Source organism: Alternaria postmessia (assembly GCF_024291825.1).
Source record: "Alternaria postmessia strain BMP 2775 chromosome Unknown scaffold_3, whole genome shotgun sequence".
In the NCBI taxonomy this organism is placed as follows: domain Eukaryota; kingdom Fungi; phylum Ascomycota; class Dothideomycetes; order Pleosporales; family Pleosporaceae; genus Alternaria; species Alternaria postmessia.
The window spans coordinates 1-133,016 of NW_026260076.1; the positions used below are offsets into that span (position 1 = coordinate 1).

The 133,016-nt window shown below is 51.6% G+C and overlaps 48 protein-coding genes across 48 annotated transcripts in view; 24 read left to right on the forward strand and 24 right to left on the reverse strand.

The window, feature by feature from the left end:
* Nucleotides 1-221: 221 nt before the first annotated feature.
* J4E82_000762 (uncharacterized protein) lies at nucleotides 222-1,850 on the forward strand (the record flags this gene model as incomplete). The annotated part of the gene is made up of 3 exons (XM_051727082.1): nucleotides 222-474; nucleotides 525-1,666; nucleotides 1,719-1,850. The coding sequence occupies 3 exons, from the start codon at nucleotides 222-224 to the stop codon at nucleotides 1,848-1,850; spliced, it is 1,527 nt and encodes a 508-aa protein (XP_051592889.1).
* Nucleotides 1,851-2,166: 316 nt separating this feature from the next.
* J4E82_000763 (uncharacterized protein) lies at nucleotides 2,167-3,700 on the forward strand (the record flags this gene model as incomplete). The annotated part of the gene is made up of 7 exons (XM_051727083.1): nucleotides 2,167-2,223; nucleotides 2,273-2,430; nucleotides 2,484-2,566; nucleotides 2,622-2,631; nucleotides 2,687-3,149; nucleotides 3,199-3,276; nucleotides 3,326-3,700. 7 exons carry the CDS (start codon nucleotides 2,167-2,169, stop codon nucleotides 3,698-3,700), a joined length of 1,224 nt encoding a protein of 407 aa, XP_051592890.1.
* Nucleotides 3,701-3,881: 181 nt separating this feature from the next.
* J4E82_000764 (uncharacterized protein) lies at nucleotides 3,882-5,305 on the reverse strand (the record flags this gene model as incomplete). Its single annotated transcript, XM_051727084.1, has 3 exons — nucleotides 3,882-4,190; nucleotides 4,249-4,916; nucleotides 4,996-5,305. The coding sequence occupies 3 exons, from the start codon at nucleotides 5,303-5,305 to the stop codon at nucleotides 3,882-3,884; spliced, it is 1,287 nt and encodes a 428-aa protein (XP_051592891.1).
* Nucleotides 5,306-6,103: 798 nt separating this feature from the next.
* J4E82_000765 (uncharacterized protein) lies at nucleotides 6,104-7,653 on the reverse strand (the record flags this gene model as incomplete). The annotated part of the gene is made up of 3 exons (XM_051727085.1): nucleotides 6,104-6,907; nucleotides 6,954-7,126; nucleotides 7,191-7,653. The coding sequence occupies 3 exons, from the start codon at nucleotides 7,651-7,653 to the stop codon at nucleotides 6,104-6,106; spliced, it is 1,440 nt and encodes a 479-aa protein (XP_051592892.1).
* Nucleotides 7,654-8,402: 749 nt separating this feature from the next.
* Nucleotides 8,403-9,625, forward strand: J4E82_000766 (uncharacterized protein; the record flags this gene model as incomplete). Its single annotated transcript, XM_051727086.1, has 3 exons — nucleotides 8,403-8,564; nucleotides 8,615-8,782; nucleotides 8,846-9,625. The coding sequence occupies 3 exons, from the start codon at nucleotides 8,403-8,405 to the stop codon at nucleotides 9,623-9,625; spliced, it is 1,110 nt and encodes a 369-aa protein (XP_051592893.1).
* A 126-nt stretch (nucleotides 9,626-9,751) lies between these two features.
* On the reverse strand, nucleotides 9,752-10,192 carry J4E82_000767 (uncharacterized protein; the record flags this gene model as incomplete). Its single annotated transcript, XM_051727087.1, has 1 exon — nucleotides 9,752-10,192. The coding sequence occupies one exon, from the start codon at nucleotides 10,190-10,192 to the stop codon at nucleotides 9,752-9,754; it is 441 nt and encodes a 146-aa protein (XP_051592894.1).
* A 4,081-nt stretch (nucleotides 10,193-14,273) lies between these two features.
* On the reverse strand, nucleotides 14,274-14,892 carry J4E82_000768 (uncharacterized protein; the record flags this gene model as incomplete). Its single annotated transcript, XM_051727088.1, has 2 exons — nucleotides 14,274-14,314; nucleotides 14,367-14,892. 2 exons carry the CDS (start codon nucleotides 14,890-14,892, stop codon nucleotides 14,274-14,276), a joined length of 567 nt encoding a protein of 188 aa, XP_051592895.1.
* A 502-nt stretch (nucleotides 14,893-15,394) lies between these two features.
* J4E82_000769 (uncharacterized protein) lies at nucleotides 15,395-17,200 on the reverse strand (the record flags this gene model as incomplete). Its single annotated transcript, XM_051727089.1, has 5 exons — nucleotides 15,395-15,466; nucleotides 15,530-15,887; nucleotides 15,937-16,812; nucleotides 16,931-17,072; nucleotides 17,128-17,200. The coding sequence occupies 5 exons, from the start codon at nucleotides 17,198-17,200 to the stop codon at nucleotides 15,395-15,397; spliced, it is 1,521 nt and encodes a 506-aa protein (XP_051592896.1).
* Nucleotides 17,201-18,164: 964 nt separating this feature from the next.
* CTF1ALPHA (Cutinase transcription factor 1 alpha) lies at nucleotides 18,165-21,325 on the reverse strand (the record flags this gene model as incomplete). Its single annotated transcript, XM_051727090.1, has 7 exons — nucleotides 18,165-18,231; nucleotides 18,285-19,430; nucleotides 19,476-20,684; nucleotides 20,736-20,860; nucleotides 20,925-20,941; nucleotides 21,108-21,184; nucleotides 21,237-21,325. 7 exons carry the CDS (start codon nucleotides 21,323-21,325, stop codon nucleotides 18,165-18,167), a joined length of 2,730 nt encoding a protein of 909 aa, XP_051592897.1.
* Nucleotides 21,326-21,743: 418 nt separating this feature from the next.
* J4E82_000771 (uncharacterized protein) lies at nucleotides 21,744-22,334 on the reverse strand (the record flags this gene model as incomplete). Its single annotated transcript, XM_051727091.1, has 2 exons — nucleotides 21,744-22,109; nucleotides 22,158-22,334. The coding sequence occupies 2 exons, from the start codon at nucleotides 22,332-22,334 to the stop codon at nucleotides 21,744-21,746; spliced, it is 543 nt and encodes a 180-aa protein (XP_051592898.1).
* A 437-nt stretch (nucleotides 22,335-22,771) lies between these two features.
* Nucleotides 22,772-24,361, forward strand: J4E82_000772 (uncharacterized protein; the record flags this gene model as incomplete). The annotated part of the gene is made up of 1 exon (XM_051727092.1): nucleotides 22,772-24,361. The coding sequence occupies one exon, from the start codon at nucleotides 22,772-22,774 to the stop codon at nucleotides 24,359-24,361; it is 1,590 nt and encodes a 529-aa protein (XP_051592899.1).
* Nucleotides 24,362-25,044: 683 nt separating this feature from the next.
* J4E82_000773 (uncharacterized protein) lies at nucleotides 25,045-26,901 on the forward strand (the record flags this gene model as incomplete). Its single annotated transcript, XM_051727093.1, has 1 exon — nucleotides 25,045-26,901. One exon carries the CDS (start codon nucleotides 25,045-25,047, stop codon nucleotides 26,899-26,901), a length of 1,857 nt encoding a protein of 618 aa, XP_051592900.1.
* Nucleotides 26,902-27,506: 605 nt separating this feature from the next.
* J4E82_000774 (uncharacterized protein) lies at nucleotides 27,507-29,489 on the forward strand (the record flags this gene model as incomplete). Its single annotated transcript, XM_051727094.1, has 2 exons — nucleotides 27,507-27,736; nucleotides 27,800-29,489. The coding sequence occupies 2 exons, from the start codon at nucleotides 27,507-27,509 to the stop codon at nucleotides 29,487-29,489; spliced, it is 1,920 nt and encodes a 639-aa protein (XP_051592901.1).
* Nucleotides 29,490-29,989: 500 nt separating this feature from the next.
* J4E82_000775 (uncharacterized protein) lies at nucleotides 29,990-30,926 on the forward strand (the record flags this gene model as incomplete). The annotated part of the gene is made up of 2 exons (XM_051727095.1): nucleotides 29,990-30,331; nucleotides 30,381-30,926. 2 exons carry the CDS (start codon nucleotides 29,990-29,992, stop codon nucleotides 30,924-30,926), a joined length of 888 nt encoding a protein of 295 aa, XP_051592902.1.
* A 137-nt stretch (nucleotides 30,927-31,063) lies between these two features.
* On the reverse strand, nucleotides 31,064-31,662 carry J4E82_000776 (uncharacterized protein; the record flags this gene model as incomplete). Its single annotated transcript, XM_051727096.1, has 2 exons — nucleotides 31,064-31,486; nucleotides 31,555-31,662. The coding sequence occupies 2 exons, from the start codon at nucleotides 31,660-31,662 to the stop codon at nucleotides 31,064-31,066; spliced, it is 531 nt and encodes a 176-aa protein (XP_051592903.1).
* A 552-nt stretch (nucleotides 31,663-32,214) lies between these two features.
* J4E82_000777 (uncharacterized protein) lies at nucleotides 32,215-34,477 on the reverse strand (the record flags this gene model as incomplete). Its single annotated transcript, XM_051727097.1, has 3 exons — nucleotides 32,215-32,562; nucleotides 32,610-34,224; nucleotides 34,275-34,477. The coding sequence occupies 3 exons, from the start codon at nucleotides 34,475-34,477 to the stop codon at nucleotides 32,215-32,217; spliced, it is 2,166 nt and encodes a 721-aa protein (XP_051592904.1).
* A 313-nt stretch (nucleotides 34,478-34,790) lies between these two features.
* J4E82_000778 (uncharacterized protein) lies at nucleotides 34,791-35,617 on the forward strand (the record flags this gene model as incomplete). The annotated part of the gene is made up of 3 exons (XM_051727098.1): nucleotides 34,791-35,326; nucleotides 35,380-35,484; nucleotides 35,533-35,617. The coding sequence occupies 3 exons, from the start codon at nucleotides 34,791-34,793 to the stop codon at nucleotides 35,615-35,617; spliced, it is 726 nt and encodes a 241-aa protein (XP_051592905.1).
* A 129-nt stretch (nucleotides 35,618-35,746) lies between these two features.
* J4E82_000779 (uncharacterized protein) lies at nucleotides 35,747-36,076 on the reverse strand (the record flags this gene model as incomplete). The annotated part of the gene is made up of 1 exon (XM_051727099.1): nucleotides 35,747-36,076. One exon carries the CDS (start codon nucleotides 36,074-36,076, stop codon nucleotides 35,747-35,749), a length of 330 nt encoding a protein of 109 aa, XP_051592906.1.
* Nucleotides 36,077-40,489: 4,413 nt separating this feature from the next.
* Nucleotides 40,490-41,912, forward strand: J4E82_000780 (uncharacterized protein; the record flags this gene model as incomplete). Its single annotated transcript, XM_051727100.1, has 2 exons — nucleotides 40,490-41,096; nucleotides 41,146-41,912. 2 exons carry the CDS (start codon nucleotides 40,490-40,492, stop codon nucleotides 41,910-41,912), a joined length of 1,374 nt encoding a protein of 457 aa, XP_051592907.1.
* Nucleotides 41,913-42,253: 341 nt separating this feature from the next.
* Nucleotides 42,254-43,530, forward strand: J4E82_000781 (uncharacterized protein; the record flags this gene model as incomplete). Its single annotated transcript, XM_051727101.1, has 3 exons — nucleotides 42,254-42,261; nucleotides 42,366-42,976; nucleotides 43,028-43,530. 3 exons carry the CDS (start codon nucleotides 42,254-42,256, stop codon nucleotides 43,528-43,530), a joined length of 1,122 nt encoding a protein of 373 aa, XP_051592908.1.
* A 2,190-nt stretch (nucleotides 43,531-45,720) lies between these two features.
* On the forward strand, nucleotides 45,721-46,137 carry J4E82_000782 (uncharacterized protein; the record flags this gene model as incomplete). Its single annotated transcript, XM_051727102.1, has 2 exons — nucleotides 45,721-45,831; nucleotides 45,889-46,137. The coding sequence occupies 2 exons, from the start codon at nucleotides 45,721-45,723 to the stop codon at nucleotides 46,135-46,137; spliced, it is 360 nt and encodes a 119-aa protein (XP_051592909.1).
* Nucleotides 46,138-56,370: 10,233 nt separating this feature from the next.
* On the forward strand, nucleotides 56,371-57,789 carry J4E82_000783 (uncharacterized protein; the record flags this gene model as incomplete). Its single annotated transcript, XM_051727103.1, has 1 exon — nucleotides 56,371-57,789. One exon carries the CDS (start codon nucleotides 56,371-56,373, stop codon nucleotides 57,787-57,789), a length of 1,419 nt encoding a protein of 472 aa, XP_051592910.1.
* A 1,573-nt stretch (nucleotides 57,790-59,362) lies between these two features.
* Nucleotides 59,363-60,300, forward strand: J4E82_000784 (uncharacterized protein; the record flags this gene model as incomplete). Its single annotated transcript, XM_051727104.1, has 2 exons — nucleotides 59,363-59,566; nucleotides 59,617-60,300. 2 exons carry the CDS (start codon nucleotides 59,363-59,365, stop codon nucleotides 60,298-60,300), a joined length of 888 nt encoding a protein of 295 aa, XP_051592911.1.
* A 636-nt stretch (nucleotides 60,301-60,936) lies between these two features.
* Nucleotides 60,937-62,584, forward strand: J4E82_000785 (uncharacterized protein; the record flags this gene model as incomplete). The annotated part of the gene is made up of 4 exons (XM_051727105.1): nucleotides 60,937-62,020; nucleotides 62,072-62,172; nucleotides 62,226-62,327; nucleotides 62,375-62,584. 4 exons carry the CDS (start codon nucleotides 60,937-60,939, stop codon nucleotides 62,582-62,584), a joined length of 1,497 nt encoding a protein of 498 aa, XP_051592912.1.
* A 1,658-nt stretch (nucleotides 62,585-64,242) lies between these two features.
* J4E82_000786 (uncharacterized protein) lies at nucleotides 64,243-65,905 on the forward strand (the record flags this gene model as incomplete). Its single annotated transcript, XM_051727106.1, has 2 exons — nucleotides 64,243-65,214; nucleotides 65,267-65,905. 2 exons carry the CDS (start codon nucleotides 64,243-64,245, stop codon nucleotides 65,903-65,905), a joined length of 1,611 nt encoding a protein of 536 aa, XP_051592913.1.
* A 261-nt stretch (nucleotides 65,906-66,166) lies between these two features.
* Nucleotides 66,167-66,688, reverse strand: J4E82_000787 (uncharacterized protein; the record flags this gene model as incomplete). The annotated part of the gene is made up of 1 exon (XM_051727107.1): nucleotides 66,167-66,688. The coding sequence occupies one exon, from the start codon at nucleotides 66,686-66,688 to the stop codon at nucleotides 66,167-66,169; it is 522 nt and encodes a 173-aa protein (XP_051592914.1).
* A 5,019-nt stretch (nucleotides 66,689-71,707) lies between these two features.
* On the reverse strand, nucleotides 71,708-72,145 carry J4E82_000788 (uncharacterized protein; the record flags this gene model as incomplete). The annotated part of the gene is made up of 3 exons (XM_051727108.1): nucleotides 71,708-71,928; nucleotides 71,996-72,055; nucleotides 72,109-72,145. The coding sequence occupies 3 exons, from the start codon at nucleotides 72,143-72,145 to the stop codon at nucleotides 71,708-71,710; spliced, it is 318 nt and encodes a 105-aa protein (XP_051592915.1).
* Nucleotides 72,146-74,262: 2,117 nt separating this feature from the next.
* On the reverse strand, nucleotides 74,263-75,750 carry J4E82_000789 (uncharacterized protein; the record flags this gene model as incomplete). The annotated part of the gene is made up of 2 exons (XM_051727109.1): nucleotides 74,263-74,503; nucleotides 74,564-75,750. 2 exons carry the CDS (start codon nucleotides 75,748-75,750, stop codon nucleotides 74,263-74,265), a joined length of 1,428 nt encoding a protein of 475 aa, XP_051592916.1.
* Nucleotides 75,751-79,244: 3,494 nt separating this feature from the next.
* On the reverse strand, nucleotides 79,245-79,904 carry PCKR1 (Peptidyl-prolyl cis-trans isomerase; the record flags this gene model as incomplete). Its single annotated transcript, XM_051727110.1, has 3 exons — nucleotides 79,245-79,526; nucleotides 79,582-79,722; nucleotides 79,812-79,904. 3 exons carry the CDS (start codon nucleotides 79,902-79,904, stop codon nucleotides 79,245-79,247), a joined length of 516 nt encoding a protein of 171 aa, XP_051592917.1.
* A 4,159-nt stretch (nucleotides 79,905-84,063) lies between these two features.
* J4E82_000791 (uncharacterized protein) lies at nucleotides 84,064-85,707 on the forward strand (the record flags this gene model as incomplete). The annotated part of the gene is made up of 4 exons (XM_051727111.1): nucleotides 84,064-84,250; nucleotides 84,305-84,854; nucleotides 84,902-85,327; nucleotides 85,377-85,707. 4 exons carry the CDS (start codon nucleotides 84,064-84,066, stop codon nucleotides 85,705-85,707), a joined length of 1,494 nt encoding a protein of 497 aa, XP_051592918.1.
* Nucleotides 85,708-87,166: 1,459 nt separating this feature from the next.
* On the reverse strand, nucleotides 87,167-87,754 carry J4E82_000792 (uncharacterized protein; the record flags this gene model as incomplete). The annotated part of the gene is made up of 1 exon (XM_051727112.1): nucleotides 87,167-87,754. The coding sequence occupies one exon, from the start codon at nucleotides 87,752-87,754 to the stop codon at nucleotides 87,167-87,169; it is 588 nt and encodes a 195-aa protein (XP_051592919.1).
* A 704-nt stretch (nucleotides 87,755-88,458) lies between these two features.
* Nucleotides 88,459-89,421, forward strand: J4E82_000793 (uncharacterized protein; the record flags this gene model as incomplete). The annotated part of the gene is made up of 1 exon (XM_051727113.1): nucleotides 88,459-89,421. One exon carries the CDS (start codon nucleotides 88,459-88,461, stop codon nucleotides 89,419-89,421), a length of 963 nt encoding a protein of 320 aa, XP_051592920.1.
* Nucleotides 89,422-89,911: 490 nt separating this feature from the next.
* J4E82_000794 (uncharacterized protein) lies at nucleotides 89,912-90,484 on the reverse strand (the record flags this gene model as incomplete). The annotated part of the gene is made up of 2 exons (XM_051727114.1): nucleotides 89,912-90,369; nucleotides 90,418-90,484. The coding sequence occupies 2 exons, from the start codon at nucleotides 90,482-90,484 to the stop codon at nucleotides 89,912-89,914; spliced, it is 525 nt and encodes a 174-aa protein (XP_051592921.1).
* Nucleotides 90,485-92,273: 1,789 nt separating this feature from the next.
* Nucleotides 92,274-94,480, reverse strand: ARG2 (Amino-acid acetyltransferase, mitochondrial; the record flags this gene model as incomplete). Its single annotated transcript, XM_051727115.1, has 2 exons — nucleotides 92,274-94,376; nucleotides 94,427-94,480. 2 exons carry the CDS (start codon nucleotides 94,478-94,480, stop codon nucleotides 92,274-92,276), a joined length of 2,157 nt encoding a protein of 718 aa, XP_051592922.1.
* Nucleotides 94,481-94,830: 350 nt separating this feature from the next.
* J4E82_000796 (uncharacterized protein) lies at nucleotides 94,831-95,910 on the forward strand (the record flags this gene model as incomplete). The annotated part of the gene is made up of 3 exons (XM_051727116.1): nucleotides 94,831-94,875; nucleotides 94,986-95,304; nucleotides 95,357-95,910. 3 exons carry the CDS (start codon nucleotides 94,831-94,833, stop codon nucleotides 95,908-95,910), a joined length of 918 nt encoding a protein of 305 aa, XP_051592923.1.
* A 727-nt stretch (nucleotides 95,911-96,637) lies between these two features.
* J4E82_000797 (uncharacterized protein) lies at nucleotides 96,638-98,262 on the forward strand (the record flags this gene model as incomplete). The annotated part of the gene is made up of 4 exons (XM_051727117.1): nucleotides 96,638-96,760; nucleotides 96,815-97,133; nucleotides 97,181-97,405; nucleotides 97,454-98,262. 4 exons carry the CDS (start codon nucleotides 96,638-96,640, stop codon nucleotides 98,260-98,262), a joined length of 1,476 nt encoding a protein of 491 aa, XP_051592924.1.
* Nucleotides 98,263-99,218: 956 nt separating this feature from the next.
* J4E82_000798 (uncharacterized protein) lies at nucleotides 99,219-102,436 on the forward strand (the record flags this gene model as incomplete). Its single annotated transcript, XM_051727118.1, has 5 exons — nucleotides 99,219-99,247; nucleotides 99,298-99,676; nucleotides 99,821-100,129; nucleotides 100,177-100,332; nucleotides 100,379-102,436. The coding sequence occupies 5 exons, from the start codon at nucleotides 99,219-99,221 to the stop codon at nucleotides 102,434-102,436; spliced, it is 2,931 nt and encodes a 976-aa protein (XP_051592925.1).
* Nucleotides 102,437-104,431: 1,995 nt separating this feature from the next.
* Nucleotides 104,432-105,757, reverse strand: J4E82_000799 (uncharacterized protein; the record flags this gene model as incomplete). Its single annotated transcript, XM_051727119.1, has 1 exon — nucleotides 104,432-105,757. The coding sequence occupies one exon, from the start codon at nucleotides 105,755-105,757 to the stop codon at nucleotides 104,432-104,434; it is 1,326 nt and encodes a 441-aa protein (XP_051592926.1).
* A 1,121-nt stretch (nucleotides 105,758-106,878) lies between these two features.
* Nucleotides 106,879-108,164, reverse strand: J4E82_000800 (uncharacterized protein; the record flags this gene model as incomplete). The annotated part of the gene is made up of 2 exons (XM_051727120.1): nucleotides 106,879-107,877; nucleotides 108,090-108,164. The coding sequence occupies 2 exons, from the start codon at nucleotides 108,162-108,164 to the stop codon at nucleotides 106,879-106,881; spliced, it is 1,074 nt and encodes a 357-aa protein (XP_051592927.1).
* Nucleotides 108,165-108,327: 163 nt separating this feature from the next.
* On the forward strand, nucleotides 108,328-109,790 carry J4E82_000801 (uncharacterized protein; the record flags this gene model as incomplete). Its single annotated transcript, XM_051727121.1, has 2 exons — nucleotides 108,328-109,264; nucleotides 109,330-109,790. The coding sequence occupies 2 exons, from the start codon at nucleotides 108,328-108,330 to the stop codon at nucleotides 109,788-109,790; spliced, it is 1,398 nt and encodes a 465-aa protein (XP_051592928.1).
* Nucleotides 109,791-109,951: 161 nt separating this feature from the next.
* Nucleotides 109,952-112,445, reverse strand: J4E82_000802 (uncharacterized protein; the record flags this gene model as incomplete). Its single annotated transcript, XM_051727122.1, has 2 exons — nucleotides 109,952-112,096; nucleotides 112,146-112,445. The coding sequence occupies 2 exons, from the start codon at nucleotides 112,443-112,445 to the stop codon at nucleotides 109,952-109,954; spliced, it is 2,445 nt and encodes an 814-aa protein (XP_051592929.1).
* Nucleotides 112,446-112,702: 257 nt separating this feature from the next.
* J4E82_000803 (uncharacterized protein) lies at nucleotides 112,703-113,550 on the forward strand (the record flags this gene model as incomplete). Its single annotated transcript, XM_051727123.1, has 2 exons — nucleotides 112,703-112,805; nucleotides 112,898-113,550. 2 exons carry the CDS (start codon nucleotides 112,703-112,705, stop codon nucleotides 113,548-113,550), a joined length of 756 nt encoding a protein of 251 aa, XP_051592930.1.
* A 235-nt stretch (nucleotides 113,551-113,785) lies between these two features.
* J4E82_000804 (uncharacterized protein) lies at nucleotides 113,786-116,188 on the reverse strand (the record flags this gene model as incomplete). The annotated part of the gene is made up of 1 exon (XM_051727124.1): nucleotides 113,786-116,188. One exon carries the CDS (start codon nucleotides 116,186-116,188, stop codon nucleotides 113,786-113,788), a length of 2,403 nt encoding a protein of 800 aa, XP_051592931.1.
* A 443-nt stretch (nucleotides 116,189-116,631) lies between these two features.
* On the reverse strand, nucleotides 116,632-122,016 carry J4E82_000805 (uncharacterized protein; the record flags this gene model as incomplete). The annotated part of the gene is made up of 8 exons (XM_051727125.1): nucleotides 116,632-116,890; nucleotides 116,941-117,614; nucleotides 117,661-118,035; nucleotides 118,087-120,123; nucleotides 120,179-120,299; nucleotides 120,355-120,395; nucleotides 120,818-121,665; nucleotides 121,722-122,016. The coding sequence occupies 8 exons, from the start codon at nucleotides 122,014-122,016 to the stop codon at nucleotides 116,632-116,634; spliced, it is 4,650 nt and encodes a 1,549-aa protein (XP_051592932.1).
* Nucleotides 122,017-123,344: 1,328 nt separating this feature from the next.
* J4E82_000806 (uncharacterized protein) lies at nucleotides 123,345-125,678 on the forward strand (the record flags this gene model as incomplete). Its single annotated transcript, XM_051727126.1, has 3 exons — nucleotides 123,345-123,350; nucleotides 123,482-123,616; nucleotides 123,723-125,678. The coding sequence occupies 3 exons, from the start codon at nucleotides 123,345-123,347 to the stop codon at nucleotides 125,676-125,678; spliced, it is 2,097 nt and encodes a 698-aa protein (XP_051592933.1).
* A 232-nt stretch (nucleotides 125,679-125,910) lies between these two features.
* On the reverse strand, nucleotides 125,911-127,704 carry J4E82_000807 (uncharacterized protein; the record flags this gene model as incomplete). The annotated part of the gene is made up of 5 exons (XM_051727127.1): nucleotides 125,911-126,728; nucleotides 126,781-127,244; nucleotides 127,304-127,358; nucleotides 127,413-127,542; nucleotides 127,591-127,704. 5 exons carry the CDS (start codon nucleotides 127,702-127,704, stop codon nucleotides 125,911-125,913), a joined length of 1,581 nt encoding a protein of 526 aa, XP_051592934.1.
* Nucleotides 127,705-130,257: 2,553 nt separating this feature from the next.
* Nucleotides 130,258-131,036, forward strand: J4E82_000808 (uncharacterized protein; the record flags this gene model as incomplete). Its single annotated transcript, XM_051727128.1, has 2 exons — nucleotides 130,258-130,355; nucleotides 130,406-131,036. The coding sequence occupies 2 exons, from the start codon at nucleotides 130,258-130,260 to the stop codon at nucleotides 131,034-131,036; spliced, it is 729 nt and encodes a 242-aa protein (XP_051592935.1).
* An 829-nt stretch (nucleotides 131,037-131,865) lies between these two features.
* J4E82_000809 (uncharacterized protein) overlaps nucleotides 131,866-133,016 on the reverse strand; it is a gene marked incomplete at both ends in the record, with an annotated part of 2,521 nt that continues 1,370 nt past the window's right edge. Inside the window, 3 exons of the mRNA XM_051727129.1 lie at nucleotides 131,866-132,079; nucleotides 132,130-132,780; nucleotides 133,012-133,016. The exon at nucleotides 133,012-133,016 is cut by the window's right edge and continues 1,185 nt beyond it. Of these exons, the coding sequence (XP_051592936.1) occupies nucleotides 131,866-132,079; nucleotides 132,130-132,780; nucleotides 133,012-133,016 (870 nt within the window). The remainder of the gene's footprint in view (nucleotides 132,080-132,129; nucleotides 132,781-133,011) is intronic.

The following is a 133,016-nucleotide window of genomic DNA, read 5'->3' on the forward strand; positions in this document are numbered from 1 at the left end:
GTATAAATCTACTTTTGCGCAATTTTATCACGTTTTGTTGAGGCGTTATAGCTGCAATACTCATGAAGCTGTTGTGTTGTGGGTGGGGCGTTGACTGACCTGGGGCGTTGACTGACACGCTACTGTAGCGTCATGGCAACAGCGACACCTCTATCAACAGACAAACATCATCCATCCATCTCACTTCACCTCCACACCTTTCCATCTCAGCATCTTACAACATGGTCTTCTACTCAGGCTTTGCGCTGTGCGCAGCCATCACAAGCGCGGCTGCGCTCCAGGTCCCACTTCTATCATCCGGTAACCAAGCGTCACTAGGACATCCACATGGAACGAAACCGCTGGTCAAATCCACGGAGCTCCAGGACCTCATCAGCGGAGACAGGTTGATGGCGCGCGCTAAGAAGATGTATGAGATTGCGAAGCTCGGCGAGGAGGAATACAACCACCCCACCAGAGTAATCGGGAGTGCTGGTAAGTCTGCACACGTGACGTGTTGCTTGCTGATGCTAACGAACTCGTAGGCCACCTCGGAACGCTATCTTACATCTATGAAACTGTCCTTGAGCTTGGCGACTACTACACCATCACCAACCAGACATTCCCAGCTGTTTCCGGCAATGTTTTTGAATCGCGTCTTGTTATCGGTGACAGCGTGCCCAAGTCTGCAAGGGCTATGGGATTGACGCCAGCCACCAAGGACAAAGAGCCTGTGCACGGCGATCTTGTTTTTGTTGAAAACGAGGGTTGCCAGGAGTCTGACTTCCCGGACTCCGTAGCTGGCAACATCGCCTTCGTCAAGCGTGGTGTGTGCCCCTTCGGCACCAAGTCTGAGCATGCTGGTCGCAAAGGTGCTGTTGCTGCCATTGTCTACAACTACGAGAAAGATGCTGTCTCAGGTACCCTCGGAACGCCATCACCAGATCACATTGCCACATTTGGCCTCTCTGGCGAAGAAGCTGAGCCAATTCTGAAGAAGCTTGAGAAGGGAAAGCGCGTTGATGCGATCGCCTACATCGACGCCGAAGTGAACACGATCCTTACCGTCAACATTGTCGCGCAGACGACAGCTGGCGACCCAGACAATTGTGTCATGCTCGGTGCCCACAGTGACAGTGTTACTGAAGGCCCTGGAATTAACGATGATGGATCAGGTACGATGTCGCTGCTTGAGGTTGCCACACAACTCACCAAGTTCAACGTGAGCAACTGTGTGAGGTTTGCCTGGTGGGCAGGTGAAGAAGAAGGCTTATTGGGTTCTGACTACTATGTCGCCTCTTTGCCCGAGAAGGAGAACCAGAAGATCCGTCTCTTCATGGATTACGATATGATGGCTAGCCCGAACTTCGCCTACCAAATCTACAACGCTACAAACGCGCTGAACCCTAATGGTTCAGAAGAGTTGCGCGATCTGTACATCCAATGGTACAAGGATCAAGGTCTGAACTACACCTTTATTCCCTTCGATGGTCGCAGCGACTATGATGGCTTCATCCGAAACGGCATTCCTGGTGGTGGTATCGCTACGGGAGCGGAGGGTATCAAGACGGAAAAGGAGGTTGAGATGTTTGGTGGAAAGGCGGGAGATTGGTATGACAACTGCTACCATCAGCTTTGCGACGATATCTCAAACCTCAATGAGACGGCGTGGGTCGTCAACACCAAGGTAAGCACTTCTAATACTCAGTATACAGAGGGATTCCGCTAACACTTCCCAGCTCATCGCACACTCGGTCGCGACATATGCGCGCTCCTTCAAGGGTTTCCCGAAGAGAGAGCTAGAGGCCTCGGTCAAGTCTACGGCATACAGGGAGGATGTCAAATATCATGGTGATAAGATGTTCATTTAGAATATGTCCTGCTCTTCTTTGCCAGCGTATGGTCTAATCTTGGTTGGGTTTAACTGGGTTGCACATATATCATTATGGATTGACGCGAACATGTTTCTGGCAATCAGTGCTACTGGATCTCATGAAATCTTGAAACAAAACATCTTCTCTGTTAGGTGGGAGTATTAAGCCTCATAATTATCAAATGCGATTGACTTGCTCTGGAACGAATCATGAAGATGAACGACGGGAAGTCGCGCTAAGCGAACGGGCCGTAACCGAATCATCGGTCGCAATGTCGCGTCTTATTGCGGGATGCATCGCCTCCAATCGCATCATGGCACCCGTATCGATGCCTTCAGCGCTCACCTTTGAGCTGCTGGGGAAGTGCTCAGTATGCAATATCCGAGCTTGACATGTTGCGCACCCTCTGACAGCCTCAGGTGACCAAAGCACGCGCCGCAACGCTGCATCTGCCTCATGGCCCTGTACCCCTCCCCATCTTCATGCCCGTTGCGACGCAGGCTTCCCTCAAAGGCCTCACGCCAGATCAACTAGAAGACCAGGGATGTCGGCTATGCTTGAACAACACGTACCATCTGTACGGGAGAAGTCTTGCCTCCATATGTGCCAGCAGCTGCTGACTTGAGGGAGAGGTCTGAAGCCAGGACAGGCGACACTTGATGCCATAGGCGGCGCGCACAAGCTGCAGTCATGGCCACACAATATCCTTACAGGTGCCAAACACAACACTACAACAGGATGAAGAGGCGGAAGTGCTGACTGCTACAGATAGCGGTGGGTGGGTGATACCTCCAATTTCGTCGCAATTGAGCAGCAGCTGATATCAACACCAGCTTCCAGATGGTATCGCTACTCAAACTCGCCAAAGTCACAGAGGAAGGCGTCCGCTTCCTCAGTCCCCACGATGGGTCTCCCATGCTGCTCACGCCCGAACACTCAATATCCCTCCAGAACTCGATCGGGTCCGACATCATTATGCAACTCGACGACGTTATCGCGACCACCTCGCCCGATCATGCGCGTATGAAGGAAGCCATGGAACGTTCGGTACGCTGGCTTGACCGCTGTATACAAGCGCACAAAAACCCAGAGAAGCAGAACCTCTTCTGCATTATACAAGGAGGTTTAGACCTAGACATGCGGCGGGAATGTACGGCTGAGATGGTCGCGCGAGATACGCCAGGCATTGCGATAGGAGGCTTGTCTGGTGGTGAGGAAAAAGCGGCTTACTGTGACGTCGTCAAGACATGCACCGATCTGCTACCTGAAAAGAAGCCTCGATATGTCATGGGCGTGGTATGACTTGGATGACTTGCGACATGTCACAGCTTACTGACAGAACCAGGGCTACCCCGAAGATTTGGTCGTGTCCGTAGCACTTGGCGCGGACATGTTCGACTGCGTTTGGCCAACCCGCACGGCTGTAAGGCATACTGTCTGCTTCACTGTAGACTCGGACTAACGTTTCCCAGCGTTTTGGCAACGCCATTACTGCCCACGGTGGCCTCAACCTACGCAACGCCGCTTACTCTGAAGATTTTGGCCCTATCGAGGAAGGTTGTAAATGCACCTGCTGCCGTCCAATGTCCGAAGGTGGACTTGGTATCACGAGGGCATACATCTATCATGTTACCGCCAAAGAGACCGCCGGAGCGCATCTTCTTACAATGCACAATGTGCACTACCAGCTCAATTTGATGAAAGAGGCAAGAGAGGCCATCATACAAGATCGATACCCGCAGTTCGTCAAAGACTTCTTTAGCAAGTTGCACAACGGAGAGATGGACAAGTACCCTCGATGGGCAGTCGATGCGCTTCGAGGTGTTGGCGTAGATCTGCTTAGCTAGTAGACGGGCAGAAGATGTTCGCGCTGGCAAGACGCAAAACTCGACCTCCTTTATAATACGTCTGTGAAGGTTCTTATTGGGGCAGGGTGAATGCATCAGTGCTAAAATCATGCGGTATTTTACCAGCGCATAATCGATTTATCCTGAACTAAAATGCTAATACACGAGCCATACGTCGACTCTATGACCCATACTCTGGCGGGCTCCAAATCTTTGACGACCCAAACGCCGGAATGATCTTTCCAATCACACCACTGAACTTCTGAATATACGGATGTGATAGCGTGCCGGTCACAGTGTTGAAGATCTTGATCCCCCACTCAGTCTGCGGGTTCGCAATCTGTGGTGCTCCTGGGATGAGCTTCTGCGCCTTGTCTACGTATTCCCGTGCAACACGTTCGTAGTTTGCTAGTGCAGTGGGAATATCCTCTTGGTTACGAGAGATCTCGCCAGCGAGGACATAGGCGCCGACTATGGCTGCTCCAGTTCCCTATTGTAGATGTTAGTATCACACGTCAGTGTTAAGAAGATGTGTTGAGGCAGCTTACGACACCAGAGATCGGACTTGGGCAATACGCAGCATCGCCCACTAGAGCCACTCGCCCCTTATGCCAAGTATCCATCTTGACCTGCGCAATCTGCTGCATGTAGAAGTCATCCGCCTTCTTCATCTCCCGTATGCAACGCTCAGTCTGCCATCCCGCGCCCTCAAACTCCTTTTCGAACCACGCTTGCTGCTCCTCCCTGGTTCCCTTCTTCAACAGCTTATCTAGCTCATCAAAACGACTCAAGTTCGCATCGGTGACGGCGAGATAAGCTCTGGTTGTACCATACTGATCAGGTCGTAACAAAAACAGCCGGCCGCGCGATGCATTGTACCATTGTGCATACTGGGTGTCGGTGGGATCGCGAGGCATGGTGAAGAGAGCAGAGTACTGTCCGAGACGATACAGGTAATCGTCGTTGTTGGGTCCGTGACCAAAGACCATACGGCGGGTCCTTGACATCTGGCCATCGGCGCCTATCACAATGTCGAATTCTGTGGGAGGAAGTTTGCCGTTCTTGAAGGTGACAAGGGCTTTGCCGTCTTTTGATTCGTCTTGTTGGACTTCGATGGCCATCTCGTCGAAAATGTAGGTTATTTGTGGGTTATTCTTTGTGAGTTCATACACGATGCGTGCCATGTCTCCTCGTAAGATTTCGTACTCGCTTGTTGCTGGAACGAGGTTAGGTTGAAGTTCTTATCGCGTCTCGACTGGTGTTTTTCTGTTCGCAAGGCATTGGGACTAACATACCACTTTGCCGCTCCTCCTCTCCAGTAGCCTCAAAAGTCGCTCGCCTTTGGCCATCCCGGTACACAAATTGCATGCCAACTTCTGTTGTAGTCTTCTCTTTCACTTTTTCCAATACTCCCATCTTCTTCACGATTGGCAGACATGAAGAGCGGAGATCCACGGCTTGTCCACCCAATCTTGGTTCAGGCGCACGCTCTAGGATGGTGATTTGACATGTTGGCATAAAGCGGTGCAGCCAGTATGCAGTGACAGGACCGGCGATACCAGAGCCGTTTATGAGAATGTTGAGAGGACTTGTAGCTGACGGCATCTTTTTGGCGACGAGGAAATTCGGAGAAGGTGTGGATGGGGATTTTAGGTGCTGAGTGGCTGAGATATGATTCTGACACAGATATGGAAGGTACTGCGGCTAAACATGTGCAGCAGGATGAAAAGGAAACTGTAAGCGTGTTTTTTCCGAGACGGACGTCCGTACATCTAAACTATATATTCTTCATCCATTCTCTCCTTCGGTCCTTTGCATGCGTCCTGATTGTACTATCCTTCCTTACCCCAGGTGCAGCCCACTAGGATGCAGACAGTATCGCGAGTCAGAACTCCGTACTTGGAACTTGCGGATCGGGTTCTCAGGCGCTACGGCGAAATTTCACCGTCGCTAATGACATCACCAGAGTTCCAAGACAATCGGCGGTCGCCCTGAACGCTGCTAACTTCAATTCTTGGGGCTTTGGCGATTGGATATAGTCTGTTTGGGTTCTAGGCGTGCACTTCTGCAGGGACAAAAGCTCGAAAGACTGTCGGCCATCAATTATCTTCCGGCACCGTGAGAGACGAAGGTGCTCGTACTTATTGCTTCAATGGGCTTAACTGGAAATCGGAGGATGCGAAAGCCCCGACAGGATCTTGTCGACGCTGATAAGGCCTCCACACCACGATGCCCAGAACCTCCCATCAACATCCTGCACCCAACATTGTTTTCTACGATCGGAACATGCTTCTCACCAACTGTGCACATTTACCAGGTTCATGAAGACTTGCAGTGATACCTGCTCGATCATTAGTCAGCTTATTGGCCTCTCGATTCTAAAATGCCTGAGTATCACGGATCTTACGCAACCAATACCCCATCTTCAGTCTCCTGCATTGTCATTCCTTTGGCGTCTCCCTTCCGCACAAAGTGCCAAGTGCTCAAAACAGCCCCCAGACACATTGCAAGCAACGCGATAGAACAGGCGTAGCTAATTCGATATGTTGGACCAAATTTCGGCTGATAGATCTGGGGCCCAACAATGCCCATGAGCTGTCCGCTTGCATTCGTCATCCCAATGGCCAGTCCAGCTGTCGTGGTACCCTTTGCCACACGTATACGCTCGGGCCAAATAATTGCGAAGAAAGATTGAGAGGCTGCTGTCGCTATCATGACAAAGATGTACTTCGCGACTGGTTGTTTGACGTTGATCAACAGGATATAGCATATTATCTGTATGCCCTCAACTCCAAGACCGGCAACCCAAGGCGAGAGATACCCGTGATGGATGAAGTATGCGAGACTCATCAGTATAAGGAAGACAAGTGCGAAAGGCGGTATAGTCAGAACCTGAGACACGGCTGTGTTGGAAATGCCTAACTCGTAGATGACGGTGGGAAGAACGAACGATATGCCCCATCCACCGATACCGTGCGTTGTCCAGATCATGAGGAACGGGAAGAAGGTTGCGCTTTTGAACAAAGACTTGACCTGATCTGTGTCAAACGTTTTTGCGCGCATAGTGGGTGCTTGCTGTGGTAGATCAGCCAAGATGGCTGCGCACTCGTCTTCGCTCAGGAAATCGACAGTCTGCGGGTAACCTGGTAAACGGAAGTACGTATATGCCGAACATATTGTGGGCAATATACCCTCGATGATGAAAAGCTGAAGTTTGTTAGCATATGAATCTAAGAAGAGTTCGATCACCTGCCCATCGCCAACCAGCAAGTCCGCCAACCCCATTCATGTGGCTTATCGCATACGCGAGTAGCCCGCTGACCGTACCCGCGAACATGCCACACGCATACAGAAACGCAACACGCAACGGCAGTCGGTGTGCAGGATACCAAAAGCTGAGATGGTACAACACGCCGGGGAAAAAGCCTGCAGATGTGAAGATGCAAAGTCAGTATATGTCTTACAAGCTTTTCGTACAGTCACAACTTACCCGCCTCGGCCATGCCCAGAAAGAAGCGACAAGCCAGTATACCGGAGCAGTTGTGCGTCGCAGCCTGACACATCGATACAACACCCCAAGTGAACATGATCCGGCTCATCCAGATGCTTGGTGAGAAACGTTTCAACATCAACGTTGCAACCGGCTCGAACAGCATATATGGATACCAGAAGATGCTCAAAGCCCATGCCCATTGAGATGAAGAAAGGTTACCAAGCTGCTTTCTTATGTCGGTACCTTCCTCCTTGTTCAAAATCGCTGTGTTTGAAATGTTGTTGACGTTCATGCGCATGACGAGGAAGACGAAGGCATACCAGTATAGCATACGGGCATCCACTTTTCGGTGAGCCTCTTGGAGTGCATTATCCGCGCATTGAGTTTTAAGTGTATCAGGTGGTTGTACATGGCCAATCGTTCTGGTCATGTCTTCTTCAAGTTTTCGAGTTGCTGTCATTTCTGCCTTGAATGCCTCCTTTCTGAATAGTACGAATTACAACAAGCGGGAAGAAGAGCCAAGAAGTGGAAACAGACTCAAGAGATGGTCGATTGATCTAGCAGTCGCTCGAAAACATGACTGTTTTACGCTTCCACGCTGTCGTCGACGTCACTGTAGCTAGAGAGGAAACGTCACGTCTCTCTTTCTAGGTGGTCGCACAACCTTAGCATGCGTATTATCTGTACGGATGAGGCATCATTACGACACGCACGACCAGTAACTTCATACTATTCTGTCAAGCAGAGAGCTGCCGGAAAGGTCCCATGACACTTGACAGTAACTTCGAATGCTGCTTACTGACTGCAAAGAACGGTCAAAACGCATACTAGGTGCTGTGATACCTTTGCACAAAACATCCGGCTCGGGCGACATTTCCATGCCCTATGGAACGTATCAATCGCGATTACGCACAGTAAGGATCCTCGATATGGTCGAAATAACGATCGTGACTCAGAAACCTGCTTCGCACGGATTCGCATTTCAGGTGAAGGATTTTGGAATACAGATGAGAAGAGTATGCGTTATATGACGCAGTCATGCGAGCACGACGTCTAGCGGGGTATTGCGTGCTCGCCACCTCCGCATCTCTGTCAGGGAACACAAACAACTATGATAGGCCAGAAAGAACCGGGGATAACTTCGTCGAATACATATAGGCGTAATCATCATGCTCACAAACCTCAAATCCCGCTACTCCCACCAACAACATGCCGTCAGCGGTGCCGCAAGAACCACCACCCATCGCGAAGTGGAAGCGACCCCAGCACACGACCGAGGACTTGAACTGGGCAGATATTAAGATCATCGATCTATCCAAATTCGACGAGCCTAATGGGAAACAGAAATTGGCTGAAGAATTAAGAGACGCTGTAAATTAACAGATATTGTACAATGAGCCTATATCCTGACGAGCACGGAGGTGCACCACACAGGTTTCTTCAGCGTCACTGGTACTGGCTTCACCCAAGAAGAGATTGATCGGCAATATGACATCGGTCAAGCTTACTTCAACTTGCCATTGGAGGAGAAGGGCGACCCAGAGTACCGATGTGATTTCGCAAATGGAAACTATTTCGGGTACCGCGCTGTAGGTATCTCCATCTAAACAGCAAGCGCGACAGCAGTACATGCACACTAACGCGAGAAAAAGGCAAACGAGAAGAAGATAATGGGTACAACCGTTCTCGATAATGTCGAATCGATCAACATACCTAAATTTATTCCTTCAAACTCTCACGAACCATTCCACCCATTCTTGCATTCGTTCCGGTCCGAGATTGAGGACTTTTCCCGTCGATCTCTGGACATCGCTTCGAAGATCTTCAAGCTCTTCTCCTTGATACTAGAACTACCAGAAAATTACTTCTCTGACCAGCACCGCTACGATGACCCGTCAGAAGACCATCTCCGCTACATGATTTACCACCCCCGTCCTGCCGCCGACGACGCCAAGGTTCAAAATACCTGGTCTCGCGCGCACACGGATTTTGGAAGTTTGACTCTACTGTGGAGCCAGGATGTTGCTGGTCTACAACTCAAAACGCCGACTGGAGAATGGAAGTACGTCCCACCTGTACCCAACGGCATCGTTTGTAATGTTGGCGATACTCTGTCCTTTTGGTCGGCAGGCTATCTAAAGTCAACTATCCATCGGGTTATTAGACCGCCAGAGGATCAAGCATACATCCACCGACTGGGCTTGTTTTACTTTGTTCGACCAGGAAACGATGTGGATATCAAGCCGGTGGCGTCGCCGCTACTGAGGAGATTGGGTCTTGTTGGCGATGATGCGGCCCACAAGAAGCCGGTGAGGGGATTGGAATATGTGAGAGAGAGGGTGAAGGACTACCACGATCATACGGATTACGCAGATAAGAAGGGAAAGAAGTTCAAGGTAGGAGATTTGGAAATCGAGGACGAAGCCGCGTAGGGGTATAGAGGCTCGTGATGATGCGATCCATTGGAAACTTGATAGAAACTCCTAGCTAGTTAAGCAATGCGAATATGAAGTACACACACAACACTCACATGGTGTATCCTACTCGTCTACTTATCATCAAATGAAGCACTCCACGATCTCAGTGCACACAATTCCCTTCGCCGCAAACTTCAAACTACTCTTCCCACCCCAGACCTCACTTGTCCAACTCTGACAGATTTCCAGCCTACTCTCCACCATCTTGACCCTTCCTGCCCACTTCGGCGCCTTATCTAGCTTCTCAAGAATCGGCAGATAGCCCTTGGTACCATGGAAAAAGTGGTAGGCCACCGTCCGCCACGGACCTATTGGATCCTTCCGATAGCCCTGAGAAATCATGATACGCCGATTGATGCCATGTGCAAGATATTCCGTTATGGCTGCTAGGATGGCATAACGTTCTGGATCGTGATCCCGAGGGTCGGGAATGGATTGGACATGCCAGTGCTTGTGGTCGAAGAAGTCCTGGACTTCGTTGCGGAGGACTTCGTAGTCACCACGGATGAGGTAGTGGTACATTACGTATATTCGATCCAAAGGGGTTTCGTAAGGTCTGCGTTTTGGGAGTAGGATAGCGTCGAGACTGGTACATCGTCAGTGAGTATCGGATATGTTGCTCGGAAAGTGGATGCTACAACATACGGCCAAGGATATATTGCTGAAACAGTGTGCGAACAAAGAGAGGGATGCGTATAAGTTGTGCTAAACGTACGGAGCTTTGTATAGAGGACAGGGTGGTTGTTCAGAAAATACGCTTTGAAGCCACGATGGGGGGTTGACGGCTGAAGAGGTTGATGAGGGACCGTCGGGAAGTACTGCGGCATCGTTTCCGCTTCTTGATAGAATCTAGATTTTATCCTGCTTGCATCCTAGAGTATGAGACGGCTTTTGAATTGATGGCAGTCCCGGATAGTGACACTGAAGGAGATCGAAGAAGGATATCGAATGACGCAGGAGAACCGGAGATACATTTTGTGTGCAGTCTCAATGTTGGCTCACAATGACCAACCAACCTAAAAGAAGCACCTATCTACCATCAGCCAACAACTCCTTAGAGGTCCTCTAACCAATGGAGCGGTAAATAAGAGTATCAGCGTCGAGCAGAACCAATAAGTCGGTACTGAGGGGTACCGTCTGCCTGTATGTCTTAAGCCGAAGCACGGGTATCTGACACATCGTTTCCTGCAGTTTTTTCCAGGGAAATTATCAGATTCAGGTAGAGGGTCAAAGTATTCGTGGGTCAGGGGTAGTGGTGACGAGGTTTCTGTCAGAATTCGGCCCATTCTGATCCGGCCCGACTCGATCCGGGGTATAAAAGCAGACCGAACACTATCGTGGCTCGGTAGCGATTCGTCTCTAGTACACACAGCAATATGATGCTATTATAGAGCAACGAGTATCCAGTATCTCCAACTAGTATATTGTCTCACAGCTTCAGGCAAACATGATCGGGACGCTAGAGTCAATCATCATTCATGTCTATCGAGCAGCACGACTCGATACGAACTCCAAGATGATAGAAGATCAGTCTCTTATCTAGATATGACTGTCATAGTAGGGAACAGGCCGTGGAATGGGCATAGCGAGTGTGATAGAATCTGTTACAATTCTAGAAAGCCATTATTTCCAACAGGCGAGAGTGTGCCGATCAATGCATTGGTCCGCAAAACGAGAGTGGAGATGCTAATCCTGATCTTGATGCTATCACTACCTCGAATTAAATCTCAGCACTCTCTCCCAATGATATACATCCCTCCAACGTTCATGCTTTTCTTCTTCTTGCCCAAGCCCTTCCATTTCCCCTTGCAGCTTGCGCTAAGCTTTCTAGTCACACTCTCACCGACTTTCTCCACTCTTCCCACTAAGCCCATCATACTGTCCTTTCCCTCTGTGATCGCAGGTACAAACACCGTGGAAAGGGTTCTCTTCAATTCTGAACCTATCGAAGTGATCTTCTTCACTCTCAAATTCTCCCAGCTGCTGGTTCTCAAATGAGCGGTTGAATGTTGTCTCGTCGCTACTCGTTTTAGAGCAGAAGTCGAACGATGATGGCTCGGCGCGAAAGAACTGTTGGAAAACTTCCGCCTAGAAGGGTGGTGTGACGGTAACGATGAAGTGGGCGTCCAAGATGATCGGTCCGGTAGAGCAGTCAGAGATATGGGAGATTGGTGCGTATCAGGAGTCCATGAGAAAGCTCTCGCTCTCGCTGGCCCATCAAGATCCTCTCCAAGTATTGAATCCGATGTCTGCCTGAAAGGAGTTGGCCCTAAATCAATGTTAAGACCATTTCCGTTCTTCCTTTCCTGCCTGGCCTCGAAACTTCCCCGCCCTCCAGATATACGCTTCTTGCTCAGCCTGCGCCTAAACTTGTCGGCACTATTCACTCGATAGCGGATACTACCGTATTGCTTGTCTTGTTTCTCTTGGAGCTGCCTCTCATTTTCCTCATCGCGATCTGCTTGCTCCTGGCGTGTGAGGAAGTCTTCGATCCATTCTTTTGGTCCGTCGTTAATAGTACAGGGCTCAACCCATTCACTCGATTTCGCCCATTCGTGTTTGTGAGCTCCATCGGCGTATGGAGTAAGAATACTATTATTCAACCTCGAGTGAGATCCAAGGAGATCAGCTTTCAATGGTATATTGGATATAGACTCTGGTGTGCCGGTAGGTATATAAGCAGCCTGGTTGTTTGTACGACCGTACCGTAACGTGCTCCAAGGCCTATATAAACTAGTGACTTCATTGAGTCTTGCATCTAGCTTACTGATAGATTGCATACTCTGGAGTTGAGCAGATGGACTAATTTGGATAGGTCCGGGCTCTTGATGTGATCTTGCTGATACAGCCGAGCAAATTGTTGAGGTGCGTGATGATGGCAGACGCAGGGACGTGTTCGAGATAGTGGTGACTGTATCATCTCTTGTAATGACTTCTTCAGTTTCAACACTGCTGATCACCGGAAGGATTCCTTCTAGAGGTAGACTTGTTGGATGGTACGTTGGTGGCTCATGGTCGATGGCCGCAGTGAGCTTACTATGCGACAGACTGGACGAGGGCTTACGGCGAGTCAAAGTAAGAGCATCGGTCCGGTGTGCGATATCGGTCACATCCGTGGAATGAAGCTTCAGTACTGTCGAATTCTCTGGCGATTCTGATATGGCCCTATCATCGTACGTCGAAGTATTCGTTTCTTGTTCTGATGCGGACAGTTCGACGTATCTAGATGTCTTTCCCGACAGTAAGGATGATCGAGCTGAGTTTCCAGAAACATGTCTGCCCTCAATGATTCGGGTATGTTCTAGAGGTAGGACATCTTCCACGTTTGTCACTGCAACCCCTATGCCGTCTCTGTTCCCACAAAGATATCAGTAAAGCTTGGCCATGCAGCTTATTTACATACCCAGTTTCATCTTGTCTTAGTTCCCGAAAGGCTTTGAGTAATATTTCCGTGCCCTTGTCGTGACCCAACGGGTATGCCATGATGGCACCGTTTCCCGCTTCCATATCGATATGTTCTTGCTGGAAAACAGTGGGGAAATCGCATCTTGATAAGAAAACTCAGGAAAGACTCCCTACGTCAAAGAGCATCATGTACTTCAAAGGTCGTATCAGGCAAGTGAAGGGTTCATTGTGCCCGCAGTATTGTCAACCATTTGCCCGTAGCCGAAGAGCGAAACCACAGCACTTATAGGCTACAAGGGCTGATCAGGGTTGAGGAAGACCAATCAACTTCTTCGAGGTCTTGTTACCGTCGCTGAGTGGGGTTCAACTAAGGTATGAACCTGGTACTGCAGCAGAAGACCCTGCGTCGCATCGTCGCTCCTTGCGCTGCCGTCATCGGATTCCACATTCATGATCATAACTAAATAGTCTTCTTTTTCCCAACACGTGGCTTCACACTGACCGCGTAGGATTGGATAGCCCATAGAGATTTGCCGATGCGAGGGTGGTTGAGGGTCAAGTGATGTGAGATCCGGGAAGACTGGAGAGAGCCAAATGCTTCGGGCGAGAATCTTCCTATCGGAAGAGCAGTGGAAGCCTCTGCAAGATACAGTTGTTCTGGAACGGATCAGATATGGAAGGTACAGCGATTGTTGATCAGACATCGTGACCGATTATGGGTTGCGAAGAGAGCGTACCGTGGCACCCTCGATCGTGTACCAATGAACGTGTTATGAGGAACGCACGATGGCGGAGAACGCATCTCCATGGCCGGACGCTCGTACAACCTTGCGCCGCTGACTTGCGGATACTGAACGGGGGTTTGGAGGTTTCGGAGAACTGCACTTGCCGAAGCAGTCATGTTAGTCTGACGCTAAATCGCATGCATTCATAGGATGCTGATTTGTCTCTAATGACGTTCAGATGAATTTCTCACTCACCACTATAGATGATGTAATTGAAGTATCAGTCTTGGTTTTATAAAGTTATCATTATTCTCTGAAGATGGTGAAGATGATGGAAATTAGCTTGAGTACAGAGTCGTTGAGCCACATCCTAAGAAATCATCCATGTGAGAATGCTCGATGGTACGTTTAGGTCCTGCCCACGACAATCATGAAGGGTAGTCAATCGACCATCCAGGTATGACAAGACTTCCTCACTCTTCCATCGCCATACTGCGCTCGTAGAGGTTGGACACTACGGCAGAGTTAGTAAACGTCTTTCTCTGAATGTTCGTGCGAAGGCTTACAGGTCAGCCCACCCAGGAAGAATCCCTCCAAGTTCTTGGCCACGCGCTCGTACCTGTCTATACCCTCTTCGTCAAGCACCACATTAACCTTGGCTCGGATACCCCGAACGTGCGCCAGGAACTTGAGAAAGTTTCCCGTCAGGCGATCTACAAGCACGGCCTCCATGTCACCACCCTTGAGCGGACGATTATCGAAACGCATCGCATAGGTCGGCTCGTTGGCTTGGATAGCCTTCTGAAAGCGTTCGGAATACTGGTACAGGAAAGATACGTGGTCTGCGACGACCTCCCAGAAGCCGATCAGCGAGAGCAGAGCGACTCGACATGCGGCCGGATGTTGAACATCAGCAGACTGATGACCAGGAAGACCACAGACGCGACAGCCACCGTATACAGGACGAGCCAATAAATTGGGCGCGTGCGACACCTGTTTCGCGCCAGCAGGTGTCGTCTCGCGAACGGCAACAGAGAGCTTCATCAAAGTCTGTCGGACATGGTCAGCATCGGTCGATTTTGGTGAGGACATAACGTCTGGCTGCTATTTGTTAGTCTGAGTGTTAGTCTTGAAGCCTGAAAGGTGTAGCGGTAGCAGTCTTCAGAGTAGTAAGTCCTGTAGAGTGAACAATTTGTGAAGGCTACTACGGTGGAGACTGGTGGTGAGTAAGGAAGGAGCTTCCCGTGTGAAGTATTCACGTATGAACAAGGGTACAGAAAAGGAAGGCGGTGAGGCTGTTGCGAAGTCACGGCAGACAAGTGAGAGAAGGTACGACCAGGTCAAATGGCTATAGTGAATCAGTTTACCTCGCAGCCGCATGCATGTTAGCGCAGACTCGCAAAGTGTCATAAACGTTAGGCGAAAGACCCTCGGGAGACTCTATTGTACGGTTGCCCTTCGGAGTCACTGCCAACTATTGCACACCTTTGTGATTGCTGGTCCCTTGGATTTACCACTCAATATGAAGACAAGATCGTGATCATGTTCTCCGAGCGGAGAACCGAGCAGAAGGCTCCTTCTTTGGATTAATGCACTACATTTGTCCCGCCATAGCAGGGCTACCATGACGCTGATCAAGGTGATCGTAGTTGAGGTCAAACTCTTTCTGAACTCATGTTAGCGATTGGCACTTGGCAAAGAGCATATATATGCGGTTCAGAATACGTACCCTTTCTCTCCTCCAGTTCTTGACATCGAAGAATAGGTACCAGCCATGCTCTTCTTTTGGTGACAGTCTCATGGGCGCCGCAAGATCTGGATCCTTCATCATCCATTGCTGGAGCTTCATATGCCACCGCCAGTCACGGTTGTACAGTTCTTGTGCAGCAATTTCTTGCAGGATGTCTCGCGGGAACTGATAGAAGATGGCTAGCAGTGTCTCCGCAGAGAAGCTGGCCATTTTCGAATGTAGCGGCGGAACGTTCGTAACAGTGTATGCTGCGGGTAGAGTGAAATCTGGTGGTATCACTGGCTTGACGTTGGACTCCACGAACGGTGAACCAAAAGTGGGATGTAATGGTGAGTTGCTAAGAGGAATGTTAGCAGTGAAGACGTACCGGAATCTGTGGTGCTTACTCTGGTCGACTCAGGTCCAGGCCCAGGACTGTCAGGTCTTGACCCATAGCCAGCGAAGAGTAGTCAGGGCTTTCCATAGGTATCATCGCCAACAGGCCAGGCAGTCCGTATCGTTCTGAGTCTGTCATGTCCGACAACTTCTTGTGCAGCATATTTTGAGCGTTGGGGGAGCCGAGAACCTCTGCTCCAAACGTTTGATCGAACTGGTTTTGCTGTGGTCGCTGTCCTCCGGGGGCAAGATCTGCACCGCCTCGCATACCCATCTGAGGACCTAAAGAAAACATGTTCCCTGACTGTCCTATCCGTTGGTTCCCATCTGCTTGGTTGCTTGTCCGCATGTTCTCAAAGGGCGTCCGTGATGCTGTGCCAGGTAGCGCCCTGCCACCTACAGTGGGGTTGATGCTCCGGTCTTGCTGGCTATCTGTGGGGCTCGAAAGGCCATTCCGTGTCTGTCCAAGGCCAGGGAAGGCGTTGTTTCCGTTGGCTCCAAAAGCCGCAGCATTCTGTATCAGGCCAGCTCTTCGGTCTTGTGGAATATCTCCGCCAGCGCCACCCAACGGTGGAAATTCCTCCACGTTGCTCGTCTGCGGTTGGACACCCCCCAGTTGTCCTACACCCCCTTGTCCCCCAAATCGATAGTCATCGCCAGCACCAGAAAACTGACTTTGGGATGAATCATCCTGTCCCTGGTTCTGCTGTTGTTGGTTTGCAGCTTGTGCAGCTTGACCTTGCCCTTGCTGTTGTCCTTGGCCCTGTGGACGTCCGATCGTGTTCTGCTGGTTTTGTTGCGCCGCTCGTATCGTAGGGTTCGCCCACATCTGTTGCGCGGTCGTGTTCTGTTGCGCCTGCGGTGCGCCCGATAGCGAAGGGAACTCCCTGAGATCGTTAATATCTAGCTTGTATCTTTGCGATTTCTCTGAAGGGGACTTCTGAGATTCATGCCTGCCCTCCGGGCTATCTCCTTGCTTTTTTGCCATCTTACGTGGTCACTTACTCAAGATTCAACGGCGTATGAGGCTGCGAGCCGCCCATTGCTTGCGCAAAGCTTGACATGGCTCCGCCGTTTGTTCGTGTTTGCGTGTTTGGCAAGCCTGGCGCGCCCATGGGGGCTCCGAATCCCCATTGAGATGCGCCACCTACACAAACAGCAGTCAGCGATATGCCCTACAACCACACTAGGAGTATTCTCACCCATCTTGCCATTCTGCAACCTATTCGCACCTAATGGGGCACCGCGGCCCGGGTTCTGCTGCGTTTGGAACATGTTCGCGCGTATGCTTCGTAGAAATGGTGCGCCCTAGCCTATAAGAGGGGTGAGGTTAGTATTGTCTAATTCGCAAGTAGGTACGTGGTCTCCGGAGTAAGCGACGAGGCTGAAGTTAAGGCGGTTGAGGAAGGCGCGCAGTAAATATGGCCACGTAGAGGAATAGTGATGGTTGTGGGTCTGTTCTTTGGGCGACTTCGAAAGCGCAGTCGTGGGTAGCTTCGTTGCGATGTGCGGCGTGGTGCGATTTCGGTCGAACTTTAGGGTTTATGCGGCCGGGAAAAGGAATGCGTTTGGTGGGCTTGCAGGGGAAGAGTGAGTACGGACCTAGCGATAGAGTGTTTCCTTGACTTTTGTGGGCTGGCGTATGTCTAGCTCACGGTGTTGTTGTATCAGTCTCGCGTCTGGAGGTTCCCGAAAGTGAAGTGGCGCTAGATCCTACAAAGGGTTAGCTCACAATGCGGGGGATCTTCCGTCGCGGTTGACGAGTGAACACTGGCTGAGCATAGAGACTGTGCAGCCGCGTCGCATGATTGCACCTGTAATGACGACGTATAGAGTAGAAATAGCGTTGACGCAGATCACTTACCCTTTCCCTTACTTACCCGTGGCAGAGATCCAACCGCGCATTGATTACACAAACTCTGGTGGATTCTCGATTGAACACCAGCGTCGCAACTTAATATGAGAAGTGCAGACATATTTTCAGATATATTGTTGAGTCTCTCAATATACTTTATCTTTTTGCAACTATGGTAGCTTATGGTGAAATGGATGATGATTTAGCACTTAAGCTGAAAGATGCTGTCCCGTAGCATGCCCGTCCATCCATTCCTTGGAACTTTTGAACATTGAAAACAGAAACCTATGTAACGACTTGATCGACGCCGCTGATATGCTTATTCCGCTGAATAGAGATCGATGACAAAACAAGTAAAGCAATCACGCTAATAGACTTGTGAGCCTAAGCTGGGCCTTGCTGGAACAGGTGCGACATATCGGCCTCGCCGTTGATACCGAAGAAGTTGAACCTAGGTCACGAAGTTAGTCGATAGGTCGGAACATGATTGAGTTTATGACTTACCAATCGTCAACATTTAGACTCATCGGCACAATAGGATTAGGTCGACCTCCGGAACTCTGACTCCAAGCATCATCCTGTGCGCTATGTTGTTGCTGGTTTTGTGACATCATCTCCATCTGTTGCTGCCAGGACTGAGTGTTATTATGTTCGTAACCGCCAGGAATGCCCGTGTTTGATGGTGGATTTTGCATCTGTGGTTGACCCCCAGCAGTCTGTTGTGAGGGCATGGGCATGTTCTGCGGCTGGCTCAACGCCGGGTCGACGAGACTATGATTTTGCATGGGCGACATTTGTGGGAAGTTGACTTGTGTGTCGGCTGGGAATAGCTGGTCGGGTTGGAAGTTTTGCCATACTTCTTGACTGATATTAGGAGTATCGCGGGTAACCAGGAAGAGATCGGGTGGCGTTCCAGGGTACGAGTATGATGGGTTGAATGGCGTCGTCGGGCGTGTTCCCGACCGTGAAGGGCCCATGAAAGCATCGTGATTCTGCCGGTTCATCTGCGGAGATCCAGTAGTCATCTGGGGCATCTGTTGTTGGGGTTGTAACTCGCGCGACGGCGTGACGGCCGGAGTCTGCGGTCTTGATCGCTCATAGGAAACTTGAGCAGCCGGGGGTCCACTAGGAACAGGGAAGCCTAGGTCCATATCATCGAACTTTCGTTTTGACGACTCTTGGGCAGGTTTTGGAGGTGGTGGTGGTGGAACCGAAGGAACTTTGTTCTTCTTGTGATTGCGACCGGCAGCCTTTTGTAGGCGCTCTTCAAGATGCTTGTTGCCAAGAATCGATTCAAAAAGTGTGTGCACCATCTTTGCAACGAGCCAGACCTTGGAGACCTCTTTAAGAGCGTCTAAGCAAATCTGAAGGCGTTGCTCCGTCGCCGAGACGACGGACTTGTTCGACGACTTCATCTGGTAGACGTGCATGATGAGGGCGGAGAACAAGCTGTACACGATGAATGCGGGAGTGTACCGTATCTCATCATGAGCACGGAGGTTTTCAATGATGGATGTAATCATAGCAGCCGCTTGGTATGCGATATTCCGTGACGGGTATGCATTAGCCTCACCAAATCCGTCCAAATGACTGGCCTTTGGCGAGCCTGCCGGTGGCATATGTGCACGATGTAGAAGACATAGGGTGGTGCTACGAGGGTAAGTGTGAGTCAGAATTGGGTCGCGAGTGACTTACTAGTAATTCGAGTGTAGTAGGGCAGCCCAGAAGTGGTGGCGGTTACGCTCCCACTGCACTTCTGGTGGGCAATGTTGCAGCCAGTCCGCAAGCGCCATGTCACTGTGGGTAAGATCTATAGCATTCGCTCTGCGGTGTTTGGACGCCACTGAGTATTGTTGCGATAGAACCAGGCCCATGATCTCGCTAAGTTTGACGTAGTTGATGAAGAACTGGACATGGATGGGATCTGGTGGGTACTCTGCAGCATGGTCTGTCTCGTCGTCGATGAAGTCGTCTTCAGATACCATTTCAACGTCAGAGTCTTCAGGGTCAATGGCAACCGGTCTGCCTAGTGCTACTGCCACTGAACGGTCTCGACTGTACAGTGTCCACCAGATACGCTTCCACAAACGCTTGTCTGAGCGTGTCAGCTGTGAACCCTCGACGCTACGGTGCATGCCCGAGCCTTGAGCTACAACAATAGCCACTCGGGTCCAGTAGAAGACGTTCTTGGTTACATCCTCGGGCCCCTCCCAGTACCAGCCCATCAGGATGAGTGCTTGCACGATGGTTACGCGATCATCCTCGAAGTTAGCATCGTATAAGGCCTTTGCGCGCTTGTAGAAGGTCATGGCTGCGGGGGTTGTTGAGCCACTGGAGTCCATCAACTGCGCATTGGTACACACTCGTGAGCCTGCCAGGAGAATAGCCTGTAACAAGAGGAGCGAGGGCGGGTTCTTCGGGTCTCGGTACTGGCGCATGAAGCGGCTGCGATTGATGACTGGCACGACTGGGGCCACCCATCTGAAGAAGGCCTCGACGAGTTCGTCGCACAGCGCCCGTGGCGGGAGCAGGAAGGCACCTCGCTGGTGCAGTATCTCTATCTCCATGTTGTCCATCTCGTTGACCCGCGCCTTCGCACCCCGCACGTTTTCTGGAAGCGGATAGTGGACAACATCGGTGGTGCCATAGCGGTCGTGTACGAGCAGTGAAAGGTTGGATGATTCTCCAAGGTATGCGACGCGGCCGGCTTCTTTAATGGGGGCACGCGCAAATTTGGGCTTCATGAATTGCACATAGGTGCCATTGTGAGTAGCTTGCTGGGCAGCGTATTCGGGCGAGACGGTAGTCGAGGGTGTTCCATCTTGGGAGTTGTATACGGCCGACTTCTCGCGCGGCTCGACTGAAGTGCTGGCTGGTGAGCGGTCGTCGCTATCTCCTCGGTCACTGCCGTCGCGTCAGCACTATACCTTGACCAGTGAAGTCGTCTGGCCGTACCTATCGGCGTCTTTGGCCCTGGCTGTCTGCGTCTTCTTGCGCTTGGGCTGGGGAATGCGGCACTCGATGCCGAAGGTGGTGCAGTTGGTGCACGGGATTCCCAGTGAGGCGGCGTCGCATCGTACCTATTGCGCTGTTACGTGGTGTCCCGACGACGACGATGATGTGGTGCCGCGGCTGATTACTCACTTTCCTTGCGTGGCAGGCTGTTTTGCGTCGTGGTTAGCAAACGTTCGTCGAATCGTTCCGTTTCTTCAGGTTGACCGAGGTGCCGAGGCTCGTCGTGTTGACCATATATCCCACCGACGTCGACGGATCCTCTCTCGTACATGAAATCAGGGGAAATGCTGCGCAAACATGGGTCGCACTCACTTTCGCACGCTCTGCTAGCGCGTTGTCGCCTGAAGGATGGGTGTCCAGGGGGAACTGACTGCGACGACGCCGACGGCCTGGCTTGTATGAGCATGTGCAAGAGGTCCTGCGCGCGGCACTGTAACCTACGGAGTCCCAATGCTGGGTTGCGCAGCGAGCGGTGGAGGCGCTGCTGCTGTGGCCACTGAACTGGCCATGAAAGAGTGTTCGCCCGACATGCTGCTGTCGCTGAGCTCTCTGGCGCGGTCGTCGAGGGTTGAGGTTGTGATTCGTCCGCAACTGGTCGTGTTCTTGGGGCACACACAGTGTGAACTAGCGCGGGCGCCGGGTACGGGAGGCTACGGCAAGGCAGTGATTACCTTTGCGACACACGAAACAGTGCTTTTTCCTGCTTGACAAGTACAATTTCCCAGAGGCTCGATGTTACACAATTACATAAGCTGAGCTGCTTCCACGCCAGGTCACGTTGGCGTCATTGATCTCTTCTTTGTTGCTAGGTAGAATCGTGATCCTTCAGCCTACTTACCCCAGGTCGCGTCTCCGTCAATATGGGTCGTCTCCTATTGGTGGCAGTCGCCAGTTTCAAATGCAGTAAAGCGAGACAACATATCATGCTCCATTGATCGCCCACGCCTGTCACGCGCATCCTTCTCCACGTCTTTGCTTGAAAGCCTCCAATTTGACATCCTTGTTCGCAGGACTGATGTATCTGAGCTTCACATCGCCGACCTGGTCACGAACAACTTCATCTTCAGAAGCGAATAAGAACCTCTGATGCTCAGTTGGATCCAAGACAACATTATCTGCGCTTTGCACCGACATTTCAAACACCAGCTTGAGCCATGTCGTTGTTCGTCGGCCAGGCTTCTCATCCACGAAGATAAAATGCGTGACTTTCTTCAGTATACGAATCGTGTCAAGACCAGCTTCTTCTTTCAGCTCTCGAGCAGCAGCATGAAGAATCGTCTGGTCGCTATCGTCAACTTTGCCCCCTGGTATCTCCTATATAGTATTAGTTCTAGGACAGTCGTGACTTCCTCGTCGGCTCACCCAGAGATCAGGAAATGCTCTTTCCTCCGCTGCACGCTGTACTAGCAGTAGCTTCCCTTCCTCGTTGAACACAATTGAACCTGTGACCAAACAGTCATACTCGGGGTGTCGGCGAAGATAGGCTGCTTCAGACACTGCAAACTCTTGCAAAGAATCTGGAAAGTTGATCGTATCCATAGCAATAATAAGGTAGAAGTTGAGACGGAAGGATTGAAGTTGCAACTTGATTTCTCAGACTATGAAGGCAGCTATATACGCTGCAATTGTCGCTGCCTTGAGTGCGACCTCACCAAAACATCGGCCTCTGATAGGACCAAGACATCGCTAGTTCGGATGCGCTCATGAGAGAAGGACAGAAAAACACATCGCGCTCCTCCAGGTGCGCTGCTACTATTTGAGCTAACGTATGGGATGGTGCACCACGTGAGCCAAGAGTTCGCGCGTCTAGATCGACGCTAGGTAGTGAATTCAATCCAGTGCGTCACAACATCGACGCGCCTCATCCCCATTGCTGTCGCACGGTCGCTGCCCACTTCATCCCAATCGCGACCACATTCGTTCGCCTTTACACAATTCTGAACCTCCCAAAATAATCACGCGGACGAATTGCGACAATGCCTCGTCCCCCACGCTCAAAAGTCGCGTCGCGCGTCGCGAAACCCACCAAGCCGAAAGACGCCCCCGCGCCCAAGCAGCCAGCGAAGCCCACCCCAGCGCAAACCAAGGTCAGCAAAGCTGCCAATAGCTTCAGCGAAGACAGCGATGGCCTTGTCACAAGAACCAGATCAACGCGTTCGCATAGGAAAATGCCACGGGAGAAGACACCGGAGGTCCATGACGAGCCAGAGCTCACCATGACCGGCGCGCTACCGGCTGAAGGGAACACATCTTTATCAGCTACCAAGACCCGAACTCCAGCATCAAATGCATCAAAGCAGATGCGCGCCACAAGAAGCAGTGCGAGGAAATCGATCGCGCATTCGTCACCACTGGCTGCAGTTGCTCAAGCACACGAAGAATCGCAGATAGAAGAAGATAGCGGCTATGGCGATCTGACATTCTCATCTCTCGGTTCTGATTCCCCAGCCCACGGCACGCGCCCACCGTCAGCCATCAAGGTCGGTGCAACACCCGCACACGAGAGATCGATACTGGCCTTGAGCAACTTCAGGCGAAGACCCCGGCAGCCAAGTCTGTTGCGCCAGGTACAACAGACTACCGATGTGGAGGACAACGATCAAGACGACCTAGATAACACCGACAACTTTGACTTTGACGATTTCCTTCCGCATGCCGAGTCCACACCCCTTAACGTACGGAAGCAGGCACCGGAGCAGGAGATTCGGAATGATAGCGGCACTCAGATCTCAAGCTCTGGTTCCCGTGGCACAAAGCGCAAGTTCTCGTCTGTAGTCCAAGTGCCACGCTCGTCACCACCAGCGAGTCCACAGTCTGGCGAAGATGTCGAGTCAGAGCGATCACCCTCCCCGAGCCTGCCAGAAGTAGTTGCATCACGCGAGGAGATGATCGAGCAAACACAAGAGGATGAGGAGCCACTAAGCGAGACACTTGCGCCCCCCATGTCGAGTAGTCCGATACGGGAAGTCTCGAAGCCGCCTCAAACACCAGCGCAGACGCGACCGCGCCGAAGAGGACGACAAGCTAAGACGCCCGTCGTGGATGAAGACTCAGAAGGCGAGGAGACGGAGACACCTGCGAGAGCTAAGCAGAGGGCCAAAAAGAAAGCAGAGCAAACTATATCTGTTGCGCAACTCAAAGCCCTATTACCACGTCGACGGAACCGCCTGCGGGACGGGGATGAGTTCGACATTGAGTCTTCAGACGATGTCGAGCCTGTGGACTCGGATCAAGATGAGCTACAAATGCCAGCACGTCGTGTTCGCCAAAAGCAAGGGACTACAAAGTTAGTATCGCCAAAGGCAGCGACAAAGAAAGCAGCTCGCCCGAAAAAGGGTGCACCCGCTAAAGTAGCGCAAAAGTCGGGCAGAACATACAGTCGCAGGATATCATCGGACAAGGAAAACGAGACTGCGGTCCAGAACGAAGCAGCCAATACTGAAGTCTCGGCAATCGAGCACTCGGAGAAGTTGGCTGCTATCAGAAAGAAGTTTGAGGAAGTGGATGCTTTTGAGCTGGAATTTGAAGAGGTGGATGCGACGACGAGCTCAAGTCCTTTCCGATGACGGTCAGGCCAGCGGATGTGAAGACTCGTTCTGTTCTACAGCTTGTTTGTTGCTTTTTGCTATCTTGATTGTGATTGTGATGACTGATGATATATCCACGTGTGTTATACAGAATCGTATGGCGCTTATTCGCGTACATGCGCGCTGTTCGTAGCTGGCAGATGTCGAGCAAAGATTCTTTAGTGGTGCGTAAACTGTACCGTCTGTAGTTCAGAGCATCGAATAGTACCTGTTCCCTCCAAGATCGCTAGGTGATCGGCCTGATTCAGGAAGTGAAAGCTAATCGTTATCTGTCCTTATCGTCACGAGGCGGTTTGAGCAGCCACGGGAGGGGCGGTGAAAGTCGATGAAAGTGCACTACTTACGTACACAATCCATATTAATCTATCGTGAGACTTCTTTATGGTGCCTAGGTGACTTGGCATCGCATGTTCTGACGGTTCAGCGGCACAGTGCACGGCCGTGCTTGACTGAAGGGGTAGCACTCGGGGTTACGTAGCTTCCTGCCCCAGCTATTGAACCCTCACGATATCCGAGCATCCACCTCTCCATTGCGCCTCCGCCCTTGCTCCTGACGTTCACGCAATGTTGCCGTAACCCCATGTCATGCGGCTTCCCGACCACTCCAATCATTTGGCTTATGCAGCACCACCTTTGCCCACTCCGCCTGGCGTCCGCATGCCATGAACCCCTCCAATGGCTCCTCGCTGTCGACGTCCAAGAGCAACTCGACACTGCGCCCACGAACCCGAAGATTGATCTCCGTAGAAGATGACATATATGCAACGGACGGGAATGAGAGCGGATCGAGCAGGGCCACGTCGAGGTTAGCCTCGCGGAACACATCTCCTACCCCAAATGCACGCACAGGCGGCGCTTCCTCCTCGCGTCTGAACGTCACTTCCGCCCCGTCGTCGTCCTTCCAGAGATCTTCCGGCACCTCGACCCCGAAATCGCCCTCGCAAACACTCTCTGGACTCTGGGGGAACTCTTTGGCGGCAATCCAGGGTATTGCCGCTACCGTCCTGGCTAGCGACGGCACCCCAGGCGACTCCGGAAACACTCGCAGGCGCACGAAACCGGGCCATGGGCGACGTACGTCTACGAGCGCACCACCACCGAAACAATGGGGCCCGGCAGGCGCAGGCTCGCATGTTGGGGCTGGAACACACGAAGAAAGAGAGGCCATGGTCAGAGCAATGAAGCGGAAAGACCTGTTGACCGCTGGCGAGCATCTGGTTCCCGACTCTGTTGGCCGTATAAAGCGCAGGAATTCGGATGAACGACTCAGCGCGTCCGCACCTCCCAGTGAGAACGACGACCGAGATGCACTCGTATATATCCACCACGTTCGGCCGCAGGACACGCTGGCTGGACTCAGCATCAAATTCAACTGCGAGCAAGCTGTATTACGCAAAGCCAATCGTATGTGGCCGAACGATAGCATACAGTTTAAGAAGCAGGTGGTGCTACCAGTAGATGCTTGTGGCGTAAAGGGAAGGCCAGTTCAGGGCCCGGATGCTCTTCCTGCTGAAGATCTACTATTGGGAGAGTATGGCGATGGTTCGAGTAGCAAGGCCCCAGTTCCAGATACTCAAGGTCTGCCTGATGGCTGGACCACGCCGAAAAAGAAAGACCAAGAGACCAATTCGGTCCCCTCTGATGCAGAAACCCCATGGAAACATGATTCATGGGTGCTCCTCCCTAATGATAAACAGCCCACACAGATCGGCCGCATGCCACGCAGAGCACTTGGCTTCTTCCCACCCGCTCGGCGGAAGTCCCTCGCGTACTCCGACGCATCAACACCTCGGGCGTCCGTCGACCTTCCGCGCTCCTCCACGTCCACGAATCCACATACCAGCTCTCCCTCGCAGTCTGTTCGACCACGTGCGTCGAGCAACCTGTCATCTGCCTCGGCCCACAGCCGCCAAAGGAGCACATCAGGCAAAGCATGGGGTCTGCACGGCCCAGGAGGTGTCGGTACAATGGGTAGAAACGTGCGGAGCCCTGGGCCTGCGCAGGACGGTCTGAACAAAAAGTTTGGTCAGTACCTGCCCAACATGGCGCCCCCACCGGGTCAGGAATACTTCACACCGTGGGCACCAGGCCTGCTGGATGCAGGTACCGGGACGTCGAGTCAGTATGGCGGATCCGGTGCTGTCACACCGCTCAGCGGTAGCGGCTTGGACTTTCAAGAGCTTGGAGGTGCTATAGAAGGATGGGTGAGAAAAGTTGGTACACAAGCACAGAAGCTTTTGAATGAGCCAGGTACACCCGGGCAGGGGAAGCGCAGTGCCGTGCCTGTCGTAGGAGCTGTCGGCGGCGATCTGGGCGATCTCATAGAGCTCCAAGATGATGCTTTTGAGATAGGAGATGATGAAAGGGACAGGGGCAGATCGAGGGCGGAAGAGACGCTTGCATCGACGAACGAGCGCTCGGTATCAAGACCAGCACAGCAATATCAGTCAGCACGACCAGATATCAACCTCGTCCTGAGAGACAGGACACGAAAGGGCGACAGTAGCAAGAAGGATTAGACAGCATTATTGAATTAGGTGTCAACGGTATTAATAGCTATATGCGTGCATAGTATGATAGCTTGCTTTGTGGCATCGAAGCATTTGGGCATTTTTGGGCATCTGCAATATATCCTTCACATGTACAGAGTTCTCATCTAGACGCCTTGATGATTTTATTTCTGTGCCTAACCTTGCCCCTCGAAAGCTTGGTTGCGAAGACACTCCGGAGGAACTACAAGTTTCTCGTCGGATCGCCGAAGGCCGTGCGCCTCCACATCAATGATGGGCTAAACGAAAGACGCAGGTGGTGACCCTTGGCACCGCCGTCCCCTAGATACTGTGCGGGTCATTTCTTCTATCTATCTAAATTGTGGGTGCGAGATCCCTAAATGTCCGCCAGAAGTGCATTAGGCAGGTCATCTGCTTTGCTGCGGCATGGATCGGCATATGAGTCTACTCCACTCCGACGATACCTTACCACACGATCACCTGCAACATTCCTTGCACTGAACGCTCGTCTTGCACTACAACAAGCTCTGAGTGGGAGACGAACCATCTGCCAAGCTACGAAGTCGAATCAGACTCCTACGCCATCAGCTACGAGAGCAGCAACGTTCGCCACGATGCATCGCTCCCCCGCCGCTATGGTTACAAAGCCAATGGCGGATCCTAATATTGAGATCCGCACCCCAAGGGACCCAAACACCTTGTCTAACTATCACAACTTTGTGACCAGGCATACGAGTGTCGATTTTGATATCGATTTCCAGAAGAAGCGGTTGTTTGGAAGTGTAGTGTTGACGTTGGAGAGTCTGACGGATGAGGAGGTGAAAGATGTTGTATTGGATAGCAGGTATGTACTCGAGATACAAAAGAGTGGCAGAATTGATTGAACAGCTTACTAACTGTGGCATAGCTTCCTTGACATCTCCGTCGTAGAAGTCGAGGGTAAAAGTGTCAAGTTCAACGTTGGCGATCGTGTGGAGCCCTATGGCAGTCCTCTTACCATTACGCTTCCATCCAAGGTTCCCAAAGGCAAGACCGTCGATGTTGAGATCAAGGTCGCTACTACCGATAAGTGTACCGCACTTCAGTGGATGACGCCAGCTCAAACCTCGAACAAAAAGCACCCGTACATGTTTTCGCAATGCCAGGCCATCCATGCACGATCTGTCTTCCCTTGCCAGGATACTCCGGATGTCAAGTCAACTTTCAGCTTTGCCCTACGCTCACCGCTACCGGTGCTTGCCTCGGGTCTGCCTACTGGAGCCAGTGACTATCTACCTGCGAAGAAGGACGGTGAGAGCGGTACCATGAAATACACGTTTGAACAAAAGGTCCCAATGACAGTGTACCTTTTTGCTGTTGCGAGTGGAGATCTAGCATGCGCAAGCATTGGCCCCCGCAGTACGGTATGGTCTGGACCCGAAGAGCTCCTTGCGTGCAAAGATGAACTTGACGGCGAGATCGAACCTTTCATGAAGGCACTCGAATCGATTGTCTCACCCGCGTACCAATGGGGACAATACAATGTACTCATTCTGCCACCATCATTCCCGTACGGCGGCATGGAGAACCCAGTCTGGACCTACGCTACTCCTTCCATCATCTCTGGTGACAAGCAAAACGTCGACGTCATCGCACACGAGCTGTCTCATTCGTGGTCCGGTAACCTTGTCAGTGCAGCGAGCTGGGAGCACTTCTGGCTGAACGAAGGCTGGACCACCTACCTTGAACGTAGAATTGCTGCTGCCATTCACGGAGAGGCGCATCGCCATTTCTCTGCTATCATCGGCTGGAAAGCTCTGGAGCAAAGCATCGAGAACTATGGCGCAGACCACCCCTACACTAAGCTCGTTCTCGATCTCAAGGGTCAAGACCCAGATGACGCATTCTCCTCCATCCCTTATGAGAAAGGTTTCCATGCCCTTTATCAGTTTGAACTGCTTCTCGGAAAGGACAAGTGGGATTCCTTCATCCCACACTACTTCGACACCTTCAAGTTCAAGTCAGTCGATTCATACGACTTCAAAAGCTGTCTGATAGAGTTCTTCGAGAAGGATGCTGAGAGCAAGAAGAAGCTTGATGACTTTGACTGGGACAAACTCTTCTACGCGCCCGGCTATCCTGTGAAGCCAGACTTTGACCAGACTATGGTCAAGAGTTGCTATGAGCTTGCAGACAAGTGGCAAGCCCTGGTTTCTTCCGAATCTGGAGACTTCAAGCCCCAATCCTCAGATATCGGAGGCTGGGTATCTAACCAGTCGGTTGTCTTCCTCGAAAAACTCCAAAACTTCGCTTCCAAGTTCTCAGCCGACCAAGTACACTTGCTAGGCGCAACGTATGGCTACAACGACACCCAGAACATTGAAGTTCTATCACGCTACCTGAGTATCGGACTCATGGCCAAGGCCCAAGAGACGTACGAGCCAGCAGCGATTTTGCTAGGCAAGATTGGTCGTATGAAGTTTGTGCGACCCATGTTCAGGTTGTTAAACGAGGCGGATCGCGATCTGGCTGTCAGCACATTTGAGAAGAACAAGGAGTTCTACCACCCAATCTGTAGGCAGATGGTTGAGAAGGATTTGTTCGAAGAGAAGAAATAGTGTTGGACAGGGAAAAAACAGAAATTCGAAAAACGACACATGGATTTCAAGATATTTAGATAGCTTTGACCATCCGAGAGCATCAATCAAGTGCCAGCTAAAGCGTGTAGATTCTGAAATGTAATGTGACGTAATCCGTTGGCACATCTTGGCATGCCAACAAGTTATTGAACATGCTAGAATGCCAAAACCACGACCATCACTTTCAACACTCGGAACAACCACCGAGACAAAAACTTCGGCCTCACAACCCCGAGACCGGTATACCTCGTCCCGTCGCCATCTCGCATCGAGGCCACAAGTCTCACACTTCTACCCATCGGCATACCGCATTGGGCACTCCCGATCCCCGCATCCCGCATCTCCAGCATTCCACTCCCTCCACGGGTCGTCTGTTTAACCCCTCATTCATCCGAAATCGCCGCCCAGACGCCTTGCCCTTGCATATTACCTTTCTGCCAAATCGTATAAAAGACTCTCGTCTACCCAGCCCGCCCAAAATGGCCCCTCCCAAGCGCGCCTTGTTCTCTCTGAACCTCGACACTGACGCAGACCACGTATACCAAAAAGTCGAAGACCACAACAAGGACGGTGTAGACAGAGTTAAAGTCTTGGAAAGCAAAGGACCCACTCACGGACACACGGATTTGAGTTACGTGACGAGGCCGTTTGAGAAGACTGTTAATCGAGCCGTTAACGAGGTTATTGACGGAAGAAAAGTCAAGTCTGCGGAAGGAGAAATATCGTATTCGACAACTAGAACTGAAAGACGAAGTGGTGGTACTTCTAGACGAAATCAGGACACAGACGACGAAGACAGGGAGAAGAGTCGGTTGAACGTCGTTAGTAAGACGAAGAGAAGGAATATCGAGAGAAAATACGACACTTCAGAACTTTGAGATCTCTCTAAAAAGCAACATGTCAGCGGACCAGCAACCTCTCCGCATAGCCATTGGCTGCGACGATGCGGGCGTCTCGTACAAAAAGGCCATCATCAAAGACCTAGAAGCTGATTCCCGCATTGCCTCTGTAACCGACGTCGGCGTCCCTGAAAACAGCGACAAGACAGCGTACCCACATATCGCCGTCGATGCCGCCAAACTCGTCGCAGAGGGCAAAGCAGACCGTGCAGTCCTCATCTGCGGCACCGGTCTTGGTGTGGCCATCTCGGCGAACAAAGTGCCTGGTATCAGGGCTGTGACAGCACACGATAGCTTCTCGGTAGAACGTGCGATTCTGTCAAACGATGCGCAAGTGCTATGCATGGGTGAGCGAGTTGTTGGAATTGAACTCGCGAGGAGGTTAGTCAAGGAGTGGGTGGGATATCGATTCGACAAGAGCAGTGCTAGTGCGAAGAAGGTGGAGGCTATCATGGAGTATGAGAGGGAGAATTACAAGGGTTTGGTTGAGGATCAAGGGAAGAGCAAAGGGTGCTGAGTGTGGAGAATGTAATGTTGTAGGTTTTCGACAGCGGGATACTGGGGTGGAAGTGCCGTAGCCGTTGCTGAGTAGTTCAAACAGAATATCACGGCTAGGCCTCTCACCTTGATGTGTGTGTGTTCAGTTCTTCACATCTAATGATCCGGTGTGCCAAACTCCCAAATATCCTTTTGATACCCCTCCGTCAAATCCTTGTCCTGCCCATATTTCTCCTGCCACATCGTGAATCCGCCCTGTAGGACGTAAACCTTTTGTTTCTTGATCTGCGTACCACTAGGTCCCTTCTGCTCTCCCTCTCCCTCCTTCTCCACAGCCTCACTCTGCTCCTTGACTTCGCCCTTTGACTCTATCGCCGAACCAGGATCCAGTCTTTCCTTCTCCCTCAAGTATCGTAGTGCGGCACTAGGTCCCCGTTGCTGCGATAACGCGCAGTGGAATATGACGACTTCCTTGTCTTGTAGTGTGCGGATGAGCTCAGGAGTTTTGTAGTCGAGTTGCGAGGAAGGAACCCAAGTTGAGCCTTTGATGTGGCCGCCGACGTGATCGCTGTCTCGTACCTAGATTGGGAAGAGAGGTTAGTGTTGTGGTTCCTGAGGCAGGTTTGTTGGAGGAAGGGCTTTCTTACGTCAACTACTGCGGTGTTGGGAGGTAACGCAGAACCTGATGATTTGAAGTCGCTAGCGAGGGATTCACGGGTTATGAACTCCAAGTCTGAGAGAGATATAGTCGACATTGTGCGAATGGTGGGATGAGGTAGTGGACGGATGAAGAAAGGATATGGGTGCGCAGTAGCAGAGATTTGGTGGGCAGGTTTTGCTGCGCGTAAAATCCTGAGAGAATACAGATTGAAGTTTGTAATATCGTGAGCGAGTGTCTTTGATGTATCAAGAAGGTGCGGTATGTGTACCCGAGTCACAATGCGTAGAATGAGTGAAAGTAGTTTGGAGGGGTAGTGGGGTACGCGTGGGGAGCTACGTCGCGTAGACACGTGTGTTCTCCACCCAATGGGCAACTGCAAGTGACATGCCGTAGTATATGCTCTAGACTCCAATGTGGCTTTATGCAGCACGTCAAAGGCTTGGAAATGTCGTGATGTCGCCTAGGCATAAGCAGGGAAAACGTTTCGAGTGTCAAAATCGAAGGCATGCTGATAACAACAAGTCGTATTGGTACATGGTGCAGAATGAATAAACGTTATCGCTGAAAACCATGCAACCAAAGCTATGATACACACCAAAGCGAACGCCAAAACCCCAAGGATCATCCTATGATCTTGTCTCGAAGCTTAATCATGTTTCGCGCCTCCAAAGTTGCCATTACCCATGCTGCCTAGTAGCCCATCCTTCTCTCCGAGTTGAAAGTATGAGCCGGTACTGCCAAACTGTCTCCTTCGTCTGCTGTTGCCAAACAACGTAGCAGCAGTAAAGAAACCCACAAACATGCCAAGGGAGATGAAAGGGTGATTGTTGACAAAGTGGCGAATCGACAGCCACATGCCAGCAATGCGACCAGTGGTAGACTTGGCCGCGATCTTGGGAGGGTTTGAAGTGACCATTTTGATGGTCTCAAGGATTGCGGCGCGAGAGAGACGAATAGGTTCACCAGAGATGGTGCTATCCCAGTAACGACGGTTCTGCGTATGTTAGCAGGCTTCATATAGGGCCGGTTTTGGTGACTTACATCTTCATCGTTGATGATAACGCTCTCGCCATCTTTGACATCGACACCGTATGTAGTCCGGATCCAGCGTTCCCAGAAGATACCGTCGACCCACGCGAAACCAACCTGAGTGCGCGGGATGTCATCCATGTTGATGCGGATAGATTTGGCATCCCTAAGTGCTCGCTGATTGTCCTTGTCTTCAGCCTCTTCAATGCGGAGTTGCTTAGCATCGCGGAGCTCCTGTCGCTCTAGCTGGAAGGCGGTCTCCTGCTTATCGATCCATTCGATTGCTGCGCTCTTCAACTCACGCTTAGAGAGGATGAATTCGTCGGAACGGTCGCGGTTCAGTATACCTAGAACGACAAATTTGCCTTCCATAATCTCGCGAGCATTGGAAGACGTCATCTCGGGGACGATAGGCAGCCAGACAGACTTCATCCAGCTAAGGACCTTCTTGACATCGCGCATTTCGAAAGGTGTCCTAGGTGGGTAGTACGTAGGCTTTCCGTCTCTTGACACCATCAGTCTCGGCCATGTTGAAATCTTGAAGCGGTCAAACAGCTCCTTGTCATTTGTCTTGACCAATTTTGCGCGACCGACAAGGCTGAGAGGAAGTCGCTCTAGCGCTTGGAAATCCTCGGATGTGGTCGCGTGATCGTAGAAATAGGTGAAGATGACCTCTTCAGTCTCTTCCATCTTTTTGAACTCCTCGGCATTTACGTCACGTACTCCAGCACCAACAGCTGAGGCCTTCTCTGCATAATCCAACAGATCGCCAAGCCCACGGAGACCCGAGTACTCGATGCGCTCGCCGCCTTGGAAGAAGAGCATGGTTGGGTAGCCTCGAACACCAGCTGCCTTGCATAACTTCTTCTCTACATCGCAGTTGACCTCTCCAACGTTGAGCTTTCCCTTCATCTGGCGCGCGAGGTTTGCCCATGTCGGCGCAAGAGCCTGGCAGTGATGGCACCATGGCGCGTAGAATTTGATGAACCAGGGATCGCGTGTGTCTGTAACAAGTTTCTCAAACGTCTCGGCGGTGAGGGGCTCGACGGTGCCAGATGGGTTCGCGTTCGAGGTGGGTTCGGTCTTTGCGGGAGCGGCCTTGGTCGTCTTGGTGAGAGAGGGTGTGGCGGATGGGGTCAGGTTGGTGGCCGGGCTCGCAGCTTTCTTATCTTCTTTCTTGTCTTGAGCCGCCTCTTTCTTCTCTTCCTTGACAGCTTCCTCTGTGTCTGGGCCGGTCTCTACGGATGTTGCACCAGCCTTTGGCAGTTTGGGGCCACCCTCTTTGCGTGTACCGGGTCGCAGAGTCTCCAGGAGTCTCTCAACCCAGGAGCTCATGCCCTTCATGTCTTTGGAGCCCGTCTCTCTCTCCGACTCCTTTCCGTCTTGGAAGTAGACCATGGTAGGGTAGCTCTGAATGTTGTGCTTTTTGCAGACATCAGCGTAGGCGACACAGTCAACCTTGGCAAATTTGAAGTCATAGTAGCGCGTGAAGGAGTTTAGGGAGTCGCCTTCGGGCTCGTCTTTGGAGAGGAAGGGTTTCGAGGTGTAGTAGAACTCGTAGGTGGTTTGGTAGGTTGGCTTGAAGTGCATGCAGTGGCTGCAGTAGGGGGAGAAGAACTCGACTATCCTATGGTGTCGTTAGCATTATTTCCAGGATGAAGATGTCTCCCTGCGTACCAGTTGCCTTTGCTGATCTCGGTGTCTATCGTTTTGGGCCCAAGTTCTATCATGGGAGGCACTGTCTCGCCATTAAATATCGTGTCTGGCGTCTTGTCGTCCCAGTCATCCTTCTTAGCCGTCGCCTGGGCAGTCGGGGTCTCTGCCGCAAATGTGGAAGCAAACGTCGCCAGCGACAGGAGGGAATATATCATGGAGCGCATCGTTGCGGCGGCGGAGGGGGCGGGCTGCTCGTGCGAGGCAGCGGTCCTCTAGAGAGGAATAAGATTGGTATTATGTATCAGGCTTGGAAGTGAATGCGACTAAGGCTTGTAGAAATTACACGCAACCTGGCTATCACAAGGCGTGGCGGGGGGTTGTCGCGCGCAAGTGAGGGCATTCGTGTCCCTGAACATTACTAGCCAGGGATCGCCGCTCCGGCTGCATATCGCTTGGCGGGCGCATCTTCGTCCTGACGGCATCACCACCGTCAAGCACCAATTGCGCCCCAACCCCACACTCGACACTCCCGCCAACATGAGGGCAGCTGCACGTCTCCTCGCCAGCGTCAAGCCTGGCCAGTTCCTTGAGGCCGGCACTCCCACGGGTCTCACAGGGCTCCTCACCCACCCGTCGCCGCGCTCCGCACTGCTCTACCACTACCACTCGACTCTCGACAAGCTCAAGAAGATTCCCGAATCATCCGTATACCGCCAATCAACCGAGGCCCTGACGAAGCACCGTCTTGCCATCATCGAGCAGTCCAAGCCGGCGGGATGGGACGAGTGGCAGCAAAAGATCGCCATGCAAGTTAGCGACGACCCAACCAGATACCAGGTCCTCGACACATCAGCCGGACAAACCATCGTAATCCCAAACCAGGCTGAGGTTGACGAACGGTCGAAAGCAGCCGAGTGGGACGGAGAGAAGATCGAGACCTTCCCCGAGGGTATTCGTTCGTCCAAAGAGCGACTGCCCCATGCGAGGAAGATGAAGGGCGACGTCAACTACACGCCTGAGCGGGTAATGAACGACATCAAGTTTGATCCCGAGCCGCAGTACACTGCCGAAGCGTATTTCTTCACCAAGCCGCAACTGGTGGCGACTCCATTACTGACTTGTATAGTATTTCCGACCTTGAGAGCAGACTTGGCGCGGGCCTGATTGAAGAAGTCATTCAGGTCGCTGAGGGCGAGCACAAGCTCGTTGACGTCATGACCGAGGCCAAGGTGTAAGTAACATCTATTATTAGTGTTGGACTACAGCTAACATGCCGCAGTTGGGAGCCACTCGAGGAGCCTGCGCCAGAAGGCCAATGGTCTTACTTTGAGCGCATGACACACACAAAGACACAGAAGCCATAGACTCGCGTCGCTCACCAAAGCATGTAGATAGTAGAAGAACAAACATTGTATTTGTGCATGTGAGGCTCCATCACCATTCGGCTACCGTACAAGATATATGTGCTTTCCATCTGTGACGTCCCTATGAATTTAAGCTCCCCCTCCCTCTCCTCCCTGTTGCTCCTTCAAAGCTTCTGTCCTTAATTGGTTCCGCTTGACTAGGATCCTCAACGTGTTCTGCTTCTCAATATCCGCCATTTCATTCCAGTTTGAAATTCGCGACAGGGTGCCATCTTTGTTGACTACCAGAGGGCCCATGTGGTCTAGCTTTACCGCTTGACCACCAACATTGACTTGCGTGACACCATCTTCTGCTGTAGGTGCTGGAAGGGGTAGTGGAGTCTTGTTCGATTCCGATGCTTCTTGGCCCTGGGAGTTCTGTGGGGTTGCCTGGTTGACGAAATTGGTGGAGTCTGACATGGCGCGAGTTGGTAAGTGGATGTTGTGGGGGACACGAGTGTTGAGTATTCGTGGAGTCTGTAAAGTCGTAGTGGAGCGGGTGCGCAAGGCTTGTGATACTGCTCGTATTGATCTCATGGATTTTTTCGATGGGTTCAAGAAAGTTGGCACTTGGTTTATGTGTATTCTTCATGTCTATTACGATGTTCGAAGAAACTTCCATTTTTGCTTCTAGAAAGCTCTACCACAAACATACAAAAAATCATATCTCACGCATCACCAAACGCTGACAGGTAAAAGTATACTAGAAAGAACAGCACCAGACAGGAGTATCTCAGATCACTTAGAGCATGGTTGCGCGTATCGCACGTCTGTAGTTGTGCTTTTTGGAAGATTTTTAGCATGCCCGAGAGGACCACAAAATGCGAGATCGTTGCAACACTACGATCACCACATGCAGTAGCATACTGTTGCTCCCGCTGCAGGGAAGCAGAAAACAAAACTCATCCCGCTCCGCTCAGTGTATTGGTAGTGTAGTTGACGTTGAATCACCACAGCAAGAGTATAGGATGCTGCAAGGCCGCCGTCAAGCTGCGCAGGAACTCTGACGTCAAGGTCGATATATTCAATAGATGGCAATCACTACCTCCTCTTATCACATGACGATGAGAATTGTAGACTATTACCACATAGTACTAGTTGTCTTGCTGCCCGAAAATTGAGTGCTTACAGCCCTGTCGGAGGAAGCGCAACCCAGTATACTTAGACCCAGGTATGCGTCTCCGCAATTATTTCCAACTTTCCGATATAAGATAAATGTTCAAGGCGAAGTACACCGTTGCAACTTATACCGCGTTCCTTCTCGATTGGTACTCTTTTACGTGCCATGATGCGGTGTTACGGTACTCCCAAACAAGACAGCCATGACCTTGAGCATACAATGGCTCGTCGTACCTAATTTGTCAAACAATTTCTCTGGCACGCCCCAAAGCTCAACACCACCCGTTGAGTGGCTCTCTCAAGCTGAATTACACGAATCGCCCCGTAGGCAGTTATGACGAGACAAAGAGACGGGATCAATGTCAGAGCGCGTACCGCATTGTACCGCCGTTCGTGCGAGGTCGCACTAACGAGCAAAAGCATATCTACAACGGCGGTATCGCTGTGGAGCTTACCAGACACACCACGATGATCTCACTATCGTGTATCAGCTAGAAGCATCGCCTTGGTGCGTACCAGACGTCGCCTTGCTCCTTCAGGACTGTCTTCGTAACGAGTCGGAGGCACCTCGTAGCCAAGCCCTTCTTTGCATCGGAACCGCACATCCGCTTGCACCAGTCGGCGGACAGTACCATATTCGTCCGGTCAAAGACCCCCGTCCATGACTTGGCCAACACGCTATCTCGACGTCGGAAGCCTGTCCCAACGCCTCACCGGTCTTTCTCTCGGCGGCGTGACCTCACAAGACAGGAGGTTGAAACTCATCATGTGCATGATGATCAAGCCACGACGCGCCTGGCGGGTCAGAGCCTGCTGCACGACATAGACATCCCGCCTGTATGTCGCTGGTCTTGCCGTCTTGGGAATCACTGCAGCGCGTCAAGCGGACAGCCCACTTTGATGCCCACCTTCGGGTATCATCCACACCCAGATTCGGGAGCGCAACCGCAAGTGGGACTGGAGCTTATTCCAACTTCCACGATGCAGAGCGTATTCGCAGTGCGAGTATTTCATGAGCATTGCGCGTACGGAGAGGGTTTTTGCGGCCACCTAGCACGCCTAGCGGTATCGTCGGAACCCTGAGAGCGATTGCGCGCACGGTGTCGCGTCGGCGGCCTGGCGCAAGCTGCAAGAAATGCTGGCATGCCGGAAGTTCTGATACACAAGAGCGATGTGGGATAGTGTACAACACGTGGGGTTGGGTTCATCTGGATCTAACGGCACTCTGGTAAACCAGGGCGCCCGTCTGACTTCAACCACACGTATCGCGCAATCAGTCATTGTGACAGCATGCCGCTTGCCGAGGAAAATTTCTCTGCAACCATCTCGCCGTGCAGTCGCTGGCAAGCCTCGGCAATTTCTTCCGCAAAAGGTCGCGTTGTACTTTGCCAAGCATGCAACGCAAAGATCGGATGCTCTCAAGCGAAGACCGCGGGAGGGCCTTTGTGCACACGAAGCTCTTGACAATATGTTACGCGTTGGAGAAGAGGCAGACGGATGCAGGATATGCACGGCAGCACAAGAGCGGACTAGCCAGATGCCAGGACAATTATGAAGGAAGTGAGTTGGCAAGCATTGGATGCGTGTCACTTCTGGAGCGTGTAATCGAGTCAGCACCAGCATCCGGAATGCCGCTTTGAGTGTCAGTGGCCGTCAGCTACGAGGCCGAGCGGCATCGTGATAGAAGACGCTAGCGGCGTCACAAGTCGCGATACGTAAGCTGACTGGACGAGAGGTATTCAACAAGATTCGCCTTAGGGCGATCACGGCCAACAAGTCGCGCATTGCAGTTATCTGTAGAGCTGCAGCATGTGTTGTTTCGATTTGAATGCCCCGGCGCCTCGACCTTCCAGTGCATCCTTCTCGAAGAGCTGTTTCAAGACGTGAGGTTTCATTCGAGGGTTGCACAGCCGAAGGATCTGGCGAGCCGAAGATTTAGCGGACGCCGTTGCAATCTGCCGTCTAGGAATCCTGGTTGCACGCTAGCCCGCTTCCGGTCGGCCATACGTCACGCTCACGAAACTTTTTACCTCAAGCTCGGCGGTTGCCAGATGCCTCTGGCCCAGCCGCTCCCGCCCGCGTCCCAGCATTTGAGAAATGGCGAGCAGAGTGCTGCGACAATGGGAAACGCTGGATGAGCGATGCAGAAACATCCATGGAGCTCACCGGACGCGCTTGGTTTCATAGACGGATATAACACCCCAGCAAGCCACAGCCGCCAACGCGAAGTGAAGCTCGGCCTTTGTCGGGTCGATGCTCGGATGAGTTGCTTGCTTGCGCTCCTGGCTCGCTGGCCTTACCGATCCGGTGGCTCTGACAAGTCACTCAGACTAAGGGTGCGCCGACGGTACGTACGAGCAACTGGTACGTACCACGGGAACTACAGGGTCTGGGAAATGAGCTTCGAAACAGCCAAAGACGGGGGCAGGCAACCGTAGTATGTAGAATGAGGCTCTTGCTCTTATCGATTGCTAGGCAGTGGCGTGCGTGAAACTCCTGGGACCATGGTAATGGACGAGGTCGGGGGCACAGCTGCGAGGGCTATGATACGCTTCCATACACCCTTCGGAGGTGCGCACGATTCAAGGGCCCGGCCAGCGCGTAGACTGGGATTCTAAGGCATCTGTGCATGTGCATGCAATTGGATACTCGTCCGCTAGTACACGAACGGCTGTCGTCATTGGTAATAGTTTTTTCCAACGGGCGGTGCATACGCGCTCCAATGCAGTGCACACAGTAGGGAACATCACGTATGCGAAAAGTCTAAAAGTTCGTGATCACGTGTGCGTCGGAAATAGGTAGTCGGGGTCTCGAGATGGTCCTGCATCTCTCCCACTGTCTTCACCTACTACTCCCGCCCTAAATTCTGTAACGTCGCTGCACAGGCATCCCGACGCGCTTGCCGCGACAAGACCTTGTTCAGAGAAATCTCTTGCGCGTCCGCCGCCTCCCCTGCCTCCTCGCAGAAATCACCCACCCACATAATTCTTTTCAAGCCATATCTGCTCACTATCAACGTCCGGCAAGCTCCGGCATTCAGCAGCGCGGAAACAAAACAGGAATTACGTGGTGCGGAAAGCGGAAGTTCTCCCAGCAGCACTCGCATATTTTTTTCGCCGACCGCTATCTCTACCCCGAGCCACCTTCTCCCCTCCCCCAAAGCTCCCCAACAGACCTCACTCCTGTCGTGGGTCTACCGTACCTGTCTCGTGCTTACAGCTCTCCACTTGGTCTATCCGCAATCAATCGGCTGAGGCTGAAGGGTGTGTGGGCCGCCGATCTGCAGCAGGTCCCTTGTCCCTTCGCGTGAATTGCCGCGCGAGCCAGGCAAACCACCGCCGCAACTTTCTTGCTAGTCCAGCTACGAGAATTCCATCGTCACCGGTCACCTCTTCCAATTCCACACCGTTGCCCCTCTTACCCATCTTCTCTCAAACTCACCCACAGCGGGCTCCTATTTCCACCCATCCGTGGAGTACCCGCCGACGCGTATCGACTGGCCATCTCAGTCCCCCACACGGCTCCACCTGTAAAGCTTCTTCGTGGCCCATCGTTACTCCATCCCGACGTCCGTCTAACGGCCTCGTGGTGTGCTTAGCCAGCCTTGCAGACGTTACTCCGCTCTAAGCTCCGTCGAATGGTCCCTTCACGATCAACAATTGGTCGCGCCTTCCCCATCACTTCACTCACCCTCGACCCACCAACAACTTCATCATGGACTCTACAGATCGCTTCCGCCAACCTGGCCTTAGCAACTACCCATCAATAGGCCAACAGCAGTACAATGGCTCTCAAAACCAGCTGCCCACACTGCCGCCTCTGCAGAGTGGCGGCCAGTACCCGTTGTACGGCCACAATAGCAACCCTCACACGCCCCAGCCGCCGCACACGCCTGTGACCTCTGCCGCCAATGGCAGTTCCACCATGCCACCGCTGCAGCACCCGCCGCTGCGACCTCTCCAACCCACGCCGAGCTCGTACCTGCCTATGTCTTCGGCCTATTCGCAGGCGCCTATGCTGTCCACAGCATCTGCGCATACCAACGGCCACCAACTAGGCGGTCCTCCTGGCATGGGAGGATTGGGACACGCGTCCATGTACGCCCACCCTCCTGTGCTCCCCAACCAGGAGCCGGAGCCTGTGCACGTCGTCGGCCAGCAAGGTCGTCGCGGAGTATTGCCTACACACCCCGGTAGGCCCGCGCCAGCTGCAGGCAAGACGCCCACTACTGCTACCAAGAACGCCGAGGGCAAGTATGAGTGTCCTCACTGCAACAAGACGTACCTGCATCTGAAGCATCTCAAGCGCCATCTGCTGCGACGTAAGTTTTATCTCCCATCCAATCAAGCTCCGCCTCTAACGTCCCACAGACACCGGTGAACGACCCTACCAGTGCCATCTCTGCAAGGACACCTTCAGCAGAAGTGATATCCTTAAGCGCCACTTCCAAAAGTGCTCGATACGAAGGGGCAACCCAACCGGCGCGAACCACCTCCAGCACGCGCAGCAGCATTTGCAGAAGAACAGGCAGCCCAGCGGCGCAGACCAGAACTCGTACCTTAACCACATTGGTGCTAATTCTATGTCTTACGCTGATGCTGGAGGTTACACTATGGGTTTGCCTCAGATGCCTGCGATGGGCGGCAATGGCTTCAACGACAGCCTACCTTCGCTTGCCAACCATCACCAGACCATGTCTGCGCGCACATCTCGTTCCAACAGCTTGATGCGCCCTAGCAGCGGAGTCGAGGACAGCGCGCATCGCAGGAGCATGTCGGCTATGGACTTTGCGAACAACAGGATGAACTTCAACGACTACCGCCCGGATGGCGTTCCCAATGGCTATGCGCAACAACAGCAACAGCAGCCCCAGCCCACTGCCAACGGATCCGATCCAAACTCCCACTACAACTATGACCACGCCTCTACAAATGGTTCGATGGCGCAGAATGGCATGACCGTCAAGAGCGAGGCTGCCGACCCTGCTTCCTACGGAGGAGTCTCGACCCTGCCTAACGTGGATGGCATGCCCAACGGCCAGGATGGCTCACTGTGGCGGAACGGATCGTTCAACGGCGATATGAATAATTCCAGTACGGCAGGTGGCCCAACCTTTCAAAAATCGGCCCAGTTCTGACCGGAACTTTTAGACCTCAGATGATACACCACATGATACTTTGTTTGGACTGTACTCGCATGTTCCGGGTTTGGCCGACTCTTCCCCGATGCTTGACAACTGGTTCATTGGCCAATCCACGTCTGATCCTCTGCACGCCCTGGCAGGATCACTTTTGAACTTTTGCTTTCCGAATGCGTCTCTGCTTTCAAATCAACACTCAGACGAGGCGCACGCCTACGAAAGACTGAAAAATATCTTGACTGGCGACAACGTAAAGGAATTCCTACACCAATACAGACACTATCAATCACACTGGCCCTTGATACACGTTGCAACATTTGATCCGTTTTCCGCCAACCATGGGCTTGTTCTGGCCATGTGCTGTGTTGGCGCCGTGTACTCTGACCGAATGCGCCCCTCGGATGTTCGATGGCTGATGGATCGTGTTCGGGAGAGTATGCTGAAATCTAGTCACGTCTACGAATTAGCGCAAGCGCACCAGATGGCCGACTTGAATCAGGAGCTGACAGCGACTACCGAAGAGATTCAAGCACTGGTTCTTCTACATTCCCAGTTCCTCTGGCACGGGTCTCAACAACAACGCCAGCAAGTGCGAGACGAGGTTCGGGGGGTGGCCAGCGTTACACGTTGCGCAGCACTGTTCCAACCTCTTTCTTCTGACAACCCGAACGCGAGCGCGTTGCATCAGCCAGGACCAGTCACAGGCGCCGAGGTCGACTCATGGAACTGGAAAGCTTGGATCGAGAACGAAAAACGAACTCGATTGGCAGCATACATCTACCTCATTGATGCCTCTTCCACCATATTCTTCAACACCCAGCCCAGATTTGACGCCAAAAGTATTACAGTGCCTTTGCCTGCAGATGACGCAGCTTGGGAAGCGAAGACTTCAGAAGAATGCGCCAGTGCTTTGGGTCTAAGAGGATCATCGGCGCAAATGAGCAACGAATCAGGGAGCAGACGCGCAAAGCAACTAGCAATGCGCGAGGCATTATGTGTACTCAATGGAGCCTGCCCGGGTCAATTTCCTGAGCGGGCTACTAATGTCTTTGGAAAGTTCAGTAAGTATCTACTGTTGTCGCTTGAAAACAGCATTCTAACATCGTCTCCAGTACTCATTCACGCGATTCATGCCCAAATCTACAACATTCAGCATCAGCTGCTTCAGCGAGTGTGTTCAAGCGGTACAAGCACGCCTCAATCTCAAGGCGACAGTCCAGCCACACCACCCAATGGGGTCAACGAACAAGTTCAAAACAACCTTCGTTCGACGGTCGGTGCGCTCCAGCTATGGAAGACGTGCTGGGACAAGGATCTCGCCACTCAGTTTCCACAGAACCAGCGTCGCCGTGGATTCTGCCGAGACGGAATCCACTTCTACTTCCTAGCTCAGGCTTTCCTGCGGCAGTCTCGGCCAGAGGACTGGGCTGCACCTCCCGATGTTCGCTGCCGACATGTATTCAATCTTCTGAAACAGATCAGGCATTATATTGCATCAGACTCCGCGCAGAAAGGCATCGAGATCGGTGACATGGTTGCTATCGCCGACGACTACGCTATTGCCGACTTGACGCTTAACATGAAACGTCTTTTCACGCCCCTCGACGAGCTCTGAGCGCTATCGCTCATTTCAATTCCATCACCAGAAACGGTCATCAAGCATCAAACCCAACAGAAAGCCAAACGTGGTACTCATGCCACAGTACAGCTCCACTACAAAGTATCATCAATATATCATCAAGGTCTACATCATCGATCAAGTACCAAAATCACTAGAGCAACAAAATTTTCGCAGTTTTACCCAGCAGAAGTCGAACTCAGCTGGGCTATGCATTCTCATCGGAGTTTCCGGAGCCAACCTTGCGACCAACTGGCACGTAAGGCGTTACGACCACATATGGCGGCAATTACGATTTCCTTTCCTATCATCAAAAAAAGCATTAGACACAACTCGCCAGATGCAGGCGACAACACAAAGCAGAGTTTCATGGGACCATCGGCTGGATTCCTTACGAGAGTGCAGCGCAGATTAGACCGTGTGGGTCATATTTGGCTTCAGTGTATATGTTAACTTGTTTCTTGAACCTTAAGGGTTTGTCGCGTCATTCACTGCATTTCGAGGTGTTATTGTTTAAAGGAGAAAGCATAGATTAGAGATAGGGTGTGTGTGTACCTTACGGGACTTGTGTGCCTAGAGCCTGCCCGTAAGGGATCAAAAAGTCGTCAATGAAATACGTTTGCTCCAGAGACGGGTGGTGCCTCGATCATGCATTGACGTGACTAGAAAAGTGGATATGGCTCCGACTGACATGCTGACCTAGTTTCGTTCCGTACCCACCAAACTACCCACTCCTTCCTATCTGTCATGTCAACATGGGTCGGCCCTTCTTGCACACGTGCGTCGGAAAATACTCCGATGAGAGCCAGGGAAGTGCGTACGCTATACAGGCATAATCCGGTTAGTACACTGGAGACCTAAGGAGACAGGGACTCCTCACTTGCCGCCCAGCTACTGTTCTCAACCTACCACCTGCATGAGGGTCCAGTGGCGAGGTCAGGCACTGAGAATATCAACATGTCTCTATCTGATACGCTTTCGTCTTTTGCAGCTTGCAAACCACACTATTATGTGCTACACCACGATATCGCTAACTTGTTGCCATGCATCGATATGGAGGAACAGCAGGACGTTCTATTTCCTCCAAAATGGAAGCGAGTCTTCATAGAGCGGGCGCACACAAGTCGAACAGACAGTCCGCGGCTCCTTTTAAGATATTCGACCTTGGGAAAGCAGACGAAAGGTATGCGTTATACGTCGTAGGTGTTCGCCACAGGGAAAAGGCATCAAACCAATGAGAAGCGCAAGATAAGAATCACGTGGACTTACGCCTATCGGTCTTCGTAGGCTGTAGCCTAATGCCTCCTCAGTTGCCAGCCTGCCCTCCAAGCTACAACATTTTGTCTGATCTTAATTCCTCTTCGGTGCCTCATAAATTTGTGAAATTTCCAAGACCTTCTTCCCCATTCATGACGGCGCGCGATGCTACGACACAGATCCAACTCTCTCCTATGGTACACCGTCTTTGCTGCTTGACATTGCATCTTCTGGATAGCAGAGGCGCCTCCTGCGATGGACCATGAACGCAAGGGATTCGAGGACGCTTCGGATCCCACTTTCTGTGAACGATGCGTGGATATGTGTTCAGCGATACAAAGATATTTGACCGGTGAGGAGGAAGTCCGCCTCGTAGAAAGACTGATCATGGTGTCATCGGAGATGGCTAGCGAAGTTTCGTACCCAACAGAGTACGAAGAAGTGATTGTCAAAGTAAACTGTAGCGTTCGGGCATTAACGATTTCATTTTGCGCACTTTGTCGATTGATAGGAACAGCAATCTATGAAAGAGAAGGAGCCTGTTACGACCAGGGACTAAGTACGCTTGGATTAGAAGCATCCTCCATAAAATGGTCTCGGTGTGACAATATCTGGGGAAGTTTCGAGTATGCATTCGAAAATGAGTATGGATTCGACAATGAGGCTCTGTGGACGTCTCTTCCTGGTCTGGAACTAGCCATTGGAGCCAATCACTATGACACTGCTGAGTTCTGTTCCCCGATGTGTGATCTCGACTTAGTCAGAAGCTGGATTGGTCGTTGTGCAGAATCCCATGATCTCTGTCATTTAGAGCAACAGCGACCATTGTGCGATCTCAGAGTCATTGATTGTTTCCAGAGCATCGTTATTCCAGCGCCAGACGACTGCCAATATGTGGCATTATCTTACGTGTGGGGCGAAGCCGGAAACATGTTGCTGCAAGAAACTTCCAAGTTACCAACTAAGCTACCGGCTACGATAGAAGATAGTATTACTGCTACGCGGCGTCTTGGTTATCGATACCTTTGGGTGGACAAATACGTACGTCTCAATGTATTTCTCGTTCCAGACCATCGTTTCAGCTAATCGCCACTTTAGTGTGTGCACCAGCAGGATTCCAGCGACAAGCATATTCAGATTCAGCAAATGGATGTTATATATGCCTCAGCTCAGATCACCTTGATTGCAGCGGCTGGCGAAGACTGCGCGTACGGTTTACCCGGTGTAGGACGGGAACGAAAGTTATCTGACTTAGTCGTCACCATCGACTCTATTGCCGTAATATTGGAACCAGATCCTGTGGGTCGTCACATCGCGAAATCAAAGTGGTCGAATCGTGCATGGTGAGTGATATATTGAACCTAGCAGGAAGGTGTGCTTCAGAACCTGATGCTAACGTTTCAGGACTCTCCAAGAAGGATATCTTTCCAGAAGAAGACTTTATTTTACGCCCTACGATATGCTATTCATATGCAAAGAGTTCACTAAGCGTGACAACGACGTCATCGGTCTCGACCCAGAGATAGAACATCTTGAACATACCGTGCCCCATTCGACTAATCATGGGTTGAGTAGGGGAACGGGCCTGCTCAATGTTTTTTCACTTCGTAGTCTCAGCTTCCAGTCAGATGCTTTGAACGCTATATTGGGTATTTTGAAATTCCTTCGCACCGAGAACGACCCGATAGGCAGTTTCTGGGGTGTTCCGTTTGGAAGAAGCTCACGCTGCAACAGAGCGACTGACTTTCGTCTGTGCCTCTATTGGAGGACTTCGGGATCGAGCGCTAGACGGCGTTACGGCTTCCCAAGTTGGTCGCCCCTGGCGTGGGAAAGAACTGGGATAACATTCAACCAAAACCAGTATCCGCTATCGGCGACGAGCCTACCGGCATTCTGGGAACTATGTGATCGTCAGTACAATAATACAAGAGGTTCGGAAGTATCACAAGACCTCTTTCTGACAGCGTATATTGTCCAACTACCTGTAGAACATGAAGGAGAATACGAGGGGCGCAGGCACTTGCTCATTCTTCCCTTCACGTACCTTAAGTGGGAATCGAAGATGTGTTGGGCTATACGTTGGGATGATCCGGAGGCCGAAGCCGAGGAGGTGTCATCGGTGATGTGTGTCTTCACCGTCGACAGGTACTCGACTAGAATATGTTTCACTTTCATTCTCGTTGAACCATGTGGAGAGAAATACATGCGAAAGGGGACCTGCGAGTGCGAGGTTAGGACATGTCAGTCAGCGGAAGTAGAGAGGTGGTTGGGAAATCAGGTCAAGCAAAACATTGTTCTAGTATGAGCCTTGCCTGATGCTAGCGTTTATCCGAGACTGTGGGGCCCGAGTGATGCATGTTGCGAATGGTAAGGGTGAACGAAAGAGGAGTTAGGATGCAAGTCTTGATGCTGATTCAAACCCATATATTGAATGGTTGATAGAAGATTATATGTGATATGTAAATGTTGGTATAGTGACCGCGGTCAAATCAGAATAACACTCACTTGCGTATCAAAGAGCGAGACGTTAAGCTATCCTTATACACAACGCGAATTCCATGAGTGTGCTTCTCCCTTACGAGAGAAATTCCTCCAGCCACATATCAGATTTCTGCTTCGCGATGGTGGGCTCGGCTTAACCTCAGTCTCGCGAAAAAGATCCGATCTTTTCTTTGGTGTGGGTGTGAAGTGATCTTACCAATGATTCGTGCATGTATTCCTGAGATACAAGGCATCTCATCCTGTACACATCGTGGGCACGGACTAGGAGTCGCATTGATTCCATCCAGCCTCGTCTACCGTACCAAGACAGGGAGATGATATGGTGGAGATGTGTGGACAGAAGCGTGGGAGTATCGAACTCGGAAACAAATTCGAGCATCTCAGCTGGACTTCGGACGGTCGTGTTGCGATATGCGCACCGACCGAGTGCCTGTTGAATGGGTCGCGTTTAGCTAGTACGTTTAGCTATCTAGGTTGAGCAAGACCGTTGTTCTTCTATTGATTCAATAGGTCAACACTGGTTTCTTTAATAGTGATGTGCAAGAGAGTAACGAAAGAGGCTTGTGGAATCATTTCAATGCGGATACTTGCTTTCCAGTCCGATCACGAAAGTCAGTCTTCCTACTTCGTTCAGATGTCTCTGCAGTCGATCAGTAGCAAATTTGTTATAAGAAAGCAGGAAACAAACATGGAAGAAAAAGATCCTGTCAACAATCGAGTTGAGCTCTATGCTTGGATGTTCATTGTGTGTTGTTTTGCCAGGCAGCAATAGGCGTTTTGCTCCGAAAGAGCGGCGTGAGACTATTGACATAGCGCATGTTCAACATGGCACAATAACAGCTCCACGATACTACAAGATTGGCGAGGGTACTCGACCATCAGAAGCGTCATTCATCTCTAACATACATGTTAGTATACTCTCCGTATAAGAAGAAGCGATCTGCTGTAGCCTCAAAATTTCAGCTCAACCTCGTGATCATCCCTTGAGATAAGGGGAGCGACACGATTCTCTCTTCATCCCCCTAAATCGCAGGGGCAACACGGAAACCCCGAAATCAAGGCTTTCTTGACCCCTCCCTTGGAATAAGACACAGCTGCGGCAGCCGTTGGTCGATCGGTAACTCAGCGACACTATACTTGCAGCAATAGCGTTCATCGGTATGATGTGTTCTTTTCGGGGCTTGCGTCTCAAGAAGGGTAGGGGTGGCTGAGGATTGCTGGTCCTGACTATCTTTGTATACTTCTTCCGACCCTGCATGTATGTCGTGAAAGTAGCGCCAGTGGTTGTTGTCACGACAGTAGCTAGTTAGAGCAGGCCTCAACACTAGTCTTACGAGCAGCGCCGCTCCGTCACCCACCTTTTGAATGAAAGGATATAGCAAGAATCATCCGATCAGCGCATCTCGAGGCCTCCATGGTACGAGAAACAGGATTTCTGCGGTCATGCTATAGGATGATACACCCGTGATTGCGCGCGTGAAGATGTGCTGAGGAGATGTTTGTCCACCCCATTTCCCAATGTAGGAAGACTTGGCCGATCCAGTTATCCCAAGGGTTGAGTACCCGAAGACTGTTCCGCTAGGCATCTTTGCCGTGGAAGCCGTCAGTTGATCGGACACGAGAATGAGTATGACGAGATCCTGCGCAAGTTTTCGGTGAATGGCATGTCAGTGACTGCGGAGCCGAACTGCGGAGCTGGGTGCACGACGCAACTGCGATTTGCGGGACGAAATTCAAAAAGCATCATTACGAAGAGTCCGAAGTCCTCAAAGCATTAATCTAGGGCCATACGCTCATGGATTTGAACTTGACCCGGCGGCTCGACAAGCTGTACACTGGTCGTCCTGAATGAGCAGCAGCTTGGAATCAATTTCAAACCCAAACGCTACCTTCGAACAGTATCATCGGTCGATATTCAGTTATTGCTTGTCTTAGCAGTCCCATGTTGATGGCTCAGCCAGCCTGAACAGGGAAGGATTACGAAGACTCACTTCGTGGGTATGTCCGATGCCAACTGTCGTGCCCAGCTGCCTCAAGTTACAGAAAACATGCAGCATTCAGGGGCGGAAGTTCGTTTAGTCCTGGCTCAACTGTGGTTAACAATAGTTACTGGACGCCAGAGACATCGAACAACAACTTCGTGATTGGCGCACTGGCCAAGAGACAAATTAACCACATCGAGGATGTATGGGCACTATTGATCATCAAGTTGTTTTCAGACAGATTGTGGAGCTTGTTCGAAGCGGGGTTGGCGTCGTGAAATCAATACGGCATTCACATGTCGCGCAACTGTGGCGTTGTTGATTGCCCGTCCCCGGATTATGGTCTACAAAAGTTTGACATTTCGGTGGACAGAGGGCGTCTCTTGTGACGATGCTCGCGCTGTGATCCCGCTAAGGAGACGCCTTGGGCTTAGACGTGTAATCACAACGTAGTGTGTGGTTAGTCACTCTGCATACAAACAGCCTTGATTGGTAGCATCCTGATCCGGTAAGTTAGAAGCTGTGTTCATCCACAGCCGTATCGTTTGATTCCACGACATCTGCACAGACCAATAGTTCGTGGGCTATCCGTGGCTTTGATACAATTCGGCGGTGTCGTTGTACCGTCGATCTCGGAGACTGACCGAATTGTCGCTCAAAGGCTGTGTGCATATCGTTCACATGCACATGGAAAGAATACGGCTTCATGTTTTTGGATGATGGATCCATGAAGTTTGGTTGGTTCAGGGTTTGCTTTGACGTAAGATTTGGGCTGACGCATGTCAGGGTCGGAGAATTATGTGCATTCACTAGGTCTGCGCACTAGCCACACGCCTGAGTAGAGCGCAGACCAAAACGAGGTCACAGCCGGAGGTCGATAGGTTCTTTGTCAAAGGACTGAATGGCTAGCAAGGCTAGTCAGATAATGTCCTTGCGCCAATTGGTGGTCCGTTTCGTTGTTGTTGTTGTAGTTGTCCGTGGATGCCATCGGCCGCGCCGGACAAGGCCAACAGCTCGGTACCGGACCATGCAGCTGCTTTCGAAGCTAAGTGCAATATTAGTGGATTTTCAACCACTGATCGCAGAGTTACCAGCAGCACTTGTCTACTGGTGATTCTTGAAAAAGCATAGGGTACCAGCTTCCCCGGAGCATGTACTTACTGCGGAACAAACACCATTGAGAGTGCCAGTTCAGCAGATATGGACAAACTTAGCAAAAAGTTCCAATTACAACTTGCACATATTCGGGAGCTGAGTCAGATTAGGCTCTACGGTATTTCTCCGTGACTCAAAACTCCGCTGGCGTAAAGCTGTGCTTCTTCAACAGTTGCACTGGATCCGTTGTGCGAGTCCTCGAACGGCAAACAACGGACCGTTCGCGCCGCAGCACTAATTGCCATACTATAAGTGAAAGCCCATTATAGCCTCATGTGTCCTGGTATAGGCGATCTGTGAATGGAATCACCGAGAGTCAGAGCCATGCTAGCATATCCCGTCTTCCCTTGAGCAAGGGATGGGCGATTTGGTATGCGCAAGAACAGCAGCGAGGCGTGTGAGCTCGCAGTAGCTCCATCAGCAGAAACAACCCCAAAAAGATGACCAGACTTTGAGATGTGTCAATGGATTGGAGGGTATACGCCTTTCATCGATCGCGATCGCTCTCGCCGCCGTCGGCGTCAGATTAAAAGACTAATGTTCCGCTCGGGTGCTGTCTTCGCCCGACAGCCAGGAAGCTGGACCTGAGTGAATAGTCCAGCGACTAGTTCAGTGAACAAACTATTTGCTGTAGCCTGGTCGGTTGAAAGGGCAGTGTGTGTTCAAGAATTCCCTTCAACTTCGACGGGCCGTACCGCAATGAACAGACGATTCTGCTTTCTAGACACTGCGTCACATCGATGTTTCTTGACGATCAGTTGACCAGGAGACCCGAAATAAGCAGTCCTAGTGTAACATGCCATACGCAATAATCGGCAGACAGCTGCTGCGACAGCCTGGCGATCATGCAGCCTCCAGGCTACTTTGAGTCGGCTGAGACAGCACAGAAGGGCCCGCAACAGTTCCTGATCTTCTCGATAGTACATTTGGGGCGGCTGCGGGTCGCCATGATTCTGTCGATTACGAAGACTGCTTGACAGCCGATCATCGCCGTCACGGGGGGTGCGGGAGGCTGCAGCTCATTGTGCATCGCCAACAGATGCCTTGCAGGACAGTCGAGTGCTTCGTGACCTCAAGATTGCATGCACCACTACCTCAAGGGGCGATCCCGTAAGTTCGCACAGCCACCATCTACATCTACACTTCAACGGCTGTCGTGCGTGGGTGCAGTGGAATGGTATGGCCGGTACCGAAAGCACCACGGGTCAGGCACAAAGTGCGGTGAGACGCTCAAAGAACTAAGCGAAAAGCCTGCTCCATCAACCTGTAATAGAGACGCGTCAGATGATAGTCCTGGCTTAGAGGTCAAAGGAATGCGCCTGGGTCAGTCTCATCTTAGCTTCTGCAGCAAGCCAGACGGCCTTCTTCGCCCGCTAAAAAAGGCTGATGGCGTGGTAGTGATTGGCTCAAGTTCGATATGAACTACTCTTTGAGAGGCAAGGAATGCATTGCGAAGCACCAGGTGGTCGTCGTGCGTCAGCCCCGGGCGCTCGGTGGCCGGCCGCAACGTGCGATGCACATGAGCATGGGGAGGCTCAGGAATGGCATGTCACCTTGCCCGCGTGTATCATCGCTGAGGCTCACAAGGATTTTACGAACAACGACGTTGGTGCGGTGTTGGATGCTGGCGTCGTGATGATGGTGGATTGGGAGGTTTGGGGAGTGCGAGCTGCAAAGGGAAGCTGCCAAGACGTGCTAGAGTCCAGAGCAGTAAGGCGCAACCGCAGGTGAGGGAGGAATACCCGGGCGAAGCTGCACGTCACCGGGCGCTCTTTCCCAATCCCCTGCCAGGCCCCATCCCTCCTTCCTCCGTGGGCTATCGATCCTGTATCGCGTCCCATCTCGACTACGCGCAACGGAGCCGCCGCAGACTCGTCGCTTCTCGCCATCCGCACCGTTCATCACCTGGCCTGAGACCCTGGACTCGAAATGCCGTTCGCCGCGTCCATATCGTCGCTTGACAGCAGCCGCCGAGAAAAGGCGACCTTCTGCAGACAGCGGCGTCGTTGACTGGCTGTGCCCTCTTTCGGAGCATTGCGCATCTACCACAGTGTCGGGTCGCCGTGTGCTTGGGGGCAGATGGGAGCCCGGATCATGGCGCTGATAGTGCTCTAACCCAAACCTCGAGGCGATGCAACATCTGCGCATCGCTCGCTGGCCGTGGCGCCTGTATGTGGTTGCTTTCCCTCGTCGCCAACAATCACGTCAAACCGGCCCCTCGAAGCCAAGTAGTGCCGTCGCGCTCGTTTCTGTGACAGGTAACGGCCTCGAGCCCAACCCTTCGTGCCTCTAGTTTCCTCTTTCACTGTCCATCTGCGGGACGACCTGTCGTCTGCCAACGGTTGCCGGCCCGTGGCGCTGCTAGCTACGCCGGGTCTTGGCCCTTTCGCCATCTGCTGCTGACTGGACGCCGCCCGTGACTGATAGTCCAATCTAACAGAGCCATGACCAGAGCAAACTATGATCATCCGTTCGCTTCATGGGTTATTCTGAGCGGCTGATCGAGATGAAACATCAACGACCCGCCAGTCTGGTTGCTCTGCTGCCGTGTCAAGTCGGCCCCCATTTCGAGAGTGGTGTCGTGGTCAATGTTCCTGCATCGCCGCACGGGACTGTGATGTCTTTACCGGGCGAGCCAGTCGATGTGCGGCATGTAGGTGGGTCATGGTCCCGCGAGGTAGTAGGGCCTGCGTTCCCATGAGGGAATGGAGTGCGAATCTCATCGACTATTCGAAAGACGTAAGCCTAGGCATCAGGGCGAATTGATCTTCCCTAACATCGGAGATGTATAGATTCTCTATTAGGAAAGGCTCGCTTCTGCAGCTTGCCAATACTACCGTGGTGCTAGAAAACGGCCATGGCCTGAGCAGTACGGATCATTTGCACTGGGGCTGAATCTTGATTCAGCATGCTAACCATGCTTCGAGGCTATACTCATCTGGTAGGCACTTCTCCTTTGAGCCAACAAGTCCGTCCTCACCCTAGTCATATTCTACCCTGTATCGAGCTGTAGCGTTTCCTGTCTGTCAACTGTACTTCTACTGTCCACTTTCTGTATGCTCATCCTTATTCGACGGCTGTCCGTGTCGTTGGACCCTCCCACTTCATTCATCGCTTGCCGTTAGTCCCTGCCCTGGACCCACTATTCCCAGCAGTTTTCAAGTCATTGTTTCGAGACCACACGCCGGTAGACTACCAACCTCACAGATCACGGGGGTGGTGAGCCCTGGCGAGCTTGTGCAACAGTCTGAGAGCAGGAGATCAAATTTCGATAGAGGGCACGGTGCATATATGCTTCGGCCCCTTCACCGTACGAATCTTCGATGTACTGACCCAGGCTCACATCTACTGCAACATCTTGACAGTACTCGACTTATCACTTGTGGTTGTACTCAAAACTTTCAATCCTAAGGCAGACAACGACGTGTGTCTGTCGAGCGCATCCACGAACCCGGTGTGCGTATACCCAGTATCCGACGACGGGTCAGCATCCTCGTCGAAGCCGCCACGATCGAATATCAGTCGACGCCACATCATTTTATTTGGAAGACTGCAGCAGGACCCTGTAAGCTCCACTCTCATTGCGACATTACCCTCGGTCGATATTGCGAGACTGACAGATCGCAGTACTGCGACGTCAGAGACGCGCCTACACCGCCTACGTCGCAGCCAGATATCAGGTACGCAACGACAAGGCCGCTATCCGTACCTGTCTGTGCGCAGGATTCGAGATTCCAGATCTGTGTAGAGTGCGGGAAGAAGCAAAGCGCAGCTGCGGGCCTCTTCGCTCTGCGTAGACGAGCCGTTATATCTCCAGGGTTTAAGGTGTTGCGCAGTCGCCGTAGGTGACATCAATGCACATTGCATCGCACCTTTTTCGACCTCAAAACTGTCAGTTTACTCACCAAGTTTCTACCACCATCACCACCATGACGCGCCTATCCGCTAACCTCTATGATAGATATACGCGCTGAGTTATCAGCCTACCCGAGCCAACCGGGAGCTCACCATAATTTCAGCATTGCTGAATATACGCATTACTGTGCCTGCTTGCAATAGCCGCATTTCCCCCAGGCCGAACATCAGCATTAACGGAGCCTAGCCCCCAGCGAAGCGCAGCGGCAGCTAATCGAGGATCCCGCCCTTGTGCCGGCTAAACCCCCCAGATTGCTTCTCAAGCGAACCAACAGCGGGATTAGACGAGTCGACGGCCTTCACCACCATCCCCTTTCAGCATCCCTTCGACGCTTGGCTCGGCACCCCGAAGCGTAGCATCGCAATCGCTACGCGAAACACTGACTCGCCCGGTCGAATCCGCGTCTTGAGCGACGGCGCAAAGCAGTTCGGCCGCAGCGGAAGTCTGTCAGCAGCGAATCCTTTCGCCACTGCCGGCGCCATCGAAGTCGACCCAGACTGTCGGAATTACTGCGTAGAGCGGCAGAGTCAGGCGTGAGATCCAGTCTCTCGTAAGGGCTGTCGCATCTTCACAAGGCGCCGTGACAGATCTCAGCGGGATAACGGTACATTACTGGTTGTTGCTGCAATGAATCAAGGTAAGTCAGATTCCGAAGTATTTGCAATCCATGTCCTGCAAAATACACGAATCCTCAAAACCCAAGTCGCTCGCTCCAAGCGCTGCACCTTCAGCCATAAACTGGCGCCCTTCTCCGCACTCTTTCCAGACCAACATTCTCCCCGCGTCCACTCCTATATTACACCACAACACAGCGTGTGCATCAGCCTTCTCCCTTTTGATTTCTGCAGCACGCAGCGGGCCCTCATTCGTTCCTGTCCCTGTAGTGCGTTTTGCACGCTTGTTCTGCCACCCGATTGTGGTGCCGCTTGTGCAACCACGTCCCACGCGCATCTTTTGTTGCTCTCTATCGCGGCATCCGTGCACGTTGTTCGTTATTGTCACACGTCTTGTTCAACAGCACACCGGCTAGCTCAAGTTGATTGGCTGACGTGCAGGATAAGCAGTGCTGCAATCACCGCTGCCACTGGCACCGGAAAACCCTTTCTCTTCGGAGCAGGACTGCTTGGATCATATCGGCGCGCATGCACATCATAACTCCTTTGCAGGCGTACCCGATCAGCTAAGACGCGACGGGGTCCTAGCACATACTGCGACCGGTATCCACCAGGCCTCGATTACAGGCCGTTACGGTTCACATCGTCCCGACAGTGCGTAAGTAAACACTCTCATTGGTCCTTGTCTTCCCGGGCTGGCATGATAGGCTCCGTGGTGCTGCCTAGCCTTGTGGCCCCCAGCGTGCATCCCTCGACGCCTCTCTCGCCTGGTGCAGCCCAAGCTCAGGCCTCTCCTACCCCGAAACAAACACGTAGTCAATGTCCTTCATCATACTTGTCGTCGCACACGTTCCGGATGCATGGCGCACTCGGTCTTCCCAACAGGTCGGTCTGTCACATTGATCACACGACAAGCCTAGCGGCAATGCCGTACCGCCCCTGGAACTGGTTGACGACTTATACTGTGCCACTCTACTCTTGGTTACACATCGTTGTCGTTGGCATCACTTTGGCCGAATAGCTTTGTTTTGCGAGTTTGACTGACCTATGTCTACAGCTATCAGTCGAGTGCGGCTCTATCGGACTCAGGATCAGGCTCCATTTCTACATCGCCTAGCTCCAACGCCTTGTCGGCACTAGCTTATACTTCCTACCCTTCATACTCGTCGACTTTGGCCACCAACTATCCAACTCACTATTCCGTGCCAGGTACTTACTTCAGCGCTGCGTGTGGGTACGGCAGCATGTCTTCAACTCGACGACTGTAGGTATCTTCTGTGGCGCACTCGTGCGTGTAGAACCCGAGGCAATGCATGACAGCTGACAGCTACACAATAGAAATGATGCCTCATCGTCGGCAATGTTACCTCCGGCAAGATCACCAGGGCTAGGCCATTCTGTATCACCATCCATGGGTTCGTCGGCTAGGGACAATTATACAACCGGAACACCTGGTGTGCCTAGATATTCCAACGCTCTGTCTCCTCGCTCAGATCTACCTCGATACAACACCCAGCCCGACACTCCTAGAAGCGTACATACAACTACTATGCCTTTGACTTACAATGGTGCCTATGCCACTACGTATACCACAACTGCAGGCTCACCCGAAACGCCCCCCTTCAACACGCAAGAGACACTGGCCAACATCACCTGTGAAGGTAACGTGGTGACACCGAGTATCGACGCCAAGATTGAAAAGGGATTCTTCTATTCTGGTGATCGCGTATGGACTTGTTACAGGAGGAATTATTTTTCGGTCAACGTATCGTTCCAACTTTCGCCGTGGATTGCCAATGCACGCTTGTATCTTGAACAGCCCAATAAGACGGCTCAGCAGATACAATCCATGGCTGTATCTCTCGCTGCTGCTGTGGATGGTGCTACGGGCAAGACTATCGAGTTGATCCAGCATACACCGAAGCGCGATAAGGGCCCGCAGCTGCCAATGAAGAAGGAACTACTAGCACCAACGCCTCCAGGGAAAAGCCATGAACACGGCGGATATGGGCTGAGCAACTTCCATCAGACCTCGATCGTCGCAGGTCCTCAGCTCCCTTTGCAAAGCGATAGCGACTCGTCACAGCAATATTCTCCCACGAGCCACTCCAGCAGCAACTATCAACATTCGTTCGAACGTATACAATTCAAGTCAGCGACGGCAAACAATGGAAAACGTCGGGCCCAACAGCAATACTACCACCTGATTGTGGAGTTGTGGGCGAACGTGCAGGCCCCTAGAGAAGCTGAGCCCAAATGGATAAAGGTTGCAGCTCGGATGTCTTCCCCAGTCGTTGTGCGTGGAAGATCGCCTAGTCATTACCAGAATGAGGGCCCCCACAATGCCGGTACTTCGAGAGGAGCCCCTGGTTCTGGCCTGGGTGGAGGTGGTCATCACGGACTAGGCTCAACTGGCCGACCATCTTATTCGCCCTGGACCACCGGCTTGTCAGGTGGTAGCGCAACTGGGATGGGCAGTAGCATGTATCGTGGCAATACATACTCCCTCGACCCAAGCCCTGTCGGCAGCCATTCAGTTAGTTCAGCGAGCTCTCTGAGTGGAGGCCCTGTTGAAGGCATCACTGGCGAAAACCATATGACCGAAGACGATGACGCGAAGATGATGGATGCTCCCCAGGTTTACTCTTACTATCCTGCCTCCATCTACGAGCCGATACCACCCAAGCTTGAAAGCACATTACCCCCTCCCGATCGCAGGATCAAGGATGAATACCCCACTGCTGGCTGGCATCTTGGAGGCTGTGGTAGATTTCAAGGAATGGAAAGTAGTCGCGGATACTATCCGGACGTACAAGCTCATACCTATTGATGCGCACACATCTTGCCGCCGTCATAGCTGTCAAGAAAATGGTTGGCCGGCTCAACGGGAATTTGAGCCCGCTGCATATAAGAATCGAAGTCAACAAGACTTGGTTCCGCATAGACAGGCGAATATCCTTCGCTATCGACGATCGCTTTGGAGTGCTTCACGATAAACTTCTCGGTTCTGCGGCGGCTTTGTCATTGTTACTGTACTTGATCCTTGGCCAACACGAACACTAACGGCCCCCCATACTTACATCACTTCCTGAACGAAAGACACACGGGCCGGTACCGCATGACAAGGCAAGGATGGTGCACAAAGCGATGTATCACAAATCGCACAACAAAGGCTATATCGTAGGCCTTAAGTATGTTTGCCGCAGCGGAACTCTGATGTTGGTCTGCATCTGGAGGAGCCACCCCCAATATCCGTCTCCGCGGAACCTCAGCCGACCATGCACTCAGCTGCAAGGCATCTCGTGTGTCGCAAATTGCTAGCCTGCTTCACTGCGTTCCGTTTTTCCATTTGTCATCCCACAGCATATTTAACCCTACACCCTGCCACGGCTTGTCAGTATCCTGTTTTGCAGGACCTGGATGAAGTCTAGTTTCTTGCATGTCGTTTTCATACAGTCTTTTTTCTTCTTCTTCTTCTTCTTCTTAAAGTTTTGGTCTATGATGGGCCTTCTTACGCACTACGAGACGTACAGATGGTGTTAGGTTATGGGCGCACGCTACGAGTTATGAATGCGAACGCATGTTGCATGGCGCACGTGGGATCAAAAGGTCGATGGTCACGCTCTTCCCCTTCATGCTATCCCTGCCTGGTACGTTATGGCCTATGCCCCTCAGCATTTGCCACTGCGGGCTTGCAGCGACAGTTGATCATGGTTGTATGAGTAATGGGTCACGACTAAGGATGGTGTACACGGGTATGTTTCAGCAGGATTGAAGGCGCACACAAGGGAACTGCAATGTCGGTTAGGGAGTATGAATTTGTCAGGTTAGGGTTGCGACAAGCAACTCTGTGGCACAGTCACGAACTGGATGGGAGATGTACGACACACGGGAAAGCTAATGGTGGCGGCCCCTTGTCTATTGTATGATTATGTAGTGCCTTAAAAGCGTGTGATAGTTGTCCAATGCAGGCGGCCCTTCTCGTTTCCCATCATGTGCACCACTCTCTTTGTGATGTTGCGCGAGTCAGGGCGGCGCTGCCAGACGCGAGCCTTGCCGTACTTCTGCATTGCGCAAGCGTTATGTAGGCTGATATGGTAGCCTCACAAGAAGTTGGAGGAAATGGTCAAAGACGAGGAGAAGGGCGAAGAATAGCAAACATGAGGTTCTCTTAAGCTCTTGCCGTCGGACGTGTTCCCGCCTTCCCCGCGGCTCAGGCCTCACTCCCTGACTGACTCGGGGGACGTGGCCCAAAACTTTGATCCTGAAAGGTGTCACGTCATCGCTACACCCACGCGTCACCCTGAAAGCGCCCTGACCCCGACGCCGCTTTCACAGGCACCTAATCCGTCAATCCCATAACATCGCGCACCCGGCGCTTTGTTCAACGCATCTCAGCTTCGATGGCGTGGTACGACCAGGACAGCTGGCTCACGGCCGCTTTCTCCCCGAACCCTCTCACCATACTCATCACCTTCATTGTCGCGATTGGCCTGCCGATAATAATACACACCATTCTGTACAAAAAGGCAGCTGCGGCTGCGCAACAGCCTACCTTGTTGCTCGTTGGACCAAGTGGCAGTGGAAAGACGGCCTTTACGACATTGGTAACAAGTCCCCTAAAACAGTGCGCCTTGTAACGTCTAACAACTACTAGGCCGAGCGCAATGCTACGACGCAGACGCACACCTCCACTACCCCTCTCACCGTCTCCGCTATCCTCCCGAGCCCACACGTCCCCGCATCTTCACACTACCGCTCACCAGGCGACCCAGCCTTCGAGCGCTCCCGCAACTTCCTTCTCCTTGACACACCCGGCCACGGCAAGCTCAGACACTATGCCACCGCCCAGCTAGCCGACCCTAAGAGCATCCGTGCTATAATCTTCGTTGTCGACGCTGCCCAGCTGGGCGATGAAGCCGGGTTGAACGAGGCAGGAGAGTACCTTCATGACGTCCTTCTATCGCTGCAAAAACGCTACACCAACGCTGCAACAAGCAAAGGACCAAAAGAAATTCCTGTCCTGGTTGCAGCAAATAAGATGGACCTGTTCACTGCGCTGCCCCCGAACCTTGTCAAGACTTCGCTTGAGAAAACCATCACGGAAGTCAGGGCTAACAGGGCGAAGGCGCTCCGTGATGCAGGTGCGGCGCTGAGTGGAGGTGAGGACGAGGTTGACGAAGAGAAAGAATGGCTTGGCGAGGGTGGCGAAGGCGCGTTCACGTTTGAGCAGATGAGGGAGAGTGGAACGAGTGTAGATGTGATTGGGGGTAATGTTATCGCAGGCAAGGAGGGCGGTGATGTAGAGAAGTGGTGGCAGTGGATTGCGGAACAACTTTGAAGACGTTATACGTGCTTGGAAGTGTCATGGCATAAGATGGACGCAGTGTATCGATACCCCGTCCGTTGATAATGTAGAAAACTAGTAAGTTTCTCTTACTCTTCGTTGAGATCACGATTGACCAATGTAGATTGTTAAACATGCCAGTCAACATATTCCTCAATATGACAGGAACTGGTACTCTCAATTCGCAGCTATCATAGTGGTTCTACTTGGAATCCCTCCTATATGTCCGCTAATTCATCGACATACCACAACTTATATTTGCATTGAGGCACGACGCAGCTCCAACTCTACAGACATATCCCAATACCTTGATTATCCGTCACGCCTTGGTTTCAAGCCAAGCTCGTGAGTTCAAATCGAGTTGCTGGAATCATGACGCGTGCTCCAACAGCAAATAATATCTGATTAGTTTTCCAAACCATGATGACCTCTTGAGATAGAGCAAGCAGCATGTGAGCTTGTGCAGCGTTGCAGCTTCTGGACAAGTGACCCAGGACAAGCGCTGTGATCAATCGTAGGGAGTTGTATAAGTATGTGCATTAGATCACTTCATTCTTCTCAGCACCGCATCGGCGTTTCATACTTCTATCAGTACTTGTCCGATTTGGATTCACGATAGCAGCACGAACAATGTCGAAAGAGTTAAAGAATAAGAGGAAAGCAGAGAAGAAGGCTGCGGAGAAGGCTGCTTCTGAGGCTGAAGCGTGGAAGTCATCCTCCAAGACCGTACTTGGCCGCCTTACCTATCGTCTCAAAGATCTCCCCGACCTCCAGATCATCCGAGTAGAGTTCTGGTCATCGAAATCTCTCGATGAAAATCGCGAGGTACATACTCCTGATGATTATGTTAGGATATACAGCCGCAAGCACCAAGAACCCGCCTGGAAGGAGCTTTTGGAAAACGCTTTTCTGGAGTACAAGGATATTGCTGCCATCAACAAGAAACCGGTTGGTAGAAAGCATGAGTGCCATCTCATTATTCCATCCCATTCGATACGGAACATCCGCTTGGGACGATATCCTCTCCAGACCGAATATCCTGGGAATGACAAGCTTGGTCTGCCCGGGGGCCGAATGGAATGTCGAGTTACTGGTGTCTCTTTGCTGGAAAGCAACGATGACAAAGATCGCAAGCTCTACTGCAAGTCCCTGGATTTGTTAATACAGAGTCGCCACGCAATTGTGGATCAAAGTCTTGGAAATCTTTCTATGAATCGGGAGCTTTTCAGTAAGATTACAGACTCCAAGGCCGCGCCCCCAGAATCTAAGACAACATCCATAACGCCGTTGATTGAAGGATACACGCACAAGTCAAGCACTGGTTCGCAGCAGATGAAGGAGCGCCTGTACCCGCTATACATACGGAGCCGTCTATCAATCGATGCTGAAGAGAAATTGCTGCACATGGTATTTGATCTGACCTGTGCTCTTCCAACTACCTGTGGAAATGTCTATGAAATACTTCTGGATGTGTTCGGGGATCACATGAACGAAGAGAGCATCGGACGCCTGCAACCCATTATCAGGGACCTTCTGGTTGGTCTTCAAGTTCAGCGCAACTACGAGCATACGAAACCAAAAACCACCAGCGAAAGCAGGAACACATGGTCCGAGCCGTTCCTGATCCGTGAGATTGTGTTCGCCAAAGATGTTGGGGAGAAGATTAAGGATTCCGATGGAAAGGAAATCGATGTCTATGGCTATTTCAAGAAACGTAAGTCCCCTGTTGAGATGAAGAATGGCATATGCCGGCTAACGTGGATAGACTACAATCAAGACAGAGATATCGAACACCAGTATCTTCCTCTTATAGGTGACGGCCGCGGCTCCTACTTCCCGATGACCAAAGTAAAACTTCCTGAAAAGGTGCAGGTTTTTCCTAAAAGCGCCGACATTTTGTCCCGACCCCTCCGAAAAAGATCCATGATCTCGAACTTCTGGAAACGGATGGCCAGAAAAACATGGAAAGAATGGGTGAAACATTCTGGGGTCTGTTGATAAAGCAACAACAAGACGTCAATGTAAGTATGCCACTAAGGTTATGAAACTCTTGCTTACATATTGGCAGATCGGAAAGGGGATCATACAGACCGCAAAGGGAACAGTGTCAACTCAGCAACAGCCCAACGCGGCACTCAAACCAATCGATCGGTCTGGAACAAAAGACGAACTGACCCAGCAGACTGAACCGGAATCTGAACCAAACGAGCTGCTTGAGAGAACCGGAAAGGAAGAAAACCAGTGGGTCAGTAACGACCCCTGGAACCTGGCGCTCTGATATACTTTCCTCTACTGTCCCGAAGATACATTTGACCCGGATGCAGATGTACGGGCTTGCCGTCGCACCTATGCTCCTCAGTAGCACTAACGGCTGCAGTTGCTTTCTAGCATTTTTCTTCTCTCCGTTGTTCTAGGAGACGCTCCCAGTTCTACCAGATGTCTAGTAGCGGCTGTTCTTTGGATTTCCCTTATTTCCTTTTCCACTCATCTTTGCTCGATCTGCTTTCATGTTCATACCTGAGCCCGCCACTATGGATGAACTCCTTACTTCGCAGTAGGCGAAGAACTCTTTCCTTTCTGACTTTTCGCATAAGTATGTCATCGTTTCCTGCATTTGGTCTTGCGTCCCGCCTTGCTTCTCTAAATAGTCTAACTCAATCCACTCTTTTACAAAATATCGGTCTCGCTCTAATGGTTGTATGCGGTGTTGATATGAGACCATCTGATGAGAAAATACGAACACCATTTCCTGCAATGTGAATAGGGGGAGAAGACCATGGGTGACCGGCCCGAAAGTCAGATGCCTTCACATTTGGATATCCGTTCGGGACGTACACCGATGACACCATGAGCCCAACCCAGTTGTTCGGTAATTTGTCAACAGCGAGCTGACTGCTGCACACCATGCAGGACGCGAATCTCAGTATGCAGTCCTGTTCGCCGGACCCACTCCGCTGGAGTGTTCGAGCGACGGACACGGCTGAGACAATTGTAAGCTTACCACCCTCTTCTACCCTCATCCCACATCGCAAACGGGATCAAACCTTAAGCTGACTTCTGTCGGACATTGGTGTCCACTCAGCAGGAGAGACGGATGGTTTAGTGATCGATGATTACGCCCCGTATCCACAAGTGGCAGCCTTCCGCTTCTTCCGCGTCCTTTCCCGCGCGGATCCCACTTGGGGCGGAGTATCGGTGTGGAGTTCCACAAAGCCTCGAGATTCGCGCTCGTGGCTTACTCGTTTGGGGTTCCGCGGATCTGGGTTGGAAGGGTAGCCATACGCAAGCGGGTTGGTCACGCGTGTGGGGTGCTGTAGCCTCGAAGATAGAACACCTGGTGATCAAACGTCGCAGCAGATGTGCAACTACGTGAGGCAAGCATCCGAGGCTATAGGCCATCACTTCATGTTTCTGTCTCAAGCTCATAATCGTTCAGCTGGTCGCAGGGCCTTTGAGTTTCTGTTATTTCTTTGCAGTTCTTCGTTTTGCCGGACGCAAGCAACTCCCGAGGTCGTTTCTGCACGTGGACGGCGGATATATTGACGCCAAGGACATCTTATGAACACGACTTTCAGCGAATATCGTGACCAGCCGGTAGTTGATGGTCACTACCGGCTGCGTAACACTTGTCTACCACGTGAACCACAAAGACCTCGCTGTGGCGTGAAGATGGTGTTAGGGTAGCAAATTTGGCTAGCGTGGTAAGGCTGTGCTAGCGGTGGCTCAACCGCGGCTGTAGTGGCGGGTAGTAGCGGGTCAGGGCATCGAGTTTGTTCTTTGCGACAACTTTGCGTTCGTATCACGACATCTTTTTCGTTCTTGACGTGCGCTTCCTCTCCTTGCTTAAAATCTTGCTTACTCTCATTATACCTATTTCCAGCATATCTACATCACCCAGATACGTAGAGAAAACACGAAAACACGAATACCGCAACCATGTCCACCAAGACGCGCCCCGCCATTCCGCCAGTAGTCATGGACAGCATGACGCAGCAAATCGGCAACACACCCCTTGTACGCTTGAACAAGATCCCACAGTCTCTGGGAATCAAAGCAACCGTATACGCCAAGGTCGAAGCCTTCAACGCCGGCGGTAGTGTGAAGGACCGCATCGCCCTTCGCATGATCGAGGCCGCTGAGAAGTCCGGTCGCATAAAGCCTGGTGACACTCTCATCGAGCCTACTTCCGGTAACACAGGTATTGGGCTGGCTTTGGTAGGCGCGATCAAGGGATACAGAACCATCATCACGCTTCCAGAGAAGATGAGCCCGGAGAAGGTGGCGGTTCTCAAGGCGCTCGGAGCTGAGATCATTCGTACCCCGACAAGCGCGGCATGGGACAGCCCTGAAAGTCATATCGGTGTTGCCAGGAGATTAGTGAAGGAGATCCCGAACGCACACATCCTCGACCAGTACTCGAACCCGGATAACCCGATGGCGCATGAGTGTGGCACTGCGGAGGAGGTATGGACACAAACAGACGGCAAGATCACATGTCTTGTTGCTGGTGCAGGAACCGGAGGCACCATTACAGGTCTCGCACGCGGCCTTCGGAAACACAAGCAGGATGTCAAGATTGTTGCTGCCGACCCGCACGGCAGTATTCTTGCCCTCCCCGCGAGCCTCAACGACGAACGTGTGAACGAGGGCTACAAGGTTGAGGGAATCGGATACGACTTCATTCCTGATGTCTTGGAGCAGAAGATTGTGGACAAGTGGTACAAGACAGACGACCGGACATCGTTCATGTACGCACGCAGGCTGATCGCCGAGGAGGGTATCCTTGTTGGTGGTTCGTCTGGCAGTGCAATGGCTGCCATGGTTGAAGCTGCGAAGGACATGAACCTGACTGAAGACGATGTCATTGTCGTCATACTTCCGGACAGCATCAGGAGTTACCTCAGCAAGGTTCGTTATCCACTACTTCATCTCTCTATTTCAACACACTAACACACTCTAGTTTGCCGACGACGACTGGCTTGCAGCGAACGACCTTCTCCCTCCTACGCCTCCTCTGACACCCGACACAAATGGCGCGTCCGCACGCCGTCTCTCCACCACCAAGCAGGCCGACGCTTTCCACGGCGCTACAATTGCTTCCCTCCGGCTCAAGCCTGTCACCACCATCCCTTCCAACTCGCCATGCAGCGAAGCCATAGAAACTATGCGTGAGAAGGGTTTCGACCAGCTTCCTGTCAGCACGTACTCTTCGTCTGGAAAGGCGCGTCTCGTGGGTCTTGTAACCCTCGGTAACCTCCTCTCCTACATCGCGGCAGGTCGCGCTACGCCCAAGTCGTCAGTCGAAGAAGTCATGTTCGATTTCCGCAAACTGAACGAAGTCGTGAAAGACCTCGGTCGTCTGTCGCTTGACGGTGACAATGCGAAGAACACACAGAAGGGTGGCAAGAAGGGACGAAGGGAGTTTGTTGAGATCACCAAGGAGACCAGCTTGGGTGACCTGAACAAGTTCTTCGAGTGGAACAGCGCTGCTGTTGTCACCGAGCGCGTAGATGGCGAGCCTAGGGCTATTGCTGTCGTGACAAAGGTGGACTTGCTTACTTGGATGGTCAGACAGGGAACCACCAATGGAACACACTAGATGATATGAAGATGAAGAAAGAAAAGCAACAAAACGAATATTGGATATGATACACAACGAAACTCTATACAAGATATGGGTCGATGGCATGGGAACGGTAGCGATGGAGTTATGGGCATAGGACGACTCGATTTAGAAAGCATTCATCTGATCACTAGGTATCTCAAGATAGAAGAACGAGACCTCAACGTCTACACATCAGAATTAACAGAAAGTTACACAACCATACTTTGCAACGTCATGTATTCCAAGTGACCGCCATTAACCCTGCGCTATTCCCATCATAACTTCCCTCAACCTCCCTGCCGCAGCCCCATCCACGAACTCAACGCTTCTCTTGACTTTCACTTTCCCCTCACTAACTTCTTCCATCTCTAGCTCCCACAACAAATCGTTTTCTACCTTGTCCGCTTCCTTCGCTCCCTTGGCTTGCATCCAAAAGCTGATCCGTAACATGACCTTCATCATCACTGGGTCGACGATGATGTTCGTGACATCTGCTTTCCACGACTCCAACTTGGGCAACATGAAATTCAGATGTTTGACGAAATCATCGAAAGAGTGTGACCCTTGGAGAGGTGGGGTGATGGAGACGGCGTAATTATGGCCCCAGGAGTGTTGGAAGTTAGGAGTACAATGAGTGCGCAGAAGCGCGAAGTTCATACGTTCGGGGAGGCTATTATCCACAGCTTGGGCTTCGATGAAATTGAGAGCCGTTCCGCGGAGGGACCGGTACAAAGGAGTGGCAGAGTTCCCCGTTGTATTGTCGCTCATTGTGGCCATGGTTGTCTGGATTTTTAAAAAATGACGGGAACTTGGGAAGTGTGGCTTGGACGAGTTACCTAGTATAGCTTGCTTTGTTAAATGCAGAGAGATGTTAATGTCACTGGAAGTAGAAGCGGATCCCCACCTGGGGTGTTACGGAAATAGGGTTCAATTACCCCCGGAGAACGGACGAGCCGTTGATTGCAAGGTTGTAGTGGCATTCCAAGTCCGTACAGGGGATCGAGGTCTTATGATTGATTGTATAGTTCTCCATAAGGGGAGGTGGTTGGGGTTTCTCAGTACCGACGCGGTTGCTCCCGTCGCTCCGCTAAGTTCGTCCAATCAGCTGAAAACGGTAATGACGTCTTAGCCGGTTCGGAGAGACGAGCGTTCACGGACCAGCTCTGGAAGAAGACGCGATGTGATAAGCGGAAGTATCCTGATTTTGCGCGACAGCGCATAGGAGAGGGTTCATGCGAAGAACGTTCGCGCCTCGTTCACCGCTGTGGTAGCGTGGAATGGGGATGGAAAGACCGAGTACAACAACATCAAGGTACAATATCGGCATATTGACATGCTCAGCACAATAAGAGGTCGAGTCCCCATACTTACTGTCGTAATCAAACGCAGGAGCGAAGCCAGTTTTGGTGCAGTCAGTGACTGCTCCTTACTCTGTGATGGCTTTAAAGAAGCAGCACCCCGGGCAGCTAGTACATTGTCTCAACAAACCCCCCTACTCGAGATGTCTCAGGGCGGCAGCTAGCCTGCTGCTCGTTGTGTTCATACGATTCAGATCTGCCGAAGTGAATCGGTCTCCATAGCCCGTCACTCTAACCGTGGCGTATCGCTAACCACTCAAGGTGCTATGAAGTACGCGTAGTAGATCTGATGGGATCAGGCGGTATAGCCACCACTCTAATTGTATAACCCTAGGAAAGGGCAGGCGATTGCGACCGTGAAAACAAAGAGCGATGCGCCTCAGTAATACACAAGGGTCCCGGAGACATCCAAGTCGAACGTATGTATGGTTTCGAATAATCGTAACACGGAGATCGTCAGTTCAACGAAAGCCTGTAGCTGTGGCTACCATTGAGTGACATAGTCGTGCGAGGGAGGAACGGTCGGAGGTGAAGCGCGCTATCGATATCGAGACGGTTGATTCCTAAGCTGTTAGTGCGTCAGATTATCGGGCCTGCTTCAGCATGTAGGCAACGTTCAAGCAGTGCAGTTGCACCAAACAAGGTTTGTAGTGTTTGATAGATGCCTTGAACATCTGGGCAGTAAGATCTTGTAACTTCCCATGTGGATGGAAGATAAGATTTGAAGCGGAACTGTCGGCGGCTGTGCATCCGTGCGCTGTGATATTGGTACATCATACGTATGCGTCACCAAAAGCGGTCTAAAAGCAATAGCGTTATCGAGAATCGTTCGTGCTGCAGTCCGTTTCCAATGAAGAGTTTGTGTGGAAGAGGTATTGAGCTGATTTTACGGGGCTGTAAATTAAGACACTCGCTCCCCCCAGCGGGAGCCAGCGTCTTAGCCCGCGGAAGGCACGCCCCGGGGCGCGTCGGGTCGGACCGATACTCAGCTTCAGGACAGCATGCCTTGGGCTACCTTTCGCACGCTTCGCGAAGGAAAACACCGCACTGGTCTGCACCGCGGCACAAGGATACGTAGCTTGCCCCGGTTCGATTGGACCTGGCGTGCAGCCACCGGGGCTGGGCATCGTTATTGCGCACTAGAAATCCCAGGTCCGACCTGATTTGTGTGCAACTCGGAAGTCTCGTACAGCCCGAGATTATGGTTCCCTTTCCATGAGACTGGATCTCTTCCGCTTATTTCGAACCTCGTGGTTATGCGACACTCGGTGACTGAAAGCTTAGAAGGAAGCGCATTACCACAATCCTACTCAGCCGCGAAGAGAAGCTTTCCCTGACACATCCAAGGTGGCGTCTATGATATTCGGGGTCTCTTAAATGCATTCGTCAATGTGCTACTGGCTCCTGCTCAGTGTTCGTGCCTTGTTATGGTATGGCTTGCCGCGATTGTGTCCAAAGCAAGCAAGCGAGCGCAAGATTTGGTGTAGCTATGCTCGAGATCAGCTTTTGGTGTTTCTAAAGCTCTGTGTTGGAGTCGTGCCGATCGATTATCGAAATTTCGTTGGCATGCGTCAATGAAAAGATGCTTGGGACGGCCGTTGGAAGAGTTGTCGGGAGGTCTAGACGAGGGATGCACTTCGTAGCCGTGCCACATCAGCGCAGAGCGTTCTGCTAGTACATACATTAGCGCTACGCGTCAAATCCAAAGCTCGAGTTGGTGGAGATACATCAATGAACCACTCCTGTGCGCTGTCAAACTAGGGGAGATGTAAACTCTAACCCTTTGGACACTACCAAGCGAAGTCGCCTACTTCTCACTTACAGCGTTCGTGAGACATTAATGTTCTGTCCTTTGTGACTGGGCTAGGCCAGCCCCCAACTTTGTGCCAGGCGAACCAATCGTCAAGGTAGTCATTCTCGTGGACTAGTCTTCGCGGGAGCGTCGTACACGGAACGATCAGAACCAAGTCGCCCAGAAGTCATTGGGTATGTAACACTTCTGCTTCCATCCCGATGACGAACGAAACTTCAACGTAGACTAAGGTTGTGGCCCTGTACTCGTGGAAGACTTCCGGGCTATCGCTGTGTGTGTGTGTGCTGCCAGCGGGAATAACCCATTACCCAGGCTGCCATACAGGCGTGGCGGTACTGGGCAAGGGCTTGACCTGATTCTCATGATTACCGCCACCTCAGAGTGGTTCTGATGTGCGAATGTGTTGTCCCATTGGAATTGTCATCGCCCACATCGTGGATACAGGCTTTGCGCAATGGTAATGTGGCTGGGATAGGTCGATAGCGAGAGGGAGTACTCATCGTTGTGTGATGTACTTTGGACGGGATGTATCGCGTGGTTCGATCGGTGAGTCGACGGTGCGAGGCGATCCGTTTCGCTCAAATTGAGATACCGGGTATTCGGGGCGTTGACAACGCTGATGTGGCTAAGCGCTAAAGCCATGATTCAGATGATGAACATCAGGGGTACAGCTGGTTGATTAAAACAGTTCGGGGGTTCTTTCTTGAAAGAACCGAGAAGAGAAATAGAGGCTTGCGGACTGCGCACGCCAGCTACATCGGAGAGCGACGGCACTTTCGCGGCGATCTGCATCAGTGATCTTGCAGGGAGTGAACGTACTAGATAAATCGCTAAATGCAACCACGACTCATCTAAGGGGCTTCTGCTCAAAGCTCGAATCTTCAACATGCAAAGGACTTCCTTATCTGGCATGAGAGATGCCTGTCTACATATTAGAATGACTCCTGCTGCAATCCTACGTGCGCCGGCCAACCTACCGAAACTAAGCGGCCTTCAGGCTACATGCTACCACGTTTGAAACAGTTCCAGCACAAACCGAAGAATATTCCCTTGGCGAACCGCGTCCAGGCGGAGACGAACTCACCATGGAGCCCTGGATGCAACGGAGTGGGTACCGTTTGCAGACGCTGTCTGTCATGTGCGCATGGGGTCCGTAATTGAGTGGCTTAGCGCTGGCTTAACAACAGCAAAATGCCTCCGATTTGTCACTGTAGTGACCAGCCTTCCTAGATGGCAATGCGAGCTCGTAATCTCTTTGCCGTGTTCCGTGGAGCCTTCAAACGCCGCTGTGGGACATCACATTCAACGGCCGAATAATGTCTATCCTGTTGCTGTTACACTCGGCTCGCAGTTTCGACGCGGTATGGGCGCTCTAGTAAACTCATCTGGTTTGTCCTGATACTCTTTATCGACTAGCAAGAAAGCATGTTCGCTCTTACAACTCCTCTGCCGTGCTTTGATCAAATTGCCAATCTAGAGGCGCATGTTCGCCGAATGTTGCATCCAGATCCGGCGAATACAGTTCCATAGCGTGGCGGAGTCTTCCGGTCCCTGGCTCCTGCAATCCCACGTTAAAGGTGACACAAGTATTTCGCGTACATGAAATGCACCTGCGACGTGGCCAGGAGGGTGAATCGGCCATTGAGTCGCCAAATCTTGCCATGCTAGCATCAGACATGGCTTACATCATTCCGATGTGCATCATACAGCGGATCGTGGCCGTGGTGATGGAGTGACGAGTGATGAAGTGCTCTAGTTCTCATATGTGTATGATGACTGAGCCCTCAAAGAGAGAGACGTGTAGATGTGTGGTCTATTTTGGATGGCTCCTGAATCCAATGGATGAAAGTACTGCCACGTCTGTTGCCTTCAAGCAGGTTAACTAATCTCGCGTTCATCCGAACCAAGGCACTCTAGGCAACAGGTAGTGAGCTGCAGGCAAGTTCTGATCCGTACGTTCGACTCGGGCAGAGTGGGGTCGTACTGACAGCTAGTCTGGGATAAACGAACTCGTTTGCGGGGATATGTTCCGGGCGCCTATACATCGCTTTTAGATACCGTTATGTCTATGAGACGACGTTATCGGATCTGCAGTCGTGTGTTTGGTCATCCTCCAGTGTGGCTGCGAGGCCATTGCTATCAATCAAGCTGAAAGTCTTGACGGAACCCGGTCTGGGCATGCTAGACAGAATGATGCTGTGTGGACGCTGATCCCGCTGATTCGTTTGTCCGATATGGCTGGATGGAGAAGGAGCCAAGCGAAGAAGTTTTTGTAATTCCAGAAGTCGTTACGGAGGAGAGACGTCAGTTCAGCAAGTGCGCTAGGGCTTAGTGTACCACAGTTGAGCAGTCAAGGGAGCGACGACAGTGCACGACCATGTAAAGTATGTCTGAGAAAAAGAACCATCAGTCCTGTGCAAATTCGTTCTGTCACACTCAAAAGAAGTACGATAAGAATGACATAGCCGCCGCCTTTTGGGTTCCCTCACCGACTCCAATATACCATAACATTCACAATTGACAAATTTCCACCGAAAAACACAAAGTCGATGCGAAGCTCCTAAGTCGGCTAAGAGAGCGCAGAATTCTACCAGGGGGGAGTTGTAAGCAAGACCACTGATCAAACTAACCGGCATTGACAGCCGAGTCTTGACGACTCGCAACGGCTCGATAGTGGCTTGCCGGTGGTGGTGATTGAGTGGTGTTCGTATATCCAGTAAGGGATCGTAGCGCGATCTCAGCGCAATCTTCTTTTGCATTTGGGAGATAGGCACAATCGTACCAGAACCTTGCTTGGAAGTTGTTCCCGTTAATTGTGACCATAGTCGACCAGGCCGTTCGACCTCCTAGGATTAAGGTCAGCCAGACGCTTGTTGAGTCATATGAAGTGCTGTGGAGCTGAGCTTGACTTACCACGACGGTCAGAGAGATCCGTGTAGGCTGGTTCCTGAAGACCTCTTACAAGGCAATGGTCTGAGAAGCATGTCAGCGTGCGTTGAATCGATGATTGGGGTGGATAGGCAAACCTCGAAGACGTTGCGACCACAGTTCTTGGCTGGCCATGACAACAGTGTTTGTGTATGACAGTTGAAAGGGGGTGATTCAAGACAAGACGCAAGTTGTAAGGGATGAAGATCGATGCTTGAGAAGGGGGTGGAAGCTCGATGCTTTGAGGAGAACAACTACTTATAAAATGTGCGAGCTACGCAGAGCCTCACTCAACAGCAGGAGAAGCAGAGAGTTGTAGCAATGAGTTACGAACACATGCAACGATCCGTCTCGTCGGTCATGCTCTTCTCGCAAGTGACATGCGCATATCCTGCTAGAAGCCGTCTGCGAGGTGAGTTTCCGTGGCCAATGACAAGTTTTCCACACCCGAGCCATTGGGTTGGAAGAACGCCTTCGAGAGCGGGCCGATGGGGCACGCAGTAACCCCAAACATGGCTGAAGCAATGCGCAGCCGAATATTGCGTACGAAGAGTTGGCGGCAGTCTCCCGGCAGCTGCTGGTAGTGGGCACGGATAGGGCGCTTGTCAACACCCGCAATGGGAAGAGCTGCATGAAGAGCATGCAACTGAAAGCTGCGGCTTCTTCGTGAGGGTGTTTTGGAACTTCAGCCCAAAAGCTCGTTTGACTCCACATGGCTGCAAGACATTACGGCTAGTGTGAAGCGATGCCAGGTCACTGTGCAGTAGTGTTCACAGGGTCCCTGCCTACTCTTTGTTTTGGCGGCAATGATCTCATACCGAAGTATATTATTTGGCAGGTCATTTTTCAGGTATATCAAACGACACAAAAAGACATTTGTCAACTATGAAGCGGATGGCTTGTAGCAATAGTGTTTTTGACGGCATGAGGCGGACAGTTGAGGTGTTTCCGCTCGCTAAATGCTTGAAGTGGCGAAAAGGCAGGAAGACCTATCATAGGGGTAACGAAGGCGGGTACCTGCCGGCCGTTTGTACGCCCTTATATTGTAATATTGCCACGACTCAAGGATAATCAACGGATGCTTTATCGTGAAGCGAAAGTCAAACTACATAAATGTGGTTTCACAAACATATGGCTCCAGTTCCTGCTTGCTGCAGCCTTACGAGACAGCCTAATATAATTGGCTGTTTCGAGTATTGGTCCTCTACGCCTTTGAGAAATTCCTGTCATTGACATGTCTTCGGTAAATGCTAAGTAATGTTTTGCATCAATACCATGTTTAGCGGAACGTGTTGAATTGTGCATGATCGGGATATATCCAGCGCGACGTACTGTGGCGAGCAACCACTCAATTGCGAAGGGATGAAAATCATGTTAACTTCTACTGTGCGTTTTACATGCGAAAAGGCCATGAGTTGCACAAATAGCGTTGAGCCGATGTCGTGGTCGAAAATACTAGGATGATGCAGAACAGGTGCAGAGTTGAGGTTGAGTTTCGTGGAAGATGCGACAGTATAGTGACGCGGCCCCGAGCTATATTGCTGGCGGCGGGTCTTCGAGCCATGTGCCGCGACGGAGCATGAAGCACTGTAACCTGTCAGTACCATTCTACCGGGAGTGTGCGTTCAATGAACGGGCTCATCTTGTTCTGAACTTGACGCGTAAGCAAACATGAATTGGAAGAAACCCTGCGGTCGAACGAGCGTTGTCCAGACTCGCACAGCTTCATTTAGGAGCAGAAGCGTACTGCGCTCCACCCATGACAGCACCGAGAATAGAAAACCCTCACGTGTGGCAGATTATGAACCAAAGGTAAAGAGCAAATGAGCTCAGGTCATTATTCGTTCCAAAATGTGGTATCGTAACTGCGATCCAAGTATGTATCGATCCAAGAATGATAACGTGGCGATTCGTAAACCAAAAGGGGCGGCATTATGTGCATGTGCAGGACATCCACGCCGATTGGTATCCTGTGTAACGATAAAGGGCTCAACAAATGCAACAAACAAACAACGCTACGCATGCTGCAGACCAGAAGATCATGCGCATGCCGGACACCAAGGTGTAAAAGAGAAACTGAGCACCAAAAATGCAAGAACAGCAACTGCCTACAGGCGACCATCCCAACAGAAGAGTTCTGACAGGCTGGTTGTACAAGATGGGAGAACGTGCTGCAACTTCCTGGTGCAGATAAACTTTGCGCCAACGCAGCGGATTTCCGCTGGTCAAACTTGAGCTAAATAAAGAAAACGCTAGACTGATGTGGGTACACGATGTGCTGACGACGGCTGTCTCTTTGACAAGTTACCGTCTTGATGTTTTCGGTTGAACATCTCATCGATGAGGCGTTTGGGACCAATGTATTCTAGGTTGGCCACCTTGAAGGAAGGATTTCGGAGGAGTGGGATATGCATCGTTGTGCTCTGCTTGGAGTGGAAGCGTCGCTTGATGCAGTCGTCTACAAGAGCCATGAGGCCTGTCGCCATGACAACACTGTTCATATGGTTAACTCACTGCTGCCTTGTACTGTATGCTTAGCCGGTATGTACTTACTCAGAGATGTCCGAGTCCGAGTACAGGATTTTGTCATCTGTAACACGCATATAACACGGTGGGATCCAGCCCCCGCGGGCAGCCTCCTCATGTGCCTCTTCACGAGTCAAGCGTACGGGGCAGATGTGCGCTAGCGGCTCCTTATCGTTGTCGTCGCGGACAAGATAATAAGAGACAGACTCATGTTGTTCGCGGCCTTCCTTCTTGACGATGCGTTTCCAGGAATAGTTGTTGCCCCAGTATTCGAAAGCGTACTTCTTGTATGACTTGGCACCGCGGCGCTTCACATCGAGATGCGCGTAATTCGAAAACTCGAGCTTGATGGTATTGGTGGGTATTAATGCGCGGCCTTTGGAATAGCCCACAGCTTTAGGGCGTGACTCAGATGGCATATCGTCGTCGTCGTCATGAACACTGCCCTGTACGGAGTCATAGCCGGAGTCGGCCCGTTTCAGACCAGCTGATGTCGAGGGGCGAGAGTCGGATTTGACCAAACTAGCGAGGGCTGTGCTTGCGCGTTGCAGGACTGGTCGCATCTCCGCAGCGGGCTTCTGATACTTGCGCGTCGAATGGCAGACTTCGCGTCCTGACTCTCTGCAGTACCGGCGGAGGGAGAATTGACGTGTGCGAAGATCTTGCATGCGGAGGTGGAAGAGGGTGTAGTTCTGTTTCCGGTGTCCGCGTTCCTCGACCTGTGTGTCCACCCTCAGATTCATGTTTCCGTCTATGGTGGAGTCGTCGTGGCGTATTGATAAGCGCTTAGATGTAGGGAAGAGCTCCCCAAAGTCGCGGGGTGTGGTAGGGATGGCATCGCAAGCTAGCGGCTCGTGTCGGTATGTAGGCACATCGTAGTCGGGCATATCATCGACCTCATCGGCAAGGTCTTCTTCTGATGTCGAGGCATATGTGTCGACGGATGCGCGGGGCGGGGGCTGTGGATACCGGTCGACCTGGTGTTGAGGCACAAAGTAGTCTGGTTCCCGGCCGCGTCCTTGTACGCGGGGATGGCATGTTTCGCTGTGCAGTAGCGACGGTCTCCGGTCGCTGTACTCTGTCGGCGCTGTGTCGTAGGAACGGGCGCTGTGAGCGCTGTGGTCGCTGTGGCCTGAAGCGGTGCTGTTGTCGCTGCGGCCAGAAGTGGTGCTATTACTCGACTGGTACTGCCTCCAATTTGCGGTCGGCGCCATGATGTAACGTGATGTGTGTTATGGGAGCAACGGGGATCGTGATAATGATGATGGTATTAGATGGGTGTATTTGCTGAACATGCAGAAGCGGAGATGTGGGTGGGGATTGAATGACAATGCCATGCAACGCAACGCAAACAAGCGTATAAGTAAGAGCGTGGTAAAAGCGTGAACGTCAAGCGCACAAGTGAAGCAGGCGGCGCAGTAATCCGAGACAGCTCACGAAAGGGTGACCCAGCACGCGGCGGAGACAGGACGGATGGGGATTAATACCACGGGCAGAGTTTGAGCTGCAGTGCAGTGCGAATGGAGGCGCAGCGCATGGCGTGGGAGCGTGTAAATGGGCTGCCTGGGAGCTGCGGGAGGTGTCTCGCGGGGTTCGAGACGCCGGTTGATCCCTCGCAGAGTCCTCGATCATGGCCCACGAAGATGCCTGCATAGTGCTGCATCCCACAAAACGCCCTTGGCCGATTCCAGCAAATCGCCGGCACGACTGACCACATGACTTGTCTGCATCGAGCGATTTACCCATGGCCCGGCGAATCGCTGCCACTCGCTGACCCTCCACCTGCACCACCCCAGAGCCTCGCCCAACGCTCACGGCAGCCCTTACGGCGTCACCAAACGGCCGTCTTGCCCTACCAAGCGCTGGGAAAACTCAGCTCCTTCATAAAGTGCTCACTCAGCGAGCGCAAATACGACGCAAAAATCTGTCTTCAACAAAGCGGCATGATCGGCCAGGCATCCCATGCTATGCGCACTCACCCGATGCTGACATTTGGTTACCTCTCGGCACCGGGCGCCTACGGGACGCTCCCTGGTGGCTGATCATCCCACGTGCATCGCGAAGCCGACGGACTTCTAGACGGACTGTTAGAAGGGCTGTCCCGGTCGTTATCACCAGACGGTGGGAAGACTCTGCTGCCTACCCGACCACCTCGACGTCATGTGCGCCAGCTAGTACCTAGGTCGTACGCTGCACACATCGGAACTGCACCTCCATGCGCGTTGCGACAGATGGCCATCTATCGTCGGGTGTTGTGTTGCAATGGCTGATTCACCCCTCGATCCACAGCTTATTGTCACGCTGCGCTGGCAGGGACCAGCATACACGCAGCCCGGCCGCTAACTCTCTCCACTGTATTCCAGGGACCAGAAAATGCCCACGGCTGATGAGCACGATCATTTGAGAGATCAACTTGCAAGAAGACGACTGTTGGCTGGAAAAAAAGCAAGCATGAAGGAGCTAATTGTTCATGCACGCTAACATCTGGGGAAAGAGCACGACAACGTGTCATTGCTACATTACTGCGTACCGATCAAACAATTTGGCCTTGAAATCCACAGAGTAAAACTATATCTTCTTGCGTCACTCTACAGTACCTTTGCACCAAGAAAAGAAAATTGCTTCACTACCAATATTGAAGAGCCAATCAGAGCAAGTTACGTGTTGGCTTCGCACACCAGCCACGACAACAAGAACAACGACCACAACAACAACGCAGAGCCCTATCGTATCGTGACTCTCGGATGATGGAACTTGGGAAACCATCCGATAGTAGTCGAGATGTAAGAGCTGAGCATATCGAAAAGCCGCCGACATGATGCTGTCGTCCTCCGATACGCTCATTCCACGCGCAGTGGTTCTGGAAGCCTGTTCCCCACTTCATCTCTCCACTTATCTCTCCACTCGAGTTGGAACATTGGCTAAAGTTGTCTATCACTTGCATCCAAGGCTTCTAGACGTGGTCGTTTCGCCCCGAAGAGGTGCTGACTGCGGATCCTAGTAATGATGCCATCACGGAGGGCAGTGATTGCTGCATACTGACCAAACAGTTCGCGACGATTAGCCTGTGCATACCCCTGGCTTCCACCACTGAGAGAGCGCTGTTGTTACTCGATTTGAAGGACTCATACCCTTCCCCACACTTTGCCTCGCATAGCATCGGTACGTCAGTGAGGCGATGCCATCCCACGGCCTATCCAAGCGAGCTCTACCAATACGTAGGGTAAGCGAGCACTCTAGGCATCCATGTATTGCATGAACAGGAGGACGTTATGCGAGGCTGTGAAGACACAGCTTCAGCTAAGCCTTGGGAGGACCTTGACGATGTTGCCTTGGGGTTTGTTGAATCCCCGAGCACGTCTCCCTAAATGAGGCGACACCATCGTTTTCGAGAGACAGCCCTATCTGGCTCGAAGGCTACTACCTCAAGTCCTCCGTCGTGCGCCTATCAAGCACTCAGCCCCTGGCTAATCCTTTGATGACAGGTCTCAACAAATTACGCATTCATCTGGCGACACTTGGTACATCGCCGATGAGATACTACTGCTTCGCGCCATATCCCTCGTCATCATGACTAGAAGGCTTGGTACAGTCTGAATGAACCAATAGTGTACAGCATGTTACAGACTTTGATAAGCTTCGCGTCTTCTCCATTCGCATTTTCTGCATCGTTGCGTAGCAGCAGTTCCTATGAAAAGAGCGCTCTAGTATATGAGACCAGGGACGCATAAAGTACGACTTGGCGACGGGACAGTATATTCTGCCAGTCATCACAATATGACATCTTTTGCCATCGTCGTCTGGATTATGGGTTGGCACTGATGCTCTTCTTTCTATATTCACGCACTAGCATCCATTCGCGGAAGATATTCCTGCGTCCTGGTAACAAAGATATACAACACGTGAATGTTGCACAGTTGATTTGATACTGCCATCAAAACACTGCTCAAACTAGAATGGTTCAATTATGAGTTTCTGAACCAGAGTGCTGAACCTTAATCACACGAACAACAGTTACTTCTTCGAGGTATGTGTTCCTGCTAAACGAGTGGACGATATCAACCCGTTCGCATGTGAAAGTATGCACCTGCAAGGCACGAAAACTAAGCTAGGCGCCAAAAGCAGCGATTTTCTTAGAATGCTGAGCTTTAGTAGTAGGAATCGTGCACCTCTTCTTCTAGGTGCGCTGGACTATCATCAAGGCGATTTGGAGAATGGCTTGTGAAGGAAAACTGACTGCACGTTGTAGGTCACCTGTGGTGCGGGATATACATGCATGTTGTTTCTCACGTTCATGCGACAAGTACATCTTCCGTATTTGATGTTTATATTTCACATGTCATGGGATCTGGGTTTTATAGCACCGTCACCGCCGTTTTTTAAGCTCGCATCTGGTTCATTGAGCACGATGCCGATTGTGACTTCGCTACAATGTACTTTGGTATCGAGTTAGTGTTTTGCAGTTGGAAAGTACGAGTTATGTTCGGATCTCATGGCACGAAACGAGGCACAATTCCAAGCATACGTAGATTGCGCACTGATCATTGCCATTTCCTAGCTGTAGTACTATGACAGACCGAAGATGCCCACTGGTCTCGTCTTATCGAGCCACGTGGTATGTCGTGATTCATCGTTTTCGTAAGCCGCTCAGAAATTCATTCCAATATCTCATATTGCGTGCACGTTCTTGTTCAAATGACTCAGTCGCCTACAACTGGCCAGACTTGGCGATGGTGACCTGCTTGGAGGTGGAGCCGCTGCCGGAGCCGACCTTCTCGATGGCCTGGACGACGTCAAGACCCTCGACAACCTGGCCGAAGACGACGTGCTTGCCGTCCAACCAGGAGGTCTTGACGGTGCAGATGAAGAACTGGGAGCCGTTGGTACCAGGTCCGGCGTTAGCCATGGAGAGGATACCAGGGCCAGTGTGCCTCAGGTTGAAGTTCTCGTCCTCGAACTTCTCGCCGTAGATGCTCTCACCACCGGTGCCCTAGATTATGTCAGCCTTTTGTGCTCGTCAGAGAAGTATCGTGGTGTTGCCGTACGTTGCCGCGGGTGAAGTCACCACCCTGAAGCATGAACTGGGGGATGACACGGTGGAAGCTGGAGCCCTGGTAGTGGAGGGGCTTGCCGGAGCGGCCAGTGCCCTTCTCGCCGGTGCAGAGAGCGCGGAAGTTCTCGGCGGTCTGTTGGTAAAAGTTAGCGGCTGGTTCAACTTTCCAAGGTCTCGAGCCGAAAAGAGCAGCGATGAAGACTCTGATAGCGGGGTACTGACCTTGGGGGTCTGGTCGGCGAAAAGCTCCATGACAATGCGGCCCGCGGGCGCACCGCCAATGGTGATGTCGAAGTAAACTCTGGGGTTGGACATTGTGATGGATGTGAAATTGGTGTGTAGAGGAAGTGTTGGGGATGGAGTGTTGTTGATGGGAAGGATGAGGGGCAGCTTTAAAAGTAGAAGAGCAATAGAGGGGCAATTGCCTAGCCACCTTTTATAGCCACCATAGCTCCTTCCGTAGAGCAATGACAGGCGCAGCACAAGTGTGGGGCGTTCGGCTTGATTGGGCCTCTCACTGTCGAGTTGTCGAGGCTGGAGCTGGGAAAGGGCCGCGCTCGGGCCACTTTTGGAGGGGTAGTCGGAGGGGAAATTGCGCCATGGACACCCGTCATGTCAGGGCAGACGTAAGAATCGCCACTTCACAGACCGCCTTGCCGTAGAGCTTGGAAAATTCTTGACGGGCTTACCCAGATACTTAGGTACTTGCAATGGTCCGCCTCAGCAACGGAATTCCGTCTGGCGTCGAGATGACAGGAGACAGCTGAGAGGCACGGAACACCGTACACCGAGATAGCGCCTGCTGGTCGGCTCCTCATAGCGAATACGAGCTCTACAGCCTCATGTGTAACGTCCGACACGAAACATAAGATAAGGGTCAGCTGCTGTGTCCCTCCGTCATTGTCACATGTGCTTCTTTCCCGTCACCATTTCCTGCAGTCGCAACGGCGCACGAGCAACATATCATAGTAGAATCGAATGTGGTGAAAAGGTTGAGAATTATAGCCAGCCGACGTGGCCATGGTCTGAAAACTACATAGGAGAAAGATAAGGTGAGACAGAAGAAGAGAACGCTCACGAACGCCAGGCCTTCCAGCTATGCCCTCGGATATACCCAACACAACAAACAAACAAAGAAAAGCTGTCTACGGCTCCACAAGAATGTTCATCTCAGATGCCTTCGCAAATGCGGCACGCTCCTGGATGTCTTTCGCTTCAGCCTCTTTCCAGAGCTGAATCACTTCCTGCTTACGGCTCTCGCTCCTAGGCTGGAAAGCCATCTCCCATGGATCCGGCTTGATGATAAGCAAAGAGTTGGACTTGTTCAGCGGTACTTCGATTTCCTTGCCTGAGACTGGGTCGACCTTGCGCCTGAGATTAAAGGCCCACATCAACGCTCCGCAGCCTGTCACCGTCTCGTCACGTGTGATGGACATGCCCAAACATTGGCGCTGGCCCCAACCGAAAGAAGTCATGCCGACGATATCAGGGTACTTGGTCAACGGCTCTTGGAAAGTGGGCCATCCGGCTTCCAACCATCGCTCGGGACGGAATTCTTCGGGCTGGGGGTACTTGACAGGGTTGCGAAGGAAAGCCCAGTCGAGAGGAAGGATACGTGTGCCCTTGGGGATGAAGTACCCTTGGAACCAATCGTCGGCCTCGGCCTCGTGTGCGACACCTAAGATCAGAGTCAGTCTCAGTGTCACGATTAGTCGGGTATACACTTACCAGTAGGTACGGTTGGCTTCCATCGCATTGTCTCCTTGATGCAAGCACGGAGGATGGGAAGGTTGGGCAGGTCGGCGACGGCAGGGGGGTTGTTACCGCAAACGCGGTCAATCTCATCCTGGCACTTGACCTGCCATTCGGGGTGATGGACCATGCTGATCAAGAAGTAGTAGATGGGTCCAGTGACAGTGAAGATACCAACGAGAGCCATCATTCCGATCACGCAAGACGCCTCGTAATCCCCAGAGATGTTCGACTTTTCGGCAGTTTCCAGGTAGTTCTTGGTGAAGCAAGACCTTTGCTTACCCATTTCCATGCTCTTCTTGGTCTTTTGGAGGCACTGCATGAAGAAGGCTTGCTGTTCGTCGTGGCGCTTGCGCTCCCGAAGCTTCCAGGGGTTGATCGGTTCGGGAACCCAATCCCAGAGAGGAGTCAAGACGTTGGTGATCGGGCCGGCGGGAGACATCTGAGTGAGCAGTCCCCATGCGCTGGGTGTAAGAGGTATACTGAGCGAGGGGTCGTCCCATGTCAACTGGCACATGACCTTGGAGCACATGTCTTCGAGCGAAAAGCCGAAATCATCGGGGTTTTCCAAGAGCCTGGCCATCCATCGCTTGGCTTCAAACTCCATGATGCCGTTGTAGCGTACATTGGTCGCACCGGTAAGGTAAGAGTGAGTAAACTTTCGTTGACGAGCCCAGTATTCTACTTTGGTCAGCGAAGGTCGTTCAAGGATCGCCGGCGAACTTACGGTTCTTTCCCATGAGAGGCAGGTACTCCATTGAGCCGTATGTGCTCTTCGCATCAAACAGCGACTTGATCTCGGGTCGATCGGAATACAACTTCGCCTTCTTTACAAGCATGTCCTCTGCGATCTTCTCATCACTGATGATGATGAAGTTCGCGCCCAACATCTTCGTCCGGTAGATGGGACCATGAATGTCGGCCCACTCCTTGAACTTCAGCCACATGAACTCGATGGGAAGATCGTGAATGCGCCCAATCCAGGGTAGCTGCCATGGGCCAGGCATGTTCTGGACATTGTACCTCTTGTCGTACTTGCCGACAGCATCGACGACTGCGTACACGACGAGGCCAACGACCGCGACGCCAAGAGCGTAAGCTGTGAATGGGTGCATGTTGTTAAAGCGGGAGACAGTTGAAGGAATGTGTGGAAGATTCCAAGTCAGATAGGGTGACTGACTGTCGCCAAGAGTCTTGAGCGGGGATGCAGGTGGAAGAACCGTGATAACACAAAATTACAGCGTGGGAGATTCTGGTAAATATCACACCACAGCTTGGAGTTGAACTACCACCTGTCCGGCTCCCCAGACCTTGACTTATGTACAGCTATACAGGGACCACTGCCGCGGCGAAACCGTTTAGAGCAGCAACTTCATCGGCGTCTGGACGAGCATAGCCGATATGGCCTAAGCATTGCTTGGGGTGACAGACGGCAGATTCATCCAATAGCCAAGGTTGGAAACTACCGATTTCCATATTTTGCTAGGATGCCAATGTCACTAGCATGCTTGCTGATCGCAAGAATCTGTTCCCGTTACAGCGGAAGAGTAGAGGTCGGTGCTAGCGGGCGCCGATTATGACATATTGAAGAGCTTGGATCTGTGCTAACATGTATCGGTGCGCCGGGAGAGCACATAGATCGACATGGACTAAGTTCACTTGCATGAACTCGAGCGTATCGAAACAGCCACCCCTTGCATTGGAAGTCTGATACAGCTGACAGAGCACGCGGTTAGTGGTTGCGTGCCATTCCGCCGCCGTGTCTAGGTAAGTTACCGTTATCTATCTAGTACCATACTACACATCGACAACACATACCAAGGCCAAGGTCTAAGTCGGCAGCCGGCATATCACCGCGCCGTGAGACCCTCTTCACTATCAAGACATGCAGCATAGTTACCGGCAAGGGTGTCACAATTACTCCTCGTCAGTGATCGACGTGGATGATCCAACGACTCGATAATGAGCACAAGCCCCGTGCTGCATTTCTGAAACCAAAGCCTCTCAGCTGTCGTAACACCAAAAGGTTTCTCGACGTGCAACTTTCCCTAAAGGAAGGTGCGATTTTCAGCCAGCCTTTGCGCCCCGATTTTTACTATTCAAGAGCAATGAAGTCTAAGCGTCATCAGGAAGGCTGACGTACGTTTAGCGACGTTACACATGAATCAGATCTCAATCGCTGCAGTCATCAAGTCTCCACGTGGAACAGCGAGATACAGCCGTGAGACAGGCGATAGGCTGGGAGAGCCGCGGGAATCTCATCTGCGCGTATATCCAACACAGCAACCTTGAGCTCGATCTCGTTTGGACATGGCTTAGGGTGCCGTTGAGTACGCTTGGCCTCCGGAGTTTGTGGGGAACCATAGCGCGAGTGCACGGACATTGATAAATCGGGAGTTTTGGCTAGCGCGAGAGACGATTCGTCGTCATCGAGATCGGTCCAAGACCAAACAAGCCGTGTTCCTGACAATCTTGCGCCAACTGTAATGATCATTGCTCCGTCCAATACCTGCATACCGTCGTACGAGGGTGAAAGTACAACAACTAGAAATGCCGGCCACTCGGACATCCGAGGGGTCTTCGGCAACCCTCCCTGGTACCCCAACGGAGAATGCAGGTGAAGGCAACCCTCAAGATGTATGAAAGGCAGGCATAATTTGGTCTGGAGTTGGTTTCGACGATACACCAACCCCTCAACCATCCTACACACCAAACCGCAATCATGCCTCACGCTCTTACTTCCCGTGACTCCACGATGGAGTCGAAGCCAATAGGCTCATACCCTAACACCGGTATCGACGTACTTATCGTGGGTACTGGTTTGGCTGGTCTGGTTGCTGCCCTTGAGTGCACACGCAAAGGACATAATGTTCGTGTGCTGGAGAGGAACGCAGACATCAACACAGCTGGTGAGCAGCATCCTCAAACTGTAGTCTTGACGCATTGCTCATGATGTGACTTAGGTGACATGTACTTCATGGGTCTCAGCGCAACCCGCTTCCTAAAGCATTGGCCTGAACTGCTCAAGGAGTACAAGAAGATTTCTCTCCACAATGCCTGGATCGAGACCTTCAAACACTCCGGTGAGGTTGTCATTGGACCCAAGAAGGTGGCGGACCGCCTCCGCGCACAAGGGCTGGATCCCGATACCCCTCCTGGCGAGTTCCAAATGCGCCCGCTTGTCTACAAGATGTTTGTAAGCGCCGTAGAAAACCTGGGTGTCTCCGTAGAATTCAACCGTAGGGTTGTAGACTACTTTGAAGACGAGCAGACTGGCAAGGGAGGTTGCACCACGGACGATGGCAAGCGCTACGAGGCGGACGTCGTCGTCGCGGCCGACGGCGTTGGATCGAAGAGTCAGAAGCTTGTTGGCGGACAAGTGCGCGCGAGGCCGTCCGGAAGGGCAATGTGGCGTGCTGCTTTCCCCAGAGAGGCTCTCGACAAGGACCCAGAGGTTAAGGAGTTCTTCAAGATGATGCCAGGAAACGAACCAATCGTCAGGACATGGTTGGGGTAAGTCTTTGTGACTGCACAAGCCGTGGCTTTGCTAACGCCCACAGTCCCTCCACATATGCGCTTACATTGTCTCGCGAGGACGTCATGGTTTGGATCATGAACCACGACGTTACTGGTACTGAGAAGGAGTCTTGGAACAACACCATCGAGAAGGAAGAGGTTCTTGACGGCATGGACAAAATGCCTGGTATGGAGAAGATCAAGTGGGCGCCCATTTTCAAGAAGCTTGTCGAGACCACTCCAGAGAAGACCATTGTCAACTTCGAGTTGCTCTGGCGTAACCCCCAGCCTAGCTGGACCTCGCCCGCTGCCCGCGTCGTTCAGATTGGTGACGCTGCCCACTCCTACCTGCCAGCCTCCGGAAACGGTGCGACCCAAGCCATCGAGGATGCTATCTCGATAGCTTCTTGTCTCCAGGTTGGTGGCAAGGAAAACATCCCTCAGTCTGTTCGCGTACACATTCGCTTCCGGTAAGCCACCACCCCAGATCTACACGCACATGCTAATGCAACAGCACAGCTTCATCCGTAACTCTTGCGCACAGAAGCTTGGTTTCTCCAACGCTGAACTCCTCCAAGACACCGACTGGGACAAGGTCAAGCTCGACCCCCGCCGTGCTGCGCCCAAGCTTCCCAAGTGGGTTTGGTCTCACGACCCTGAGGCCTACGTGTACGAGAACTACGAGAAGAGTGCACAGTCACTGAAGGAGGGTATTGACATGAAGGATGAGGATAAGTTCGAGCCCAACTACCCCAAGGGCTACAAGTACGAGCCTTGGAGTATCGAAAAGATCATGGAGGACATGAGGGCGGGTAAGGCTATCGATCTTGGCGCTGGTGATTGGGAGTAAGCATGGGCATCCGGAAGCATAGCCGCAGGGCAAACTGCGTGCGTGGCGTTACAAATGTGTCTTATGAGCACTCCATAGCGAAATATGATTTTGACCACTTCAATCAAAAACCATGACCTTCTTCAAAAGAATCTGCTCTTCAACTTCTGGTGAACAAGGCCTTAGCGTGGTGATTTAGTAGGTCTTGCCTTTTCGGGGCAAGTCATTCCACAACGGGAGTGCCCGTTCTTTTGGCGCTCCTCTTCCATCAATGACAGCGGCCGCTCCGATCTTGCCGCTTACTGACTGACTCGCTTTTGCTTGTCCTTTCAAGGAACACCACAGCATGTCACACATATACCTGTCGCGAGACACGCACTTATCGATGTGCCTACTGAGATTCGACACGAGAACTGTGTAAGCGCCATGGTACACAGCATCTGCAGGTCCGCGGCAAGCACACGTTTCACAACCGAGATGCGCCGGAAAGGAAGTTTCCCGTTCCTGCCTCAAAGTTCTAGCTAAAGCAAGCGGCGCAACCTTGGAACTCGGTCTCGGAACGGGCACCCAAGGACCAAACTCTTTTTCTCGCGCCCAGACGGAGCCCCTTCATGTCGGCTTTTACAACCGCCGCCCTACAGATGGCCGCAGAACTTGACGATCGCGAAGAAGCAGGGCAGCAGCAGATTTGGCCCCTTCAACGCATCGCCCCTTACCCCATAGACAACAGGAACTTCTGCACAGACTACCCTGGAACCTTCCTAGAACTGCCTTCAGACCAACATCCTAATGCAGATAATGAATCTCACCTTCGTACCAGGTTGCAAGTACCCACCCTGCAACAAAACGCACATCCCCAGTTCCACCACTACAGCCCCCCAATACCTCTCTAATTCCTTCTTCCGTGATTAATGGTACATTATCACGGCTCTCCGCCGGACATTGGAACTCTGAAGCATGTACGTGATGTGCAAGCGGTGTTTCGTTATTTGGTCTAGAGCGGGGAAATAAGACGCGTAGAGAAGTCTATGACGCTGCCTAGTCGCGCTAGTGTTCACTGCAGGGGGCACTTGTTGAGCGTCGCACCGCGGATAGAGAGGGAAACGCGAGGATTTGGAGTGGCTTAGAGGGGTAATGGAGCGCTCGTTGGAACGTGGCTGATAGATGGATGTGGTGAGATTGCAAGGGAGGGGATAGACCTAGGACGACGCGAAAGAGTAACATGTGAATCTCTGCTTGCTGTGATACCAATTCGACTGTCTAATTGTTCCACGACTCTTTTATTTAATAGTGGTAGGTTCGGTGCAGAGTGTATTTCAACACATCCCTATTCAGGACGCTAACGCGCTATGTGAATGCGTGTCCACGTGACTTTGATACTCCAATGATCGTCGCTGTATGCATTCGACGACCGTCAGCGACGTCGGTCATGTGTATATGTCAAGTCCAACACCATGGACGTTCTACTGAGGCCACTGGCTCAGAATTCCACAGCTCCGTGCAGACGAATATGCAGCTCCTCCGCCTTCTTACTGTGCATGAACTCCCTCACGCTCTCAACTCTCTGTCCGTCTTTACTGAGCTTTACAAATAGTACGCCTTCAGTCCACCACTCTGTAATGTGGCTCTCAGCTAGCTGTGCGCCCAGTTCATGGTCTTTATCTACTTTGCCTCCCATCTTACAGTGCGCTACCACTGTGTTCGTATCTCTCGAGAAGTGCACTGCTTTGCCTCCATGTCCGTCGTCTTGCGGGACTACCTGGAAGTCCTTGAATATATCGAATACAACTTGTGCATGTTCGCGGAAAGGTTGGATCGAGCGTGTGGGTAGGTTCAATTCTGCTGGAAGAGAGGTATGCGTAAAGTCTCGCGTTGCGTTTGTCGTCAGCGCCTGGGGACGAAGAGTCGAATAGCTGTTTATGAAATGATTGAACGTCTGGAGGTGTTTGGTCGAGTCTTGCGATTGCGATGGGTAAAGATAGTATGCGATGGGAGCGAGAGCTGCGATTGCTGCAAGAGTTGCGGTAGCAAAGCGTATCTCGGAGGAGGTGAAGCCTAGATCTGACATTATGATGTGACAGAGACTTTGCGTTGAAAATGGAATATCTACGATATGCTCGTATCCGAAGTGTCTGCAGTTTCGGCTTCCAACTTTTCCAACTTTGCCTCCACTGGCGTCGCTAGTTCATCGTTTCCTGCTAGAATCTGGTAGCGAGTAAGATCATTCTGACGGCGCACTACAGCATCTACCCGGATGATCATCCAAGCCGTAAATAATCCGACTATGATCTACGGACCCGTCTATTATTGCGGCTTCCAGTCACGACACCGGTGATCAAACTTTGAACCCCTCCATGGCTTGCGTCCAGTCGTGTTGAGCTCGGTCTCCGTAATGCTCCTGCATAATCACCGCAATGTCGGTGTGGTCCCTCACCGACCCGTGGCGTTGTGGAACATCATGACAAGACTACCATTCGCTGTACGGGCCCCATTCTCTGCAGCTCCGTCGTGAGATCAGCATTCAGAAGAGTGGAGCTGCGTTCTGAACAGAAGCAACGGTCGTACTAAGGTGTTGCGGGGCCGGCAGCCCATCCTTTGCGCGACGCGTCGACGTGAAGCTATGCATATTATTGAGGCTTCCTCTGTTCTTCTGTCGTGATCGTTCTTCCTGCTTATCATTAAATCTGAGGCTGAAAACAAGCTCGACCTACAGCGGTATCATAAGCCCCTCCGAAGCCAAGCGACTCTTCTACCCTAACAAGCAACCCCGCCATGGCCGCCACGAAAGCTATCCTTGTAACTGGCGCTACTGGCAAACAAGGCGGAGCCGTGCTCGAACAACTCGCAAAGCACCCATCGCACGCTGAATATACACTCTTGGCTGTCACCCGTGACGCCAACTCCGGCTCTGCAAAGAAGATCGTCGAGCGTCACCCCGACGTCAAGTTGGTGCAAGGCAACTTGGACGATTGCCCAGCGCTCTTCGCATCAGCTAAGGCTGCACTCAAAGAAGCCGGTAAAGAAGAGAAGATCTGGGGTGTATACTCTGTACAAGTTTCTCTAGGCAAGAATGTCACCCACGAAAGCGAGGTTGTGCAGGGTAACGCTCTAATCGATGAGTCGATTAAAGAAGGCGTCACGCACTTCGTTTACTCCAGCGTCGACCGCGGCGGCAACGAGCGAAGTTTCGAGAACCCAACACCCATCCCACATTTCCAGAGCAAGTACGAGATCGAGAAGCATCTTCTCGAGAAGGCTGGCAAGAATGGCGAGAACATGGGCTGGACCATTCTCCGACCTGTTGCCTTCATGGACAACTTAGTACCTGGTTTCCCAAGCAAAGTCTTCCTTGCCGCACTTCGCGATACATTGCAGGGCAAGTCCAACCAGTGGGTGTCTGTTGAAGACATTGGCCTTTTCGGTGCAAAAGCCTTCGTCAACAACCAAGAATGGAACGGACGCGCCGAGGCTCTCGCCGGTAGTGAGCTCACCATGGACGAGATGAGTGGATGCTTCGAGCGTGTTATTGGCAGTCCAGTGCCGGCCACCTACGGCATGTTTGGCTCCGCGCTTATGTGGGCCGTCACCGAAGTGAACGTCATGATCAGTTGGTTTGCATCTGAGGGCTATGGCTGTGATATCAACAAGCTGAAGAAGGAGGAGCCTAAGCTGTGTGATTTCGAGACTTGGCTGGCAGAGAGGAGTGGGTGGAAGGGGCAGGCTATCAAGCGATAGATGATGATGCCTCCATATGCTGGCGGGGATAAGCCTCTAGCGTCGGATTTTTGAGCTTTTTGGGATCCTGACCCTTGTCCCGGTGTCTTGTGTAGTTTTCGATGAATTCATGATCCTCAAACAATGCTTGTCCAATATTACTGAACTTATCGTTCCTGACGCACATGTTCTTAGTTCTCAGCTGCGTCACCATCGTACTCTGAGATTCCGCTGGTAGCGAATCAAACACAGTAAGCATCAAAATTCGTCCCAGATCTACATGCATCTGTATGTCTGACATAACGTCAGTCTATGTGTTGGCGTTATAACAGGTGTCCTCAGTTGCATAAGAATCACAGATTTTATGGGGAACTTGAAGTGCTCAATCATTCGTACGCTTCATTGATCCTATGCTAGACTCCAAACACCTACACATACAAAAACGATGTGGTAGGCAGCACAATGGCCGAACTCCTAATTGCAATCAAAAGGTCGGAACTACCTAAGTTCTCTACAAAGAGAGCAAGTTCCACAGTGCCAGGCCACCAGCAATGGTTGGGGTAACCAACCTCAGCCTGTTCCAGCTGGCCCACTTTGTCGCAATGCTCTCCGCCTCACCCAACTCCTTCTCGTTGCTCCTCTCCGCCAACGCCTCCAACTTGTCGTTCAACGGCTGCATGTTGATAGCCGAGTGCAGGATGGTCGTCAAGTGCATGACGGCCGCAACACCAAAAAGCTTCCAGTCACTGCGGGCGAGCATGCCCTCACGGTAGACTGAGTAGCCAGCGTAGGCGTAACCCAGGAATCCCAGAGTTGAAATGGGACGGAAAAACTGGTTGCCGACTGTCCAGCAGAGAGGCCACTGACGGCCCAGAAGACGTGCGCGGTCTTTGTGTTCGGGTGTGCCTGCGCGTGGGAAGTTGACGAGGAGCGCGGGGACGGTCATGTAGGACTGTGTGATGGCATTTCCTAGGTCTATGAGCATTGAATTTGGGTAATGTTGAACTCTGGACTTACCAGCGAGGATGAAAGAGAAGGTGATGCAGGTTCCTGCAACACTCTTTACGTAGATGTTGTCTGACATGTTGATCGTTTGATTCGGCGTATGTGTAGAATTAGGTATTGACTTTGGAGTATATGGAAGGAGGAATGAACACGTTCAAGAACTTTTAGCGACGACCACCTCCAATTAACATATCCCATCAACAAACACCGAAACTTATTTCGCGTACTAGCAACCATACGTTTCCGTTCCGAGACCCCCAAGGCCCGCGTTGGGCCACTCCACCCTGCATTATGGTGTGATGGCGGTGTTCCTGGCGGCTGTAGTTCGGTTCCCCACGGCCGTCGCGTCGCGTCCCTTCAGGGCTCCAGGCGCACCCCCGTTCTGGGCGATCTCGATTACATCATGACAGGGGTCTGTATTTTCGAAGTGGACTCTGATATGTGAAGCGATTGCATCGGTGTGCCCTGGATGCGTCTTGCGTCTGCTGCGATAAAGTCGGTGAGTTCCCTGCCACGCGCCGGCGGAGTTTGTAGCTTTTGCGCTGCTGACGCTGTTGCGAGGATAGGAGATGACTCCGACAATACCAGGACTCTGCCCATGAGTATTCATGTTTCCTTTGGACATACCGCGGCAGGCCAAGCTGTCATCGGCGAGGTTCAATTCAATTTGGACGTCAGCTTACAAGCGAAAGAGATACCCCGCGAAGAGATGGTACTTCTACGAATGTGCTCATCGTAAAATGATATCTCAGTCCACAATAGCATAAAGCACACAGCATGACTGTGGAGCCTTTATAACTGCGTTCTGCATGGAGTACTTTTGAGACATCATTAAGATCTGAAGTAAAAATGCTGCTTACAACAAGTCAGGAATACGATGTCCTTGAGTATGATCTGAAGAAGCAGAACAGTACTCACGGCCATGGCTACAGCCGCCGCTGTTTTTGGTTGTGGATTAGAAATTCCTCAAATTCCTCAGATTGATTCGTAAGATGTAGCATGCTGACAACATCCGCATTCGAATTTGATGTCAGCTCACCAGTCGTTCTTACTATCATGTAAAGTTCTTCGCAACGTTTCTGACAGCGAAGACACGCAAGCCATAGTTCACATGGTTGTGGATTCCAATGTGTACAGCCTTTTCTTGTAAAGAAAGAAAAGACAGGGTTCGATGATGGATACATTCCCTCTGACTCGCTCAAGCTTTACTTGAACACTTTCATCACTGTCTACCCGACAAACATCTGGCCATCTGCTTTATGAAGGCAGCGAAGCATCCGAAGCCATGGTATTATGTCGACGTGACTTTTGGATGTAATTTGTGAACTTGTCAGGAAGGATCTTCCAAGAATGGAAGCATGGTACGAGACAGACTCGAGTTTCAGCTCCTTAATAAAGCAGTCACAGGGTTGTTGAACAAACCCGGCTTCGCCAGAGACCATTTAGTTATCTGTTTCAAGAACTGTTTAGAAGTTTCCTCATCCTGCTGACTTGGAAGCGTTTTTTGGGAAGTGGAAAAACACAGATTTCATAGCTTGTTTAGCATGTCGATTTGAAGTATTGCCCTTCTCGCGCAGCTGAACTCGCGAGGATAAGAAGAGAAAGGTCTTGGGGTATATACATACACATGTACCTCTCAGAGCCTCCGGTTCCGGATGATGAAAGCTGATAGCCAAGGACTAGCTGATATGTACTGCACACCATTGTACTGCACACAAACATGCACACACATGCTCAGCGCCATCATGAGGATTCGATTTTTTTGGGAAAGGCTGGGCTCATATGTCAGGGCTTTTGGCAGCTCAAAACGACTGATTTTAGCGTCATGGAAATATATATATATTCACACGGCACACCAAGTACTGTGCCTAATCTGCTCTCTGTATACCGTCTGCCCAGCTCGGTTCGATGCCGCTACAAACATCCACATAGGCATCCCACCTCCTCAACTCCTTTTGCCTGTCCACCCCACCCCACTCCTCAGCGTCCCACCCATTTTCGACACCCTGCGTAGTCCAGAACATGGTCCACTGATCACCTGGCAAGTTCCACATACCCTTGCTCCTCTCCTGGTACCACTTGTTCACAGGATTGCTGGTCCGACTCCTCCAGACTACACCATCAGGAAAGCATGTCCGCGTCAGAGCGGCCCAGACGATGTCTGAAACGCCACCAGAGCCTTGCGAAGACGTGAGGACGGCGAATTTATCGAGATAAGGGACATAGTAGGGTGAATCTCGGGATGGGTTGACAGGAAAGTCGAGTCCATGGAGAGATTTGGGCGTCTCCCATGTGCAGATTGCGCCGCCTTCATAGTCACCCGCTATAATGATGCCGGCAACACGGCCGCGGATACGATCAAGGTAGTTCTTGGGATGGAGTTTTCGTCGGAATGAGTCGTCGATAAGATCGACAAGTTTGGGAAAGTTGATGCGCGGGTCGTCTGCTAGCTCTATGCTTGGGTTTGCTGCAGAAGGTGGCTGCCATGGTCCGTGAATTCGCGGGTCTGGAATCATGGTAAGGGGTATGCCTTTTTTGAAGAATGTGGCAGGGTTTGGTGTAGTCGATCCCAAGAAACGAGAAGTTGGTGATGTCGGGAGCGATGAGGATGTCATCGGCTTGTCGGTCAACACGTTGTGCAGCAGAGGATTCTTCGCAGGCGAGGTGCGCGCATCATCGGGTATAGCCTTCCTTGCAGCTTCTAGCGGCGTGAGAACGAGGCCAGAGGAGGATGGAGGTAGCAGTTTTAGGCCGCGCTCGAGCACGTCGAGATTCTTCAGATGGCGCATCGGAGCCGAGTTGCTAATCTGCTGTGGCTCTGCGCCTGGTGTTGATGCCACTTCTTCCTCGACAAACTTTGAGAATGGATTTCCAGTACCAAGCGATACTGGATTTTGGGTCTTGTCATCCGGGATTGCTGACGATAGCTGCAGGAGCTCCTTCTTGATATCGCGATACTCGGCTTCCAGGTTGACGAAAACATGGGCGCCATCTGCTCGTTTTTCAGATGGTATGCCACCAAGCGGATCGAGGATGATGATGCGGTCCAAGATAGGCATTTCTACAAGGTCTTGTGTTTTATGCCGTACACCGCCGACTGAGCCATTACTGCCTGTCTGACCGGCGAGGCCAGCAAACTCTCGGACAAGCGCAAGAAGCACGTCGTCTGCTTGAACCCTAACCTTTTTCAGATTTGTGTCGTAGGCGAAGGGCGTGATGACTGGTATGACACCGTCGTCGATTGGTGGGAAGAGTAGGTAGCTGTGCTGAACTTCTACTCCTCCCCGCACCTGGACTGTACTGGGCATGTCGTTGGCTGATGGAGTGCAGCCCAGAGCGTCCTCTACCAACAGACCTCCTGGCTCGTTGTATTCTTCCAGCGCTGCTACTAAACGCAAAGCTTGCTCTCTGACCATGTTTCCATATTCCAGCGTGAACTCTGTGTTGTAGGCGCCGGTGTCCTGGTCGCAGTCCAGTACTACAGCGGTACTGAGCCCTAGCTGTGCCATCTGACTCAATGTCAACGCGATATCTCCCAACGTGCGGTCGTCAAGCGTCTGTGGCTGGCGAAGTTTGACAAGTGCCAGATGTGTTGGCTCGTCCTTCTGTTCCGCTTGATACTCCTGTTCCGGGAGCGGCTCGCGCGTAAAGACGGTCGGCTTGTACAAGTCGCCCAAATTGACGCCTGTTCGCAGTGAACCCGACTCGTTGTGTATCTTCTCGCTGACCAGCTCCTTGGCCTTTACTGCGATGGCCGCTTTGCCCTTCTTGGGCGCATCGAATTGCTTCAGAAAGTTGCGCGCATCGCGTTTGCCGGGCGACTCCTTCAGCAGGCGCGTCAACTGCTGGCGTTCGGCGCGCTGTCGCTCTTTCGCTGAGCTTGACGATTTCCGCACGTAAGTGGTGGACGTGGAGAGACGCGCATGTTGGATCTTTTCGAAGACTTTACCACTGTCATCGCGCTTGGGAAGCTGCTTGTTGTCAGTATGGTTACGATTATGAATCGCTGTGTCGCACGCACCTTGTTTGTAGCCTTCCCCAAGCCCCTCGCGGGGGCTTTGCTCCAGATGAACATGCTTCATGCTACCGTCCAGCCGCTGAACACATCACAGACCGAATTTTCGCAATTGGGAGCTCGGAGCAGACGTATGACTCTGCAATTGTGTGGGGAAGTGCGCCCGCATCCGCATTTTCGAGGGCCCAAACATCGATAACAGCGTGGGAACGTCATTTGCTGGTAACCGACATCGGCCCGGTTGTGCCCTTATCCCCGGGTCTACTGACGGATGACGACGATGAACACCATGACGAAGCGCTTACTCACGGTAGGCAAGATAGAGGCACTGAATGGTATAAGTTGTTGCACTTGGCATTGTGTCTTCATGACCCGCAAATACACGTCCAGTTCAGATCCCAGAAGGAATTATGGCGCCACAACTCGCTTGGATTGGCCTCGGCAACATGGGCAGGGTAAGTATATACCATTGTCACTCGACATGTCACTAACTTGAAAAGGGCATGTGCAAAGTATGAAGCATCGGAACCTATCGTGCAAGTTTCATGCTAAATGAATGTCGCAGAACTTGGTTGAGAAGGGCAACCTTGACAAACCCCTGATCCTTTACAACCGCACAAAATCCCGCTCTGAAGATCTCGCCTCTAAACTTGGTGGTTCCAAGACAAAAGTTGTTGACACCATCAGCGATGCAGTCAAGTCTTCCGACATCATCTTCATGTGTCTGGGTGATGATGCAGCTGTCAACTCTGCTGTTGATGCGATGCTCGAAGCCGGTGTTAATGGCAAACTCGTTGTAGATTGCTCTACCGTGCACCCTGATACAACGAATGGACTAGAGAAGAAGATAACAGAAAAAGGTGGTGAATTCGTAGGCATGCCTGGTGGGTTTTGCATGTTACTGCACTCAAGCAGCCGAGTCTAACATCGTTCCAGTGTTCGGCGCCCCAGCCATGGCAGATAATGGCCAACTGGTTTGTGTGTCGGCAGGCTCAAAGGCCTCTTGCAAAAAAGCAGTCCCGTATACGACAGGTGTGATGGGCCGCGCAAATATCGACTTCTCAGGGCAACCAGCAGGAAATGCTACACTCATGAAGGTCATCGGCAACACTTTCATCCTTAACATGGTCTCTCAGCTGTCCGAGGGCCACGTTCTAGCTGAAAAATCTGGACTCGGAGTAGACAACCTCCACACATTCATCTCCACAATGTTTCCCGGCCCTTACACAGCGTACTCGCAGCGCATGTTGGCAGGTGACTACTACCAGCGCGAGGAACCCCTCTTCCACATTGATCTAGCGAGAAAGGATGCAAGACATGCCATGTCACTAGCGGAAAGCAGTGGCGCGAAGGAGAGCATGAAGATGCTGAAACTAGCGCAGGGAAGGTTGGACGGTGTGAAGAGTGAGATCGGCGATAAAGGAGATATCCCAAGTGTATATGGAGTTGTAAGGAAGGAGAGCGGATTGGATTTCAAGAACAAGGGCTAGAGGGGTAAATATTCCATGGCATTTCTAGAATATTAAGATGATCTTCCTCATATGATGGCGTCGCAACGTTCGTGCTTGCACTGAGGTTCGCCCAAGCGTCCAAGCGGTATTTACGTGGCGCTAAATGCTCCTGCCGTCCCTACGAGCATGGTAATGGCGATCTGAACTCGACTTACTTTCCACAGTCACAGCAGACGCATGTGTATTTCAGCCTGCGGCTTTTCAACGCGGCTTAAACATGACGCGACATGGCTGATCACTACCCGATGCAACCTCTCTCGATGCACGTCGTCGGTCTAACTCTGCCGAGGATGCATCATCTGTCAGAACATTCTCCCAACGTCGCATCACGCTAGTCTTCTCAGCGTTAAAATCCCCAGGTTTTACCCCAGCTTCTCCCCTCCCCACTCACTTGATGAGGTCAAGCTTCGCCTTGGCTGCAACGACGGGTTCAATAAATCAACCTCTGAGATCGAGCCTCTTGTGTCGAAACCTGGTTGCCATGCACATGGCCTGACAGCCGATAACCTTGCCGCTACCTCACGTGGGTGAGAGGTACTTGAAAGGCCTCGAGACCCTGCAGCTTCTCCACGTCGCGACTGCCCCAACTTCACTACTCTGTTCAACCCAACATTCATGCTCGCTTCTTCCATCCAATTCACGACGTGATCAACATTGCCAACTTACCTATCGCTAGGCGATATTCCTATCGCATCACGAGCACAACATGGGTTTCCTCCGGAGGCCTACACTGCGCAGTCGCGACGATCAGAGGACGCGCGCTGCTGAACTCACTTTGCGCGAGTCCATTTATCCCCTCTGCCTCGTCACCATTCTTTTCTTCCTTTGGGTGAGCCATGACATCGCGCTCCTAGATGGAAGCAATTGACTGATCACCACCCAGGGTTTCTCGTACGGTCTTATTGATACCTTGAACAAGCACTTCCAGGACGTCCTTGGTATAACCCGCGCTCGCTCGTCCGGCTTGCAGGCAGCATACTTCGGCGCATACCCACTTGCTTCACTCGGACATGCCAACTGGCTACTGCGCCACTGGGGTTACAAAGCCACCTTTATCTGGGGACTGTGCCTGTATGGCTTGGGCTCTCTGCTCGCGTGGCCGTGCCTAGTATACCGTTCGTTTGGAGGCTTCTGCGTAGCTATCTTCGTGATCGGCAATGGACTAGGTTCGCTAGAGACAGCAGCGAACCCCTACCTAGCTGGTACGTACTTGTCGCTGAGATGTCCCATCACATACTGACAGAGGTAGTCTGTGGACCGCCTAAATATTCCGAGATCAGAATCAACATCGCGCAAGCGTTCAACGGTATTGGCACTGTGGTCGCGCCGGTTCTTGGGTCCTATGTCTTCTTCAACCACGTAGGAACCGATCAAGCATCCCTTGAAAACGTGCAATGGACATATCTCGGTATCGCATGTTTCGTCTTTGCCCTTGCGATCTTGTATTACTTTACAGAAATTCCTGAGATCACTGGTAGGTTGCTCCATGGATCAAACGTGAAAAGCCGCTAATGTTCTGCAGATGCCGACATGGCTTTCCAGGCTGAGAGTACGCACGCAGGTACTGATGTGAAGCCTTTCCGCAAGCAATACCGCTTATTCCATGCGACCTTTGCTCAGTTTTGCTATACTGGAGCGCAGGTGGCCATAGCCGGAGCGTTCATCAACTACGTCGTCGAGACACGAGTTACATCCAGCGGCGAAACAGACAACTCGACAGCAGCCCGTTTCCTTGCTGGTGCACAGGGCTGTTTCACCATGGGCAGATTCGTGGGTAGTGCCCTCATGAAGTTTGTCAAACCGCGATGGGTATTCCTCGTCTTCATGACAATGTGCATCATCTTCATTATCCCAGCTATTACCGAGCGAGGCAATACTGGTATGAGCATGCTCTACATTGTACTCTTCTTCGAAAGTATCATCTTCCCGACGATCGTTGCGCTCGGTATGCGCGGACTAGGCAAGTATTCCAAGCGTGGCTCAGGTTTCATCGTGGCTGGTGTCTCTGGTGGTGCTGTCGTACCTCCGCTGCTATTTGGCGCGAGTGACACGCTCGGAAAGGCAAGGCCTCTTGAAGGATATTCGCCAACTGCCATTGCGATGACTGTTCCACTGGCGTTCTTTGTCGCAGCATGGAGCTACTCTTTCTGCGTCAACTTCGTGCCGGCCTATCGTAATGTGGCAGATAAGTTCTCGACGGCTGAGATCGGCATCAGCAATGCGCATGCGAATGATCCGGAGAGTCAGATGGAGCAGACGGATGGTGGCGTACTTGGTAAGAACGAGTCGCCAGCACATACCGAGGCGGTGGACGTGGACAGGAAGACATAGAATGATTCTCTTGTCGAGCCGGATGAGACGGACAAGACCGAATTAGCTGTGAAGGCTGCTGATGGCGAGGGAGTAGAAATTGAGACTGCGAGGAGGCATAGCTATCCATGAGGTCTTGAGATCATCACACATCAGAAAGACGGAAATGAAAAGCATTACATTCGTGTCTACTACTCCAATCCGATGCAAACGAATACGAGAAGGATGTGCTGACAGGAGACGGCACCGGGAATAGACTGACTTGGCCGTGACAGCTTGGCGCTAGAACAAAGTGAGGCGCATGCATGTTCCCGTATTGCGAGGACGTGTATGTACCCCACCATTCGCTCGCAAGCAGGGCTGTATTGGTGGTAAGCTAACATTAGTAGTGATGACGACGGAGGCGTGCGTAATGTACTCGGTGTCAGGGTGGCAAATATCGTGGTGCAAGTGCATTGAGGTTGGCCTGCATACTACTCGTGGTATGTCAAAGGGACGATCTCAAGTCGCGCACGTCTCACGGCGAGGCGTAGCAGTTGAGCGTCTGCCGTGATAGCCGTATGGTGTGCGTGATGTAATTTTGGCTGGTCCCTGGAGATCGTGGTCAAGGGTCCTGATCGGCGACTGCAGGGTATCATCACCCGCCCACTGCAAAGTAGAAGCAGCAGGCGGCAGGAGGACAATGTATATGGGAAACTTCGTAGCGACGCGTATTGGCGTATAGCTGGCTTTAGTCCGTCGACTCGGGGCGGGCACGGACTTCTCCACCGTCCCGTTAGTGAGGGTTCGTTAGCACAGCCCGCTGGAGAGCTGCAGGTGCCGAGCAGCCGTAGCCGTGCCTGGAGTGACGCGGGCCTCAGTACACAATCACAGTCTCACGTCGTTCTGTCCACCACCAGGTCATGTCGACTGTCTCTCGCTGCGCCGACTGTTCCCTCCCGCAGATTTAGATCGCAACCACGAAGAATGCGGCCGTCATGGACAGAAAGGCGCTCCTCTTCCCGTGGTAAGCACAAAACTAGGCTACCAGCACCGACAGTAGCTGACAGACAATAGCGGCCTCGTCTTAGCATCCGGTTACTTGAGTACTGCAACCCCCGTCGACTACTCCTTCGCCTTCGACAAGCCGCTGCACACTGTCGCTGTCGTCTTACTGCTGACTGGTCTCGCCATTGTCGCAATTGAGGCCTGGTCGTCGCGCAGTAGCCAGCCGCAACCGCCGACAAGATATATCGCCATAGCGCTGAACCAGGTCCAGAGCAGACATGTCGCCGAAGAGATATGGACAGAGGCAGGCCAGCCAGGGAGACGGCGAGGCTGGAGTGTGAGGGCTGTCGGCGCCCTGCTGGCCGTCCTGTTGTTCGCAATCTGCGGCCGCATAGCCATCTTCTACCGTGTTACCAAAGACGTCGAGTGCAGTGGTCCTTCTGCATTAGTATGCATGTCCCAGCCATTGCGCGAGCCGTACTGACCAACTCAGGCATTTCTCCCTCTCGTCGCTGCCCTCTACCACAGCATTCGGCACCCTAGCCAGCGACAATACCCCGCCTGGAGTGCTGACACGCGCCCACGCACCCAGCTCGACTCCGTCTACAGCTTTATCTTCGATGGCTCCACACGCTACATCATTCCTTCGTTCCTGCTCTCCGTCAGCAGCTTCCTCGTCATCATCAAGTCCAGCGCATTGCGCTCCACCTTCATCTGCCCCATCGCAGACTCGACAGCAACTACAATTCCTTCCCTTCAATTCTTTGCCTTTTTGCTCGATAGTGTCATTGTCCAGATCTCATACCGTCTGATCGACGATGGCATCTCCGAGGCCGACGACTGGACTATCCACCTCCAGGATGGTACCTCGAATCACCTGCTAGTTGGCTTGACACTTACTGTATGTTGATCACCATTCTACACCACTGCATATCTGACTCCGAATAGGCATCTTCTTTGGTCCTTCTTGTCGCAGGCATTATCATATACCCCGCCATGCCCGAGCATCGCGAGTGGATGCTCTCATTTCCGTCTGAATATCTCCTTGGTCTTTTGCGTTTATCGTTGATGATACCCTTTATGACGTTATGTTTTCTCAAATCGGTATGTTGCCATGGCCCCTCTTGTCACCATCTCACTGACCACACAGGCTCGATTGTACGGCGTTATGAGCGCATTGCTCCTGGCCGCATTTTCCTCTGCATATATCGGCGTTCTTCGAGCCCTAGGCACCGGCGTTTCCTACTCATTTCCACCAAAATCCACCGTTGGACTTGTTTTGTGTTTGACTTTACTCACTATTGCGCTCATCCTCTATCTCGTCACAGATACCAACATCGAAACCCGCATACGATCAAAAGTGCCGGTTCGTCTGGGCAGGAACCAGTCGGCCGGTTTCATCGTATTGCTGATCGCCTTCTCCATCGGTGTCGTTGTATATCGCCGGCACGGTCCTGTTCTCGAGCATCCCATCACTACTCTGATCGACGTTGCGACAGTCCAACACGATCGATGGGCATCGCAGGCTTACCGGAGTCGATCTCTCACTGAGGCTGTTGTAAACTACCGGCAACGCTATCATCGCGACCCCCCACCTAATTTCGACAAGTGGTATCACTTCGCTATCAGCCGAAATTCCATCATAATCGACGACTACGACAACATCGAAAAAGACCTGGCACCCTTCTCGTCTTTCAACGCCGACGACCTTCGACTACGTACTGCTACCGTCTTGGCCACGCGTGAGGGGGTGGGTGGGATTCGTATAAGAGACGGGAAGGTGGAGGTGTTCAACAATGTACCCGATACGCACCGTTGGATGATGGATGGTGCGGCGACCATGATACAGCGATTTGCTCAATCGCTTCCTGATATGGACCTCGCATTGAACCTGAATGATGAGTGTCGTGTCGCTGTACCGTACGAACGTTTACAGGATGCACTGGATAACCCGCAACCGTACCCTACACCCGAGCCTTCTCGTCCTACGAAGGATTTCAGTGCTAATCGTGCGGAGAAGTGGCCGGATGTTGACCGTGTGCGATCGGATCCACATTTCTTCAGCGACGCTCGCATCAAGTCCTCGTTTGAGACATACGGATCCGTCGCCTGCCCACCCGAATCGCGCGCACGGAGAGAACGCCATTGGTATACGAAATCGTTTTGCCATACCTGTACTCAAGGTCACTCGATGGGCGCCTTCATAGCGAATTGGAGTCTCTCGTCTGAGCCCTGTCATCAGCCGGATATCGCCAATCTGCATGGCATGCATCTCAGTCCAGCTAGCCTGATGGGTACTCATGACATGGTCCCAATCTTTAGTCAGAGCCGCGCTCCAGGTTATGCCGATATCAGATACCCATCGCCGTGGAATTATATGGAAAAGACCAAGTATGGATTTGATGAAAAGTTTCCTGATCCTCACTTCCAAGATAAGGTAGATATCCTTTTCTGGCGCGGGACGACCACTGAGGGCGTGACTACGCACGGTACCTGGAAAGGTATGCTTCGCCAGCGACTTGTGCATCTTATGAACAACGAAACTTCCCGCCAACCTATCCTCCTCCCGAAACCTGACCATAGCGGCCATCTGGAATACATGCTGAAACGCACGAGCGACATCAAAAAACTTCTCGAGACCAAGACTGATGTGCGCCTTGTCGGTCCGATCGCACGTTGCGCAGGGCAAGACTGCACCGGCCAGACACGCGAGTTCGGCTTTGGCGATCCTATCGATTTCAAACAACACTGGCACTACCGATACTTGTTCGATACTGATGGCGCTGGCTTTTCTGGTCGATTTATTCCCTTTCTACAGTCCAACTCAGTCGTCTTCAAAGCTGCCCTCTTCCGTGAATGGTACGAAGGCCGTCTCACCGCTTGGAAACACTTCGTTCCTGTGGACCTCCGCTTGCACGACCTCTTCTCTTCACTCGCCTACTTTGGCGGATACGGTGTTGAGGCAAGGAACAAACGCATGATGGAGGGCCAAATCAAGGCAGCGGAGAAGATTGCACGTGATGGCAAAGTGTGGACTGAGAAGGTGCTGAGGAAAGAGGATATGGAGGTTTACATGTTCAGGCTCTTGCTTGAGTGGGGGAGGCTGACGGATGATGCGAGGACTGAAGTTGGTTTCCGCATAGAGAAGGGGAAAACGAGTGCCAGTGAGAGGATGAGCAGTGTCGAGCGAGAGGTGGAAGAGTTGTGACATCGTATCTAAGCCAGGGGTTTAGACAATGGCGTTTCAGGTGGGATAGCATTGCATGGCGTACACTCCGAGTCGGAGAACAATTGCTGAAATTTCTGTCAATCGCGAGCCGCTCATATATGTTTTTTTGTTGTGCTGGTAACCAACGTCATCGTCTCTCTGCTAGTCAAGTCTAGCTGCGTGGCCCGATCCATAGATCGCTCTACGACAGTCTATATAAAGTGCTCATCTCTGCTTCCAACACATCTGTTTTTCTTCCTAACACATCCTTCTGTCTTTATTCATCAAAAAGTCAACTGTGTGCAGTTCATGGCCTGTCCTCTTTCTCCAAAACATTTACCCGACTTTGTATGAGTCGGCCGGCTGGAAGGTTTTCTCTCCATACGAGAAACAAGGATAACATGTGTCCAATGGGTTACTGGAAACCTGCAACCCTGACATCTCAAAGGGTGAAAAGGCCCTTTCCATGCTTGCCAGCTGTGGTCTTATTTGATACGAGAATTCTGGAGTCTAGAAAGGCCCAATGTACCACAGCGTGTTTGGGCGAGAGCATAAAACAACAGTCTCCGGCTATGCCTTTCTCCTCCCTGCGAATCGTTTGTCGAGGATACGAAAAGTCAAAGAACCAAAATGCATTAATTGCATGGAAGTGGCTGTAACAAAACGAACGTTCTTTTGGGCTATGGGTGTGCTGCTGTTCGCTCGCTCTGCTATAAAGAAGGGAAACGTATGTTGGATGTTTTGCTGCCGCTTTGTCTTCTCTTTTCTTGTTTAAAGAAAGGATGATGTGCTCCAAAACCTCGACATCAGTCGCCTATGGAGTTTGCTTCTCAAAAGCGCGATGCAGCGAGCCACGTGTGCTGTGCTGAACTGAAGGGTGCGTATTGAGAACTCTTCTCGCGCTCGTTGGAATGTTTTGCTACAAAACACGATCCGGGAGAATAAAAAAAAATACGAAAAGACACAGCCATATGTCCATGTCCTGTCGCAGCATGGCCTTACCTCCGAAGAAAGCACCATGTGGTATCACTATGTGCGCTTTTCCCTCCCTCCTTCTCAAACATGCTTTCGCTCAAACATGTTGGTAAATCACAGCTATTTTGCCGGATGCCACAAGTAGAGAGACCTTGCTCTCTGCGTTTCTCCACTCAGCAAGATCTATCACTCTCTATCACCAACTACTTAGAGAGATTACCATGACCCTCTCGCTCCTTTCTTCTAAAAACTGAGTGCATGCTTGACGTGTGCTGGGCGAGATCTTTTCCTCGCTGAGAACGTCTTCGCACCAAAAGACTGAGGTCATTCCAGCATGTGGTTGTATTTGCTCATAGAAGAGCAGAAGATCGGCTCGCTTTATCCATATGACCTGCTTAACACTCAATACGATAAGGATGTCGGGAGACTTGCAAGGAGCAATAGTGTATTCTGTACTGTATATAAAAAGATCTTTCGCCGATCCAATTCATCCTTCATACCAACCAATTCTTTTGTGAGTTTACCAAAATGGAATCAACTGGTTCCTATGCGTCCGTGTGGTTCTGTTCTCCAAAAGGTGGTCAGAACGCAATACGTGACGTCTCACACGCCCCGGTCGCTAGTTCAAATTCATCATGCAGTCGCCTCACCTCGCCCACGATTATCGTGATCATTTCGATCGATTGGTTCTTCACACCTAGCTGATCTGCTGCACTCCCAAAAGCTCAACGATTGACTTCCATGTTGATCCCACCGTTCCTGTTAACAGCCAAAGACATAAAGTCGTTTACTCCTGTTCGATACGACCAGTCAAGAGAATGTACCTACAGTGTAGTCATCTTCAAATTGGCTGCTTCATGACGTCGTACTCGCATTCTTTGATGAACATCCTGTACCTTCTCAGTATCTCAAATGATCGTATCCATGAGTGAGAATTCTAACCTTGCAGGATATGTGATTGTGCGCTACACCGTGATCTTGACGTCCCTCATTCCTTGATACCCGCATAGCACTTCATGTTCAAGCAGCCTGTTCCGAACAATCTTTGACGTTAACTCCATGCTGTTCCAGCAGTGACAGCATCGACTCTAGGTCATCTTGTTTCGCCCGTCGCACGCACTCCTCTGCTGTTCCCGGAGAGTGAAGGTTGGCTCCGCGTTCGAGAAGGAATTTAAACAGCGCTGTATGTTCTGCAGCGATTGCCCAAGCGAGAGGGCTTTCTTTACCGATGCTTTCGTTTACGTCAACGCCTGTATCGAGTAGTAGTCGGACCACGTCCAGATACGGCCCGAATTTGAAATTTGGCAAGAGCTGAGCAGGTTCCGGTGATTGACGTGATCCGACCATTGCATCGCTTGTCTTGATTCCACGGTCCAGTAACACATTAAGAAGCTTTGCGCGGCCGTAGACCACCGCAGTGGCGAGGGTGTGTTCGGAATTCGCACCTTTTTCTAACAAGAGCTCGACAAGAGGCAAACAGCCGCGCATAGCAGCATATCCAATTGCAGATGTGTAAACGCCCCCCGAAAACCAACTGGGAGGTTCCTCAGTATCTGGGCCGAGCCTTACTAGATGTACCGCCATGCTTAGGTAATTCACTCTTGCACAAGTACTGAGCTTGTGCTCAAGCATGTCACTCAAGGCCGAATGTGAGCCATGAGAAACGAGCAAGTTATCGATGAAGTCCCATACCTGAGGATTCCAGATACCCATGAGGATATCGCGTAGATATCGCCTCATCGCCTTTATATCGCCCTCGAAAGGCCAAGGCCACTCTTCACTCCGAAAGTTGCACAGAAATCGGACGATTTCTATACGACCAGCTTTCGCCGCAAACTTGAAAAGTTCGGATTTCAGATCTGGGCTGGCGATAGACGCTCCGTCCGTCAAAAGGTACTCCAGGAGCTCCTCACTGCCATACTTTGCAGCTAACTCGATATGTTCCCCAAACACGCAACTGTTACGAGGACTTGTAGGATTTGACAACATGTTGTTCCGTAGCGTATCAGAACTCCGGATGAACGAGATCGTGTTGGTGCATAATGCGGCACCAAAGAGTTGCCTCTCTAGTTCGTCCGGCTCCCATTTAGAAGTGCGGCGGAATTCGTCCTTCCAGTACTTTCTGGTTTCCGGTGGCCTCCTTGTTTCGCACAGAGTACGGACAATATGATAAACGATATCTTCTTCGGCCTCGCGAACCTCGCTGAGGGATGCCATTTGGAAAGCGATGTTCCGCACATCGTTCAAGAACCGGTTGCCCTTGACAGGCTCATTCATGATTCGGTCCTTTAGATAGGCATTGTAGAAGTACAGTTCCTCCCAGGAATGAACTGGACGAAAAGCCATGTCGTCGAGGAGCCGGAACCTATGGAGTGCACGTATAACCTCTCGGCCGAAGTATTCTAGTCTGTGTCAGTAGAAGCCTTCCTTTCGTGACATAGTACTTCGCACTATTTACTAGCCTCAAACGCAGACCTCGTTTCACTCCTCGGGCAAGAATCGATTGACACAGGATTAATTCGAACAGCTCTTGAGGTAGATCAAGAACCCTCATCGTGTTTTGCACCTGGATATGTCTGTTATGCTTGTCTTGTGAGATCGAACAGTAAACTTTAGGTCTGATGTTAGCACAAACTTTCTGGTAGCCGTACCCAGGACAGATGGTGGGTAACATATAACAAGGAAAGTGCTGCGGACGCCAAAAGCTTTGCCAATGTGGCACGGAATGGTATGCGGCACAGACACGGCCACGTCAACAGGTGACCTTCCATGGGGTGGCAAAATGACAATTGCTTGTATTTAGATGCAGCTGCAGATAGTACACTAAACGTGAAACTTGGACCGCAGAAGCTGGGGGCAAGGGAATGATTGGGGCGCTAGTCCCTTGATTGCGGAGATCAGAGCTTATTCACAGGGCGGATTTCGGGAAAGGTACCCTCGATCGAACCACGGTTGTTACTCCACCACTCGATGTATAGACAGCTCTCAGCGCCGTGCTACCTTTAGTATGATCTCACGATCAGTACTGTGCTTTCAAGGAACGGCTCTAAACTTGGTGTGGTTCTGTTTCCCTCATACGCGGCACCGCGCTTGAACCCATTGACCAATATTTCACGAGCAAAGACGGCTAGATCGACTGCAAACGATTTTCAGCAGCTCACCGAGCAGTTCAAGCTATGCACACTCACAAAACCTTTGCTTGAAGCTTTATCCTAGATCTTCGGGTCCTGAATACGCCAGTTGATTTTTAAGCTGCCTAGGTAGATACGAGAACACAAAATGAGCGACACGACACGTAAAACTGTCATAGCGAGCGACGACGACGAATTGGAGATAAGAAACCCATACTGCCCTTCAATTTACTGCGTCGAATTTCCCATAGCTCTAGGTTTCCAGTGCAGCTTTCTCTTCTCTCTCTCTCTCTCTCTCTCTCTCTCTCTCTGCGAGCTGTCATCGCCACGTATAGACTAAGACTCAGGAAGCTCTACATCTGGGAGAGTCGTCCACGGCTCATCGGGTCTCTGGAGGTGATATAGCTCACTTGCTGGAAAACCGATGGGCTCGTCGCCGCTCCTCCAAATAACTTGTTCTGGGCCAGTAACATATTGACCTTGAAATGTGTCCGTTACGAAAGTATCGGGCTGTTCTTTCATAGGTACGACTGTTATACTCTCCACTCGAGAGTTACGGGTGAGTTCTGGTACTTCGTAGGTCCACCAATTCGAACCCTGATCGGGATATGGCTGATTCACACTGCGGCTACTGGGAAGCATGACGTAAACTCTCCCTTCAACCGCTTCAGCATAGGCCTTCGAATTTACGGCCCAGTAATACTCCTCATTAGCTTTCTCTCCACTAGCTGTGTACTTTCTCTTATCCATCTCATATTTCCCGCCACTGTCAGTGGGTAGTACGTTACCCATATAAGGCATTTGCTTGTAACCAATGCCCAGTTTATGTTCCAATGATCCCTTGAATCTGAATATATCGTCTCGCTTGAGACCTGAGTAGAAGAACCATGGCTTTCCGGTGAGCCCGTTAGCGGTAATCGTTTGCTTGAATTCATCATGTCGGGTCGCGACCTCGATACGCGGGACGGGTGCTGCGGCAGGATCAAACGGATTGTCCGCTGACGCTGCTGGCTTATTGTGATTATTTCTTGCTGAGGGTGGATGCTGATCAGTGTTTTGTGAGGCAGGGTCGTTACCCGCTGGTGCGTTCGGGTTTGGGTTCGCTGGTTGGGCATTTCCATCTGGGTTATCACCAAATCCTCCCTCAGTTTCCTGTGAGTCGGAAAAGCCACCTTGGGTGTCTGGTGTCTCGCCAAACCCCCCTGACTCTCCAGTCTGATCGCCTGCACCAGAAGGGTTATTGTGGGTCGTTGGGGTTTGCTTGAGGTGCGTTGGGGCTGTTCTCCGAAGGCCTATTCGGACGACCTCCACCACTAGCTCTGCGGTTGAGTGCGACTGGGGAAGCCTCAGTATTGGCTAAAGGAGACCAAATCGTGTTGTTGAGTGTGTCTCCACATTCTACTCCTTTACATGGAGCTATAGATATGATGGGTTTACCGCTGCTGTTTAGGATACAAGCGGATAGCAGTCCGATGGTGATCGTTAAAATCGTGCAGGTGATAGCAACAATTTGACATTGGGGTTCAAACGACCCGGTATTAAGTTACCAAAAGGTTGGGGAACACGTTGCAATAGCTTTGGGGGCGTAAGAAGAATATCAGTAATGTATTCGTGTGTATCATTATAAGAGTTTCACGAAGTAAGTCATGGAGGAGGTATGAACATTGTCCATCGTCACAACCTCTTGCCATTATCAAACACTTTGGAATTCTTGGACTCTCGATAGTTCAAAAGATACTACACAATCTATTAACTCGTTTATCTCACACCAGTCCCCATCTCGCCATGTCCTTTTTTGCCGAACTGGGTCTCAGTACCGCCTTCACAATGATCAGTCTTGCTCCTATGGTGCCCGACTGGATCAAAGGGAATCCTCAGCCGCAGACCAAGATCAACGTGATGGTCGGCTTGCCTCCACTGAACCCTGAACAGCAACAGGAGAAGGACAAGCTCTACAAAGAACTGAGTTACGGTGGATGCGCTCCAGAAATGTCACTCTTCAACGCAAATGGAGACCGGGTTGGCTACAGCCGTAACTGGAACTGCAAGCATGTCATTGATCAAAACAGCCTGACAGACGTATGGGCCGATTACTTCAAGAAAGGCAACACGGAGAAAGCTGAGTACATCACCGTATCCGCGTCCGGAACCGATGCTATATGTATCTCGGCAATAACAGTCACATTTCCCGCAAGCAGCGACACCTACGCTTTCCTACCAGGCGAGGTAGCTGCGGTGTGCAACAATCACAAGCCAGAATACAATTACTACTGGTCCGAATCCGCAACGTCAGTACAGTTCCGATCAGAATCCGGCACGACGAAAGACGCACGACCAAAATGCCTTTGGATCGACAAACCAGACGATGACGGAGAGAAAGCGACACATTGTGAGGGCTTCCAAGTCCACCTCCCCGATTTCAAGCTCGACAACAGTACTTTCAAAGGATGGCAAGAGGATCCTTCACACATGTGCGACTCACTGGCTCGCTTTGGTTCCTACGATAAGCTGGATACTACAATGTGTCCAGAGATCTTCAGCCCAGCGCCGCCGTATGGCAAGAATCTCCCCTTGGATACGATATCGGCATGCACTCCGGCTGCGAAAGATAGCACGACAGACCCCGGAATTTGCGAAGACGATCGTTTTACATACCAGGAGCGATATGATATCATCAGGATGTACGACCAGAGGTGTACTACTGACGATTCATGGTATCAACGTAAGTAAACTTCTGTATACGAACATCGTGTGACACATTTGCTAACTTCGTTGATTGTACTCTAGGCTGCAAAGAGAGTCTCTCGGACAAATGTCCAGATGGCCCATCGAAAAGTCGCTCGCTTCTCGGATCGCGATCGTCTTCGTCATACCGGCCATCGTCCGGTGCTTCCAGATCGAAGGTCCGACGCACCTCAGCCTTATCCCTGGCTTCCACAAACGGTTTTCCCTCTCCTGATCACCCACTCCAAATGAAGTTCGAGGGAGTACTAGTTAAGAGCCATGATGTGACGCAAAGTGCTGTGGAAGTCTGCCAAAGCACTGGCAGTGTTGGACCCGACTTCTTCTCCGAATATGAGCAGATATTCTGCGATATGAAGACACGCGAACTTTATCCAGCATGTAACACTACAGTTCAGACCAAATGCTTTGATCCCATCCAGAATATGACACGAACCGAGACGACGGACGATGTGAAGAAACGTGGCGAGCAGAGCACCTATATAGGTGTGAAAGAATGGCTGTGAATGCGAAGAGGCAGTCGAGGAATCTGCAGCACTGTTCTGCAGAACTGGCAGCCGAAGAGATGATTTGGGGATAAAACCATGGTAGGATAATGAGCATGATCAAAGATAGTCCACATTACAATGAGCGACAATGTGTCATAGTTGGGTGCAGTTCTCCGTAACTAATACTTCATACTCCTCATCCCCCTCTTATGACTAGGGCTGTCCATCCAAGTCTCCTTGAATTGTTCTTCTCCATCATCATCTTGATCCACATCTCCCAGATCAATGCCAGTGACACCATCCGGATCCTCATCATCAAACTCCTCTTGGCCACCAGCAGCACCATCTGGACTCCAAACCGGACTCGTAGCAATCCTCGGTCTAGATTTGAACACCCTGTCATAGTCTATCTCGTCGCTAAACAACTGCTCTGTTGGCGTACGCTCAATACTTTCCGACTTGGCCTGCTCCAAGCTTTCGAAAGATTTACGAGTCCGTGGCGTATCGAACTGGTTGACAGGGAACAGGGATGAGCGGCTGGACTGGCGTTTCTCTTTCTTTGTCGTGTCCACCTCGGAGGGGCGGGATCTCGATTGCATAGCCTCCATAGTTTGTCGGGTGCGCTCTGCCAGTGTTGCACGTCGGTCGCCATCTTCATCTCCCGTGATGGAGGGGATCGCAGGAGGGCCCATAGACGGAAGCGGCAGATCTGGTGACTCTGGAACAGACTCATAAGATTGACTTCGCGCCATTGTCATGCGTGTACGTTCAATGAGCGAGAGGGACATGCGTGGTTGGGGTTTCTTTACTGGAGATGGGGTTGCATTACCGATAGAGTTGATGATCTGGTCCGCAAGTGCCTCTTCGGCATCTACTTCTGGTGGGTCAAAGGTTGGGATTGGCGGTTCAGAGGTACGTTCTGGTAAGACTTTAGACAGATCATCTGGTGATTCTGCTCTTTGCTCAGAGTGATCAGTAATGGTAGGCTCTGGGGAACGAGTCCCGTCGGCTGGCTCGGAAGCTGGGGGTGCAGTCCCTGATACTGGTGTGCTTTCTTGATCAATTTCCGATGGCGAATCATCACGATAGTTAATCGTGGCACTCGATGCCGATGTATTGCCGATGAGCGTAGCCTCAGAATCTGCGGATGGTGTTGCAGCCGATGCGAGTTGTCGTGATGGTCGAGGCAGGATCGGAATTTGGTCCAAAGAGTTTGGTCTTGAAGGCGACTGTAGTTTGACAGGCTTGGCTGGAACCATTGGCGCTTTTCGTATCGCCTCCGTCTGGGTGGATTTTCTGGTGAGTAGTGGCGGACGAGCCGTCTTTACCGACGAGGTACTTCTATGATGTATGATTGAAGGTCTGACACTAGCCCGGACTGTGGCAGCGCGAGCCAGCTCACTGTCCATGTGGGATAAAATGTCCTGGAACTCCGCTCTCATAGCCGGTCGCCTTATCTTTGCAGACTCCATTGTATGCTTCGCTGATGGCAGCTGGTACTGTGAGTGGTCATCGAACATAAAATCCTTTGCTTTCGCGGCTGCCTGTCCGCTTCCCGATGTCTCCTTGCCGGATTCATCCTTTTGTAGCTCTTCATGGAAAGCCTTCCACTTTTGCAATCTCTCTTGTTGCTCATGCACTCTTGCCTGTAGATTTTCAAGTAGTCCAGTCTCAGGCGCGACCTCGTCCAGCTTCCGGCCATTTTCTACCATGTGCCAGACTTTGTCAAAACGACTGGTAAGGAATGCATCCTCCGCTTGGACATTGTCACCACGCAGCATTACATCTAACCACTTCTGGTTCCCAATCCAGTTGTCTTTGAGTTGCTTCTTGACGGCATTGGCTTCTTTCTGTGACACGGCCGGTTTCTGTGCGCGGGGGGTGTCTTTGGTCTTGCGTATGCGGCGATTTATGTCTTCAGCCTTCTTATCCAAAAGGCCATGGAACTCCATGTATTGCTTCCTCTTCTCTTCTTTCCGTCTCAGCACATTGACTAGGGACGCCTTATGCGCGATTGCTAGAGGCAGTAATGAACGTTGCTGTTCGCCCGAGAGCATCGTCGCCGTCGCCAGTCTTCTCGCGACTGCAGCATCTACATCGCCTGCATCTCGCGCTACGAGAACTTTCTTGAGGACCGCATTGGAGAAGATGGCCAATATCTCGTAGAACTTCTCGCCCTTGCACTCGTCCAACATAGTCTTTCTGAGCACAGACTCTCGTCCCAGGACACCGTTCTTCTTCAATTCGTTCAGACATCGGAATAGCGCAGCGCGGAGGTTCAACGATTGGAGAGGTTCGAGTGGTGGAAAGAAGGGTTGGAGTTTCTACAGCCAGGTCAACCACATGTTAGTAATCAGTTTCGTCCCAACATACTTGCGCCGTCTCATTGGCATCCCAGATCTCGAACAAGCGAAACAAGGCCCATTCAGTCCCACCAATCCTCTGTCGCTGGTCCGCATTCTTGGCAGAGAAAGTCTGTACTGTGATGCCAGGCCAGTCCTCTCGCAAATCGAAATCCAGTAATCGCAGGTTGGTCACGAAGAGTCTAATATCCGGCGTAGATATGGGATTCACGACTTGGGGTTTGGGGATTGACTTGACCGACAAGGTACGCGAATGGCCGTTTGCTGTGGCCGTGGTGGCCGTAGAGGCGGTTGACGGCGGGCGAGACATGATTGCGATCGCAGTGCATACATTCGCGCAGTGTTCCTCGTAGAGAATGCTGAGGCTCGAGCTGCATGCGTGGTGTTGCGGTGTGACGGTGTGACGGACCCTTGCGTTGTTTGCCAAGGCGGGAGCAATCGATAAACCCCGTTTGTCCCACCATCCTTCTCTTACCAAACAGTCACCGTTGATACGTCACTCGCACACATAATTGCGCCTCTATAAACACACGTCCTCGCAGTCTCTAATTGTAACATCAAGCAACCATGACAGTGGACGAGGCAACCCAGGTCAATGGCGTGCCCGACACCAACGCCGGCGTACTTGACGCGAATAAAGTAAAGCAGAGTGATTGGTCAGTCGAGAGCGGTATGTCATGAACAGGCGATAGTTCGTCCGTATGCGACACCTCTCTTACTCCTCATTTGTCTTCTTCATTGCATGACTAACGCGCTCTATAGTCCTCGCAGCAAACAACCTCCGCTACACTGAGAACACCGACTCGCCCGTCCCCTTCTTCCACCTCCTCGAGCGCTTAAAGACTACCAAACGCGCAGGATGGCAGCGCTTCCACATCGGAGACGGCGAGTCTATATCCGACCACATGTACCGCATGAGCATCCTCACCATGATGGCGCCCGCGTCTCTGAGCTCGAAACTGGACATTGCCAGATGCTGCCGCATGGCTGTTATCCACGACATGGCTGAGGCGCTTGTCGGCGACATCACACCTGTAGACGGAGTTTCGAAGGAGGAGAAGAGCAGGAGAGAAGCCGAGACAATGGACTACATCTGTACCACCCTGCTGGGCAAGTTCAACGGGGGACTCAACGGCCAGGACATTAGGGCGATATGGCAGGAATATGAAGACAGCAAAACTCCTGAATCTCTCTTCGTACACGACATCGACAAGATCGAGCTCCTGGTTCAAATGGTAGAATACGAGCGCAAATCAAACTGCGAGCGAGACCTAGGAGAGTTCCAGTGGGTCGCAGGACGCATCAAGAGCGAGGAGGTCCAAGCATGGGCACAGCAGATCTTCCGCGAAAGGGAACAGATGTGGAAAGATGCTGGTAAGACACCGAAGCCTCGCGAGGCATACGAGAGGTCATAGGCTACAACAGAGTCTGGGCACGGAGTATCCAGGTCTCAATATCGACGGACTCACGCACTGGCGTATTTCACGAAGTACAACGACAACGGTTTTGTAGACAGTTTTGCATTTGTAGACTTTATATACTTTGGCATGTATACTCGTGTCTTTGTGCAAGCGTGATGGGTTCGCTACTCATAGAATCGTGGTCATCAAGACAACACCCTTAAGCCCTACGGACTAAGGACTCGATAAGTTAAGAACTGGACAAACTTATCAATCTCCTCTTTTTCACCTCCCTAGTCGGCGTTCCCGCAAGTCCCGGCGTCCCGACAACCCCTACGTCTCCAGCATGATAGTCATCCTTGCTATGTCCACCATCCCCACTTATACTCTTCTTAGCAGCTTTCACTCCCGCCCTGCCATACTCACCTTTCCTAATCTTATTACCGGACCTACGTCCATGCCAGTAACACAAGCCGGCACTCGGCCCCCTATACTTTGCATGCAGAGGGCACAAAGGGCTATCGGGAAGATGTTCAGGGACGAGCCATTCAAACTTACGGCGTTCTTCTTCTTCTTGTCGGGCAAGCGCTGTGAGAGTGCGTTCGTCTGGTGTATCAGGGAAATGCGACTGGTGAATACGGTACCAGCCATCATGGCCCAGCATCGGAGACGTTGCTGCTAGCGAAGGGCTGGCTGGTGGTTTGACGCTGAGGTAACTTGAACTATTTCCTTGGACATTGCTCACAATGGCTGTAAGTCCAGGTTTGCCATTTGGTTCAAAATCTACGGGTGTGTGCACGAAATCGCTACGTGGGCCTTCGGGGCCTTCGTCTTCATCGTTGTCTTCGTGGTTGTCGATGTCGCTTGACAGGCTCATGAGCAAAGCATCAGAGTCCCAGTAACCTCCCGGACTAGGTTTGATTTTGGTACGAACATTCATAGCGCCGCCACCTTGGGCATCGAAGAAGAAATTTGCCAACTTGCCCTTCACTTCACCGTTGGCGTCGAAAATGGGCGGAGTCGGTACACGCTGAACGCCCGGTGGGATGAAAGCAGGTGGGACAGGTATATGTGCGAGGGACGTTGATGGAGGTACATGTTTGCCGCGACTAGGATGAATCGAAGATAGAGCTTGTTGTTTGCTTACTTCTGCATCCGTCTGGTCCGAGATTCTGTTTGACCGTCTGAATGGGTTGATCGAGAAGCGACGACTTAGAGGCTCTACAGGTCTAGGAGAAGAAGGAGCATCCTCACTAGAGGCTTTACCCAACCAATACCAGCGCCGTGAGCGACTTGCCTTGGACTCACTAGCAATTTTTCGCAGCTCTGATCTAGTTTGAGCTTGGTGTTCTTGATATATTCTCTCTTCTGCTGGGGTCCAACTACTGTCCGGTGTCCGAGCTAGAGTTGAATCGCTCGCACTAGTGCCACTTTTGTCACTTCTGCCACTTCTCGTTCTCTTGGACTTTGGACGGCTGATGTAACACCGATCCCTCACTCTCGCCGGCGGTCGTTCAAATTTTGGGCTCTGCGAAGAGAAGAGCGTGTTGTTATCAGGTAAAAGGCCTATGCCACCATAGTTGTCGTTCCTCGGCGCCGAGGTGTTGTCGCGAATGTAATCCTCTTCGAGAATCGGTGCAGACTTGGTCATCATGGCTGGTTCCCACTGTGGCTGCTCTTTCCGGACCCATGGCGTTTTGGGACTTCTCGGACGTGGGGCACCGAGGCTGCCCGTCATATCGACGGGTAAGCGACCGCGAGCGGGTAGATCTGGCATTTGTGCTGGCATGGAGAGATCGAGATTGACCTTCCTGCGGTCTCGGAGTCCGCCTTTTGACGTCGAGTGGGGGTTCAACGGTGTAGTCGCATTGTTCACTGCTGTTGGGGGAGTATCCACGGGCGTCGACGGCTCCTCGATTACAACGGATGGTTTTGAGCCTTTCTCATATGACTCTTTCGGCTTGACAAACGGAAGTGGTGCGAAGGATAGCACACGATCTTTCTTGTGCAGCTTCATGGAAGCTCCATCACCGGAGTCTCGTCGCTGCTGATCTTCTTTGCTTTCTTGAGGACGTGGCATTCTCAAGTTGGGCACATGCTGTACGATGCCTTTGGCGAAAGCCGCTATAGAAGATCTTCTGTTATCGCGGACATAAGAATCACTAGTTTCCACAGACGTAGAAATGGAAGCGGCCGGATAGGTGACCCCAGAAGCGTGTGACTCTATGCTATCCATATGACGAAGCTTGATGTTTTGAAGATCATCTGCATCGTCGATGGTCGTTCTGCGAATGATTTCGTCTAGTGGTGGAGGTGAACTTTGTCGTTCTTGTTCCATCGGCATCTGGTAACGACTATGCCTCCTCTCATCTTCGAGGCTTGGTCGTTGGCCCCAAGCAAACCCCTCCCGTCTGGTCACTTGTCTTGGAGTGAGTCCTTCATCTTTCCCTGCCGTTTCTGTGCCAGTAATCTGGTCGGCATGCTCTTGAAGTGAAGTGTAGTGTCTAGTGAGAGAAGTCGGCGAGCTCGGGCCCAAGACGCTGCCGAGATCGTGAGCAGAGGATGCGAATAGCCCTGATACTTCCGGAGTGTTGATGGAGGAATGCGCGGAGGTATCGCTTGCAAGGGCCCTAATCAATGGCGCCGACAGCATGGGTGGGCCTGCGGTAGATGCCGCTAGTGCAGACGGGACGCAAGCGTGCCCGATCGGTAAAGCATTCAGCTGAGGATATATCCGTCAGTGGTTTCGTCGATGAAGCCAATAGGTATGTCGTAAATGTGTGCGCAGAAAAAATAGGTAACGCGCGATGGTAGGAAACATGGTGCTGTTCAGTCCTGGGATGTAGAGAAAGCCTGTACCTTCAGTTCCCGCATCGGGAAGGAGACATGGACGACAAGACATGTAACGAGGAAGCGGCCAGTAGAGCCAGGGATGCGCATACCCAACTTCCCAACTAGGCTACTAGTTTCATAAACAAGACTCCGCCAACACCACCATATGCAAGCCTATACCGATAGCATCCCAAACTGCAATCCAACCCATGCGCACCGGGTATCCAAAGCATGCCTCATAACGCATTACAAAAACATCAACGACTATCCAGACCCTGATGTGGCTTGTACCACACTTGTACCGTCAACAAACCGTGTGCGGAATATACGGTTCGCATTCTGGAACATGCCGTCTTTCAAACTGACGACGATGAATTGCGATCCCTTGAAGCGAGTTTTGAACAGACGACCGATATTTTGTGTGTGGGACAGGTCCAGCGCAGCATCAACTTCGTCCAGAATGTACATCGGCGCAGGCTTGAACTGGAGAAGAGCCATGATAAGAGATAGTGCGATAAGTGACCTAAGAGATGTTAGCGCATGCGTTTCGGGGGAGTACGGGCGGGCGCATACCTTTGGCCACCACTTAGCTCTGTCAGTGACTGCTTCCACACCTTTCCCAGCATAACTTTGACTTCCAGACCATCAGAAATTGTCTTGCCCTCGGGAGGATCCAGCTTTGCGAAACTGCCTGGTAGCAGTTCGTTGAAGATTTGGCCGAAATCGCGGTTGACAATCGTCCATGTCTTGTGGAGCGCCTCTTTCTTATACTCGTCAAGCTTGACGATAGTCTCCTCGATCTTCGATTTATCGCGGATGACCGTCTGCATATTCTTCTTGAGACTCGCCTCTTTCTTCTCAACATTGTCAATCATAGCCATGACCTTCGGGTTAATTTTGTTCTTCTTCTGCTGGAAGTGTTCTTCCAATGACTTTCGCCTAATCTTTGCGTCGTTCATGTTCACGCCCTTGAAGTCATAAACCGTTCCGGTGCGTCCAAAGAGCTCCGCGTCATTTGCGATGAACTCGTATTCCTTTTCAAGCGCCTTGACATGACTAGCAGCACCTTCTTGTTCTTTGTGAAACCTCTCGATCTCGTGGCCGAGCTTCTGTTGTTCCAGACCACCCTCAGTGATTGATGAGTTCTTTGATCTGATAGCGTCTTCGAGCGAACGAAGCTCTTCATCGAAGCCGGTCAATTTCGCTTGCTCGTCCCTCAGATGGGCTGCAGCTAAGTCGTGTGCGTCCTAGCAATGTCAATATTGATAAAAACATCATGCTGAGAAAACCTACCTGGACACGAGATTGTTCAGCCAACAACTCGTCCATCTCTGCTTGTTGAGATTGCAGGGTGGTCTGAACCTCCTCCAGCTGCTCTTGTGCTGCCGCAAGGTCGCTACCGCATTGCTCAGATTCGACCATGGCTTCGCGCATCTCGGTCTGCAGTGGCTTGATGGAAGCGCTATTTTTGTTCAGAGCCTTCTTGAGTTTGTCAAGTGATGACTGTAGTTCGGCGAGTTTGCTGTCCTTGTTATTGCTGAACTCGCTCATATCGCGCTCGATGCGCTTCACGTCTTTGTTGGCTTCCTCTTGTCGAGATTTCGCCGCCTTGATGTCTTCCTTGAGCTGAGCGATGGTCTGCTTCATTTCTTCCACCGCTTGGATGATCTAGTACAGGATTAGCAATAATTTCAGACCTGAGTGTCAGGCTTGACGTACCGATGACGAGGAGTTGCTGCCAATCTGCTCCTCGGTGAGCTTGATCTCATGCCTTTTGAGGTCGAGCTCTTGCTTCGATTTGCGTGCGGCATCCAACTTCTTCTTCTCCTTAGCCATAGTATCCTGCAAAGACCGGAGCTGGGACTCTTGCGAACCAAGCTCTGTCGTAATCTCGTTAAGCTTTTGAAGAGTGATGAGAACTCCACTAGATTGAGGCGCGCTACCACCAGACAACACACCAGCAGGGTCATAAGTATCTCCTTGTAGAGTGACACTCTTCATGCGCACTGCGGGATCAAAAGTCACGCGCTTAGCGGTCTCGGCGTCCTCACAGACAAGTGTTGATCCGAAAACGTACTCCATGGCGGCGTTGACCTCGTGCTCGTATCCAATCAGCGACAAAGCCAGATCGACTTTGCCTGGTGCAATCTTTTGCGCTGCTCCAATTTTCTCCGCCGACGCTTTGAATGCCGCGATCTTGTTGAGCGGAATGATTGTCACGCGCTTCTTCAGCCTGCCGTTCTCGAGAAGCTGCTTACCAGTAGCAGCTGAGTCGACAACGACGTTGTACAGCCGGCCACCAGCACAAATCTCCAAAGCTGTACCTGCCCTGGTGTGTTCCTTCTCGAGTGTGAAGAGTTGGGCGACAAGACCCTTTACACGAGATCGGTCAAAGTTCGGGGAGGGGTCGCTGTAGCTGAAGTCGATGTTTGCAACTTGTCGCCTCATGCCGTCGGCTTGCTGTCGGAATTCCCGTATACGTGCTTGAAGATGCGATTCTTGTTGGTACATGTCCGCCTCTTGACCTTCGTTGTAGCCCAGCTTCGCCAGATCCGCCTCTAGCTTCTTGGCTTGGGATTTTAATGCCTCGAGGTCTTTTAGGAGTCCAGAATTTTGTTCTTTTGCCTTCTTCGCTTTGGGCTCATCCTCCTTGATCTGCTTTTCGAGATGCGATATTCTGAGCTTGCTCTGCTCTTGCTCGGTGGCAGCTGCGCTCGCTCGGTTTCTGGCATCTTGCAGTTGGCCCTGATAACCGCCTTCTTGACCTTCTTTGGACGCCACGCCGGTTTGTAGGGTTTGTAGAAGTTCTTCTTTCTTCTCTACTTCCTCTGTTTGCTTGGCCAGCTCGGCGTGGGCTGTCTGGTACTTCTCCTGCAACTTCTCGTACGTCTGCTTCTTCTCATGTAGAAGCTTCTCCAGCTCCTTGACACTCTTCTCAATACCTTCCTTCCTGTCTGCCTCCTCGGCCATGCTCGTCCTCTTTAGGTCCAGAACCGTCGTCAGGCGGACGATCTCGTGTGAATTCGTCTTGACCTCTTCCTCCAGTGCCTGGAACTTGCCCCCCTTGCGTAACTCCTGCTCGCGTGTTGCCTTTGTTTGTTTAATATCCTCTTGGAGGTTCTCTATCTCCTTCTTCATGCGCACAGAAGATTCGTCGAGGTCCTTCGCCCTTTGCTTCTTGGCCTCGAGGTCTTCGGCAGACTGTTGTAACCGCTCGTTGTATCGTATGTAATCGTACGCGACTACCAGCTTCGTGAGGCGTTCGAGCTCGCTCTGCGTCTGTTGGAAATCGAGGAAAGCACGCTTCTCCATTCGTAGTTTCTCGAGCTTGGGGTCGATTTCGTCTCGTAGTAGCTCGGTGATCTCCTGCACCTTCATCTCCTTCTTTGCCATGGTCTTATAGGCCTTGTCCCGCCTGTCTTCGAACATGCGCGTTCCAGCAGCCTCCTCAAGCATAGCCAAAATCTCCTTGGCCTTCATGTTCAGCACCTGCATAACCTTTCCCTGTGCGATCATGAAGTTGGGGTTATTGATGTTGAGCTGCACAGACTGGAACAGGTTCTGTATGCTTTGTTGCTGCGCGCGGTGTCCGTTGATGAGGTATTTGCTCGCGCCGCCGAGCACGATCTGCCTTGTCACCGATATCTGCGCATGTTCCTCGAAGCCAACGGGGCTCTTCGATTTGTCGCGGTTGTCGAACACGATGGTAACGCTCGCTTTCGTAACGCCTGCTTGGCCGCGCTTGTAGATGAGATCCTGCAGCGGTGTAAGCTCTTTCGCTCCGCATGGTCCTTCCCCTCTCTACACCCACCTGTAAGTTCTGCGCCCGCACCACGCTCAAGTTGTTGATTCCCAGCACGAAACATATCGAATCGAGAATGTTCGACTTTCCAGATCCGTTGAGACCCGTGATTGAATTGAAGCTCTCGTCCCTGCCCAGTTGTCAGTCGCCGGTCTCTTCGCAAGGGGAGCGTAAACAAGCCCTACCAGCCAGAGATGACTGTTCGGACAGCGTATGACTTGTAGCCCTGGATTCATGTTAGAAGGCGCCAAATACAGTCTGGGGCAGTGCTCACATCGATTACAAGTTCTATAATCCTCATGGTGGCTGCATGTGCTGTCGTGCTGAATTACGCTGCTGCCAATGTTTGTTATTCCGTCTCACCTGGGCAAGGGTCTCGGTAGCGCCCCACCATAACGCGCTAGGCTTTCACGTGGCAGCGCGATCACGCGTACAATCGTCACTTTCGACCTCTACCACTTGCTATTGGGATAATGCAGTTCAGAAGCTCAAGTTTCCACTGGTCGTAAACGTCATCGATTACTACTATGTGCTGCAAGAGGTGTGAAGGTATTCACGGTGTATCAAACGCTATCATCGCTCATCAACGCAGGACCCTAAACAAAATCACCGAGCTTGCCCCAGGCAATGCTTCGGTTCGATCTCCACTGGCTCGCTTGCTTCCGTGCATGCCGTCTTCGAACAACTCTTCTTCCTGCCTATTCCTCTTGCAACATACTCTTTTGACTCAAAGCTTCCCATAGCTTTCAGCCCATATTCAGAGTCATCCTTCACTGGCGGAAGCGGAGCAGTCCTCGGTGCACCTCCCATTCCCTCCATGGTGATCTCATCGTCTATGTTGTTGGACAACCCGAAGTGGAAATTCCCGAATACCTTGGTATTGTGTCGGTTTGTATCCGCGGTACGGTTCTGGTAGTACGACGTGTTCTGATTCGTGCCATACTGTGGGAATAGGTATCGGAAGAGGCACTTAGTCGCCGGTGCGCATGCTGTCATAATGTGTACGGCAGGTTCGGCGATGCTGATTCCAATACCGATATCCCAGGTACGGTCTTTGTTGGTAGGGGCAAATCGGTAGTAATATACGATAAACCTACCTACCGACACTCCCGTCGCAATCCATCCCAGGCTCATCACAATCACTACCAGGATCTTTGTGCGTCGATGCATCTGAAGACCCCACACCATGACGGAAGGTATGGGAATGATAATGAGATCCATGAAAATCGATAGAGCACAAGATACCAATACGAATGTCCGCGAGTCGATACATGTACCGCCTGGTACGACATTCCCGTTAGCATCAATGCTATCCATGGCGGGCCTGGACCAAGCATAGGCTCTGGGGGTGCACTGTACGACGTTGACTATCGTTGATCCGATGGAGTAGAGGATGTTGAGCCAGAAAGTAACGTGTAATGGGTATCTTATGCGACGACGACCGTCCTTCATGCGGAAAAGAAACATGATGATAGAAGCCCGAATCAATCCCATGACTGGAAGGGGATTAAACTTGTTAGCGAAGTCTCTTGAATGACCAAGGGATACGTACGTGGATGGTACAGCATTTGAACAGTGAAGTTCCATCTCAACGCCACAAGCTGCTCTTCAATCGACTTCTTAGGCAGATCATAGATATGGTAGCCAGTGCCACTCAATATGATGTACATCCATGTTCCCACGGTATCCGCTATGAGGAGCACAAAAGCAGCCAGAATCAACCAGTCGTCCCAGCAAAAGTTGCGTCCGAGATAGCGCGACCATACTCTAAGGAAGACTGTAAAAGAAGCGACGACTGTGAAAGTACACACAATGGCCAGAACCTCGCATTGTCGGCTTTCGACCATGGTACTGCCGAGTTTTGTCGCCGTAGTCGTGCAATCTTGGAGTGCTCGGTCCGTAAATGGGCAACAGGCGTTGAAGCCCACGGGGTAATGTCCAGTGTCCGCCTGTTCAGTCGATCGTGAACCGGGAGAACCAGAGGGTTGATGAAGATCGTGGGTCCACGACGGTAGATCGCACCGAGAAGCGAACGTGGAGTAGTGACGCAAACAGTGAGGATCTGAAGGGATGACGGGTAATGTAGGCAGTATTGGCCCACTCAGGAAAAAGTCGAATGTATCCGCAACGCGTCTGGACACGCTCAAGTTTTTTGCTATGTGACTAGTATATGCCGCGTCCTCCAGCGCTCCACGCGGGTAGTCGCACGTACAATCCCTTAATATCAGATGCTTTGGTGGCCAAGAAGGATGCTGTCATTAACGACTGACAGATGCACGGCGAGGTGAAAAGTTGCATCGGGCCAGCCGCTGCTCTAGACTCTTGATGTCTCAAGGATGAAAACCTGCCAGGCGCGGGAGACGTCGTTCTAAAGCGAGGCTGTTCATCATGCAGGCCATAATCGCGGCAACATGGTTATCCTCCGCTCGTAACTTCCCCTCTCGCTTGACCAGAACAAGGACTAGGCTGTCTCATAAAGTCGAAAGAGGTTCCTCACGGTCCGAATTCGGGCTGACATGTCCAGGTCAGCCCTGAACACGGGCCTCAATCGCGGGTTGGATGCCTGTTCACCCTGTTGGTTGGCGAGGAGCCTGGACAACGCCATGGACAATTATTCCGCTAGGCATTATGTCTGCGATGCGGCGAGTCGATATTCTGAAAGCGCTTGCGATTAGGGGAAGTAAATATGCCGATCCTCCGAACATGATGTTGGAGGCTTGTCGGGTGGCTGACGGAGGTCGATCCCGCGCTGGGAATTTATTGCCCGAGCCGTGGAGGGCGGGTCAGCACACGTGTTTCCCCCAAGAAAACAAACTCAATTGCAACGTGAGCTGGCATAGTGGTGAATGCGTTCGGATGCCGTGGTCAGGAACGCGGCTCAAAGGAGAATTCTGAGCTGCAGGTTCGCGCGTTAGTAAGGTATTTTCGGCTCCTTCCCGTTTTGGATGCGACCATGACTCTCAAACTTCGCACTACCGGCAGCTTGAACGGCACCAACAAGCAGACCCTGGACGACAAGCCTCACGACTCGAGTAACGATGTGCCGGAGACTAGTCCCAACGACATATTCGAGCGCACGTGGGCGCATTCGATACTCTCTTCACAGCCTTACGCGTACAAAGTTTGCATTAGAAATTGTTGATCGTTCATTATGATAGGTCCAATATAGGAGAATATGCAGGTGAGAAAATGCGCGTTACGCAACAGCTGCATACATGAACCCTCATGGAGTGCGGATAGGTCGCAGATTCGTAACCAAGTCAATACCTTGTCATCGACCCTGGCTATCTCAGCTGTCAACACAGTTTCTAGAGAAGATCAGCAGTCACACTCAAGGCAAAGAGCATTAGCCCACATCCTGCCAAGCACGGTATATTGGGCGTTGCCTCCTATATCGAGTCAGTCACTGAGATGACCAATATGACTATCCTTTTGTTTCTCGTCTCAGTGCGCAACGGTCCGTAACACGCCAGCAGCCGCAAGCCCCAGGCGAAAGGTACAGTAAGAAACGGTCGTTCATGACGCACAAAGAAACTTTCTGACCGACATACAGATCTGCAGCCGTTCAACGGGAGACGATCTTTTTCCAAAGACCGGTAAACTCGGTTGTACTCTGAGTCGTTGGTTTACAGACGAACTCGTAAAGATGGCCTCTGTCGCTTTGTGGCTCGCAGTTCTGACTGCTGCCTCAACCACAGCATCGCCTGTCCTATCAGCCAAGGCTGAAACCAACACCCTTAACGTAGATGTGGACCTCCAAGGTGTTCCTTCCGCAGTCAGATCGCTCTTTCTCCCTGGCTCACCTAATGTTACAACGCCCACAAACACTTCGAGATGCAAGGTCTACCCTGATGATCCTCAATGGCCGTCCGACGAAGCTTGGTCACAACTCAACAAAGTCACAGGTGACCGTGTTATCAATGCACCCACTCCTCTTGCGGCAGTGTGTTACCCTGGCCATGACTACAGTGCTGCCAAATGCTCCGAATACACCGTGGCAGCGTGGCAGAAGTCGTACATCCATATGATCGATCCCATCGAAATCATGTCTCCGGTCGCGCAAGGCATGACGTGCACACCGCCAGTACTCTTCGACTCCCATGGCTGCACCCGTGGAGGCTTCCCTATGTACGTTGTTAACGCCACTGAGCCAAAGCACGTACAGGCTGCGGTAAACTTCGCACGCAACACTGGTGTCAGACTCGTTATCAAGAACACTGGCCACGACTTTCTAGGCAAGAGCGGTGGTAAGGATGCTCTTAGTATCTGGACACACAACATGAAGGATATTGAGTATATCGAAGAGTACGTCGATGAGAAGCTCAACTGGACCGGCCCTGCGTTCAAGAGCGGTGTCGGTGTGCAAGCCTTCGAGATCTACAAGGCTGCCGCTGAGAAGGGCAGAATCGTCGTTGGTGGCGAAGGAGAGACAGTCGGAGTCATGGGAGGATACATCCAAGGAGGCGGCCACTCCCCATTGACTGGTTTATACGGTACTGGTGCTGATAGTGTCCTCTCCATGGAGGTCGTTACAGCCGACGGCGAGTTTGTTGTCGCAAACAGCACCTCGAACACTGACCTCTTCTGGGCTCTCCGTGGCGGTGGTGGCAGTACCTTCGGTGTCGTCACCTCTGTGACTGTCAAGGCCCATCCTGATCTCGAAGTCACAGTCTCCCGCTTTGGCTTCACTTCTGCCCAAACCGGAAACGAGACATTCTGGGCTGCCATCCGCGCCTACGTCGACCTATGGATCGACAACGCAGACGCTGGAACATACACATACTGGACACTGATTCCATCCAACGGTACCTTTTCATTTGCATTCTCGCCCTTCTTCGCGCCTGGAAAGAACGTAGAGGAAGCAACTGCGCTCCTGCAGCCCTGGTTCGATCAACTTAATGATTTGGGCGTCAAGTTTGACCCAAATATCACTCATTACGACAACTACTACGATGCTTGGCGCAACTCTTTCCCTCTCGAAGCTGTTCAAAAGCCCAACGTAGCGACCGCATCGCGTTTGTTCCCTCGCGCAAACTTCGAGACGGCTGAGAAGCGTCAAGGGGTTTACGAACGCATCCGCGCATCGAGCGAGAAAAACCGCGTTCAAGTCCACTTCAACATGCAGGCTAAGGACCCATACAACACCGACAACGCCGTAAACACCCATTGGCGCCCCTTGGTCTCGTTCAGCATGCAATCTGTGCGCTGGCCCATCAACAGCACCGCTGAGGAGATCTTGAAGATCCGTAAAGATTTCCAAGCGGGCGATATGCAGTCTTGGAGAGACATCAGCCCTGGGGCCGGATCCTACCTTGCTGAGGCTGATCGTCTTGAGCCTGACTTTGGTAACGCGTTCTTCGGTGACAACTACCCTAGGTTGTTAGAGTTGAAGAAGAAGCTTGATCCACAAGATGTGTTCTTTGCGACTACGAGTGTGGGTAGTGAGAGGTGGCGAGTGGAAAGTGTTGATGGCCTACCAAACGAGAACGGCAAACTGTGCCGTGTATAATCGTGCGTTGTGTGTATATTTTCTTTCTTTGGACATAAATTATTTTTCATAGATGTATCACATTCATTAGTATCAGCATCTGCAATAGATGATGCTACCTGGAATACCATTGAATTTCTTTGGAGAATCGCTATTCTGTCCAGGGTGAAAGCTATTCTACGAACAACCTCGTCACCTCAACGTGACGACGCTAATGACCATGTTCACACAGACAAGCAATCGCCAGTCTCGGCTATACGTCTCTTTGAGCACCACTCAGCGCAGGTCGACCTTCTATTGTATCCATGACCGGCCCGACGAACTCATTCTTTCCTTTTATGAACCACCACACAGCGCTCAGTATGAGAACGCCTCCCAGCACGACCGGGGCGTAGTTCATATTCTGAGCCGTAACGGGTTGGTATGGTGGGAAGAGAAGGAATATGGATACATAAACAGTATAAACAATAGAAACAAGATTGATGGCAATACCAAGCTTCCCAAGCCGGAAAGGACCATACAAAAGTGAGCTTGGGCGAGCTATCCGTCGATAAAATATGAGCACTATGGGCATCAGGTATGAGATGTATAGGGCGACGGTACCCAAAGAGACGATGGCGTTGAAGGCGGTAGTGGAACCGATGTTTAGCAGACCGATCAAGATAAGAAACACACTGGTCACTGCTATCGCTGATAAGGGAACGTGGTGTCTCTCGCTAACCCTGCTAAGTGTCTTCGAGTAAGGCAGTCCGGCGTCCTGGGCAAAAGACCACAGCATTCGAGATGCGGTCAGAACAAGAGGTACCGTTGCCAAAGCTGCCATGACGATGAGGGCACAGGTCATGGCAGAAGCCGCTGCATTGCTACGGCTTATCTGGAAGAATATCTCGATGATTGGGTATCCGGTCGTTGTCTCCATCGCTTCGGTGATATCGCCCATACAGAATAAGATGACAAGTAGCCATCCAAATCCTATCGCGCCGTTGATGATGATTGATGCTAGCATAGCTCGTGGGACGTTACGCTCCGGGTCTTTGATCTCTTCGGTGAGATGGGTCGCGCTATCGTATCCTGGTAATACTGTTAGTCTGTGCGAGCAATAGTAGGGTATGCGCGGACTTACCAGCAAGCACATACGTGCTACTCAGTAGGCCTATGCTGAAGGCTACACCGTCGCTGCTCCAGCCCGACTCGTTGACGTAAGTGGTGAAAACAAATTCGGCGGTATGTTTGGTGGGCGAGATAACGCAGATAACGACGACTAAAATAAGCCAGAGTACAACATGGAGCAAGAATGTTGCATGCAACACCCAAGGCAAGCTCTTGATGGCGAAGACATTAACAAGTGTTGCAAGTCCAAGAAAGGCCCAGTACAGCATCGTCCCATGCCATCTCTGATACGAATAATCCGGGTAGTTGAGTACGATGATACCCTGAAGCATTGTTGCACCAAGAAACGGAGCACTTGCAGTGAAGGTTTGCCAGGCAAAGACGGAGATCCAGCCAGCGGCGTATCCCCATGCTGTTCGAAATTTCTTGGGAGCAAGCTGAACCACAAAGTAGTACTGACCTCCAGCTGAAGGGTACCTGGTCAGGAAAAGGCAGGTTAGGATATGTTATTGCCAACGAATGCGTTCTCGACTTACATAGATGCAAGTTCAGACAAGCTCAACGCCGTCGCCAAAGTTCCTAAGACTGCGACTGTCGCATCTTATATTAGAAAGGAGGCTATCTCAGGGGGTGTATGAGACGAACGTATATACCCAAATACCAGTGACACCGGGCCTCCAGATATGAGGCCGGTGGCCATGGTAGATCCGAGTGCTTCCCATGTAGCAATTAGAGAAGTGGCAGTCGAAATGAGAGACAAAACGTTAAAGTTTTGCTGTTACTACGTAAGTAAAGCTTGATTGACCATGTTCTAGTGACTTACATCTAGATGTTGATGCGGAGCTTGTGTTTGCTCATGCTTCCCGGACACAGTCCGCTGCAAGGCCAGAGCTGACATTCCATTCTCTTTACTATCATCGTCTTTCTGCGCACTCATGTTTCTTCCCTTTTCCAGAGTAACCCGCGACGCGCCTGGTTGGAGAAGTAGAGTGCCACCGATGCATATCCTTTATTACTACTATCAACCATGTGCGGAAGCAGTCCGAACAACCTGGGCTGGAAAAGCGACTATGATAAAATCGGAGAGAATTGACAGGCCTATCAGGATGTGCTTATCTTTGCTCCACTTGCCCTGATTAGTGAAGAAGCTCCATGCTAGATGTCTGGCGTTGATGCAGGGCGATTTCCGACGCTTTGCCTATCATCCCGAGGCAGGAAGTCATGCATCTCACTTCGTCCAATCGTCAACCAGTTTATGACAGCGGGAGAGACCGGTTTTGCGGGGAGCGGCACAGACTAGTTGTTCTGCAATTGTAGCGGAACTCTGCCGTCTTTGTTCTGGTAGAAACGGGTTTGTGTATATGCCATATTTATCTTCGTCATAGCCCGCAGCGCTCACTGCGCATGCTTGGAAAGAAGTTGTAGTGGAACCGATGAGCCGCAGCTCGGGGCCAGTGACGCTCGATCTTTACGTGTGGTTCGGCCTGTAGGAATGCAAGTATGCTGAGTCTGCATGTTATGCAAATTAGACGCGACAACTATCTGTTATCAGACTATTCAGTTGTTGTTGTAGAATATGGCGAGTAATGACTTAACGCGTCTTATCTTAGCTGGAAGTATTGCGTACGTTGCAAGCGGACGGTTTCCGCGGTTTCCGCGATAACATTAGCGCGAAGGTCATCCACTGCACTTACCCCATGTACGCAGCGAGTGGCAATCGCACTTCAGCCCTAAACTCTATAGCTTTTCCCTTTGGCCTTATTGAAAACGTGATGGTCCAGCAATTAAGTAGGTCATGCCATAGCGATCAACGTGAATGCACTAGGAGCGCGTCACCAACCCCCTGTTATCGAGACATTCCGAAGAACTCGTATTGCTAAAGTCATAGTTAATAGGCTTTGACACGTGAACCACTGTAAGGCATTGTCACTATCTCTTGTTCTTCTACCACCATTCAGAACCATCCAATACACCTAGACCGCCCTCTCCAAGCATCTGCGTAAAATACCAATCTTCAACAACCACTGTCGCAACGTTTCTAAGCTCATTCATATGCCGCTTGCATATATAGCCACCTCTCCTTTCTACGTCTGGCCTCCATCGCACTTTAATACTGCAGTCACGAACAGCGCAGGGTTTCTGAAGATTGCAGCAAGAGGTGAAGGATGAGGAAATGGAGCTTAGTGAGGGTCGTAGGACTTTAGCCATACTGTTGTCGCGCAAGGAAGTTAAGGATGATACTCTGATGGCAAAGGGGCTTGTTGGGATGTTATGGTGACTTCTGATGTGAGTATGCTTAGAGTGTCAGTGGGGCAGTGGCTCAGTCGGACGACTACTGGAGTTCTTATTGTCGGGTGATACTGCCTTCGCTAACAATGCGTTGGTCTACAAGCGATGTCGACACTGACGATGCAACCCAACAAACCCTCAATCCAATGCAAACGAGTGTGGACTGTCTGTATCGACGCATGAATTAGCATTATTCACCATGATCCTAAATAACCGCGCCTATCCGTTGTCCTACTCGTTGATAGGATCAGCATCTCTTCTGACCATCTCCTAGGGTTCAACGTGTATATCCTCTGAAAACTAACCATCAACTCCGACGAAGTCTCCGTCGTTGTAGACGCTTGAGTCTTTCTTTCCACATCCACAGAAATCTAGCAACACGGCATGTATACGACTTGGTGAGGTATATGGGCCACCCCAGGTCCAATACCTCTCGCTGTCGGCGGGTTCTTTCCCTGAATTTCTTCCTAGTACTGCCTCGAACCTGATCGTCTCGCTCTCCCATATCCGCATATCTCTTGCTTTTGTGGGTTGAACTTCGGGAAATAGTCGCAGCTCCTTTTGCTCGGCGACTGGAAGCGTACTGTTCCATACCCATACCCGCCCAGTCGGGATGATCGTCCAGTGCTTCATCAGTGCTTCATAATCGCTAGACGTCATTCTTTGCTTGTGAGTCTATCAGGACGTTCTCTTTCTCCGTCTGCCAGGTTTCAATTGATCTCTAGATCGACTAGCTCCACTTTGTAGAGGGAACGCCGGCCCGGCATCTTGGGGAGCTGAATGAGTGGACTAACTCACGTTCTCCCATGTTTGCAGACTTTTGGTTCCACTTCCTTGGTCTCTGATAGCGTGGGTAGCGCAGTCAGAAACTTCTTAAAAGTTGGTGTATCGTATGCTGGTACGGACCTAAAGGCAAAAGTGCGCTAGCTACGTCAGATAGGTCAGGCGAAGAATCCCCACGTAGCTCAAACGCTTCGTCTGCTAACATCCCGTTACTTTCTCAATTCAAGATAGCGATGTCGCACAATTCCAGCGAGGACTTACCTTCCTGCAATAGCCTGACGTTGTTGAGCGGTGAGTGAGCGGTGATTGAGTGATGAGTGAGTGGTAAGTGAGTGGTAAGTACATCGACAACTTCAGCGGCTACCGAGAGACTCCATCATTCTTCTCTACCCTACGTTGGCTTCGTTCTAGATTCTCGATGGCGAACGCTTATGCAAGGCAGTTCAATGCTGCCTGGGACCTCCTCGATAAGGATGAATGCGAGAAGTGTATCGCTGAAGCCAAGAAGAACCTCAGGTAAGAGCTATCTTGTCATCTGCTGTATAAATCCACTAACACAATGGAAGCGACGAGACTATGCCGCGTTATTACATCATCAAAAACTGCCTCCTCATCGCCTGCGCCGCCAATACCTGGGTGGAAGCGGATGACTGGAAGGCAGCAGCTGAGCAAGTCTACCAGGAGGCCTTGGTGAGGGCAACCAGCAAGGGCGACAAGGATTCCCTTGAAGCGCTCAATGAACTGCGCGAGGAGCTCGACGAGCTAGATGAGTTCAAAAAGAAGGAACTAGTGGGAATGACAACAGAACAGTTCCGAGCAGCACTCACGCTTAGTGATGCGGAACAGGAGATGATCGACAGGGAAGGAGAGGAAGAGATGGCAGCTTGGGCCGCATTCCATAGCGGAGCGTGTTGGGGGCTTGCCTCTGACGATTACGACAAGCTCGCCGATGCAGAAGACGAAGAAGCTGACCCCGGGGACTCAGACGAACTGGCCAAGGCGGAGAACGAGAACGAAGACAACGGCTTCCAAGGCGTAGAGGCAGTCGCCAGGGCAGAGAACACCAACGAGATTGCCGCCGCTCATATCCTCCCAGACCGATCCATGCGCCGCTTCGTCCCCTCCCCCGACACTACCCCGACGACTACAGTGCCTACGATTGTCGCCGACCCTCTCGAAGCTCCAACTACCACTTAGACGACTACAGCGCCGAAAAAGTTCAAACTCTGTCGCAAGAAGAGTATCCTGAGCAAGGGCCGAGCCCGCCACGCCCACTCGTTCAACAGGGAGCAGGCAAAGCAGACCTCGCGTCTGAGCGTACTAGATATGGACTGGACCGCTGAGAACAATGAGGTGAAGGAGTAGTGGAGTGCAGGAATAGTGAGGTGGGTAGACATTTGAATGTAAAACTGGGTGTAGCGGAGGAATATAGCAGCAGATGGAATGCCGCAGGCTCGAAAGTGGCAGCACCAAGTTTGGAGAGATAATCCTTTTGTGAATTTTCTCTGGCCTACATGCGATATCGATACTGACGATATAATCCAACAAACCCTTGATCTAACGCAAACAAGTGTGGACTGTCTGTATTAACGCATCTTCATATATGTCAGCATCCCGCCGCAAAGCCGCCTTCGCCAGCGTTGGATTGTGATATATGGGAGTCTAACGCGCGACGACAGTCGAGAAGGGGGACTATCATGTTTTCAATAAGATCAAAGGGAAAAGCCATAGAATTTACGGCCGAAGGGCGATTGTCACTCCCTGCGTACACGGGGTAACTAGGCACTAACTCTTACGTGCGGGAATCGTCTAACGCACAAAGGTATTTTGTGAAGAAAGCGCCCCAGTGCAACATCAAGTAAGTGAAGTCATGGGGAAGAATTTTGTGAGCAACGTTGTAGAATGGGTTGACTACAAGCTAGCAGACTATGTGCGTGTAGCGCGCTGGAGTGCGCGTCTGTGCTAGGAGACTTTAAGAGGTAGCCTCTCAGATACACGTTTTGGTGCCCAGTTATCAACTGCGGGCCTACTGTGAGATTCCCAGTTCCTTGTAAAAGGCTTCTGTCTGGGGCTTGCGGCCAAGGAATTCCTCAAGGATTTCCATCTCCTCCTTGGAACCGCCACGCTCAAGAACGGTGTGTCGGTAGCGGCGGCCTTCTTTGGGGTTCATAGGATCGTCCTTGAAGACAGTGTAGAACATGTCTGTGGAGTAGACTTGAGAGGAGAGATAGCCATAGTAGCTGTCATGGTTAGCACGTGATGTTTGGCAGAGCGATTGAACATGTCTTACCCAGCGTCATAACCACCGATCAAATGACCGAACGTAGCCTGTCCATTACCCCAGTGCCAGTCACCCTTCTTGTCTCCCTCCAGCGACTCAGGGCCCTTGAGCTGACTGATTTCGTGCCTCAAAGAGTTGTACTTCTCAGTGATGTCCATTTTTTCGAGCTCCTCGTGGCTGGCCGGCTCGTGAACAGCCATATCGAAGGTTCCAAAATGCAACTGCCTCAAGTTGAACAGCGCGTCATTGACGTGCTTCGTAGAGATCAACTTGGCGATCAACGATTGAGGAATCTGCTCTGACGGCTTCTTCTCGCCGCCTGATGACTCTAAGTATGCCTTCTCATAGTCGGACGAGATGTAAGAGTAGTGGTGAGATAGAGAGCGTAGTTGCGAAGGTGTCCAGCACCAGTTCTCCAGCATCTGAGATGGCGCCTCAACGAAGTCGCGAACGGTGTTGGTGCCATGGAACCGAGAGTAGGTCGTTCGTGATACCAGGTCGTGGATACCGTGTCCAAGCTCGTGGAAGAGAGTGACTACTTCATCGTGCTTGAGTAGTGAGGGCTTCTTCTTCGTTGGCTTGGAAAAGTTGCAGACTAGAGCCGTCGCGGGATAACGTCGCTTGCCGTTCTCATCTATATAGCCAGGCTGCAGATTGAAGCTGCAGATTGGAAAATACGAAGTCAGTGTATGTCTCACATGCATTTCGTATAGGCACAACTTACTTGGCAGCATGCCCATACTTTTCACGTGATTTCAACGTTAGTAAGTGTTCTAGAAGTGTTGTGGTTGTCTTCATACCTTGCCGTCACGTCTGGTGTTGAGTTAGCAGAAGCTCGGACATATTTCGGGATGAAGCCACGTGATGTTGGTCCGTGCATAGGGTACTTACGGGAA